Source organism: Pelophylax lessonae, assembly GCF_965119305.1.
Source record: "Pelophylax lessonae genome assembly, chromosome: 9".
Lineage (NCBI taxonomy): Eukaryota > Metazoa > Chordata > Amphibia > Anura > Ranidae > Pelophylax > Pelophylax lessonae.
Genome location: NC_138776.1, coordinates 35,467,108 through 35,611,286, shown reverse-complemented (window position 1 = coordinate 35,611,286; position 144,179 = coordinate 35,467,108). Strand labels below are relative to the sequence as shown.

At 40.9% G+C, this 144,179-nt stretch overlaps 1 protein-coding gene, 2 long non-coding RNA genes and 1 gene segment (V, D, J or C); 3 read left to right on the top strand and 1 right to left on the bottom strand.

Moving 5' to 3' along the window:
• Nucleotides 1-25,502: 25,502 nt before the first annotated feature.
• On the top strand, nt 25,503-46,830 carry LOC309564631 (T cell receptor alpha variable 5-like). The segment is given in 4 exons: nt 25,503-25,654; nt 39,127-39,444; nt 45,526-45,591; nt 46,755-46,830.
• Nucleotides 33,147-46,830, bottom strand: LOC309564633. The gene is made up of 3 exons (XR_014225755.1): nt 46,726-46,830; nt 39,072-39,174; nt 33,147-33,295 (listed from the first exon to the last, which is right to left on the bottom strand). It is a non-coding gene; the product is annotated as an uncharacterized lncRNA (long non-coding RNA).
• Nucleotides 46,831-72,836: 26,006 nt separating this feature from the next.
• Nucleotides 72,837-95,428, top strand: LOC309563685 (uncharacterized protein). The gene is made up of 4 exons (XM_082268282.1): nt 72,837-72,885; nt 74,823-74,992; nt 93,193-93,263; nt 95,086-95,428. The coding sequence occupies exons 1-4, from the start codon at nt 72,840-72,842 to the stop codon at nt 95,174-95,176; spliced, it is 378 nt and encodes a 125-aa protein (XP_082124408.1). The 5' UTR covers nt 72,837-72,839; the 3' UTR covers nt 95,177-95,428.
• Nucleotides 85,440-89,137, top strand: LOC309563687. The gene is made up of 3 exons (XR_014225727.1): nt 85,440-85,510; nt 88,133-88,760; nt 89,098-89,137. It is a non-coding gene; the product is annotated as an uncharacterized lncRNA (long non-coding RNA).
• Nucleotides 95,429-144,179: the final 48,751 nt, after the last annotated feature.

Here is a 144,179-nt window from a genome sequence, read left to right as displayed (position 1 = left end):
ATTGTAGGGCTGTGTTTTTTCAGTGGCAGAGGATTGTCGTAAAATGTAATTTCTATAGAAGTCAATATGGCCATTTTTAGCATCTGACTTTGGTCAACCCCAATCAACTTGGGAAAATTGTGGCCAGACTTCTCCATGGGTCATTCTGAAAAAACCTGTGGGGCGAGAGCCTGGAAGCTCACCAAACAAAAACTGATGGTGTACACAATCTTACATTTTTTCCCAGCAGTGTCTCTGGCTACTGTTGTCATCCAGACTCCCAATTTCCATGTGGTTCGCTCTATGGAAAATATATCGATGACCTGTGAACATGACAACTCTGGATATTCCACCAAACTGTGGTATCGGCAGGTGAAGGGCAAGGAACTCGTTCTTATTGGCTACACGATCAACACTGCGACGGCCGATATGGAGAATGGATTTAATGATGGAAGGATAAGCATCCATCCTGAGAAAATTGAGAAAAGCATCATGACCATGAGAAACCTCTCCTCCCAGGACAGTGCTGTGTATTACTGTGCCAGCAGTACACAGTGAGGGAGGCTGATAGAGAGGGTGTGCAGAACTAGGACTGGGACAGGTGGGAGATAACACAGTGCTGAAGGAGATTAGATAGTGTAATAATACTATTGACACATTTTCAAATGTTTGAGCCAGTCAATGATCCAGCCAATCAGAATCCACCTACAAATATAATGTCAATGTTAGGTGGAGCAGCCCTTTGAAGAGTTGGTTGTTTTCAGACGTGTGTAATTCCTTTAGTTGCAAATCAAAAACCTGACAACACTTTTGTTATTCGCAGATGTAGAGGTATCCGAACAATAGTAAAGAATTTACTTTAAACGAATCTAAAATAAATTATAACGATACAACAAAATTAATTTGTTTCATTTGGATCCAAAAAAAATGTAACACCATAATGAATAATCCAAAATTATTTGCATCCATTTCATTTTTATATTGCATTAACATTTGTCATTATTATAAAAAATGCACTACATATGAAATAGAAACATTGTGCAATAAATACAGTGAGGTATAAAAGTGAAATAACGATGATTCCTACTTATTGTGTCTGGGCTGGATGGAAGAAGATCCATCAGAATCGTAACATAATGAATGAATCCAAAATGTATTTAGTTCCAATCATTGTGTTATTGTGATTCTGAGATCCTGATGGTTCCACCTCTATCTAACCAAAACAGAGGTAATAAGAAATCTCCAGAAAAAAATTATTAAAACATTAAAACAAATATAGCCAATCTTCCAGGTTCCAAAGTACGAACCGATTCAAAGCAACAAATATACAAAACGAATCCAAATATACAAAATGGATTCTGAAAACAAATCATTCTAACATAACGAATATAATGAAACAAAACAAAATTTTCTGTCGTGCATATCTCTAGTTGTTTTTATACACTTTTCTAACCTTCCTCCCTCCTTCTCTCTATCTCTCTTTTTTCCCCTCTTTTTCATACTCTGCCACCCCTCTTTATCTCATTTTTTTTCTTTTTCATCTTCCATATTGCCTTAGCCAATTCCCTTCTGTGTCTCTTCGTCTCCTTCTTTCCACCCTTCTCTTTTTTTTCTTCTGCTCTCTCTACCTCTCTCATTCCCTCACTCTCTTCTTACCCCTTTCCTTATCTTCATACCCCCTTCTCTCCTCTCTCTATCCCTTTTTCTCTCTACTTCTTTCACTCCTTTTCCCCTTTCCCTCTTCTTCCTGACTCTCTCTCTCTCCTTTTCTTTCTTTCTTTCTTTCTTTCTTTCTTTCTTTCTTTCTTTCTTTCTTTCTTTCTTTCTTTCTTTCTTTCTTTCTTTCTTTCTTTCTTTCTTTCTTTCTTTCTTTCTTTCTTTCTTTCTTTCTTTCTTTCTTTCTTTCTTTCTTTCTTTCTTTCCCTCTCTCTCTCTTTCTTTCTCTCTCTCTTTCTTTCCTTCTTTCCCTCTCTCTCTCTTTCTCACTCTCTCTCTTTCTTTCCTTCTTTCCCTCTCTCTCTCTTTCTCACTCTCTCTCTTTCCTTCTTTCTTTCTTTTCTTCCTATGTATTTCTAAGTGTCCTGCCTTGTGATCTCTTCAGCTCTCTCTACCTTTCTTTCTTTCTTTCTTTCTTTCTTTCTTTCTTTCTTTCTTTCTTTCTTTCTTTCTTTCTTTCTTTCTTTCTTTCTTTCTTTCTTTCCTTTTCTCATTTTTTCTCCCCCCTCTCTTTTCCACTCTCATTTATTTGCCTCTTCTTTCCCTTTACCCCTTTCCTTACCCCTTACCCTCTGTTTACTTCTAATTACTCCTTCTCTCTTTCTCTCTATTCCTTTCCTGACCCCCTTACCTCTCCCTTTTTCTTCTGTAATTGCCTTTCTCTCTTCCTCTGTCTACTCCTCTCTATCCCTTTCTTTCCTGCCCATCTCATTACCTACTTCTGTCCTTCCCTGTTCATTCAGCCTTGGTTCACACTAGTGTGGCACTTTTGCGTACAGAGAGAAAGAATGAGAGGGAGAGGGTAAAGAGAGTACAGCAGTCTGTCTTCTTGAATGGTTTGCTGTACCAGCAAGAAATGTGGGAAAAGATGTCCCTGATCCTTTCTTTTAAATTGCATTGCACCTTATTGTATGGTGTCGTGGCACCATGCAATTTGGCATACCCAAGATCGCCCAGCATGTCTGCTGAAGTGCAGCATGTCTCAGTGTGGGTCGGGAATGCACACAATCATGCATGCATTTCCAACCCGCACTAGAGTAAACCTAGCCTAGGCCTAACCAAATTAGTTCTTAATGGTACCCACAAGCACCAGAACACATGGTGACGCAGCACAATGTGATTAGGTGAGGTGTGATTTTTAAATAGAAGTGTCTCTCTCTCTCCCTTTCCTGTCCTCTTTATGCCACTCTATTTCTTGCTTTCCCTTCCACTCGCTCTTTACCCTCTCCCTCTCATTCTTTCTCTCTCTCCTTCTCTCTTTGCATCTTTCTTTACCTTCTCATTTTCTTCTCTTAGATAGAATCAGGAAGAGAAAGTTTGCAGCCTACAGTATAAATCCCTAGTTCTAGGAATTGAAAAATAGAAGCCAGACCCGTGTGGTTACTGCCAATTTCGATATCAGTTCCTGTGCAGGTGTCAGCAATATTCTACAAAATGTGATCAAACATTATACAGTTATAGAGGCTGAACATCACAACCATGTGACACAGCAGAAGATGAAACCTCAAATCTGCTACTAAATACAATACAAACAAGAAAGAACTTACTACAACCAGGCCCATAAATAACAGGGAACATATAAACCTATAGAGTAAACATCTGCAGTAATACTTGAACTATCAAAGGTTAATAGGCAATACAGGCGGTCCTCGGGTTACAAACATCCGACTTACAAACGACTCCTACTTACAAACGGAGGAAGACAACAGGAAGTGAGGAGAAATCTAGCCCTAGGAAGGGAAATTCACTCCTGTAAGAGTTCTCATGGGAAAAAGGTGTCTCCACTGAAGCTTTATCACCAATATTTGTTTCCATAACAACCCAAAATGTTCAAAATCCAATTGCCATAGGGACAGAAAGTGAGGTGAAATCTTCTGAACAGGGGTACAGACAGCAAAAAAAAATGGTACAGGGGTGTGTTACCCTTCCCTATGCTATCCAAATAACTTAAAAATGATTCTTTTGGCTGGGGCTACACTTAAAAAATGGACCTGTTTCGACTTACAAACAAATTCGACTTAAGAACAAACCTACAGTCCCTATCTTGTTTGTAACCCGGGGACCACCTGTAGACCTCATTGAACTCAAACAGAATTTATATTTCATCTGGTGACACGATGTAATCAAAACATTTGGAACATATAATCTTTTTGGCAAAGAAAAGGCACTTTAGTGCTATGGTGGAGATACTAATGTGCCTGGGACATGCTTTACCCTTTTTTTTTTTTTTTTTTAATGTTGTACGTCTTTTATTCAAATGTGGAAGTAGTTGGATTGGGAGGCACAGTTAGTTATGCAAGCTTTTATCAATAAAACCTTCTGATTGGATCACAGCAGCTCTCTTAAACCATTCTTTCTTGTTAGCAATTTGCTGACTAGTGTTGTATCACTTTACTTCAAACCTCAAAGATGGGACCTATTCCTCCACTATTGATCATTCTGAATTGTCTACATTGTAAGTGAAAAAGAAAAATAGTAACATACTATTAATTTACGCAATATATAAGATTGAGATTGAAATGATCATTGCAGAAAAAACTTGCGGAGGGATAAAAAATTAGGAGATATGTAAATTATATGGAAGAAATAAAATATTTAAATATTTTGCTATTGAAGTATATATATATATATATATATCTCTGAATATATATATCTCTGTATCTCTGAATATGTGTGTGTATGTAATAACAAATTAATTCATATTTTAATAATCTGTATAAGACTTTTATCTTATTATTGCTTTTAAAAACTTTATAAAATACATTTACTAAAATTACTAACAGATGATTCATAAAACTTTACCTCATTACTTCCAAAAACTTTGCAAGATCATTTTTACTTTCTAATGTTAAATTGAAAAGATTATAGTAAAATAATACTATTTCAGATTTTTCTAATATCCTTCTATTTTGATGTTTAATGAACCGGATTTCTTGTATTTCCTCATGCAAGCATATTAGAAAGGCTTTCAAAGATATGAGCATTTTTGTGTCAGGAAATGTCCCTGTTTTTCAAATCTAAACAACTATTCCACAAAACCAATCCCTCTATTTTGTCAGATTACATTTTTGTTTCAGTTATTTTACTTGTGTATGTTTATTTAAAATCTTTAATCATTAAAAAATATTGTGCCTATTGAATTAACACAATATAACTGAGTAATGTTGCCTAGTGGCCCATGGTGTTCTTAAGAGATATCCATGCCTCATTTAAATGTTTTAATCAATGTTACTTACAAATGTTACAAGTTAGGCATTTATTCTACCAGCTCAGCAGCCAAATAGCCCTGAATAAGTATTATTATTATTATTTTTTTTTTTAGAAAATATTGCATTAGCTGCAATTTTTCTGGATGCTTGTTGAAAGAGCTTAATTGGATAAATGTTAATTTAATAAAATATTACTAGACTGCAATGTCATACAAAGTTATATCGATGATATTCAATTTTACATACATGACTATTTTGCCTGTTTTGTCAGTGTGCCTGGCTAATGATGTCTTCCAATATCCTAAACTCCACTTACCAAGTCCTGGGGATAATGTAACTCTGACCTGTGAACACAGCAACTCCCAGTATCTTATGAAGTTTTGGTACCGCCAGGAAAGGGGGAAGCCACTAATTCTAATGGGACACACGTCTGTCACAAATACAGCCAGCATGGAGGATGATTTTAACAATCAAAGACTAATCATTAAAGCGGTGTCAGTGGAAAAAAGTCTCCTGACCATCCATAATGTCTCAGCTCAGGATAACGCCATATACTACTGTGCCAGCAGCACCCACAGCGAGGAAATGATAGGATGGCCTTGTGCATAACTTAAACCTTTCCTCAAAAAGTGGTAACAGACCTGAAATTAGGCAAAACACATAAATATCAAACACATGTTATTAATTGATATAAATGCACTAGTCTTAGCAAATTTAAGAGTTTTTTTTTTTTGTTTTTTTTGTTGTTGTTGTTATTTAATGCATTTTTCACACATATGGGGCATATTTTTAAAACAGAGGATTTACATACAGACACATCTTCCTAGTGCATCTATTTTTAAGTTACAGGGATTGAAAAATCACCCATGAGATTTTGGTGATTGTCACTTTCACTGTTTTATAAAAAAAAGCTGATTCTCTTTTAAACAAATACAGTATCTCACAAAAGTGAGTACACCCCTCACATTTTTGTAAATATTGTAAATATTTTATTGTATCTTTTCATGTGACAACACTGAAGAAATGACACTTTGCTACAATGTAAAGTAGTGAGTGTACAGCTTGTATAACAGTGTAAATTTGCTGTCCCCTCAAAACAACTCAACATACAGCCATTAATGTCTAAACCACTGGCAACAAAAGTGAGTACACCCCTAAGTGACAATGTCCAAATAACTACAAAAATGCACAAGATATTTTTTTTATTTATTTTTTTTTTAATTACGCACTCTTTTGTTTTTGTATTCCTGTAACTTTCAAAGAAATATAAGTTTTCAATAAAATTTCTAGCAAATTTTAGTTTTGGCTCAAAATTTCCAAGTCAGGTTTGCTAAAATTAATCACTAATCCCTGCTGCTGACAGTAGTAACTATTAGCATAATTTTACAATTTTGCCTAAATAATGTGCTTTAAAAACCACATATATGATTTATTTAAAATCTTGAAATATTTATTACTCTTTCCCAGAGTTTTTTTTAAGGGTAAAGACATTTACAAACAAATAAAATCTGATTTGGTCACAACTGCAAAATAGTTCCTGCATAAGACAGATTTTCACATTGTAAATACTGTAAAGGTAATATATTATATTTTTATTCTTTTTTTATTATTATTTATATCATTAAATAATATATATTTGCTTTCCCAGAGTTCTTAAGGGTAAAGATATTTAAAAATAAAGAAATTCTGAAGGAAATACTACTGCAAAATAGTCCCTGCATAGAACACAGTTTGACAAAACACAGTTTCATAAAACTTGTAAAGGTCATATAAAATATTTTAACTTTTACCCCATTATTCCATATCATTAAATATTTAATAATCTTTCCCAGTGTTTTTAGGGGTAAATATATCTAAAAATAAATACAATTTGAATTAATCACTACTGCAAAATAGTCCTTGTAGGGGACAGAGTTTCAAAATTTATAATTTATAAAGGTCATATGAAATATTTTAACTTTTATTTCATATTATTAAATATTTAATCATCTTTCCCAGTGTTTTTAAGGGGAAAAATATTAAAAAATAAATACAATTTTAATAAATCACCACTGCAAAATAGCCCCTGCATAGGGACACACTGTAAATACTGTAAAGGCCATATCATATATTTTAACTTTAATTTCATATCATTAAATATTTATTAATCTTTTTCGGAGTTCTTACTAGTAACGATGGATAAATATGAATAAAAGATGAATAAGTCACTTTCACAAATTAGTATTATAATAAGTATTATAGTCCCTATAGAGATAGAGTTTCACATTGTAAATATTGAAAAGGCCATATAATATATTTTGAAAAGTCAGCATAAGTTGCATTACAGTGAGAGTAATGGGCAATGGGCCAGGCAGACTTGTAATGGGTGCAAGTAGCACTTGCAAAGCCTTAGCAGTCTGGTAAACCTGATAATTTTCTCTCTCCCCAGGGGTAGGCCTAGCTGCAGAGGTGATTCAAGAGCCTAAAATCCATTTGGCACATCCAGGGAACAATGTATCATTTCACTGTGAACATGCTGACACGGCATTTCAAGATAAATTCTGGTATTATTTGAAGAAGGGGGAAGCTTTGCGACGGATTGGAAACACAGCCAGCAATGTGGAAGTCTTTATAGAAGATGAATTTAAAAATGGACGGATAAGAATCCAACTATTTACGGCTCAGAAAAACACCTTACACATTTCTAATATCTCTGAGCAAGAGAGTGGAGTCTACTACTGTGCCAGCAGTATTCACAGTGAGATAAGGAAGGGAGAATACTGTACAAAAATGACACCCTTGGGGCCGTGTTAAAAGATAGGTGCAATTTGAAACAAGGGCCATTCATCCGTTTAACCCCTTCCCCTGACCTATCCTTGTCCACCTGCCCCTCGGCAGATTTACACTTACCTCCGATGGCTACATTTCTGATGTTTGTCTATGTCCAGCACCTCAAGTCTTCACTGCCCCAGCCATGCCAGCACAATTATAACCGCATATACTACTATAGGACCTTCTCCGATCATCTCCAGCCTCAGCACACAGCCCCAAAGAAGTCTTCTTTTTAAATGTTCCTCTTAGTTTCCTTAAGCACTGTAAATTTTTCCCTATACCAGTGATGGCGAACCTTGGCACTCCAGATGTTTTGAAGCTACATTTCCCATGATGGCTATTGTGATGGTAGTCACCATCACTGGGAATGAAAGACAGACACTATACAGTGGGGATCAAAAGTTTGGGCACCCCAGGTAAAAATTTGTGTTAATATGGATAAAGAAGCCAAGGAAAGATAGAAAAATCTCCAAAAGGCATCAAATTACAGATTATACATTCTTATAATATGTCAACAAAAGTTAGATTTTATTTCCATCATTTACACTTTCAAAATAACAGAAAACAAAAAAGTAGCGTCTGCAAAAGTTTGGGCACCCTGCAGAGATAATATCTTGTACTGCCCCCTTTGGCAAGTATCACAGATTGTAAACACTTTTTGTAGCCAGCCAAGAGTCTTTCAATTCTCGTTTGAGGTATCTTTGCCCATTCTTCCTTACAAAAGTCTTCCAGTTCTTTGAGATTTCTGGGCTGTCTGCCACGCACTGCTCTTTTAAGGTCTGTCCATAGATTTTCAATTATGTTGAGGTCAGGAGATTGTGAAGGTCATGGCAAAACCTTCAGTTTACGCCTCTTGATGTAATCCCCCATGGATTTTGAGGTGCGTTTAGGATCATTATCCATTTGTAGAAGCCATCCTCTCTTTAACTTCAGCTTTTTCACAGATGGCATCAAAACACCATCCAAAATTTGCTGAAATTTTTTTTAATCCATTTTTCCTTCTACTCGTGAGATGTTCCCTGTGCCACTGGCTGCAATACAACCCCAAAGCATGATTGATCCACCCCCATGCTTAACAGTTGGACAGAGGTTCTTTTCATTAAATTCTGTGCCCCTTCTTCTCCAAACGTACCTTTGCTCATTCCGGCCAAAAAGTTCAATTTCAACCTCATCGGTCCACAGAACTTATTTCCAAAATGCATCAGGCTTGTGTATATGTTCATTTGCAAAGTTCAAACGCTGATTTTTGTGGTGAGGACATAGAAGAGGTTTTCTTCTGATGACTCTTCCATGAAGACCAATTGTGTACAAGTATCCCTTTATAGTGGAATAGTGTACCACAACTCCAGTGTCTGCCAGATCTTTCTGGAGGGATCGTGCAGTCAAACGTGGGTTTTGAATTGTTTTTCTCGCAATCCTGCGAGCTGTTCTGTCTGATATTTTTCTTGGTCTTCCAGATCTTGCTTTAACTTCCACTGTTGGTGATGACTGCCGTTTCTTAATTACATTCCGAACAGAGGATATTGACATCTAAAAACGCTTTGCTATCTTCTTATAGCCTTCTCCAGCTTTGTGAGCGTCAACTATTTTCAGTTTCAGTCAGTTTTCTAGAAGATCCCATGGTGCTGATTGTTGGGGCAAGGTTAGATGAGTCAGGGCATTTAAAACCTTTGAGATTGACATCACCTGGTCTTCCCAGATGATGATTGAGAACAATCCATGACACTGGCAGGTCTCAGCCTTGCAAAGGGGGCAGTGCATGCTATAAATTCTGCAGAGTGCCCAAACTTTTGCAGACGCCATTTTTTTGTTTTCTGTAATTTTGAAAGTGTCAATGATGGAAATAAAATCTAACTTTTGTTGACATATTAGAAGAATGTCTAATCTGTAATTTGATACCTTTTGGAGATTTTTCCATCTTTCCTTGGCTTCTTTATGCACATTAATACAAATTTTTACCCGGGATGCCCAAACATTCGATCCCAACTGTATGTGGTCACCCTGTGCCATTATTGGGGCAGGGTATGTTGAATGTATTGCTTGTCTGTGCCTCTCCCTCTCCCTTTTTCCTGACCTATTGTTTCTGTCTGATGGCTAATTTGATGAACTCTTGGAGGATCCTTTATGATGGGATTAGCCTTGTGTCAGCTGTATTTTGTTATCTAACCATTGTGTGATGTTTTGGGTAAATATTTGGATCATTGTTCATATAGTGACTGACATACTTCTCAAGTGTATAAAACGCCTGTATTCTTGTCCAATAAACCAGTTCACCCCCAGCATTCAGTCTTGACTAATGTCTGTGGGGTAAAGCTATACCTACTTTGGATTATCGCTATTGGGAAAGTCTACTTTTTATTGCTAGCGAGACCAGATTTACTACTGCATAATTCGCTACTAGGGGGAAAAGGACATGTCTGGCAGCGAGACCCATGTTCCTACCTGGGTGGCTGCCACACTTATGCACTCTGCAATGTAGTTGAGCATCATGGGAAATGTATTTCCAAAACATCTGGGGTGCCAAGGTTCGCCATCACTGCCATATTATACTGTTTTCACCTATTTTTCGTCCTTTGTTGCATGTACATGTTGCTGATCCCCTGCACCTTCCTTCTGAAACATCTTGCCCACAAGTACTCCAACAATTGCTGCATGGTATTTCTTGGGTTGAGATTCCAGATGGTAACGACAGCTGACCATGTCATCATACTGTCTGTTGACTTGGTCATTGGCAGCCTCTATCAGATGCTTGTCCCACAAGATGACAATGCGGGAGCACAATGCATAGAGACAGGGACAGACCAACATTCTCATTACAAGGTCAGTGTGCCATTGTAAGTGCTTGTCTTCTGATGGAAATCCCCTTCTAAGAGAGCGTGTTATAGTCCATATAGGAATTCTGGCATAAAAGCCCAAGCCCTGATGAATGGGGATTCTGACCCCTGAAATGTGTTGGCTAGTGTTGAGCGAACACGGACTGTATTATTCGTGTTCGTACCGAATAATTGGATTTTTTGTACCCGAACACGGACACGGACACTTTACTGTATGTTCGGGTAAAAATCCGTGTTCGGTCGTTTTATTTCCGGGTTTTGCATGCTTTGGCGCTCTTTTCATGGCGGGCTTTCAACAGCCAATCAACAATCGTTTAACTGGTGTGCCTTAAGCCATCCCAGCCATGCCTGCAAATGTCTTAGTAGCTGTGATTGGCCGTCTGAAGCATGTGACCAAGTCTTTATAAGTTCGAGGCAGCCGCAGCGGCGTCATTATGCTGCTTATATCAGGGACAGAGCACACATCAACGTGCTGGCTGCTGATTAGGGAAAGATAGGCAGGAAAAAAACATTTGTGTCCGGATAGAATTGAGGGACAGGTCGGAGTGTTTAGGCAGGGCGAGTTGTAGGCATTTTAGGGATAGAGTCTGCTGAATTATAGGGTCAGTGTCTTCTACAAACTACAATCGATATTGCTGTGTGGGGGGTGGGGTGAATCTGCACTCAATCCTGATCTACGATCTCTTCTCAATCCTGTTAGGGACAGAGTCTGCTGAATTTTAGGGAAACTGTGTTCTACAAACTACAATCGATATTGCTGTGTGGTGTGGGATTGGAGATAGGCAGGTGTCAGTGATCCACATCCATTTTTCTGTGTGTGAGCTGCAGTGAACACAATCTTTTTGGGCTGCAGTGAACACAATCTTTTTGGGCTGCAGTGAACACAATCTTTTTGGGCTGCAGTGAACACAATCTTTTTGGGCTGCAGTGAACACAATCTTTTTGGGGTGCAGTGAACAAAATCTTTTTGGGGTGCAGTGAACACAATCCTTTTTGGTGTGCAGTGAACACAATCTTTGTGGGGTGCAGTGAACAAAATCCTTTGTGGGGTGCAGTGAACACAATCTTTTTGGGGTGCAGTGAACAAAATCCTTTTTGGGGTGCAGTGAACAACATCCTTTTTGGGGTGCAGTGAACACAATCTTTTTGGGGTGCAGTGAACAAAATCCTTTGTGGGGTGCAGTGAACACAATCTTTTTGGGGTGCAGTGAACACAATCTTTTTGGGGTGGAGTGAACAACATCCTTTTTGGGGTGCAGTGAACAAAATCCTTTTTGGGGTGCAGTGAACAAAATCATTTTTGGGGTGCAGTGAACACAATCTTTTTGGGGTGCAGTGAACACAATCTTTGTGGGGTGCAGTGAACACAATCTTTTTGGGGTGGAGTGAACAACATCCTTTTTGGGGTGCAGTGAACAACATCCTTTTTGGGGTGCAGTGAACACAATCTTTTTGGGGTGCAGTGAACACAATCTTTGTGGGGTACAGTGAACAGAATCTTTGTGGGGTGCAGTGAACACAATCTTTGGGGGGTACAGTGAACACAATCTTTTTGGGGTGCAGTGAACACAATCTTTGTGGGGTGCAGTGAACACAATCTTTTTGGGGTGGAGTGAACAAAATCATTTTTGGGGTGCAGTGAACAACATCCTTTTTGGGGTGCAGTGATCAAAATCCTTTTTGGGGTGCAGTGAACACAATCTTTTTGGGGTGCAGTGAACAAAATCCTTTGTGGGGTGCAGTGAACAGAATCTTTGTGGGGTGCAGTGAACACAATCTTTGGGGGGGTACAGTGAACACAATCTTTTTGGGGTGCAGTGAACACAATCTTTGTGGGGTACAGTGAACAGAATCTTTGTGGGGTGCAGTGAACACAATCTTTGGGGGGTACAGTGAACACAATCTTTTTGGGGTGCAGTGAACACAATCTTTGGGGGGTACAGTGAACACAATCTTTTTGGGGTGCAGTGAACACAATCTTTGTGGGGTGCAGTGAACACAATCTTTGGGGGGGTACAGTGAACACAATCTTTTTGGGGTGCAGTGAACAACATCCTTTTAGGGTGCAGTGAACACAATCTTTGTGGGGTGCAGTGAACAACATCCTTTTAGGGTGCAGTGAACACAATCTTTGTGGGGTACAGTGAACAGAATCTTTGTGGGGTGCAGTGAACACAATCTTTGGGGGGTACAGTGAACACAATCTTTGTGAGGTGCAGTGAACACAATCTTTGTGGGGTGCAGTGAACACAATCATTGTGGGGTGCAGTGAACTCAATCTTTGTGGGGTACAGTGAACACAATCTCATACTTCTGAAGATTTGAGGGTGCTGCCTGTTCCATACTCCCCCTACTCCTCATCTAGCCTTTTAGGGGTACAAACAATAGTAATTGGGGCCTAGTGTGGTTGTGTACGTGTGATATACATACACTTTTTTTGGATCATATTTTCTATTCCGCTATTTGCTCAAAAACCTTTGGGGATCAGTTAAATTGGGGGATAGTCTGTGTTGGTACGTGTGAGAGAGATCCACCTTTCCAAGTTGTTGGGGTTCATCTCATACTTCTGAAGGTTTGAGGGTGCTGCCTGTTCCATACCCCCCCTACTCCTCATCTAGCCTTTTAGGGGTACAAACAATAGTAATTGGGGCCTAGTGTGGTTGTGTACGTGTGATATACATACACTTTTTTTGGATCATATTTTCTATTCCGCTATTTAATCAAAAACCTTTGGGGATCAGTTAAATTGGGGGATAGTCTGTGTTGGTACGTGTGAGAGAGATCCACCTTTCCAAGTTGTTGGGGTTCATCTCATACTTCTGAAGGTTTGAGGGTGCTGCCTGTTCCATACTCCCCCTACTCCTCATCTAGCCTTTTAGGGGTACAAACAATAGTAATTGGGGCCTAGTGTGGTTGTGTACGTGTGATATACATACACTTTTTTTGGATCATATTTTCTATTCCGCTATTTAATCAAAAACCTTTGGGGATCAGTTAAATTGGGGGATAGTCTGTGTTGGTACGTGTGAGAGAGATCCACCTTTCCAAGTTGTTGGGGTTCATCTCATACTTCTGAAGGTTTGAGGGTGCTGCCTGTTCCATACTCCCCCTACTCCTCATCTAGCCTTTTAGGGGTACAAACAATAGTAATTGGGGCCCAGTGTGGTTGTGTACGTGTGATATACATACACTTTTTTTGGATCATATTTTCTATTCCGCTATTTAATCAAAAACCTTTGGGGATCAGTTAAATTGGGGGATAGTCTGTGTTGGTACGTGTGAGAGAGATCCACCTTTCCAAGTTGTTGGGGTTCATCTCATACTTCTGAAGGTTTGAGGGTGCTGCCTGTTCCATACCCCCCCTACTCCTAGCCTTTTAGGGGTACAAACAATAGTAATTGGGGCCTAGTGTGGTTGTGTACGTGTGATATACATACACTTTTTTTGGATCATATTTTCTATTCCGCTATTTAATCAAAAACCTTTGGGGATCAGTTAAATTGGGGGATAGTCTGTGTTGGTACGTGTGAGAGAGATCCACCTTTCCAAGTTGTTGGGGTTCATCTCATACTTCTGAAGGTTTGAGGGTGCTGCCTGTTCCATACTCCCCCTACTCCTCATCTAGCCTTTTAGGGGTACAAACAATAGTAATTGGGGCCCAGTGTGGTTGTGTACGTGTGATATACATACACTTTTTTTGGATCATATTTTCTATTCCGCTATTTAATCAAAAACCTTTGGGGATCAGTTAAATTGGGGGATAGTCTGTGTTGGTACGTGTGAGAGAGATCCACCTTTCCAAGTTGTTGGGGTTCATCTCATACTTCTGAAGGTTTGAGGGTGCTGCCTGTTCCATACTCCCCCTACTCCTCATCTAGCCTTTTAGGGGTACAAACAATAGTAATTGGGGCCTAGTGTGGTTGTGTACGTGTGATATACATACACTTTTTTTGGATCATATTTTCTATTCCGCTATTTAATCAAAAACCTTTGGGGATCAGTTAAATTGGGGGATAGTCTGTGTTGGTACGTGTGAGAGAGATCCACCTTTCCAAGTTGTTGGGGTTCATCTCATACTTCTGAAGGTTTGAGGGTGCTGCCTGTTCCATACTCCCCCTACTCCTCATCTAGCCTTTTAGGGGTACAAACAATAGTAATTGGGGCCCAGTGTGGTTGTGTACGTGTGATATACATACACTTTTTTTGGATCATATTTTCTATTCCGCTATTTAATTTAACTGGGCCTCCATGCGAGACCTGTGTGCCTTGTTGCGCTGTTTTGAGTACTCCACCAACATGGCCAGTGGCAATGACGCCGTTCTCAGCTTAACTATCCCACTTCTATGCCTCCTTGAAAAAACAATTCGGGCGATGATGGAAGAGGATGTGGCACAGGATGAGGAGGAGGAGGAGGATGAAGAGGTAACATTTCCAAGGCTTTCAGGGCAGTCATTCGCAAGGGGCTCCGAGGGTGGGTTCCTGCACACGCAAACGCCAGGGACGCAATTGTCCAGCAGGGGCACAGTTCTGGAGGATGAGGAGGATGAGGAGGAGGAGGAGCTGGAGGAGGAGATGGAACCATGTTCACAGCAGGGTGGCACCCAGGCCAGCTCATGGCCATCACTGGTGCGTGGCTGGGGGGATACAGAGGACACGGACGATACACCTCCCACAGAGGACAGCCTTTCGTTGCCTCTGGGCAGCCTGGCACACATGAGCGATTACATGCTGCAGTGTCTCCACAACGACCGCCGAGTTGCCCACATTCTAACTTGTGCTGATTACTGGGTGGCCACGCTGCTGGATCCCCGTTACAAGGACAACGTACCGTCCTTAATTCACTCACTGGAGCGCGATCGCAAGATGCGCGAGTACAAGCGCACGCTGGTAGACGCCATGCTGCTGGCATTCCCATCTGACAGCGGGGCCACAGTGGAAGCACAAGGCAGAGGAGGAGGAGGAGGAGGTCGCCAACGCAACCAGGGCACCGCCAGCACCTCAGAAGGCAGGGTTAGCATGGCCGAAATGTGGAAAAGCTTTGTCAGCACGCCACAACAAACAGCAGCACCAGCAGCTCAGATGGAACGTCTTAGCAGGAGGCAGCATTTTACCAACATGGTGGAGCAGTATGTGTGCACACGCCTACATGTAGTGAATGACGGGTCTGCCCCCTTCAACTTCTGGGTCTCCAAATTGGGCACATGGCCTGAGCTTGCCCTTTACGCCTTGGAGGTGCTGGCGTGCCCTGCAGCCAGTGTATTATCTGAACGGGTATTTAGCACGGCTGGGGGCGTTATAACAGACAAGCGCAGCCGCCTGTCCAGAGACAATGTGGACAAGCTCACGTTCATTAAAATGAACCAGGCATGGATCCCACGGGACTTTTCCGTACCTTATGCAGAATAGCAATGGATACCGACCTTACCCACCCACTGTTCTATTTTTGCTCTTTCTCACTCTTTTGGGGTGTACCCTCATTTAAAATTTTTGAAAAGAAGCAGTGTTGGCTACCTCGTCCTCCTCCTCAGGGCCAGATTAATGTAGGGGCTATTGGAGCTGCAGCTCCAGGCCCCTACCTTTTATATAGGCCCCGGGTTGGCCATATTCACTGTTACCGCTCTTCTGTCACTTGTAAACACAGAAGTCTGGCTTCTATGCTCGCTTCCCCAGGCAGCACCCTCAGAACCTCCCCACACAGCGTGAAGGCCGGACAAGGAGGGACAGTTGGCGATGCATGGATGTGTTTATGGGCTTCAGAGACAGCATCCCATGTTGAATTAGGCATGCATGGCTGCACCCTTCCTCCTCTGGGTGCATGGCAAGGCACGGCCCTTAAGGCCCTTCAAAATCCTCAGCACCAAGCCCATGATGCTGTTAATCCGGCCCTGGTCCTCCTCCACCGCCGCTTCCACCTACACCGCCCATAGGTGTGCGCAGCCTATTGCATTAAGGTGTGCACCCCAAAGTTGAAATACACATGCATGTGTTTGCCAGCAGGGAGAGTAATGTATCGGGGCCATGTACCTGTAGGCAAGGAGAAATAGAGCAGAGCAGGTCCCAGGGAGATCTTTCCCATCTCCTCACTGGCAATGCTATGTGCCCTAGGTGATTAGGGTGTGCCCAGGCACACCCAGCACACCCTGTGCGCACGCCTATGTCACCGCCACATCCACCACCACCTCAACCTCCCTCCTACTCCATATGGGCCTCGTCCTTCAGAGATGAAGAAGAACATTGTTTTATTTTTCTGTTTTTTTTTGTTGTTTTAAGTTATTTCCCTATCCACATTTGTTTGCAGAGCACTTGCCATGCTCTTAATTACGTTTTGCTGCCATTTGCAGCACTCTAGCCCTTTCCTTTGGTGTTTTAGAGCCATTTTAGTGCCTTAAAGTTCGGGTCCCCATTGACTTCAATGGGGTTCGGTGTCCGGGAAAAGTTCGGTAAAAGTCCGGGACACGGACCCGGACTTTTTTTTAAAGTTCGGCCGAACCCGTCGAACACGGACATCTAGGTGTCCGCTCAACCCTAGTGTTGGCTACTGCATGTCTACCTATTGTCACTCATAGTCAAGAATGAGGCTATATGGGTACCTGATGTGATCATCTGCCGCTTGATCTTCTCTCTCTTTTGAATTTTTAAAGTCTGGTGGCACCAACGTAGGCCTTAGGAGTTCAGGCGCCCTGTGCAAGCTAATCTTGTGCCCCCCCCCATCCTCACCCCTCACTCCCTGGTCCCCTAAACATACACAAAGAGGAAAAAAATATTTGTAACAAATAAGAGAGAGAGATGCAGGGGCTGCGGGCATGGTACAGGAGATGCAGGGGCTTTGGGCATGGTGCAGGAGATGCAGAGGCTGCGGGCATGATGCAGGGGCTGCGGGCATGGTGCAGGAGATGCAGGGGCTGCGGGCATGGTGCAGGATTTTCAGGGGCTACCAACATAGTACAGGAGATGCAGGGGCTGCGGGCATGGTGCAGGAGATGCAAGGGCTGCAGGCATGATGCAGGGGCTGCGGGCATGGTGCAGGAGATGCAGGAGCTGCAGGCATGGTGTAGGAGATGCACGGGCCGCGGATATGGTGCAGGAGATGCAGGGGCTGTGGGCATGGTGTAGGAGATGCAGGGCTGCAGGCATGATGCAGGGCTTTGGGCATGGTACATGCAGAGCTGTGGGCATGGTACAGTAGAGGCAGTGCTGCAGGCATAGTACAGGAGATGCAGTGCTGCGGGCATGGTACTGGAGATTTTGTGGGAACAGTTTGGGGGTGGCCCCTTGCTGTTCCAACATGACTGCACACCAGTGCACAAAGAAACATCCATAAAGACATGAATGAACGAGTTTTGGGTGGAGGAACTTGACTGGCCTGCACAGAGTCCTGACCTGTGCTCCACCTGTCAGTTTTTCAGGCGGATCTGATTGGATGCTCCATGTACCTCTATGGAGTAGCGGATGTCAGCGGTTAAATGTCCAATCCAATCCTGTCCGTGAAATCCGGACAGATGGAAACCCTATTTTCCATCTGTCTGGAGGATCGGATCGGAAAGGATCGGATGAAAACAGACAGGCGGTCCGTTTTCATCCGATCTCCCATAGAGGAGAGCAGAGATCTGACAGGTCTGTCTCTGCAAAGTAAGCGGAGACTGAGCTGTCATCTGCCTGCTCAGCGAGGATCGCCGGATCGATCCCTGCTGAAAAAAACAGAGTCCGCCGAGCACCACACCCGTGTGAAAGAACCCTAAGACCCTTTTCACACATGCGGACCGTTCATTTCATCAGTTCAGTCATATCAAAATGGATGAAGCATTCATCAGTTTTTCATCAGTGCTTATCAGTTTTTCATCATTTTTTTTTACATCCACTACCACTGCAAAAAAAAGATGAAAAACTGACCATTTGTCAGTTTACATCCATTTTTCGTCCAATCCATTTTTTTTAAAGGAAGAAAAATAGAGCTTTGATCAGTTTAAAAAATCGGATGATGACGGATGCGGATGTAAACTGTTGTAAATAGATGATCATCCATTTACATCCGTTTTTCCACAGAGATGCATTGATGACCATTTTTCATCTGTCAACAGATGGATGAGAAAACAGACAAACGGACAGCATGTGTGAAAGGGGCCTAAGACTGCAATGCCATTAAAGTTCATGTGCGTGTAAAGGCAGGTGTCCCAATACTTTTGGCAATATAGTGTATGTGTATGGGAATGCAAAACCTGTTTGAAGCAAACCAAGTGAAGGTCAGAAGGAGATACAGATCAAGATCATCTGTAAATTAAATTTGATTTTAATGATTTTTGAAACATCTTCAACTGATATCAATAGAATTACATCAACACACAAAGCCCATTGACACAACCTCAGCTGTTGTGACTTACCTTTGCTGGCAAGGACTTCCATTCTATAGTGTGGTAGCCCAGCCACCAGAGCTGTCATCCCCTCCTCAGCCACCACTTGTCACCACCAGTTACAATGCATCACAGTGCATTACTTTGCCTCTGTGTTGGGAGAGCTGCCCAATGCAGCCCAACTGGGCTGATGTAAATAGGCCCTTGAAGTAAAGCAGTACAGATACCTTGGTGTTGCCATCCAAAAGTAGAAAACAGTTATTTTTTTATTCAAGTATTTAGCTCTTAGGTCAAAAAGCTAACTACATCGCTTGCTGAATACAGGGTCCTGTTAGCAAAGAAATTTTAGTATCTTGTAAAAAAATAATGTGCCCCAATATTCAAATTAGTGACTGTATAAATAAATTGATAGCGAATAAATCAATACAATCATTTTCAAAAGCAGATAAATAATATAACGTGACTAATCACATAAATTAAAGTCCAATAAATTTTAGGTGACTATGGTGCTCAAAGTAATCAAAGGAGTCCTTTGTGACTGTATGATTCAAAGATTCAAAGGTGCAAGTGCTCAAGCACAAGTGTCCATAAATTCTGTGACATCAATCCATTTTGCTGTGATTTGTGGGTCGATGAAATCACTTACCAAGACCAATGGGTCCTATATGCCTTACAGCACTAGGACCATTCGCGCTTTTTTGCACCCTGGGCTGGGATGGGTTCCCCTTTAAGCTCCTATGGGCTGGTATGGGCTGGTAACAGGCTTCTCCTCGCACCGAGATAAGGGCCAGTTGCAAAGGAAAAAAGAAGCTCCAGATGGTGCAGTATCGACAGATTTGTTTAAAGCAGGATAAATAGTACAGGTAAAAAGCAGTGGTGGTCAGTGGTCGGCTGGTGCGGGCTGCGCGTCCTCTCTGCAGATCAGTGAGCGGTGCTTCTGGATTGCGTTCCACGTGACTACCGTAATGACGCTATGCGATCCAAACTGACGTGTTTCGTCACTTCCTGCGAAGTCCTCAGAGTTATTTTTTATTAATTCTGTGTCAGACTTCCCCTTGCCAAAGTTGGGAGGGGGAGCCGAACTCACTATCTGAACCCCCTCACCCCACCTCCAGGCAGCAGCGCAGCTTGGAGGCTGCAGCAGTAAGTAAAGCTAAGTATGCTGGGAATGTCAATCTTTCAAAAGCAAACCTGCACAATTTTATTAAATAAAAAACAAAAAATGTAAATTCTTGACAAAGACTTAAACATGTCTGGTTCTCTTTAAAAGAGAAGTTGTTGTTTTTTTTTTTGTTTCATACTTACCTAGGTAGATGCTGCATCTTCCCCCCACTGGCTCAAACACTGCTGATCGCTCAGTTCTCAGTGCTCCCCCCCCTCGTGCGCGCTCACTGGAACGCTGAGCTGTGTAGGGAGTGGTAGCGGCTGGCTCAGGCTCTCAGCAGCTCGTTGAGAGGCTGAACCAGGTGTCGATCCAGGTTACTGGGTTGATCTCGACCATATGGTCGCGATCTTTACCCAGCCAGGACTGGCTTCAGCCCATTGTTGGCTGAAAACGAGTCAGAGGAGTGCAGGCTGAACTGCACTCCTGTTAACCATAGGAGATGTGCAGCCAAACGAGCTTTGACTGTACACCTCCTTTAAACCCATTCCCCACAAAAATTGTAATTATGCCTATGCCCTTGATTTTATTTCCACTACAAGTGCCTCGTTTTCCTGCTCTCCTCAGTAGATACCTCATAGAACCACAAATATCACCAGAAATAGGATAAGTACTGAAATATAGCAAATGTTTCCTGAGAAGGCATCTGAAGGTGGCCACCTCTTTGTGAAAATGATATTTTTCTTGTCTCTGATGTTGATTCTTTGACTTTCTAAGTCATTGACATGGAACAAGCATGAAGCAAGTAATGTCAGGGTTATATTTGTATTCTTGTGTCAGGTCAGTGACTTAGAAAGACCTAATATGTGTGTGACAGTGCTGGACCGATAGAAGTAAAAATTGGTTCTGATGGATATATTGTAAAGGGATTTTTCCTTCAAAGAAGCTTTTCCTTGATGAAAATATAGTGTGGGTGGACTGTGTTCAGGTCCTAGGCTGCTACTTCACCAATATCAACAAAGTGAGCACTCGCCAGACAGTAAGTTCTTGGATGTGTATGAAGGCATGTCTGGTACAAAAGCAGGGCAGTGATCTATTGTTTTTGTCTGGTCAGGAATTCCTAGCTGGGTGTTTGATTTCTCTCACCTGCTTCTGGAAGAATATAGGGCAGGGAGAGTCAATTGTCCATTGTGAATTGGCATCATGTCCCAGCCAATCCCTGGAAGGAGACATCCAGAAGGTGGCTGGGGAGGCAATACATGTTTGGTAGGCCTGAGTTCTATTGCTCTGGGCCTATCGTTATCCAATGGTGGAAAAGTAACACAGGATGAGATCTCTACTTCAGTTTGTGATCATCTGAATATTCCCCATGAGGAGTGATTGATAGGAAGCTTATTTAACCAGTTTTCTGGTGAGTGCGATATCTATTGGGAAGTGGTGCACACGTGGTGTTGTGAAGGCACTTTCATTGATTGAATTATTTGGAGGAATCAGTTTGGGATGGATTATTGAACTTTGTTGAGGACTCACTGTTTGAAAAGACACTTGGTGTTATCTAGACATTATCAAGGAGTGCTGCTAAGCGTTTTTATTAGTTTTATATTAATTTAAATGTTCTATGATCTGTTCCTGTTATAAGGTGACAACACTCTGCCCCTGTCTTCCAGCTCAGCTCCTCTGTTGTCAACACACATTATGTAGGCGTGGTCCACTGTTGTCACCATTAGTAAACTCACCCTGACAAATGCCATGCAGCCATTACTGGAGTAGATGTAGACAGGAAGTGGCTGCAAGGAGACCTGAGATACAACAAAGGATGGAAAAAAAAAGGTGAAAACCAGGATTTTATTTTATTTTTTAAAAAGTAAAATGTTTCATGATACACAGTGCTCTAACAAACCATTTGTCACCCAGTTAGGGTTTACATCTACTTGATCTACTGATAATGTCTGCCATCAATAAGGCCTTAGATCAGGGGTGTCAAACTAATTTTCATTGCGGGCCACGTCAGCATTATAGTTACCCTCAAAGCCGGTTGTATCTCTAAGACTAGATGTCCAGAGAACCCCGCTTCCCTTACATCAGATGTCAAGTGTCCCCCACCATCATAAGTCATAGGTCCTCCACCCTCTCTTACATCACAATGCACCCCCTTACCTTGTGCTGCTGCTGGGAAGAGCTGGGAGCAGAAAGTGCAGGGTCTGGAGCAGTGCCGGGAAAAGGTCTTCCAGCGCCCAGGGCAAAGATGCCAACCTGCGCTCCCCCTTACCTTAGGGTTATGGTCAAGGTGCTCCCCCATCCCTGCAATAGACCAATGCACCCAGGGCAACCCCCCCCCCCTCCTGCCAACCCCTTATCCCGGCCCTGGTCTGGAGTACGAGAAGTGCTGGAGTCAGCTGCTGAATTCTGCTGAATGCTGAGACCAGTAGAGGCAGAGATGGAAGGTGCTGCAGCTGCACAGAGATCTGTAGGGGGAGTTCTGTCCTCCTCTCATCCACTGACTTCTGAGACAAGATGTGGGCAACAAATGAGGGGGTTGCCACAGCTGCAAGACAGGTTTGAAGGCCACATGAAATGACCTGGAGGGCCAGATTTGACAATTTAACACGTGTCATAAACTGTAGTCTGTATATTGAGCAAATGCCCTATTGGCTTATTTACTCACTGACCCAACAAGGTCCTGGATCTGGTTCAATAAATCTTTTTACCATTACACTGATCAAATTATTTCATCCAAGATTGAGCTGGTTATTGACATAAACAGAATTTGGCTGGGATTCAAAAAGAATTTCAGATATGGATGTTTTATAGTTACATTGATTCAGCTTGGACTAATGTAACTATGTACTGTAAACCAGTGGTCATCAACTCCGGTCCTCTGGGGCACACTAACAGGCCAGGTTTGCATGATAACTAAATTACATCACAGGTGATCTCATTTGCTGCTCAGTAATTGCAGTATTCTAGTCTGCATCTCCCCAAGGTAATACTTAAAAGCTGGCCTGTTAGTGGGCCCTGAGGACCGGAGTTGAGGAGGACCACTGCTATAAACCATATGTGTTGGAAGCTGGAAATAACTGCAGTAAACATCGCTACTCCAGTGATCTCCACCAGGGCGGCTACTCTGCTGCATCGTGAACTCAGAAGGTCACCAGTTTAGCATGGGTGCCATTTATTTTCTCAATGATTGCAAAGCATTTTCTGATTGGAAAGGTGCAGGGTGTGACATCACTGCCCCATCTCTCAACTTCATCCAATCAGAGAAGGGTTCTTTAAATTTGTTTATGAGGCACTTGATTTTGTGCATTCAATGTTTCCTTTAGCAATCTTCTCCTGGTGTCTTAAGTAATGTATGCAGAACCCGTAAAAAGATGAAAGTGGTTTTCCTGAGAGTTGTCCTCACCTCATGGTGTCTGAATTGTAAGAACTTTTTTGCTTCTTTTGTGATGTGTTTTATGCAGCTACCTTTACTGCTGCACTTTTTTACAGATTCAGCAATACCAAGGGCATTATAATAGGTGGATGACCATATTGTACTGTTTTTTTTTTTTTTTTACTGAATAGTCCTGTGAATATTTGTTGAGCCCTTATGTAAATTTCTAACAGAAGGAATGTGTAACTTTTTAACCTTTTTTTTTTTTTTTTTTTATATATAATAAAGGAAAAACAACTTCAAAAGGTGTTGGGAGAAGGGCAGCGCCGTGAGGTTTTCTTATGCTGTAGTTTTTTTTCTGATTAATATTTTTATTTTGTCATATTTTTTCACTTCAAAGTTAGGTACCGTCAATGCATGCATAATATGTACATGTATTGTGTATATATATATATATATATATATATATATATATATATATATATATATATATATTTTTTTTTTTTTTAATTTACTTTTTCTGTGTATTTTACTGTCTTTTTTAACATTGCAATTAGTTTTATCAATAGGTTATATCTGAAATAATATTGAAAATAATATTGAAATAATATTTTAAAATATTAAAATAATATTTAAAATAAAATATGAATAACAGAAATAAAACCAGTATAGGACTTATCAGCTGTTTTAATATACTTTGCTGTCAGCAGAAAAACATCCTTTATTTTAAAGATTTGTTATTGTCATTCTTCTCTTCTTTGGTATAATATGTTAAAGACATTTCTTGAGTAGATACAGATAGAGTTGTGTTTTAATATAGTTGTTCTTCTAAATATTATTTAAATTAAAATATACATAATTAAAATAGAATTGGCATGGGGCCTGCTTTTTCTAGGTTTACATTTCATACATGGTAAAAATGAATCGACCTGTGAAGGAAAAGAACCAAAAAAATACTTAACTTTAACAATATTATTATTAGTATTATTACTATTAGTGTTGTTAATATTATTTTTCCCATGCTTTTCATCTTTGGTATATTATAGTTAGATTTTCTTTCCTTTTATCCTTACAGAGTTTATAAAAAAAATGTATTTCCCATACAATAGTGTGTTAAGAACATGCATTTGTCTATCTAATATGAATATTGCTTTATTGCCTTTCCATAAATGTATGCTGTTGTTTGCTCTATTGTTCTTTTTCATTTTATTTAAAATATAATAATTTAAGTACAATTGGCATGGGACATGATTTTTGTAGGTTATTTTTTTTTTTAATGTTTTTATTATTTTACTTTTTTCCTAGGTGTGTCATATTTGATATAATATACTATATTTCCTTTTTTTTCCCTTCATATCTACACAGTTTCAACAAATAGACATGTATTTAAGTAGGTTCTAAATTTTAATTCCTTTACATTTAGCAGTAAATTCCTTTTTTTTTTAAGGTTGATTTTATTATTATAATTTTTCCCCAGATTCCTTCATTTTTAGGTTGATTTTATTATTATAATCTTTCCCCATGTGTACTATTCTTGGTGTCATATATTTCCAATTTTTTTTTTTTGTCCTATAGTCTGTGTGGCAGAAGTCACTGATGTGGTCCAGAGCCCACTGTACAAGTTGGCCAAAATTACTGAAAGCGTGTCCGTGAACTGTTCTGATGACAGGTCCAACTACCTGACCAAATACTGGTACCGTCAGAAAGACGGAGCTCTAGTCCTGATGGGATATTCATATAATGCAGGGGAAGCTGAGATGGAGAAGGATTTTCCCAAGACTAAAATGAGGATAGAAGCTGATACACCTCTCAGAAGCACCTTGACCATCAATAAAGTATCTGTAGACGATAGTGCGATCTACTTCTGTGCCAGCAGCATCCACAGCGACACAAGGATAATGCCAGGCCCTGCAGGAATTAATCAAAGAGACTTTCAAATATTAAAGACTGTAAGACTGTTATGCCACAAACAGCTGTCATTGCTTCCTGAAAGTTACAGAACCACAAATTCACATCATAGACATTTTATTGCAAAACTGAGTTTGTTTCTTGTTCAATTTCTGGCAGAAAATAATATCCAATTATGAGGAGACCACCGCGGTCACACTTGTTCTACGAATGCAGGGTGGTGTGTGGCTTGCTTTGACACACCTACTCTGCAATCTGGTCTTGGATGTGGTTCACATATAGTGAAGCCAAAAAATATTTCTGTAGACATTTCTGAGCCATGGAGATGACGACAATTTTATTGCAGTTCTATATCTCCTTCTGCTTCCTGCCATGTAAGTGTGACAAATGTCTAAACTTTAATTGATCATTGTTAATTATATACTGTGTATATATATATATATATATATATATATATATATATACTGTATATACAGTAGAGTTCCCGCTATGCAATTTGATTTTTCAATATTTCATGAATATATTTTATTTCATAATGTTACTTTGTGCTTTCAAGCTGGGCTGCAATCTACCCTTTTTGAATTTGTATTAATGCATAAAAAATTGTCTAGCTAAAAACTCATAAAGGTATTCTCATAGTTTAATGAGTTGATATTCTTCTTTTTGATATGAGGTTTGAGTCTATAGATAATATATATATACTGTGTATATATATATATAGATATATATATATATATACATAGATAAAGATATAGATACATAGATATATCTATATATATCAATATATATTGATATATATATATATATATATATATATATATATATATATATATATATATATATATATATATATATATATATATATTATATATACACAAAGGCTCTTCAAAAAAGTTCCCACAGTTTTTAAACTCTTTTTATTAGGAATTTAAAAAAAATGACATCACTTTTCTATATAGTCACCTTCTTTTGCGATGCATTTTTCGTACCAACTTGTTAAAGCTATCAGCAAGACTCCTCCCGCCCTCACTGTTTCCAACAAAAATATAAAAGTGTAGAAACTTTTGAAGAATATATATATATATAGTACTTTTTTTCACTTAAAAGATTGTTATAAGAGGTGAACTGCTGCAGGAATGTGCAAAATATACAACTGTATATTTTTTTTATTTTTATGTATTTTTTTTAGTAGATTTCTAAAATTGAATTCCTTTTGTTTCTAAGCATGTGGCACTCACATATTATGACATTTTCAATGGGTATTTTTGCTTACATGTTTGTTACATTTTTACTTTTTTTGTCATTGTTTTAAATTATTAGAAACTATTTTTAATTATTATAAAACAATACAACTTTTAGAAAAATGTAATTAGTATTTATTATTTGATTATTTGAGTATTTATTATTTTATTATTAGAGCTCTGACCTTCAATGTTTCTGTGCATTTGGCACTCACATATTATGACATTGATATCCTTCAATGTTTCTAAGCATTTGACACTTACATAATATGACATTTTGAATGGGTATTTTTGCTTACATTTTTGTTGGGTTTTACTTTTTTTCATTATTTATATACATTTTAAATATTAGAAACAATTTCTAAATATTTTCAATTATTAGAAGCAATACAACTTAGAAAAAAATGTAAACCATATTTCTTTATTTTAAGTAGAGCTCTATTATCTAATCCTTCAATGTTTCTAAGCATTTGGCACTCATCATATGACATTTTTGCTTTCATTTTTGTTAAATTGTCCCTTTTTTTGTCATTGTTTTTAATTATTAGAAATAATTAAATTTTAATTATTAGAAACAATTTCTAATTACTATAAACAATACAACTTATAAAAATTGTAAATCTCTTTTACCTAATTCCTCAGTTTTTCTAAGCCTTTGACACTCACATATTTTCAATGGCCTTTTTTGTTTATGTTTTTATTAAAGTGTTTCTTTCTCTTTATAATTATTTGTTTTTCATTATTGGAAAATAGATCTTAAAAAAGGGGACACAGTTAATTATTTTTAATAAGAAAACATAAATTTATCAGCATTGAAATGCAATTAATTATTTGAAAGATGCTTACACAAACTACCAATACCTGTGGACATTAGAAGGGGTTCCTGAGTTAGACCAGCACATATTAGGGTTGCTAAACTTGCTATTTTTTTCTGGTAATACTGTGAAGCATTGTTCTGTATTGCTCAATGTAAACTGGAAATACATAACCTTTAAGTGTAATGTAATTTATTCTAGCGAAGTCATCTATATCTTCAGGCATATAGAAAGAATAATAAGAAAGAAAGAAAAACAATACATGGTTAAAGGGAAATGGCCTGTCATGCTTTTTGTTTTCCTATTATCAGTAGGGATGATTTTGGCAACCTTAATTTCACCACAAATTTACTGATTCCCTATTGGCTAATTTTTAATTGAGCTCTCAATTTTGCTCTTGGAAAAAAATAAATAAATAGTTTTCTTTACTTAGATTGTTTTTTTTAAAGGGGTAATTAGTTGTAGTTTGTTTTATTTAGTTTTATTTGCATGTATATCTGTGTGTGTATACATGCACAGTTGCTTTACATTTTTTAGTTTACTTTTTTTATTACCTGCTTTTATCTTGAAAAATAAAATAAAAATATTGGGGCTGATAGAAGGCTGTTTTTTGGGGCAAGAACGGGTCCATAATAGTTGTAAGGAGCTCCCATAGCTCACAGGAGCCATTTAAAGCCCTTCACACCCTTAAAAAAAAAAAAAAAAAAAACACCTTCTATGTACAACAGTGCATTTTGCTAAAATGGTTAAATTTTTTGCAAAATCCCCTAATTTTCTTTAAATTTCAGGTAAATCTAAAATCCCAATCTTGCATCCCTAATTATCAGTCATTAGCTGCCATGTTAGGCTAGAGGAGGCTGCAAAGAGACTTTTTATAATCTTTAAAGTCTTATTGTTACTCTAAGAAACTCTGTAAAAATATTGACATCCTTACCTACAAGTGTTATTAAAGTCTGTTTTATATAAAACCCACTTTATGTTCTCTGATCCTTATGGTGGTAATTCTAAACTTTAGAAGTCAGTTGACACAAATTTTAATTAACTGATTGCTCGATTCTGCATGTTGTCCTCCGAGTTAAAAATGAGGACCTTGAGATACACGTTGGAGAAAATAAATAAATAAATAAATAATAAAAAAAAAATAAAAAAACAGCCAGCTTTATACACAACTGCCCCAATAATCACCTGATTGACATTTCTGCTGTCAGTCTGTCTGTTCGTAGAAGTTATTCAGAAATCTCATTCAACTGTACCCACAAGGATTTCAAGAGGGAAGACAGCGCAGCGCTGTGCTGTCTTCCCTCTTGTCTCCCCCCAGAGATCTCTTCTGTCTCTTCCGCCGGCAGCCGCTACAGTGGACAGCTACCCCCTGAACTGTTTGGGGGTCCCCCCACCCCTGGTGTTTCAGTTCTCCCTTCTCCCCCTCCCCCGGGTCCCCAGGACCAGACTTTTTTTTTTTTCTTTGATAACGCCCAAGGGGAGGGCGAAACGCATTGACGCAATTTCCGGTCTACGACACTGTGGCACGTCACTTCCGGGACGGTTGGAACGCACGCCGGGACCAAGGCATACCCGAGCGCACACCGTATTCAGGAAGAAATGTTAGACCTGCCTATTTTTTACTATCTGCCTGATTCTGCTCTACGAAATGTGAGTGATATTCTTTTAATTCCAATAAACGATTGATAAACGGGCTTACACTATTGCCAGTTTTTCTTTTTATATCTATGCATACCGGTGTGTTGAGAACTTCAGACATCAAAGGATTCCTTATTCAGTTCCCTTTTGAGACACAAGCCTTTTTGACCCTCTACAGCTGTATAGCCTAGGGGTCAATTCAGTTCGGTAAGTGGATATCCAAAGGGGGATGATTGGCACCATTCACAGCACCGGAATTTTGGCATGATGTTGCACACCTTTCCGAGCACTTAATGCACTTTTTTGGTGAATTGTTATATGGACACTTGCTGATATTAGTATTATTGGACTATTCAAGTTCTTTTGCATTTTTGCACCAATTTTCTATGGACACTTATTCATCTTTATGCAATATTCTATGATATTTACTGTGGAATTATTTTATTTGTATGAATGACGCTACAATGCTTAACACTTTACACTTCAGGGCCCAACCGCTGGCACCCCCTTTACTCTTCAGGGTAATCTCTGGCACCCCTTTACTATATTCCTGTACTGGCTAGCTAGCTCCTGGATCCCTCTAACCTTCTCCGGAGTGGTCTCCTCTGCTAGGCAGACCCCCAGGGGCAGTTTGCAGTACTTACAACTCAGAATGCTTTGCTGAAACTCGGCCCCAATGGTCCGCTAGTCCTCAGCACACTAAATCCTTCTCTGCAGCTCAGCTCAGCCCTGTGTCCACTCAGGCAAGCCGCCTGGGACACCCGATTCTTCCTGACAGGAGGAGAGACAGCCGTCACCTCCCTCCTGGGACTCTGCTTCCCGCCAAAGACAATCTGTCATGTGCTCCCCACAGACTTATACCCTCTCCCAGAGTGCTGTGCGGCAGAATCTGCCCTTCTGGGATGGATACAAGCCCTGGTGTGCTATTGGTCAGATTTCTTCCACTGCCCAATGAGAGCCCTCATTGGGATACAGTGGAGAGACTGCCCAACACAACAGGCACACCTGGGAACACATGCCAGCCTAGCTGAAAACATGGCCTTGCTGATAAGCAGACAAAGCCAACTATATTTTACCTAGCACCTACCTTGGAGGGTGCTACACAAGGTAAACATGTTTAATTTATAGCAGTGTATGGGTTTTCATGTCATCACATATACCACTAGACATGTGCACCATTTCCTCTCCCTGCTGGAGATAGCTGGTCCCCTTGAACTTAACATTGCAGGTCACGTTATCTCTCCTCGGGTAATATTTAAAACCAAACAGTCATTACTATTGGATATATCAATCAATGTAACACAATTAATTATTTTGATACTTTTAATTCTATTGGGTGGTGGGTTTTTGGTTTTAAATATGACCCAGAGGAAAGGATAATGTATTCATTTTTAAATAATATAGCGATGTTTTTAGCCCTGATGAAGAGAGGTGTTCTTGGACTTTTAAAACGTGGGGGTTTTTTTGTTAGTGCACATGACTTTTATTGGAATAAAGTTGTATCTGGATCTCAGTCTAGTGGTTTGGCGCTTCAGTTTCCATGAGCTGCACACCAAGCAATCCTGTACATCAAAGAAGTGGTAGCGGCCTCAGTCTATCTCTGCCCCGGCCATTCACCCCAATGTGTTTTGCCCCACCTATGAAACCTCCATGACTAAGTCCTGTGGGAGGGGCGAAACAAATTGGGGTGTGTGACTGGGTCAAAAATAGAACAGAAAAGGAAACTGAAAGCTAAAAGCTTCAGGTCCCCCCTCCTGCTTATACAGCCATGTCCTGCAAATGTGAATCAGGGTGCAGTTTGGGTGAGCAGTCCTTCCAAACTGCTTACAATGTATGAGAGTAAAAGAAATGAGCCAAAAGCCACACACCAAGCAATCCTGTATATGAAAGAGGTGATAGCAGCCTCAGTCTATCTTTGTCCGAGCCACACACCCTGATTTGTTTAGCCCCTCCCACGAGACTTAGTCATGGAGGTCCCCATGAGTGGGGCGAAATGGGGTGTATGGCTGAGACAGAGATAGACTAAGGCTGCTACCACCGCTTTGATGTACAGAACTGCTTGGTGTGTGGCTTGTGGCTTATTACTTTTGCTCTCATACATTTCAAGCAGTTTTGAACGGACTTCTCACCCAATCTGCACCCTGGTTCGGAATATGCCAGACATGGCTGCACAAGCAGGAGGGGGACCTGAAGCTTTCAGTTTCCATTTCTATTATATTACACTAAAAGCCAAGAAGACCTCTGGGGTGTAGAAGCTACCTGCCCAGGAACCAAAACATTTACATCAACATCAATACTGTAAGATGGTAATACCAGTGGGATAATCCTATGGGTCCAGCACTTTTTTTACAATTTCCTCAATTGCAGTTCAGATGACTGGAATGCAGAAAAAACCTGGAATCAGGTCTGTGCAGTCAGGCCAGGAGGGAGAAGAATAGGACATGTCCTTGCTCAGTTATGCCAATGGACCAGCAGGGCAGTGTGTGCAGTTTCGAGAAATGAGAGTCACTCCAACATGTCAGTCTCTCAACATGGCAGTAACTTTCTTGCACCAATCTCTCCACCTGGCAATCTTTGCAACATACCAGTAACTCCACATGGCAGTCCCTTTAGCACTCCAGCCTCTCCAACTGAAAATCTATCCCACATGCATTTCACTACACATAGCAGCCTTATTAGTGCACAAGTCTTTTAGCCTGGCAGTTTTGCCAACACACCAGTCTCTCCTGGTGCTAGCCTCTTCCAAATGTCACTCTCTCTGCATGGCAGTTTCACCAGTATCTCAATCTGGCAGTCTCTTCAACATGCCAGTATTTCCAAATGGCATTCCTTCTGGCATACCTGCCTTTCGATGTGTCAATCTCCCTAAGGTGCAGCCCCTTTCACATGCCAATCCCTCCAGGTGCTAGTCTCTTTAACAAACCAGTATCCCCACATTGCAGCCTTTCCAACAAGCCTGTTCCTTTAGTGCACCAGTATCTCAACCTGGCAGTCTCTCCAACACACCAATCTCTCCATTTGTGAGTCTTCCCAGCAATCAGTTCCCTTTGGCACTCCAGTATCTCAATCTGGTAGTCTGTTCAACATGCCAGTCTCTTCAAATGGCATTCCATCTAGCATACCTGCCTTTCTACATGTCAGTCTACCTAAGGTGGCAGCCTCTTTCACATGCCAATCCTTCCAGGTGCTAGTCTCTTCAAAAAACCTGTCTCCTGACATTGCAGTCTTCCCAACATGCCCATCCTTTTAGCACACCAGTATCTAAATCTGGCAGCCTCTCCAACATGCCCGTCTCTTCACAGGGGAGTTTCTTTCCTTTCTACATGGCAGCCTCTCTAACACACAAGTGTTTCTAGGTGGTAGTCTTTTAAGATGCTAGTCTCTCCAGCTGCTAGTCCCTTTATCAAAGAAGTATCTCTACATGGCAGTCTCCCCAACATACCAGTCTCTTCACATTGCAGTCTCTCTAGCATGCTTATGGTTCTACATAGCATTCTCCCTAACACACCCGACTCTTCGTTAGCAGTCTCTCCAACATGTTGGTCTCTCCAGTTGCTTGTCTCTTCAACAAATCGGTCTCTCTAACATGTCATCTTTTCCATGTGGCAGTCTCTCAAACAGGACAGTTGTTTGCCTTGGCAGTCTAACCTCATGGTGGGCTCTATAACAGGGCAATTTATTACTATGGGAAACTTTCAGACAGGCCAAACCTACATATGGCGGTCTCTTCAGCAGGGCAGTCTGTCCACATGGCAAGATCTCTATCAGGACAGCACATCAATCGTAGCGTATTAATGCACTATCACACCCACTATTCACTATACCGCACTGTGAACAAGATACCTATTCCCTCTATATAGAGTTACAATTGGTGCCCCAGATTTTTTTTAAGACTCTTGCATACCTCTGTCTATCCTGAACATAAATGTACCTTTAGCTACAAAAGGAAACTGCATAGGCTAACTAAAATAGGCCCTGGCTAACATACATTTTTGATTAACAAATCTGATTTTGAATGTTGTTTTCTGGGTTGAAAAACACATTTTTGGACCTCGAGACCTGCATGCAGTAGAAAAAAAAACTAAATAAAAATAAGCAAGCCATTTTTTTTTTCTTTTTACAAAATGGTGCCAATAATCAACTAATTGAGATTTCCACTGTTAGTCTGTTTGTCTGTAGATGTTATTCAGAGTCCTAAACTCCAGTTGGCTTATCGAAATCATAATATCTCATTCAACTGTATCCACGAGGAATCCAGCTTCACCTATAAATACTGGTACCGGCAGGAAAAGGGGAAAGAACTGGTTTTAATTGGCAGAGCCTACAAAACAGAAACGGCAGAATTCGAGAAGGAATTCATAAATAAAGGAATGACAATAAAAGCTGATGGACCCATGAAAAGCACCCTGACCGTCTCACAGGTCTCATCAGAAGATAATGCGGTCTATTACTGTGCCAGCAGCATCCACAGTGGAACATTTATAGAGGGAGGATGTGTAAAACCCCATATGTACATCTTTTTCCTGTATAAGAATCTTTATAGAAGGAGGAGATCAATGTGAAGGTTTCAGTAACTCTCTCCTGCATACTCATCTCCAGGATAGTCATAGATATAGATAGATGGGAGATATATAGATATAGATAGTCATAGTTATAGATAGATAGGAGATATATAGATATAGACAGTCATAGTTATAGATAGATAGGAGATATATAGATATAGACAGTCATAGTTATAGATAGATAGGAGATATATAGATATAGATATAGATATAGATATAGATAGTCATAGTGATAGATAGATAGATAGATAGATAGATAGATAGATAGATAGATAGATAGATAGATAGATAGATAGATAGATAGATAGATAGATAGATAGATAGATAGATAGATAGATAGATAGATAGATAGATAGATAGATAGATAGATAGATAGATAGATAGATAGATAGATAGATAGATAGATAGATAGATAGATAGATAGATAGATAGATAGATAGATAGATAGATAGATAGATAGATAGATAGATAGATAGATAGATAGATAGATAGATAGATAGATAGATAGATAGATAGATAGAGACAGTCATAGTTATAGATAGATAGGAGCTACAGTATATAGATATAGACAGTCATAGTTTCTTCATTACCTTGTTGTCTACCCAATACCCTCTTTAACATCTTGGGAGTTGTAAAGGAAAAAAATACTTAATTTACAGCATCTTATGGGTTTTCATGTTTTCACTCCCACCACTGATGATGCTAGGCAAGTGTCCCATTTCTTCCTCCTGGTGGTGATAGCTGGTCCAGGGTGTTCTCTAAAGTGATATTGCGAGTCACATAGCTGGAATGCAGGAGACATTTGGGATCAGGTCTGTGTGGTCAGGCCAGGAGTGAGAGGAAAAGGACATGTCCTTGCTCAGCTCTAGCAGTAAGTCAGCAGGGCAGTTTGTCAACATGTCGGGTGTTGTTGATGCAATTTTTGCACATAGGAATCCCCCAACATGTCAGTCTCTTGGCAGTACTTTTTGCACCATTTTCTCCAGCTGGCAGTCTTTACAACATACCAGTTGCTCCACATGGCAGTCCCCTAAGGACTCCAGTCTCTCCACCTGGAAGTCTGTCCAACATGGCAGTTGCTTTACAAAGCAATCCCTTTAGTGCACCGACCTGGCAGTTTATCCAACACACCAGTGCAAGTGCTAATCACTTCGAAACTCCACACTATACCAGGCAGTCTCTCTAACAAGCTAGTCTGTCCACATTGCAGTTCCTCTAGCATGTGTGATTTTCTACATAGATGTTTCTCCAACACACCAGGTGGCAGTCTCTCTATAGATGGCAGTCTCTCCACAGATGGCAGTCTTTCTAACATGCCAGTCTCTCCAGATGGCAGTGTCGCTAACATGACCTTCTCTCCGGGTGGCATTCTCTCTAACTTGGCAGTCTCTCCAGGTGGCATTCTCTCTAACATGCCAGTCTCCCCAGATGACAGTGTCTCTAATCACTAATCACTTCTAAACTCCACACTACACCTGGCAGTCTCTCTAAGAAGCCAGTCTCTCCACATGGCAGTTCTTCTAGCATGTGTGATTTTCTTCATAGATGTTTCTCCATAAACCAGGTGGCAGTCTCTCTACAGATGGCAGTCTCTTTAACTTGGCAGACTCTCCAAGTGGAAGTCTCTCTAACATGCCAGTCTCTCCAGATGGCAGTATCTCTAACATACCTGTCTCTCCGGGTGGCAGTCTCTCTAACTTGGCAGTCACCCAAGGTGGCAGTCTCTCTAACATGCCAGTCTGCCCAGATGACAGTGTCTCTAATCTCCAATCACTTCTAAACTCCACACTAAACCTGGCAGTCTCTCTAAGAAGCCAGTCTCTCCACATGGCAGTGTCTCTAACATGCCTGTCTCTCCGGCTGGCAGTCTCTATAACTTTGCAGTCTCTCCAGGTGGCAGTCTCTCTAACATGCCAGTCTCTCCAGATCAGATGGCAGTTTCTATAACATGCCAGTCTCTCAGGGTGGCAGTCTCTCTAATTTGGCAGTTTCTGCAGTTGCCAATCTCTCTAATATGCCAGTCTCTCCAGATGGCTGCCTCTAACATGCCAGCCTCTTCAGGTGGCAGTCTCTCTAACATGGCAGTATGTACAGATGGCATTCATTTCAGATGGCAGTCTGTCTAACATGCCACTCTCCAGAAGGCAGTGTCTCTAACATGCCACTCCCTCCACATGGCAGTGTCTCTAACATGCCTGTCTCTCCTGGTGGCAGTCTCTCTAACTTGTCAGACTCTCCAGGTGGCAGTCTCTCTAACATGCCAGTCTCTCCAGAGGGCAGTGTCTCTAATCTCTAATCACTTCTAAACTCCATATTACACCTGGCAGTCTCTCTAAGAAGCCAGTCTCTCCACATGGCATTTTCTCTAGCATATGCGATTTTCTACATAGAGGTTTCTCCAACACACCAAGTGGCAGTCTCTCTATAGATGGCAGTCTCTCTAACATATCAGTCTCTCCAGATAGCAATGTCTCTAACGTGCCTGTCTCTCTGGGTGGCAGCCTCTCTAACTTGGCAGTCTCTCCAGGTGGCAGTCTCTTTAATAGGCCAGTCACTCCAGGTGGCAGTCTCTCTAACATCCCAGTCACTCCAGGTGGCAGTCTCTCTAACATCCCAGTCTCTCCAGGTGGCAGTCTATCTAATATGCCAGTCTCTCCAGATGGCAGTCTCTCTAACATGCCAGTCTGTACAAAGGGCAATCATTTCAGATGGAAGTCTCTCTAACATGCCACTCTCCAGATGGCAGTGTCTCTAACTTGCCAGTCTCTCCAGGTGGCAGTCTCTATAACATGTCATTCTCTACAGATGGCAATCTCTTCAGGTTGCAGTCTCTCTAAAATTCCACTCTCCAGATGGCAGTGTCTCTAACATGCCAGTCTCTCCAGGTGGCAGTCTGTCTAACATGTCTGTCTCTCCAGGTGGCAGTCTCTCTAACATGCCACTCTCCAGATGGCAGTGTCTCTAACTTGCCAGTCTCTCCAGGTGGCAGTCTCTATAACATGTCATTCTCTACAGATGGCAATCTCTTCAGGTTAAAGTCTCTCTAACATTCCACATTCCAGATGGCATCTACAACATGCTAGACTCTCTGGGTGGCAGTCTTTATGCAATGTCAGTCTTTCCAGGTGGCAATCTCTCTAACATGCAAGTCTCTCCAGATAGAAGTCTCTCTAACATGTTAGTATATCCAGTTGGCTGTCTCTCCAATGTGCCAGTCTTTCCAGGTGGCAGTCTCGCTAATATGCCAATCTCTCAGTTTCTCTAACATGCAAGTTTCTTCAGATGGCAGTATCTCTAACATACCAGTCTCTCCTGGTGGCAGTCTCTCCAATGTGCCAGTCTCTCCAGGTGGCAGTCTCTCTAACATACTCTACCAGTCTCTCCAGGAGGCAGTCTCTCTAATATGCCAATCTCTCAAGGTGGCAGTTTCTCTAACATGCAAGTCTCTCCAGATGGCATAATGTTTTAATTTTTTGCTTAGATTCACCAGTACATAATCTCTCCATTTCTAAGTGAACATTGTGCACTGCTTTAGCAAATCGACTGCACAGAATAAAACAGGAAATGAAAATAAAACGAAGACTCAGTAAAATAGAGAAACCGGGAAACTTGAAGCTATTTGATAAAACTGGAGGGACGAAGGGATGGCCGGAACTTTTCCTGGTCATAAGCTTTTTTTCGAGTAAAAATAAATGACCTCTTATTATAAGGATGTCACAGGGAAGGGGAGCATAAAAAACCCATATTGTACTGTGTGAAGAGATTGTGCCGAATTGTTGTATTATTCAATATTGTTTTTGAGACTTTTTTTATTTCCTAAACTGGTCAAATACATGCAGATAACGATCTCAATGTACAATCTGTTAAAGATTTACCTGCAGTTGTGAACTACAGAGTTCTTCCTTTACACTTCTTTCAATTTACATATCTGGCAGACCCTCACAGTAGAGAGTTGTTGGTGGATTTTGATGATTTAACAGATGAAATCGGAGCTAAATTCGTATTTCTGTTGATTAAGCTGCAATGTTATGTTGTTATTATTATTATTATGATTATTATTAATAATCATAATAATAATAATCATCATTTTGTTATTATTATTATTATTATTGATCCGGGATTGGTATTATTTTATAGTTTACTTACTTAATATGAAAACAAGGGTTTAAGTTTTAATAATTCTGTTCTCCACTTACTCTTTTTCATTTAATTATTATGATTATTATGATGATGATGATTATTATTATTAATAATAATATTATTTTTATTGTTATTATTTTATAGTTTAATTACTTAATATGAAAGCAATGGTTTAAGTTTTAATAGTTCTGTTCTCCACTTAATTATTTTCATTATTATTATTATTATTATTAGTAGTAGTAGTAGTATTAATATAATAATAATAATAATAATAATAATAATAATAATAATAATAATAATAATAATAATAATAATAATAATTATAATACTATTATTATTATTATTATTATTATTATTATTATTACTCGTGGTATAATTATTATTATTATTATTATTATTATTATTATTATTATTAATAATAATAAAAATAATAATAATTCTAATGATAATAATAATAATAATAATAATAATAATAATAATAATAATAATAAAATTAATATTGATATTATTATTATTATCATTTAAAAATTATTTAAGTAAATAATGTATTTATTCATTTATTTATTTGTTTATTTATTTTGAAAACAATTAGTCTAAGTTTCTCCATTTATTTATTTTTTCAAGATGTCTAAAAACTGTTTGTCAATTATAATATATAAAAAAAAAATATTTACATAATGTAACAAGATAAAAATATTCTAATTGTCTCACAGTTAAAAACAAAAAAAAAACAAAAAAAAAAAAAAAACCACTGGTTACAAATTGCCTTAATCAGTTGTATAATTTTGCACTTAAACCTGGTTGAAAGAAGTTGCAAATAGTTATATAGATCCATACACAGTTAGTTTGAAAAAGGAACCAAGTCCATCTGGTTGAAGCAATGCTATAATGCCAAATGGCAAAAAATTGTGCATGTGTTTGGCCACCAGTAGTTTTTCCATCAGCCTAACCAGGCATTTTTAAGATTACCAATTGCATAATGCAGAGTACAACAAAACATACACAACAAACAATCAGCGCTTCATGTATTATTTATTATAAAGTTATTATTTAAATGCACTCTTATATTATTAATAATAAATATATAATAGTAAATGATGATAATAATAATAATAATAATAATAATAATAATAATGATAATGATAATAATAATACTAATAATAATATAAATAATGTTAATAATAATAATAATATAAATAATGTTAATAATAATAATAAAAAATGTGTTGTTAATTTAATTTTTCAAGCTTTTGTAATTATATTGAGAGAGGTAAAATAAGCTATTACAATGTGCATACCAAATGTAAATTTTTTGTAAAATAATGCCAAAATAATGCAAAAGTCCACTTATAATTAATCCCAGTGCTTAAATGCAATGTATATATATATGCTTACCCAAAGAGTATGGTCATATGACAAATGCATTTTGTTCCTTTTTAATCTTCCATAGATATGTGTTGGGGAGTTGAAATAATTCAGGAAAAGATGCTGGTGGTGCCTGCAGGAAAAGAGGTGCTCATTCTCTGTGAGCACAACGACAACACCTACATAACCATGCTCTGGTACCAGCAGAAGAAAGGACAAGGGTTGAAGCTTATAACTTATTCAGTGGGAAAGGACAGTAATGACATAGAAGATAAAGAAATTGTAAACAAATGGGCCACGAAGAGACCCGAAATCCTAAAGTATTACCTAAATATAACCAACCCAGAGGTTGGGGACTCTGCAGTATATTTCTGTGCAGCCAGTACACAGCCACACAGAGCAGGTGAAACATCGGCCAAAAAGCTTCATTTATTAGAAAATCGTAACAGTGCCAAATTGCACCAGTAGGGGGAGCACACATTCAAACTTTATTTTAATACAGTTTGTCCCCTACTTACAAACTTTCAAGTTGCAAACTTTCCTAGATATGAACATGCGTTTGTATGTTTAATCATGTGATTTAGTTCACATTTCTGGCATACATTCTCATGTGTGCATCCTCTACAAGTGGTTGTGCTTCTGTGTACTTTACTGTATACCGCACTTCATCTTTATTTCAACCTTTTTTCCATGTATTTTTGTGTAAAATGTGTTATAAACCTATTACAGAACTTTATTGGGCCGATTGTGTTGGTTGGGTACTTTGTTGGACTTACAAACAAATTGGACTTACAAACGTGCTCTCAGAACGGAACTCATTTGTATGTAGGGGACTTACTATTGTATTTTTTTTTTTTTTTTATCCATCTGTATACAGTAACTTTTTTTAATTATTTCAATTAAATTATTTTTAATTAACATATTTATATAATCATTTATTATTTATAACGTCTTAATGTATTTTTAATGAATGCATTTCTAATTAATTATTTCAAATACAATTATTTCAATTAATGATATTAAAATATTTTAAATTACATTACTTTTGTACAGTCATTAACAGATCCACTGTGTGAATGGGTTATCTACTTTTGAATGTTTTGAATGTAAACATGGGAATCAAAGCCAGCATGGGCGTCCGCAGAACTTTTTTCATTTTAAAGTCACAATTGCTCCTCCCCTTTTCAACAACTTTTTTTGAGTATTTATTTTTAAAGAGCAAATAGCAGCATTTATTTTTACAGCATTTGTTAACCTAAAAAAAAAAAAAAAAAGATTTATTCTGTTCCCTTAAAGCATGTTATACAGCACAGTGCCTTTGCTGTGTAATTTGGCCACTTCTATCACCTAAAATACCTGGCTGATCCTGCCTGGCGATGTCCTCCCCTCTATAAACTGACCACGGTATACCAAGGCAGCTGAGCCCTGAAACTGTGGTCAGTTTACATGCCTCCATCATCCTGTGTGCCCCTGTGTCTGAGTTTTATAAAAATAAGCCATTCTTTAAAAGTTTTCAGAGCGCCACTCGCCACTCACGTGACCCGCTGCCTCTCTCCTCCTCTCCTCTCCCCCTCCCCTCCTCCTCCCCTCCTGACTGACATCAGTGAGGAATCCTCAGCCCTGCCCGCTGCAGGCAGCTTTTACACGGGGAAAGTAGAGAGCCGACGGGTCACGTGAGCAGTGCTCGACCCTCTGAAAACTCGTAAAGAACGGCTTATTTTTTTAAAACACATACACAGACACACTAGCACACAGGATTATTTAATAGACCAGACAGAATGGTACAAAGTGGCTTAACAACCACTTGAAAGGGGAACTTAAGATTCTGGGGGGGGGGGGGCATTTGCCCCCCTCCCCCCTTGCCCCTACCTGCGTATGCCCATGAAAGCCAGTACCTTCCAAGAGCTCAGTACACACTTTTGCATGCATCAGGCGTTCTGTACAACTGAGCTAATTTAAAGGTGGAATGCAGCTTTAAAGTGGTTGTAAACCCACTTTAACCTATAGGTAAGCCTATATTAAGGCTTACCTATAGGTGCTATAAATATCTCCTAAACATGCACCGTTTAGGAGATATTTACAGTGCATGCAGCCGATGACATAATCGGCGCATGCGTTCTGAAGGAATGGCCACCCGTGCCGTTCCTTCAGAGCCCAGTGCCGTGAACGGCGGCTCCCGCACAAATGCGCGGGAGTGATGTATTAGCGTCTCCGGGCCAATCAGATGGCCGGAGGACGCGAACCAGGAAGCAGGACGGCTGGACATGTCAGCCATCCTGTCGCTTGGTGGGCGGCGATACATACTAGCTCATTATGCCTTTGTCTTTACAGGTTTTTTTTTTTTCTTTTTTTTGGGGGGAGTTTACTTCCTCTTTAAGGCTTAACTAAGATTTCAGTTCATGGTTGTTAATTTACTAAAGGCAATTAGACTGTTTACTTTGCAGTGGAATTTTCCCTTAGCTTAGAGAATGAGGTTAAACTCTGCTGACTTTCATCATCCAAAAAGGTGCAAGCAAATATACTGTTTTTGTTATTAATATTATTATTATTAATATTATTATTATTATTATTGTTATAATAATAATAATAATAATAATATTTTATTTTTATTGCATGTGATTAAATATTATTTGAAAAACTTACATTCACTAAGTGCAAATTCCCTTGCAAAGCTATCAGCTAATTTTCAATTAATAAGTTAGTCTTCAATGGCTTTCCTTGCTCCCTGAGTCATGAAACGTTCACCTTCTCCAGTGATCGTTCAAAAGTATTACGCTTAAAAAAAACGAGTTATAAATATTCAAACCAAACCAGTATAATAATGTATTCAACACATATTGCACATGGATTTTCTTTAAAGTCAGGTATGTATTCTTAACTCTTGCTCTCAGCCTCCTCCAAATTTCCAAATTCCTTTTTTTTGCGACTGTGATCTGACTTTCTGTTAGAGGGTGGCTACATTCATTCTCCATGGTTCACTGCAGGGACCTCCAAACTTCTAAACAATATAAACAAATGGCCAATTTACTATCCTTCAGACTTCAGAGGGGCCAGACAGTGGCCAGTGGTAGTAGAAAATCACTATATTTCCAAAAGTATTTTGATGCCTGCCTTTACACACACATGAACTTCAATTGGCCCACCCTTTGCAGCTATAACAGCTTCAACTCTTCTGGGAAGGCTGTCCACAAGGTTTAGGAGTGTGTCTATGGGAATGTTTGTCCATTGTTCCAGAAGTGCATTTGGGAGGTCAGGCACTGATGTTGGACGCTCTAATTCATCATCCCAAAGGTATTCTTTGGGTTGAGGTCAGGACTCTGTGCAGACCAGTCAAGTTCCTCCACTCCAAACTCGCTCATCCATGTCTTTATGGGCCTTGCTTTGTGCACTGGTCCAAATCATTTGGTGGAGGGAGGATTATGGTATGGGGTTGGTTTTCAGGGGTTGGGCTCGGCCCCTTAGTTCCAGTGAAGGGAACTCTTAAAGAGAACTCTTAAGGTGTCATTTTGGACAATTTCATGCTCCCAACTTTGTGGGAACAGTTTTGGGATGGCCCCTTCCTGTTCCAACATGACTGCACACCAGTGCACAAAGCAAGGTTCATAAAGACATGGATGAGTGAGTTTGGGGTGGAGGAACTTGACTGACCTGCACCTCAATGTAATAGAACACCTTTGGGATGAATTAGAGTGGAGGCTGCGAGCCAGGCCTTCTCATCCAACATCAGTGCCTGACCTCACAAATGTGCTTCTGGAAAAATGGTCAAATATTCCCATAGACACACTCCTAAACCTTGTGGACAGCCTTACCAGAAGAGTTGAAGCTGTTATACCTGCAAAGGGTGGGCCAACTCGATATTGAACCCTACGGACTAAGACTGGGATACCATTAAAGTTCATGTCCGTGTAAAGGCAGGTGTCTCAATACTTTTGGTAATATAGTGTATCCTGGCATTAGTAACAATGCCCTCTCATTGGTGTCCGTTAGAAAAATAGTACCCCATTATTGATGTCTGTGAGAGAAGTAGTACCCCATTTTGGTATCTGTGAGAGAAATAGTACCCCATTTTTGGTGTCCGTGTGAGAAGTAGTACCCCATTATTAGTGTGAGAGGGAGGAATAGTGTCCCATCGCTGGGGTCAATGGGAGTAATAGTGCCCCAAGGGCTGGATAAAGGCAAGTAAAGGGCCGCATCTGGCCCCAGGACTGCAGTTTGGAGACCACTGGACTATGGACTGTTTGTCTGTCGCAATGTCGCAATCCCACTAAAAATCGCAAATCGCCGCCATTACTAGTAAAAACAAGTAAATAAAAATGACATAAATATTCCCCCTAGTTTTTAGACCTGATAACTTTCCTGCAAACCAATCAAAATACGCTTATTGCGATTCTTTTTTACCAAAAATTTGTAGAAGAATACAAATTGGCCTAAAAGGAAGAAAAAAATGTATTTTTTAATATTTTTTTGGGGAATGTTATATAGCAGAAAGTGAAAATATTGTTTTTTTTTCTGAAATGTCGCTCTTTTTTTGTTTATAGCGCAAAAAATAAAAATCGCACAGGTGATCAAATACCACCAAAAGAAAGCTCTATTTGTTGGGAAAAAAAGAGACATTAATTTTATTTGGGTACAGCATCGCACAACCGCGCAATCATCCATTAAAGCAACACAGTGCTGAATCGCCAAAAATGGCCTGGTCATTAAGGGGGCAAATCCTTCCGGTCCAGAACTGGTAAAAATCTTTGCAATGTATATAGATCACCCAGGGGGAGTGCCACCTATCAGTGCCCATCAGTGCCACCTATCAGTGCCTACCAGTGGCGCCTATCAGTGCCCATCAGTGCCACATATCAGTGCTGCCTATCAGTGCCTATCAGTGTGGCATATTAGTGCTACCTAATCAGCACCCTTCAGTGCAACTTAATTAGTGCCCATAAGTGCCAACTCATCAGTCTACATCAGTACAGCCTATCAGTGCCCATCAGTGAAGGAGAAAAATTACTTATTTACGTAATTTCCTGACAAAAACTAAGAAAAACTGTTTTTTTTTCACATTTTTCAGTCTTTTTTCTTTTTTATTTAGTAAAAAATAAAAAAAAACAGTGGTAATTAAACACCACCAAAAGAAAGCTCTATTTGTGTGGAAAAAATGGTAAAAATTTAATTCGGGTACAGCATTGCATGACCAATGCATTTGTCATTTGAAGTGTGACAGTGGTGAAAGCTTAAAATTGGCCTGGGCAGGAAGGGAATGAAAGTGCACAGTAGGCAAGTGGTTAATAAAGGTTGATTTTGTAAATAAACATAAGTCCTTTATCTAATTGTTGTATATATGATTTTTAACCAGTTCACAACACCACACATATACTGTGGCCAGGAGGATGCTCTGCGCTGGATCACGTACCTAGTACATGATCTGACGCTTCCGGGTCTGGAATGCGCATGCACAGCAGGAGCTGATCTGCGTGTACCGGGACTCGATGTCTGCCGACACCCTATGATCATTAGGCAGAGAGCCAGAATGGAGATCTGTGTATGTAAACAAGGCAGATCGCCGTTCTGTCAGTAGGGAAGGCATTGATCCTGTGTTTCTGCAAACCAGGAACATGGATATCAATGCCTTCCCCTAGTAAAAGCACCTCCCACACAGTGCAAAAACACTGGCTAGGCACACATTAAACCCTTTGTTTGCCCCCTGATGTTTCACCCCTTCCCAGCCAGTGTCATTAGTACAGTGACAGTGCATTTTTTTTCAGCACTGATCACTGTATTAGTGTCACTGGTTCCCAAAAAGTGTCAAAAGTGTTTATTAGTGTCCTGACTGTCCACCGCAATATCGCAGTCCCACTATTAGTCACTTTTACTAGTAAAAACTAAATAAAAACTAAATAAAATATCCCATAGTTTGTAGATGCTATAACTTTTGCGCAAACAAATTAATATACACCTATTGAGATACTTTTTTTTTTTACCAAAAATATGTAGCAGAATATATATTGGCCTTAATTGATGAAGAAATTAGATTTTTTAATTTTTTTTTATTGGATATGTTTTATAGCAGAAAGTAAAGAATACTGTTTTATTTACTTTTTTCTCAAAATTGTCGGTCTTTTTTTGTTTGTAGCTCAAAAAATAAAAACCGCAGTAGTGACCAAATACTACCAAAAGAAAGCTCTATTTGTGGGGAAAAAAGGCCAAGCTTTTTGTTTGGGTATGACTGTGCAATTGTTAGTTAAATTAGTGCCGTATCGCAGAAAAATTGCCTGGTCATGAAGGGGAGTAAATCTTCTAGAGGGTAAGTGGTTAAACTTCTTTAAAAAAAAAAAACAGGTGTGGAACATATTAGGAGAATATACGTGGAAGGAGGACCTGGGAGTCAGGTGATTATCTACCAATTAGAATTAAACAAGTAGGAATCCAATGCGATTTAAGAACATGGTGCCCTTATCGTCACAATATACTATTACTTTTAAATTTGTTATAGTGTTGGGAGGATTTTAAAATATGAAGAAATGGTGGTATCAGCTTTTCATCCTTTGCTACTTTCTATGTAAGTGTGACTTCAACTTTAAAGTATTTCAGAGGGGCCAGAATTCCATTTTTGCTTTGTCATTCTCTTAAAGTTTTTTGAAGGATGTTTTATATTTTATTTAAAATTTTAAATTATAAAAATATAATGCTATTCTCTTGGTCATTTATGGTAAATCGGCCTTATATGAGGGGTCAAGTTTCAATTTTTAGTATGTTATTCCATTGATCTTTTTTAAAGGGGAAAGGGACAAATCCTATTTTAGTTTCATTCTCTCAGCCGATTACAAGGGGCCAGGTTCCAAAGTTCGTAATTCTCTTGGTCTTTTTTTTAAGAATAGGGTCCTAATTGTAGCATGTTCTTCTCTTGGTCTTTTTTTTTTTTGGGGCCAGGGTTCAATTTTAGTTTGCAATTCCCTTTGTCTTTTTTGAAAGAATGGGGTCCAGTTTTTGGTATGTCGTTCACTTGACCTTTCTACGAGGGGTCAGCTTTCCATTAAGTTAATCATTCTCTTAGTCTTTTTTTTAAAGGTATAGGTTCCTTGTTTTAGTATGTTTCTCTCTTTTATTGGGGGCCAGGTTTCAATTTTAGTTTATATTTTTCTTGGACTTTTTTGGGGGGGTAAAGGTCCTTTTTTAATTTAATTTTCTTGCCCCTTTACGATGGGCCAGGTTTCAATTTTAGTTTGTAATTCTCTTGGTCATTTTTAAAAGAATGGAGTCCAATTTTTTATTGGTCATTCTCTTAATCTTTTAAAAAAGGGCCAGTTTTCCATTTTTGTTTGTAATTCTCTTGGTCCTTTTTGAGGGGATGGGATCGTTATTTAAGTATGTCATTCTCTTGTTTTTTTTTTTTCTTTTTAAGGAACTAGGTGCCATTTTTGGCTTGTCATTCATTTAATCTGAAGTGCCAATTTTAATTTGTCATTTTTTGGAGCTTCTGAAATATATATTTCTCCATGAACAACCAGCAAAAAAAATAATACCTTGGATAATATAGTCCATGGGCACCAAAATAGTTTTATGGACTTTTTTTGTAAGCTTTCAAATGTTGCTTGAATACAAAAAGAGAGTCATTTGGTGATAAATTCCAAGTATAATATGATCATAGAAGATTTAAACTGTGCAAATTAAGAAGACATAAAATGAGACCTACCTTGGAGTTAGCCCTATTTCCTTCCACAGGTCAGGGCTGGGCAGAGGTGGTAAAGCAAGAGAAGAAACTGGTAATAGTAGATGTGGGAGATTAAGCTGAAATGCCTTTTCAAAGCAAATCCCCATATTTCTACATGGCCTGGTATCAGCAGAAGCCTGGTGAAGGGTTAAAGATGGTGGTCTAATCAACTGGAACTAATCATTTTGAAAAGGAAAATGACTATGAGACGGAATGGGACCTTAATATAAAAAAACACTCACAATTCTCAGCTAATTCTGAAATCCACAACTAAGGAGGATCAGGCTGTGTATTGTGCAGCTAGTCAACATAGAAACTGAAACCAACACTGCACCTGGCACTAAATACCAACCATACACAAGCCCGTTCACATGTCAATCCAGCCATCATTCCCAGTACATAATACTGACTTCACTGGATTTTTATTCCTATAATTCCTGACCTGATAATCATTTTGCCTACAAATTCGATTTTTAGGGGTCATGCCAATAAAATACCAACCAAACTCTACACTTTATTAAGCTTAAGGCCAGGTTCACATATGTGCAGTTGCAGTTTACAGCCCGAGGTCCAAGGCGTTTCTGTTCACCCAAATTTTGGCCAGAATTCGCACCTAAACTGGACCTAAAAACTCACAGGACCCTTTTGGAAAGTGCACTGTGGCCGCCCCGAATTTGTGTGAACTGGTTCCACTGAGAGCAGGTCACATTCACATGTTATGGTTAAAACGGCATCCAATTCACACATATGTGAACCCGGCCCAAAGCCTATCCAAAACCAAAAATCTAATATAGTACAGATTACCAGTACTTGGATGTGTTAGCTACATTAGTGTTCACATTTTGGGCTAAGATGTATGCCAAAAATGTAGTGTCCTTGTCTATTCCTGTGAACTTATAAGCACAAATGACCTTATTTTATTATGTAAAATACTAGTCACATTAATACACCATGTACAGGGGATGAACAAGGTGGGCATGTTTATGGTCCACCCTATGTGACAACCTTCATAGATGCAATGGAGAAAAAAAAAAAAACATTGACACAATTAAGTTGATTTTCTAAAACTGGGGAGTGCAAACTCTGGTGCTGCTGTACATAGAAACCAATCAGCTTCCAGGTTTTTTCTAGTAAAAGCTTAAAGTGATTGTAAAGCCTAAACATATTCCCCTAATGCATTCCTTGCATTAAGGTAATTAAGGTTAAAAAAAGTTTAGGCATCACCCCACCCCCCCCTTTCTACTTACCTGAGCCCTCGTTCAAACCAGCGCCATGCACACCTGCAGTTCTTTTCTCCCCTCACTTCCGGGTTTTGCTGGCTTTGCTGGGGTACCAGTGCGGTCAATCAAAGCCAGTGACAAGGAAGTGGGGGCAAGTCCTGCTGTTTGAATCAATAGACGCAGCAGCAGGGCCTGGGAGCGAGGAAAACAAAAATTCTCCTGCGCTTGGGTGGTGTGTAATGAAGGATAAATACTTTTATGTGCGGTCTTGGTATTCCCCGCTCAAGGTCTTGCTGCCCCTTCTGAACCAAGGGTATATAAAGTACACTAAAAGACAACAACAAAAGAAGGGTGGACCGACCTTGTGCATTACCACTAAAAAGGTTTATTAGGATCCAAAGACAACACATATTATACTCACAAATGAGTGATGATAAAACACATAAAACCACAATGGAATCAGCTGTCTCCAAATTGTCCAGGGAACCCCTGTACTGGATGACGTGATGGTTTCAGCAACTGTATGGCTGGGCTGACGCGTTTCGATGGAGGGTCCTCTTCCTCAGAGCCAAAACCTGCCTATGTGCGAGCATGTTAGACATGTTTGTTATCAAAAAAAAAAGTGTATCTTTACAATAGTTTTTATTGAACAAGTTGAAATTAGAAGGTGATTGGCTACCATGCACAGCTGCGCCACATTTTGCACTCTCCTGTTTTAGTAAATCAACCTCAATGGGACAGGTGTCATTTCCAAAATCACCAGACAAAAATAAAGAAAAAAAGTTTAGTAAAAGAAAACGAGTGCAGCTACCTCATCTAACGACTGGCAAGCCGCAATATATTACATATTCCTTTTTGTGTTTAGATACACTTTAACACTTTTTCTGCTACCGCCATAAGGCTTACATCATTGGCAGCACAAGGCTGGAGTTCAACTTTAAAGAAAGATTTTGCTTCAAAAATACATAATATGCATACAGTATGTATAAAAATTACATCAAACCTGTACTGAACAAAAACCATGCCTGCTGTTACTTACCTCCTTCTCAAAATTCCAAGTACACATCTGTCTCTGGATTGAAGCCTTAAGTCTGAATACTGATTCTGGGGCCAGTGCATCAGAAAGTACTGCCATTGGATTAGTATATTAGGCAAACTAGTGTTTCTAAAAGGAGAGGTCAGCTTCTATATTCTCTAATTACAAGTTTCTTTTAAGCTCTACCCTAGTCCCAAGTTCCTCCATGCAGTCAGGCGCCATTGCAATACTAGATCCGGTTATGGGAAAGTTAGCTGCGGCAGGCTCAAAACTTTCGACTTATCACACATCTATCAATGGAAAAACCATTCTAGAATGAGATATTTTCTCACTCTGGAGAGATACTCTTTTGCTTTCTGCCAATGGTACAAAGGGGTGGAGGGGGGGGGGGGCTTAGCACATTTTTAAGCTAGACAGTTGAAAAAAAAATAACCTCTGTAAATTATTAAAGTTAAAAAGAAATGTCTTAGTTTCATACGTTTGCAAATGCTTTATTTCAACGAACCTTTAATAAGTGTTCCCTAAATGTTTCCCTAAATTTCTCAACTATTGGACATACTATATATCACAATAAAAAAGAGAGCAAGCTTACTTCCCCAATAGGATACAGACAACAAAAAACCTGACAGGGGTCCTAACTATATACTATTCCGTGAAAAACTAAAAAAGAACATTATAACAGCCAAAGACTAGTTGGTACACTGGAGAACACCCCTCCATGTTCCGCCACCTCAGGATAGATCATGGAAATCCTGCTAAATGCCCTGTAATATGAAAAAAAAAGGAAAAATCTAATAAAGTCCACTTCGTTGGCCATGGTAGATGGAAGGATCTCACCAAGGCAATACCAGAGAAGTATACGAAGCCAAGGGTGGTAACCTGGGACACGAGTCAGGTGACCTACCAATCAAAGTTACAGTAGATGTGTCATTATCATCATTAACTCTTAGCAGCCAAGCACCTGAGACACAATCCTATTTTCTTTCCTCATAGACTTGCAAATGATGAAGCTATGCCCATTTCTAATGCTAGTTCATGGCTATTTTTTGTGTAAGTATAATTAAACAAGACTGATTTATGTTTATTAATTATTTTCATTGTCATGAAACTTCAAGACAATATTACTGCCATGAAAATCTGTTGGCAATAATATTATTACAGAAGGACCCTGAAATTTGTTGTAGGACATCACATGAGGTCAAGACTCACAATGCACTATGTATGCCCCTTGTATTTTTTTTTTCTAAATAAAGTTTATTATTGTGAAAAAAAAAAAAAAAAGACTCACAGGGGGTGTTGTCCATTTGTCTACCTATAACCTAGCAAATGTTGCTTGTTTCTTCAAACAGTGTGATGGCAACAAAGCTGAATGCTTAAAATGGTCATACAACATTATGGATTTTGTAATATATTTTATGGAAGAGCTTTAGAAGTTATGAAGATCTCAGCGAAAAAGAGAATAGTCCTATCTTACAGCTATTTTTTTTCCACAGGTTGAGGCAGGGCAGAGGTGGTCAATCAAGTGAAGAAGCTGGTAATAGTAAATCTTAGGGATACTGCAGAAATGCTCTGTTATCAGAGCAGGTCCGACTTCTACCACATGTTCTGGTACCAGCAGAAGCCTGGAGAAGGTCTGAAGCTGATCCTCTTGTCAACCGCAGCTGATGATTATACCACAGGAAACGCATACAAGGAAACTTTTAAACCGACTAGGAAAGACATTCACAATTTTACACTAAGGCTAAAATATACAACTAAGGAAGATCAGGCTGTGTATTTCTGTGCAGCTAGTTTACACAGAAGCTGAACCCATTGCTGCTCCTGGCACTAAATATCAGGCATGGACAGTTTGTGTTCAGATTGCAATCCTGTCGCTAGGGTGCCTACTTTACTAATAAATTATTCTAATTTTTTGTTGTTATTTTCCCTATCTGTAACCCTTGTAACAGTTCTGGTTTTATTTGTCCAACTGGTAATATATATCAACCAAGTGTCAACACTACAGCCTTCTATGTTAAAAATGCAAACAAGAGGGGGGGAGTTTTGGGACTTTAAATGAAGCGCATGGTGGGATATGCCATGCGTCTCCATCCCTATTCAATAGAATATGCAAGGAAGGTCGGGACTAAGAGACATCAACAATCTGTCAGGATAGTAAATACATTTAATGATGTCAGCAGATATACACATAATCATAATTGATACAAAAAGATAAAATAAAAACTCATGGGTATAACATGAACTGATGAAAATTGCTAAGATCCTAGGCCCTATGTCTTGCCTCTTATGCTAGCACGCATATCAATTGCAACGTAAGTTTGGGTAAACTGGGAGATCCATTTTCTCCCTCCTCCTTCTTTTGTCCAGTCTTCATCTATCATTATTATTATTGTTGCTTTATACATATTTATACATATATTTTGTAGATACAAAACCAACATCTACTCCTGATGAAGTGGCACCATAAGTCCACGAAACGCGTCAAGTTTTTTGATGTTTCGATTACACTCTAGTTTTATATCTTTGCAACATTGACTTAATTTGTTGTGATTTTATCCAACTATTTTACTATTCCTGTTTTAACATCTGCAAATTACTTCTATGAACACTGGATCTTAGCAATTTTCATCAGTTCATGTTATACCCATGAGTTTTTATTTTATCTTTTTGTATCAATTATGATTATGTGTATATCTGCTGACATCATTAAATGTATTTGCTATCCTGACAGATTGTTGATGTCTCTTAGTCCCGACCTTCCTTGCATATTCTATGTTAAAAAGCAACAGTAATAGTATATATTATATGCATCACATTTATTATTAAAATATTATTTAGCATTTTGTTGTCAGTGTGTCAGTAAAAAGAACTAGAGGCTTCAACTTTACCTTTTACAGCTTTAAAGATTTTAAAGTGTTCTCTATAAGTGCAAAAGAGATAGGTAGAGCGCTCGATTTGCAGGGACGTCACACTTCAGGCTTTTATACAACTTTTTAATTGAAGTTTCATGCGTATACTGTGAACTGCAACCTTTAATAAACATGTATATAAAAGCCTGAAGTGTGAAGTCTATGCATATTGAGTGTGCCTCCTACAGTGGCGAAAATAATTATTTGATCCCCTGCAGATTTTGTAAGTTTGCCCACTTACAAAGAAATGAAGGGTCAGTTTTTATCATAGGTGTATTTTAAATGATAGAGACAGAATATCAACTAAAAATCCAGAAACAACACATGATACAAATGTTATAAATTGAGTTGCAGTTCAGTGAGTAAAATAAGTATTTCATCCCCTACCGAACAACAATAATTCTGGCTCCCACAGACTACAGTATGTGATCATGTGGTACACAGATTAGTTATGTCAATTTAAGAAGGTGCTCCTAGCAACAACTCATTATATGTATAAAAGACACCTGTTCACAGAATCTTTTTCTTCCATTCAAACTCACCACCATGGGCAAGACCAAAGAGCTTACTAATTACTAACAAAAAAACAGCGCTTGCAAATTGGACAATAATAAAACTCTCAAGTATATGTCAGTATTGCAAAAATATATATAAATATATAAATGATAGAAAAGTGCAATGGTGCTAAAAAAATTCATTCAATAATTAGTGCAATAATCTAAAAAATTGCAATGGTACTAGAAATAGTCAAATATAATGTGCAATAAATTTGGTAGAAGGTGCTTGAAGTGCTGCGAATAAAAGTTCTGGGGTGCTCCAAACTGCAATCAGTGCAGAGTGTCTCAATCCCCTTCTGGGACCCTACTCAGCAGAAGCGATGGACCCTCATGGGGGATCAGATAGGCTTTTGGTACAAATTCAAAGGAGATCTCATCCAGGTGGGCACACTGACGCTATGACTCCTTATTGTATATTGCTCTGGGCAGCTCAAAGGAAACGAATATTCACATAGTGAAGTCCATATGAAATGATTTTTATTCCCACATAATAATATTACTTACAGAATCTTTTAAAAGGCACGAATGAAAAGGGGAATTGGTCCCGCTGACCGATAACAGAATACTTCCGGGAACGCCGCCGGCGTGCGTTCCACAGATACCAGGAAGTGACATTGTTGGTTCTGCCGCAACCGGAAATGCGCCATTGCGTTGAGTGCGTAGAGCCATATATGCCAGTCCCTGCCAATTGAGCTTCTCTGATTGCACACAAGGGTGTATTTTCTTAGATGCCAATTAACCTATTTTTGAGTTTTTTTGGATTTTGAGAGGACATTGTGGCATTAGTAAGAAACCCAAAAAACACAGGAAAAGCATATGTACTCTATGCAGTTAGGGTGTACTCATACTAGGTGATCTGCACTGTGCCTGAGCAAATATGATTTTCAAAGCCTAGTTCTTTTTACAAATGCATAGTTGCCAACATTTGAAAAAAATTTCCAGGGACACTTTGCAGCACAGCTATCAATAACTTAGCACACCCACTTCCCTGAAGCTCCGCCCACTCCGCATAATTAATATCCGCCTACTTATCAGATTATAGGGTCTACTTCATAAAGAGAGAATTACAGGAAATTGAAAAGGGAAATGTGGCATCCTTTCCTTCCTAACACATTACCCAGTCCATACCAGTATAGATCCTAACACATTACCCAGTCCATACCAGTATAGATCATAACACATTACCCAGTCCATACCAGTATAGATCATAACACATTACCCAGTTCATACCAGTATAGATCCTAACACATTACCCAGTCCATACCATCCTCACACATTACCCAGTCCATACCAGTATAGATCCTAACACATTACCCAGTCCATACCAGTATAGATCCTAACACATTACCCAGTCCATATTATCCTAACACATACCAAGTCCATAACAGTATAGATATCCAGTATGAGATTTTTCCCATTGAGGATTGAGGTCTGTTTTCATTTTTTTTAACAATATACTGTGTGTATATATATATATATATATATATATATATATATATATATATATATATATATATGCACACACATACACATACACATACACGGATATGTACACACATTTATCTAGAGCTAGAAAACTATATATATGTATCAATTAACAGGTGTAAAAGTTATATCTATAAAAAAACATTATTAATAGTAGTAATTAATGGAGTGTGAGGTCTCCAGCTTGTCGGAAGGTGCTCTGCCTCCCCCTGCTGGCGGATTTTGGAAAGTGCACCATGCTGACACCCTGCCTCCGGTGACACGTTAACCACTTTACCGCTGAGTACCGTAGTACTACTGCGGCAAAGTGGCTCTTGTAGGTCTGACGACGTAGACCTACGTCGCCAGACTCCTCCCCTGTAGGCGGCGCTCACGCGCCGCCGAAGGCGCGCTCCCGCTGTTTTCATTCACAGCGGGAGTCGGGCCAGGGGAGGAGCAGTGGCGATCGCCGCTGCTCTTCCCCGATCGTCGGGGGATTTTTGTTTGGAGATCCGCCCGCCTGTGTAAACAGAGCGGGCGGATCTTCTCAGTGACAGGGAGTGACAGATCGGACTGTTCAGCATAGCTGGACATCCGATCTGTCCCTGTCTCACACAGTCACCTCCCCCCCACACGTCAGTAAGCACCAGGCATACATTAACCCCTCCCTCTCCAATAAAATTAACCCCTTCCCTGCCAGTGTCATTTTTACAGTAACAGTGCATATTTATAGCACTGATTACTGCAGTAATGTCACTGGTACCCCCAAAAGTGTCAAAAATGTCAGTCAGGGGTCCGATCTGTCCGCCGCAATGTCGCAGTCCCGCAAAAAAAATCGCAGATCGCCGCCATTACTCGTTAAAAAAAAAAAAACACCAAAAATGACATAAATCTTTCCCTTTGTTAGTAAACGCAATAACTTTTGCGCAAACCAATCAAAATACGCTTATTGCGATTTTTTTTACCAAACATGGGTAGCAGAAAACAAATTGGCCAAAAATTTAAAAAAAAATTGTTTTTTACATCTTTTTTGGGGGGAATTTCATATAAAAAAATGTTAAAAATATTGTTATTTTTTCAAAATAAACGCTCTTTTTTTGTTTATAGCGCAAAAAGTCGCATGACCGCGCAATTGTCAGTTAAAGTCGCACAGCGCCAAATCGCAAAAAGTGGCCCAGACGTAAGACAGCAAAATGCTCTAGTGGTAAAGTGGTTAAATTTGCGACAGACGGGAAGAGTGAGCGGGCACAGAGAGAGAGACAACCTGCTGCCAGAACTACAACACCTAGCTGGCGTGAGAGCGACACTGTGTGGCACAAAATTAAAAAAAAATTAAAAAAAAATATATTTTTTTTTAAAATGATTTACATTGTCCCTGATTAACAGGGACAATGTAAATCACCCGGGACAGGCTCCTATTTGCCGGGATTGTCCCGGGAAAAACGGGACAGTTGGCAGTTATGCAAATGTATCTGCACAATACTCTGCTTAGGCACATTTCAGTGTACCATGTCCTGGCCTGCTTGAAAAGGTACGCTTTGGCAATGAGCAGTTAGATTCAGCCACAGTACGCATCTGAGTGATCACTAACTGTCACGCTTACCCCTAACACAGGTGGTCAGACACTATAGCTAGCTCCTGTGTTCTTTACCTATAGCAGCCCCCTTTCCTATAAGGCAAGCAGGTCTACTGGTACTCCGTTGCCCCAAAGACTTATACAAAATGCTTTAGTGCTAAGGAATGCGCGAACCAAGCGTGGCAAACAGTTATTTGCTGTTGTCAGACAGGCTAAGTTGTTCAATGACAGTCCAGGTACAAGGCAGGCAGTGTTCAGAAAATAGTCGATATCTGATTCAAGGTCGCCAACAAGGGAATCCAAAAGGAAGAGCAGGACAAACAAACAGGCAGTTTGAACATGTGTAACAAATGCAATATCAAAAGCATTAGGCTGCAGGCTTGGCTGACTTAAATCAGGTTTGGTCTCCACCCAGAGACTGGCCACAGTGCAGGTGGACAAACAGACAAGGAAAATGCCACAACCAAACCCAGGTTTGCTGGAATGAGGAGCAGGAGCACTAGACGCTCCTGACACTAACCATGCATGAGCATGAAAATCGAATGGATCATTGAGTACTCATAGATATCAAAAGCAGAGGCCACTGTGGTCTGGTTGGCAGAGGTGGTGACATAAGTGTGCTTGATCTGGCACAACGTAAGTGAAGGCCAGTAGGGGAGTTTATGGGCACAGGTATAAGGCAACTGTGTCATGTATGAGTACATCCTATGTCACAGGGGATCCTAAACTAAAGGAAAAGCTAATACATTCAAATAAGCCACCATGCAAGTAACATTAACCTTCTTAGCGGTATTCCCGAGCGTGGCTCGGGGTTCAATTTCAGAGCCAAAAGCGGCAACCCACAATAGGTACTAAAGGACCTCATGTGGCCCTTGGCCCAAAGGTTGGGCAGCAGGGTTTTAGATCTAATAGAGTCCTTATTCATGGAATCATGTATTAAATAATGTAAACACAACATTTCGTATTTCTCATAGCCTGCTGTACCATGTAATTGTAAGAAAACATATCCTGCTGTCTTTTTATTGCTTTCTTTATGTGGAATCCCTAGTGATCCTGCCAGTCCCTCTGCTTTCCTATTAAAAACTGACCACACTTGGCATGACAGCACAATGTGGTTGGTTCTCTAGCTATGCTGAGAACTCAATCTGCTCTCCTCCAATGATCAGACTTGTCCTGACAACCCCCCCCCCCCCTGCACAGACATTCATTGGGAAGACCAGTGTGCTGTTACCCCTTTCCCAGCCAGCTGAGAGCAGAGGGTATGTGATCACTTTTTTAAAAAATGGAAAACGTGTTTATAATGTTTTTTTTTATATCTATACATGCATGTTTTGCTTGTGGGGTGGAACTGGCGGCAAATTCAAATGTAAAATACACCAAACACACTGATACAGTTCAAAATAAAAAAAAAAAATCACATTAGTTAGCCCCCCAGTGCCCTTTCCTGCAGTTTTACTGTACTTTTTATGTATATATATATATATATATATATATATATATATATACACTGTATTTTCTGGCGTATAAGACTACTTTTGAACCTCAAAAAAATGTGAGGTCGTCTTATACGCTGAGTATAATATCTCCAAGGTAACCTAAGTATAAGTATTACCGGTAGATCATGTAATCGGGGGGTCGTCTTATACGCCCAGTCGTCTTATACGCTGGAAAATACGGTATATATATAATAAATGTATACAGTTGGTTTGGGCTGCTCATTCACAAGGATTACATGCAAAATAATGGTACCGCTTTCAGCACCTAAAATTCCGAAAGAATAATACCGCCAGGGAGGTTAAATAAAGCAACAATGTTATAAAAATGTGGTGAGATCTAGATCCCAGACCCAGGGATCTTACCAGCAGAACAGCCAGGGTGTGTCTGAATATGACACAAGTCAGGTGACCATCTACCAATTAGAATTAAGAAGCCAAGGATCAAAAGCAATGCACAAGCATCGTTGTCATCATTAACTCTGTGAAACGTACGATGTGATGCATACATTTTTTTTTCACTTCCTAACGTGTAGCACGGATGATGGAGCTTTGCCAGTTTTTACTACTAATTTTGAGCCATTTCTTATGTACGTAAACTCATTAGAAGACTGCTATATTATTTATTCTTTCAATATACATTATATACATTAATATTCCTTTTGTTATCTTCATTGTTTGTCATTGTCTCAGCATTTTAAAATGATGTTGTGCCTTAGTAGAACCCATTACCTCTATCCTTAATATTGAGGACACCAAAACAGATGCCTGAGATGTCCTTCGCAGTCCAGGCTCCCACACTGTTCATTTGTTAAATAGATTTGCTCTTAACATAACTGTTTATCTAGTATGGCTGTGCAAGAATCTCATGTTTTAATGTATATATTGATCCAAAAAAGTTAAAATATTAGAGTCAAAGAGTTTAAAAATCCTACCTTGAAGTTACAACTCTTCACTTCCACAGGTCAAGGCTGGTCAGTGGTGGTAAAGCAAGAAAAGGAGCTGTTAACAGTGAATGTAGGAGATCCTGTGGAAATGCCATGTTACCAGAGCGAAACTAACTACTTTGACATGTTCTGGTACCAGAAGAAGCCCGGAGAAGGACTAAAGCTGATCGTCTGGTCTACTGGAGCTAAAGAATATAACATGGAAGGGGCATACAAGGACGCATGGAACCTGACCAGGGATAATACTCACAATTCTCTACTAAAGCTTAAATCTTCAACTAAGGAGGACCAGGCTGTGTATTTCTGTGCAGCTAGTCTACACAGAAGCTGAAACCAAAGCTGTACCTGGCACTAAATGCCAATTATTAACAAATGGGAATCATACTGCTATACTACCACTAGGGTGATCTCCTTTTTTGTTATCTACTTTTTTTTCAATTTTTTTTTCTTTATATACAATTTGCACATATCCCTAGTTTTAATAGTTTTCCTGGTATATATTGACCAATAGTTAAGCCTACATTGTTCTAGCTTACAAAGACACACTATAACAGTAATATACAAAGATTTCTGTATAATCTATAAAATGAAAGTATATGTGAACCCTCACCTTGTAAAAGCACTCACTTCAAAGTACAAATTAAAGCAAAACATGCATGTATAGATATAAAAAAAAAACATTATAAACACGTTTTCCATTTTTTAAAAAAGTGATCACATACCCTCTGCTCTCAGCTGGCTGGGAAAGGGGTAACAGCACACTGGTCTTCCCAATGAATTTCTGTGCAGGGGGGGGGGGTTGTCAGGACAAGTCTGATCATTGGAGGAGAGCAGATTGAGTTCTCAGCATAGCTAGAGAACCGACCACATTGTGCTGTCATGCCTAGTGTGGTCAGTTTTTAATAGGAAGGCAGAGGGACTGGCAGGATCACCAGGGATTCCACATAAAGAAAGCAATAAAAAGGATATGTTTTCTTACAAGTACATGGTACAGCAGGCTATCAGAAATACGAAATGTTGGGTTTACATCATTTAATACATGATTCCATGAATAAGGACTCTATTAGATCTAAAGCCCTGCTGCCCAACCTTTGGGCCAAGGGCCACATGAGGTCCTTTAGTACCTATTGTGTAGACCCCTAAAGCCTGGAATGGCAATAGGAGCATTGCTTTATAAAGTGATAATAACAGTAATTTATACTAGCCCCATGGAACATGTCCCCAGGCTCTTACTGTCCTATGCAGAATATCATCACTCTTCAACCAAACCTATAGCATGGCTCAGACTCTTATCAGTCTAGAACAGACTTTCTCAACCTTTTTAACATGGAAGAGCCATTGAAATACATTTACAGTCTTAGGGAGCCCCTATTATTATATCTACAGCCAACTTATGGTACATTAACGTGATGGTTATTAGGTAGAATGCTCCTTACATTTGTGGTCATTAAGCACTTGCTGACCGCCGCACGACTATTTACTGCGGCAGTCAGCCCCTCACAGGCAGAGCGACATAGTACTACGTCGCTAGCCTGTGAGGGTCTAGGGAGCAAGCGCGCTCCCCCGGAGGCGCGCTCCCGCGTGGTCACGGGCCCCCCCGCGCGTGTGACCGGCGGACCCGATGTCCGCCGGTCACTCGGTGATCGTCGGTGCAGCGGGAGAAAGGCAGGCGGCTAATGTAAACAAGCCTCCTGTCATTCTCCCCTGTGTAAGAATAGTGATCATACGGTTCTACTATGTAGGACCGTTGATCATTGTTCCTACACCTCAAGCCACAGCCAATCACAGTTAGAAACACGCCCCTAGGGACACACTTAACCCCTCCCTCTCAAAAAAAGTTAACCCCTTCACTGCCAGTGTAATTTTACAGTAACAGTGCATATGTATAGCACTGATTACTGTAGAAATGTGACTGGTAACCCCAAAAGTGTCAAAAATGTCAGTCAAGGGTCCGATCTGTCCGCCGCAATGTCGCAGTACCACAAAAAAAATCGCAGATCGCCGCCATTACGCGTTAAAAAAAAAACAACAAAAATGACAAAAATCTTTCCCTTTGTTAGTAAATGCGATAACTTTTGCGCAAACCAATCAAAATAAGCTTTTTGCAATTTTTTTTACCAAACATATGTAGCATAAAACAAAGTGGCCGAAAATGTTAAAAAATTTTGATTTTTACATTTTTTTTGGGGGGGAATTTCATATAAAAAAATGTGAAAAATATTGTTATTTTTGCAAAATTTACGCTCTTTTTTTGTTTATAGCACATGATCAAAAAAATCGCACAGGTGATCAAATACCACCAAAAGAAAGCTCTGTTTGTGGGAAAAAAAGGACGTCAAATTCGTTTAGGTACAGCGTCGCACGACCGCGCAATTGTCCGTTAAAGTCACGCAGTGCCAAATTGCAAAATAGGCCCTGGTCAGGAAGGGGGTAAAATCTTCCGGGGCTTAAGTGGTTAAGAACATTTTTCACCTTATAGATAGATAAAATGATCATTGGTGTCTGTGGTTACTTATCTGGGAGCCATCATTTCCCATTCCTTAAGGAATCTCTGCATCTTCCTCTGGCAATTTATGATGAAACCATGGGATTCCACAGAACCCTGGTTGAGAAAAGCTGCTCTAAATTGTCTCCAGTCTCTAAAAGTGCTATCCCTATCATCATATATACTACTAAACATTATTTGTGCCTCCTTGATGACGTTAAGGGCCAGAGTTATGGTCTTTCTATGCTTCCCAACTTGACTAATACTGCTCCTAAATCTTTAGCTTTGTTTTAGCACATCTTGGAAACATCATGCTAAGGGCAACCTATTCTGAGAGGGACACGGAGGCTGACTTTAGTACATCTTATTCTTCAAATGCTAGTTTTCTGGCTGCCAGGTTTGCAATTCCTGTATACATAATTTAGGCTCTACTCACAAAGCTTTAATAACATTAATGCACGGATAAGGATCTCTAGTTTAAGCAGGCCATACAAGTACACATTTCTGTCCTCCAAATTAGAAGATTTGCTAAATTCTCCCAACAACACAGATGGTGTTGACAGGGGAATCCCCTGCTGGGAGAACACAGTGATTATTGCTAGCAGCTATACCAGCCTCTAGCAATAATCACATGCACAATCAGGCAGGCTGGTTGTACACAAGTTGATCGATCAATCTACTTGGTATATTCACTCTGCCCATACATGGTTCGATTTTCAGCCAGCTGAGATCTGAACCGTTTATGGCCGGCTTTAGCCATGTGACTGTAATATTCAAATCTCATTGGACACAGCTGAAAATACCTGTCCTGGTATGAGACAGGAAAGGAATTCTTCTCCTGTGGTAGTAATTTGAGCCTTTTGTGTCCATTTCCTGGAACAAGCATGCAGATAAGGATGTTTGACTTTCCTAATATGCATACTTGTTCCAGGTCATTGGCTAAAATCTTATGATCTCAGTTGATTATAAGGTCAGACAACCAGCATCTTCAGAAGAAGTTTGAAAATAGCAAGCCCCAAAAGGTTTACATTACACATTTAAAGCAAAGTGGCTGGTTCACTTAAAGTGTCACTAAACCCAGGAGCCTGCATTCTCTATATCTGGTCTTCCACAGAACATGGAAATTCAATTATTTTAGTAAATAAAAACTGCTAAATACCTTTTCCCATCAGCAGTATATAGCAGTCTTGTGATTTCTAACAGTGTCTGGTTAAAGCTTGTAGGAGAAGTTTTCATTCTTTTCTGACTGTCCTAAAAGGCTGCAGGACCCCTGACCCTCTGTCTGGACAATGCTAATTGGCCCTATGACGATCACATGCACCGTCCCAAGGAAAAAAAAAAAAAAAAACTCTGTAGCGATACACACCTTACTGAGCATGTGTAGCTTGTCCCCTAGCCTTTGGTCTATCAGGAGTTTGATTGGGGACAGTAGAAGAAGGGGAGGATCAGAGAAAACATAATCAAACCACCTTTTTACACAATGCAAAGGATGAACCCCTTAGGTTCCAAAGTGAGTATAACAAGCATGCTTTACTGCAAATACAGACTGATTTTACTGTTGTGGGTTTAGTAACACTTTAAATACCCCACCCTTCCACAGATAATGTTCTTCCTTCCCACTGCTCCATTCTGCTGCCATGAAGGAAAAAAAAAAAAAAAAAAGCCCAGATCTTTAGAGTATGGGGGGGGGGGGGGGCATGTGAGTCACTCTTCCTCCAATGAGTGCAGTCACATGAGGGAGTTCTTAGCCTTGTGTAAACTCTGAACAGACTAGCTTAGGGCTTCTTTACATTGTTCCCATGGGCAGACAGAGTGGTGGATTAGTGGAGAGAAGATGGGTATAAGTAGCAGCAGAGGCTGACTTGTAAGTAAACCTTTTGTCATGCCTTGCACGGTCAAAGAAAAGTTTCACTTTAAGATCTACTCTGGGGGGGGGGGGGGAGAGAGAGAGAGAGAGAGAGGGAGAGGGAGAGGGAGAGGGAGAGGGGGAGAGAGAGAGAGAGAGAGAGAGATGTTATTCTTACCTGCTCTGTGAAATGGTTTTGCACAAAGCAGCCCAGATCCTCCCCTTCTTGGGTCCCTGGCTGGAGCTCCTGGCCCCTCCCTCCCGTTAAGTGCCCCCACAGCAAGCAGCTTGCTATGGGGGCACACGACCCGAGTTGCAGCTCCCTGTGCCCTTTCAGCCCTGCCCCCTCTCTCTCCTGATTGGCTAACCGAGTTTGGTTGACAGCAGTGGGAGCCAATGACACCGCTGCTGTGTCTCAGCCAATCAGGAGAGAGAGTCCCAGACGGCTGAGGCACTCATGGACATCGCTGGATAGAGAGGGGGCTCAGGTAAGTAATAGAGGGGCTGAGGGGGGCTATTGCACACAGAAGGCTTTTCATGCAAAGAATGTATTAAGATAAAAAAAACCTTCCGACTTTACAACCCACTTTAAGTAAAGTAAACAGAGAGGGAGAGAATAAGGCTGGCCATACATGTTCAATTTTCTTGTGCAATTTTCTGTTAGATTTACCACCAGCCACATAAAATGAGGTCAAAGCTACACAACACTTTCACTTGTATCCAATTAGGCAGGCCTTTTTTACTACATAGTTGAAGGTAAATTTCAAGAAAATTGTACAGAAAATTGTAAGAAAATTGTATAATGTATGGCCAGCCTTAGAGAGTAAAGACGGCTATAGACAGTTCGAATCTCAGCCAGTTAAGCAGGGACCAGCCAAGAATTGAACCATGTATGGCCAGGCTGATTGTACCCAAGTTGATTGATCAATAAACATTGGTACAACACCCTTTGCAGTATGCAATAACCACTGTGTTCTCCCAGCAAGAATAGCTCCCTGTGCCCCCCCCCCCACACACACACACACACACACCTGTCAGGAGAACACATAGCATCATGGGAGGGATTCTTTCATCAACATAATCAGTGTTACATAGTTACATAGTTAAATAGTTACATAGTAGGAGAGGTTGAATAAAGACAACAGTCCATCCAGTTCAACCTGTGTAGGTGTGTGTGTGGCCGTAATCATCTCTCATACCCCTGAATGTTCTGATCCTTGAGATGTACGTCTAAGAGTCTTTTGTAAGCCACCATACTTCCCGCAGCAACCACCTCTTGTGGTAGAGAATTCCACAATCTTGTAGCCCTAACAGTAAAGAACCCCCCACGTTGCCTGAGGTTAAAACACTTCTCCTCTAATCGCTTTGTATGCCCTCGAGTCCTCATGCAATCCCTTCGACTGAACAGCTTTTTTTCTAAGCTGAGATCCCCGTTTAGATATTTATAAATTGCTATCATGTCCCCTCTCAGGCGTCTCTTCTCCAGGGAGAATAAATCAAGCGATTGCAGACGCTCTTCATAATTAAGGCCTTCCAATCCCCTAATCAGTTTAGTTGTCCTTCTCTGGACTCTTTCCAGCTCCAACACATCCCTTCTGAGTGTTGATGGTTGAATTGATCAATTGCAGGACAGAAAATAAAGGAAAAGGGTGGGAGATAAGTAGACAGAGAAGGAATGAGATGGGCAGGGAAATAAGAGAAAATAGAATAGAAAAGAAAAGAAAAGAAAAGAAAAGAAAAGAAAAGAAAAGAAAAGAAAAGAAAAGAAAAGAAAAGAAAAGAAAAGAAAAGAAAAGAAAAGAAAAGAAAAGAAAAGAAAAGAAAAGAAAAGAGAAGAGAAGAGAAGAGAAGAGAAGAGAAGAGAAGAGAAGAGAAGAGAAGAGAAGAGAAGAGAAGAGAAGAGAAGAGAAGAGAAGAAAGCAAAAGGTGTGAGGAGCAGAAAAAGAGAGAAAAAGCATGAAATACAGAGGGAGGGGCTTATAATCTACATTAGAACAATTCAAAGAGCTTTAGAGCATCATTTCTGAGTTTGCATTCAGAAGAAATCCCAGTATGGACAAGAAGACCATAAGACCAATTTTAGTGCTTTTCATGTCTAACTTTCTCCCATGTAAGAACATATCTCTATTCATAGTAGAGGGGATTAGTTAGTGCAATGTGCATGCTGTGAATAGGGGGTTAGTATGACCTACAGATATAAACAGGGACACCTTACAACTGTCAAAGAACATTCCATTTACTTTATCAACTTTTTTTTTTCTAGGTCTGTCTCAGGTGACCATCACTCAGTCGGAAGAGTTCATTAAAGTCCAAGTGGGGACACGCATCAGTCTCGAATGCGAACAAAGTGACACATCCGGCACCTACAATATGTTCTGGTACCAGCAGAAACAGGGGAAGGGGTTGGAGCTCATGGCCACGTCGCTCGCTGCCGGAGATGCTACAGAGGAGGACAAGTTCAAGAAGTCGTGGAAAATGGTGCGACAAAATGCTACACATGCCATACTAACGAAGAACACATCAACCAGTGAAGATTCAGCCACTTATTTCTGTGCCAGCAGTATGCACAGCCGCAAATAGCTGAGATGAAGCCAGCACAAAACTTGATATCAAACAATTATTATTGGTAAAATAAAAAGTAAAAAAAAAATAAAACGGTCCTGTAGGAGGCAGAATATTTCCACAATAAAAAGCAGAGGATACACCTGCTTTGCCTGACACTCTTGATATGGCTCTTCGCTTCTTAGAATGAATTATCGTTAAGGCTTTAGGAGGATGTGTGCAGCTATGTCTTCCATCCTGTTGTGCTTTTTAATATTTAACCCCTCTACTTTTAATGGCATTAGTGATCATTAAATTATCTGTATCAGTGAAAATGTTGAATTTGTCTGAATATTTCGATGCAGGTCCATCCAGTGGTGTATTTTGGTTTTGTGCTGCCCTAGGCAAGACTAAAATTGGGTGCCCCCCCCCTCCCCCTACTATGTAAATTTGCCCCACTCCTTCTTTTTGAACTGATGTGGCTCCCTCCAAAATTGAAGGACTACATGTCCCAGCATTAACCCCTGAGATCTCATGAGAGGGGGGGTGGGTGAAGGAGAGAGAGAGGGGGGTGGCTGAGGAGGGAAGGAGAGAGAAAGAGGGGGTGAGAGAGAGGGGGTGAGAGAGGGGGGTGGGGAGAGAGAGAGGGTGGATGAGAGAGAGAGAGAGGAGGGGTGAGAGAGAGGAGGGGGTGAGAGAGAGAGGGAGGAGGGGTAAGAGAGAGAGAGGGGGTGAGAGAGAGGGGGGATGAGAGCGAGAGAGAGGGGGGTGTGAGAGAGGGGGGAATTAGGGAGGTGGCTCTAGCAACCAGTGGCTAATAGAGTCTCAGGTGGAGGGGGCGGCTTTTTTGCTGCCCCCCCTGCAAAGTGCCGCCCTAGGCCTGGGCCTTGTTGGCCTAGGCCAAAATACAGCACTGGGTCCATCTGAATTAAAGAGAAAGATGCACGTCTGAATATTGTAAATAATAAACTGTAGGATATATTGTGAATTAAAATCATTACCAATTAGCATATTTTCATGGTTTGTCAAATGTATTCATTCCACTACTTAACCTGTTGCCGACCACCCGCCGCCTTTTTACTGCGGCAGGGTGGCTCTCCTGCGCGAACCAACATAGACCTATGTAAAAGAAAAAATCCTGCGCTATGGAGATGTAAAGGGGTGAAGGGGCTGCGGCCTCCCTAAAATATAGCAAACGCTATATCTGAATAATGGGTATATAGAGGGGTAGGGAATTGGCGCTGCCCAATAGGGATAGTGTAATGGCGTCAATCTATTAGATGTCACAAATAAATAGATAATGCATAAATAACTTAAAAAATATCTTAAAAAATATAAATATATCAAATCCACAAAGCATTAATAACCACGATTCAAATAGATAAATATAAGGTGACTAAACCTTACATTTATCTACTTGAATCGTGGTTATTAATGCTTTTTGGATTTGATATATTTATATTTTTTAAGATATTTTTTAAGTTATTTATGCATTATCTATTTATTTGTGACAGCTAATAGATTGACGCCATTACACTATCCCCATTGGGCAGCGCCAATTACCTACCCCTCTATATACCCAACATAGACCTACGTCGGTCGCGTGCACTCCCACCCCCACTCAGCAGCGGGGAAGCCGATGCACGGGTCAGGCGACTCCGATTGCCGCCTGACACCCGTGATCGTTCCCCGCTGAGAGAGAAGAACGGTCGGCTGTTGTAAACACATCTGACCATTCTTCTCCCTAAAATGATCATAGAGCCCCTGTGATCCTTCTATATAGGATCACATGTCTCTATGATCATTTCACAAGCCACGCCCCCCCCCACAGTTAGAATCACTCCCCTAGGCTCACATTTAACCCCTTGATCACCCACAATGTTAACCCCTTCCCTGCCAGTGTCATTATTACAGTAACAGTGCATATTTTTAGCACTGATTACTGTAGTAATGTCACTGGTCCCCCCAAAAGTGTCAAAAATGTCAGGTAGGCATCCAATCTGTCCACCGCATTTTCGCAGTCCCGCTAAAAATCGCAAATCGCCGCCATTACTAGTTAAAAAAAAATAAAAAATAAAAATGACATAAATCTTTCCCGTAGTTAGTAAACGTGATAACTTTTGCACAAACCAGTGAAAATACGCTTATTGTGATTTTGTTTGCCAAAAATATGTAGCAGAAAACAAATTGGCCTAAAATGTTAAAAAATGTAGATTTTTAAATTTTTTTTAAGAATGTTATATAGCAAAATGTGAAAAATATTGTTTTTTTTTTTTTTTTCAGAATTGTCGCTCTTTTTTTGTTTATAGCGCAAAAAATAGAAATCGCACAGGTGATCAAATACCACTTTTATTTGAGTACAGCGTCGCACGACCGCGCTATTGTGCCGAATCGCAAAATAGGGCCTGGTCATTAAGGGGGCAAATCCTTCCGGTCCAGAAGTGGTTAAAAGCTACATGTCCCTAGTACAGAATATTTATCTGTTACGCGTAATTATAACGCACCGACATTGCTTGCAGCGCTTTTACGTATTGTACATTAGCATTAGTCTCTGCCCTTGAGGAGCTGACAATCTAAGCCCCCTCTATCTATCTATCTATCTATCTATCTATCTATCTATCTATCTATCTATCTATCTATCTATCTATCTATCTATCTATCTATCTATCTATCTATCTATCTATCTATCTATCTATCTATCTATCTATCTATCTATCTATCTATCTATCTATCTATCTATCTATCTATCTATCTATCTATCTATCTATCTTTCTATATATCTATATATTTATTTATTTATTTGCACTCACCAGCCACTCTATTAGGTACATCTCTTCAATTGCTTGGTAATACAAATTGCTAATCAGTCAATTGCAAGGCAGCAACTCAATGAATTTAAGGCATCTAGATGTTATAAAGATGACTTGCTGGAGTTCAAATCGAGCCTCAGAATGGGGAAAAAAAGGAATTTAGGTGACCTTGAACGTGGGTGGCATGCTTGTTGGTGCCAGACTGGCTGGTCTGAGTATTTAAAAAACTTCTGCTCGCACAACCATTTCTTGGGTTTAAAGAGAATGGTCCAAAAAAGGTAAAATATCTAGTGAGCAGCTTTTGTGTGGATAAAAATGCCTTGTTGATGTCAGAGCAAAATGGCCAGATGATGGAATGGCAACAGTATCTCAAATAACCACTTGCTACAACCAAGGCATGCAGAATAACATCTCTGAATGCATAACACATCGAACCTTGAAGCAGATAGGCTACAGCAGCAGAAGACCACACTGGGTTCCACTCCTGTCAGTTGCCTGGTCTCATGATTCTTGATTTCAGTTGCGACATTCAGATGGTAGGGTCAGAATTTGGCGTAAACAACATGAAAGCATGGATTTATCCTGCCTTGTATCAACGGTTCAGGCTGGTGGTGGTGGAATGGTGTTGGGGGATATTTTTTTGGCACACTTTGGGCCCCTTAGTATCAATTGAGCATCGTTTAAACACCACGGCCTTCCTGAGTATTGTTGCTGACCAGGGGCGTAACTAGATTTCTCAGGGCCCCGGTGCAAGAAATCATGAAGGGCCCCCCCCGTGGTGGGGAGGGGGGTGTGATCAGTGGCGGCGCCGTGGTGGGGAGGGGGGGGTGATCAGTGGCGGCGGTGGTGGGGAGGGGGGTGTGATCAGAGGTGGTGATGGTGGTGATGGTGGTGAAGGGGGGGTGAGATTAGTGGCGGCAATGGTGAAGGGGGTGGGATCAATGGCGGTGGTGAGGGGGGGTGATAGTTGGGAGGGGGGTGGGATCAATGGCGGTGGTGAAGAGGTGATAGTGGAGAGGGATCAGTGGGGGCAATGGTGGGGGGGGGGGGTGGAGGAGGGGTGGGATGTGGTGTCATCCTCCCCCACCACCTCTGTCTTACTGATCCCATCCCCCCACCACCACAGATCTCATCCCTACACCCCCCAACACCTCTGTTGTAGATAGGGATGAGATCTGTTCTGTGCCAGGCATGGGTCTGGGATCATTAAGAGGCAGCATTGCAGCAAGCCAGCAACAAGGGTGGAGTTTGGGATCAAAAAGGCAAGTTAGTTCACTTACAATTAGCACTTAGCAGTCGAGTCGGTTAGTCAGCTTCCCCCTCAGTCACTCAGCAACTCCAGCCAGGCAGGCACACTTCTTCTAGCAGGCACAGCATGTAGTCTCTTCGCACTCGAACTCCTCCTCCCCCTGCACTCTATTGGTGTCACTGCCTCACTGCATCAGCTCTGATTGGAGGATCGGCAGGGCTGGGGGCGGTGCAGGCAGCACAGCAGCAGATTGCAGCTTTACCTGGCCGCTTTAGACACGTCTCTACCGCCGCCCCCCCCCCCCCGCCCGCACAACGATCGTCTCTCAGTCTCAGCCAGACAGCCACTAGCGAACACGGAACAGTCAGGTGGACACACGGGCCCCCTCACGCCGCGGCCGCAGTAAGAGAACGGGGGCTGGCGGGCCCCCCTCAGGTAGCGGAACTCCAGGGCCCGGTCGCAAGCGTGACCGCTGCGACCCTGATAGTTCCGCTACTGTTGCTGACCATGTCCATCCCTTTATGACTACAGTGTCCCCATCTTCTGATGGCTCCTTCCAGCAGGATAATTCACCATGTCACAAAGCTCAAATCATCTCACCACTGGTTTCTTCATGACAATGAGATCACTGCACTCCAATTGCCTCCACAGTCACCACATCTCATCCAATAGAGCACCTTTGGGATGTGGTGGAACGGAAGATTGGCATCATGGATGTGCAGCAGATAAATCTGCAGCAACTGCGTGATGCTATCATGTCACTACGGAGCAAAATCCTTGAGGAATGTTTCCAACACCTTGTTGAATCTATGCCACGAAGAATGAAGGCATTTCTGAAGGCAAAAGGGGGTCCAACCCGGTATTAGTAAGGTGTAGCTAATAAAGTGGCCAGTGAGTATATATATATATATATATATATACTGTATATATATATAGGGTCGCCTTACCGTATGGGCACGCTGGGCAGTTGCCCAGGGGCCCCACTTCCCTGTAATAATGGGAAGGTTTATTTGTAAAGTACAATAAAAACACCAACCGGTCATGGTGTCCTCGGCATCGCGTGAGGACACTGTGGGGGTCCCGCTCTGACTGATAAGATGGCAACGTTCAGAGTCCAGAAGAGGAACAGGAGTGGGATCCGGAAGATCTCATGGATGGAAGAGGGAGACCGCACAGTGCGTGTGTCGGCCGTAACACACAGACAGGCGTCGGACCTCACGTCGCTTCCAGGATCCTCCTACCTCGCAGCGTCACAAGGAGCAAGAAACTGGGGCTGGATGGAAACAAACGGGCGTGGAACTCAAGCTTCAGGTTGCCGTGACTACATGTTTTGCGCGCATGTGCTTTGTCAAGTCACGGGAGACAGCAACCTGAAGCTATTTAAAGCCAACGAGAAGGGTGGGGAGTGGACGGAGCAAAAAGCAAAAAAACCTTGGGAACTAAAACATATCATGGGGACAAGAAAAGAGCTGGGGAAGGGAACCCCACAGTGACCTCACAGATAGAGAAGACCACCTACAATTAAATAAATAAACAGTATGATGAAAATACATAGATGCAGAGATATGAGTATATTGCCTCCACCACCACACTGTTGTGGATGTTGACTACTAGAATCCTATAGGAGGTTGTCTGGAGGATCAGTGCCAGGACCTTTTTGGTTATGTCCACAAGGTTTATTAGTGTGTCTATGGCAGGGGTGTCCAAACTATGGCTCCCCAGCTGTTGCGGAACTATATGTCCCATGAGGCATTGTAAACTTCTGACATTCACAGACATAGCTAGGCATGATGGGAATTGTAGTTCCTGAACAGCTGGAGGGCCATAGTTTGGACAACCCTGGTCTATGGGAATGTTTGACCATTCTTCTAGAAACGCATTTGTGATGTCAGGCACTGATGATGGATGAGAAGGCCTGGCTTGCATTCTCTACTCTTATTCATCCCAAAGGTGGTCTAACAGATTGAGGTCAGGACTCTGTGTAGGCCAGTCAAGTTCCTCCACCCTAAACTCTCTCATCCATGTCTTTATGGACCTTTGTGCACTGGTGTGCAGTCATGTTGGAACAGGAAGGGGCCATCCCCAAACTCTTCCCACAAAGTTAGAAGCATGAAATTGTCCAAAATGTCTTGGCATGCTGCCGCCTTAAGAGTTCCCTTCACTGGAAATAAGGGGCCGAGCCCAACCCCTGAAAAACAACCCAACACCATAATCCCCCCTCCATGATTTGGACCAACGTATAAAGCAAGGTCCATAAAGACATGGATGGGTGAGTTTGGGGTGGAGGAACTTGACTTGGCCTGCACAGGTCAAACATTCCCATAGACATACTCTTAAAACAGAATAATACCAATCTCTATGTAGTGTGACCAGCTTTTATTTGGCTGTGTCTATTTTGCTTAATCACTGCATATCAAAAACAATTGCTGAAGTTTTTTGGAAGTTTTGAAGTTTTAATAAAAAAAGCTTTATTTACATTACTTACCTGTTAGGAAGTATTTCCTATGTTGTGCATAGGTGTGCACATCCTATTCATTAGGGTGTGCACCCCAAATCTCAAACGCACACGTTTTGTATGTGTGTGTATATATATATATATATATATATATATATACATATAGTATATATATATATATATATATATATATTTTTTTTTTTTGTCATTGGGGCAGTAATTCGTGTCAGCAGTTTCTTTTTATTTTTTGCAATTTTATTTTTTTAAATTTACAATATTTTTTTCTATTATTTTATTTATTTTTTTTTTACAGTTTTTTAGAATCCCTTTTGGGGAGCTTTTGTGAAATATCAGGGGTCTAAACTCTAAACAGACCCCTGATGTCTCACTTATAAAACGGAGGAAGAGACTGAGGACAGATTTCCCAGCCTCTTTCCCTGCAGCCAGGCAGCATGGGTAATCTGTGCTGCATGGGGTAATTAAGGTGTGCCCAGGCACACCCAGCATACCCTGTGCACATGCCTATATTGATGCACAGACTGCTGGATTCTGTAGAATTTCTCATTGCAGTGCTGCCCTATCCTCTGCCTGTTGCTGAATTTCTGGCACTGTGGGGGTTAACAGCTTCAGGTCTTAAGGCTCAGCTGCACTAAAAATAATCCATAGACACACACAGCACAGCTCGGCCCCTCCCCCCACTCCCTCCTCTTAGGCATTGGTTAACAACAGCAGAGCCAATGTCTCCCGCTGTTCTTAGCAAAGCCTGTAAGACCAGGATGAGAGAGAGAAAAGACTTACATCCGGGCACAGTGCTGGATTAATACAGGACAGGTAGTTGTTGGGGTCGGGTGGGGGTATGCAACAGGCAGTGCAAGGATTTTTTTACCTTAATGCAGAGAATGGCATTAATTAAAAAATAAAAAAACCTTTAGTGCTTGGAGCCACTTTAAATATCACTGAAGTGGTAATGCAGAATTTGTAATAGGGAGTTTTTTTATTACGATTTCTTTCTGGGAATTATTTTTGCACTTTGTAAACTGTACCTGCAAAAACATTTAAATTAGGGTTTGTTTTTTTCATTTTCCTTTAATTTAAATAACAATTTTCTTTTTTATGACAGCTAAAAAAATAATTAATTTAACAACAGTATATAATTAACTGAAAATTAACTGAAAAAAAGGAAAATACCATTCAAAGTATAGCAAGCCAGGGTGAGCTGATATTTTATAGGGGAGGGGCAGGGCAGGAAACATGAACAAAGAAAGTGACACGGGGTGACAAAGTAACACTACGTAGTCAGGTCTTCTCCGATCTTCTGTGTATAGAGCCTAACCATTTGTATATATGATTTTTTTTTTTTTAAATCAATGTAAGCTGTATCTTGATTTGTACATTGGAAATGCAAAGATATTGTTGTTTTAGATATTATTACGTATATTATATAAGATATGATAGCACATGATAAACTGAGACATGTATTTCCTCTTTTTCAGCATTCATCATCTACAATGAAAAGGCCCCTTAGCTTTTTGCTGGTTCTGGAACTTTCAGCATGTAAGGATTATTTTTGTTTCTATTCTTTAGATTTATTTAGATTATGTTTTCTTTTGAATTTGAATGGAGCAAAAAAAAAAATGAAAATGCAATTTCATTGGCAGTCCAAACAAAGAATTGCATGATGTTTGAGTTGATGAAAATAAAAAGTATTTTATTGTCTAAAGCAGAACCCAAAAAATGTAAACCAAAGGAGATGAATTAAAACTGTAAACTAAAGAACTAGCATAAATAAATGAATAAATAAATTATATATATATATATATATATATATATATATATATATATATATATATATATATATATATATATATATATATATATACATATTGCTTAGATGACTGTACACAGTCAACACATGAAATTATAGTATCAATTCTTTTTTTATTTCAAATATTTGTATTTAGATTTCTTTTACATTTACAAGATTAAACAATGTGATTTAAAAAAAAAAAAATACCCCATCCCAAACCTTGTCATTCTCAATTTTCTTGGTCAGGTTGATCTGCATGTAAATATGGAGAAAAATATGAAGAAGTTAAATTAAAAAAATATATATGTATATATATATATATATATATATATATATATATGTATATATATATATTTTATCATTACGCATGCAGTATTGTGAATGTGTTTTTCCATGTCATTTAAAGTATAAATGCTAAATTAAAAAACCAATAATATTTTCGATAGTCATCTGGATAATTAGTAAGGGTGAATCCTCCCAGCAGGGAAACCCATGGCAATGAAAAGAGGTTTTAACTTTTTCTAGTTCTATAGTATTATTTTTTTTATTGTTTTTTTTTCTTTTTTTTTTTTTCCTTTCCCTAAGATTGTCTTTTTTAACATTCTGCTTAAACTTTTGTGAATCAGTACTGCTTGGACCTTAAAGAAGGGGACATACCCGAAGGCTTATCTTGAAAAATTGTATGTTAGTGCAAATAAAAAAAAAGTATCACGGACAGCACTCAATTGCTTCTGTCTTGTTCTATTAAAATATTATTATTTTTTCTTTTTATACATTTTAAATGTTAATCCCGTGCAAACTAGAGAAGTACAATTGGCGAAGGGAAGACAGTAAGTTATATTCCACTATAGCTTCCATAATGCTCCTCCATCTTCCTATATATCAGATGATCTTCATAGATATCTATGGGGCTAAAAAAAAAAAAAAAATAGATAGACAGACAGAGAGACAGACAGAGAGACAGACAGACAGATAGACAGACAGACAGACAGACAGACAGACAGACAGATAGACAGACAGATAGATAGATAGATAGATAGATAGATAGATAGATAGATAGATAGATAGATAGATAGATAGATAGATAGATAGATAGATAGATAGATAGATAGATAGATAGATAGATAGATAGATAGATAGATAGATAGATAGATAGATAGATAGATAGATAGATAGATAGATAGATAGATAGATAGATAGATAGATAGATAGATAGATAGATAGATAGATAGATAGATAGATAGATAGATAGATAGATGTAGGAGCAGAGGGTGGGTCGATGCATCAAGATTTTAAAATGGTTTGATTGAGTTATATATTCATATTAATTTCACCTCCATACACACAGACTTATCGGTTAATTTACTAAAATTGGAGAGTGCAATTTCTTGTGCAGCTATGCATGGTAGCCAATCAGCTTCTAACTTCAGCTTTTTCAATTAAGATTTGACCAACAAAAAAAATAATGGTTTCTATGCAGAGAGGCATCCGATTTTGCACTCTCCAGTTTTAGTAAATCAACCCCATAATCAATCCAACTTTCTCAGTTTTGCTGGGAAACGTCCAGGGTCTCATTTACTAGGAAATACTGGTCCAACTCCTTCTCTATCCAAATTATTTTCTATAAAATGATCAGCTAGCAATTCAGTAGCAATACAAAACATTTTTTATTTCCATCCATTAGATTTGTGCCAGGCGGTGACGGTCACTCAGAATGTACCCATAATTATAACCAAAACTGGAAATAAAGTGGAAATTCCTTGTGAACACGATGATAAAACCGGAGCTTACAACATGTATTGGTACCAGCAGAAGACGGGAGAGGGTTTGAAGTTCATGGCTCTCTCAATGGAGGTGACTTCTTCCTCTGTGGATAATGCGTTTGAGAGAGAATGGAATATGTCCCGGTTAGGTGCCACCAATTCCCTTCTGATAAAAGAGAAAGCAAACTCTGAAGATACGGCCGTGTATTTCTGTGCTTCTGGTATGCACAGCCACAAAGAACAGAGAACGAGCCAACACAAAACCAACAATTTACATCGCTGAGGTGTCAACAATTTACAAAGCCACCTGCATGGGAAACTGGTCTACTCCTACAAATTTATTCAGACTTCCATTTAATATGTATAAGTGCTGTGGTTTGTGTTGTTATTAAAGAGAAACCAATTTCTAGGAATCATTTTCTTCTGTCACTGGGATCTTGACACCACATAACTTTAGTGTGAGGCAGGGATGGGCCGAACACCCCCCTGTTCGGGTCGCACCAGAACATCTCGAACAGGGAAAAAGTTCTAGCGAACATGCAAACTCTATTGAAGTCTATGGGACATGAACATGAAAAATTAAAAGTCCTAATTTAAAGGCTTATATGCAAGTTATTGCTATAAAAAGTGTATGGGGGTCCGGGTACTGCCCTGGGGGACATGTATCAATGCAAACATTTTTTTTTAAATCTATCATTTTTAAAGGAGCAGGGATTTTATTTATGCTTAAAGTGAAACAATAAAAATAAAAAATTCCTTTAAATATCGTGACTGGGGGGTCCCCTTAATGTGCCTGTAAAGTGGCACATCTGTATGATGTATAGAGCCTGCTTCAGCAATACTGACATTTCTAAAGGAAAAAAATGTAATTTAAATTTGCTCACGGCTGTAATGTATTGCCGACTCCCAGCAATACATTGTGCTGTGATTGGCATACAGGTCAGGTGCATGCTTTGGCCAATCATCAGCGATCCATGCACTGCAACAGTGCAGTGCATTATGGGGCGCTCATCAGCGGGCGAACTTCCTGCCAAGCGCCCCATTTGTTTGTGCGTTCAGCAAACACTCAAACAGCTGATGTTCGAGTGAAAGTTACGTTAGACTCAAACACAGAGCCCATCCCTAGTGTGAGGCCTGGATATCATTGGTGTAGAGCAGAGGCATAACTAGAACCTTCAGGGCCCGGTGCATGAAACCATGAAGGGCCCCCCGGAGCCCTGGCCGGGGCCCTTCCCCTCAAGCTCTGGGGCTCTTCCCACTAATCCTGGGGCCCTTTACTCTCGTTGCGGAGCCCTTTATTACGGTCCCGCAGCGGGACCCTTTCACAAGTTCTGCAGTGGGCCCCCTTCCCACCATCTTGGGGCCTCCCCACGGTGGTGGAATGCCAGGGCCTGGTCGCTAATGTGTGACCTTTGTGATCATGGAAGTTCACCCACTGGTGTCAGTAGTTTTTATTTTTGGGTATTTTAATTGTATTATTTTTTATCATTTTATTTTATTTTATTTTTTTACAATGTCACTGACTATGACTCTGTCCATTCTGAAAAGGAAGAAGCTGGTAAATTACATATTTACCGACCCTTCTGGGTTCTCTATTGTGACACATCCCCTGCAGCAGCCGGCAGGAGAGGGGAGGGAGCACAGTGGGGGGAGGGGGACCAGGGGAGCACACAGGGGCCCAGAGACAGCAGAACACAAGTGAACTGGATAGGAGGAGTGGTGGGGGCAGCATACCGAGGAACCAATCTCCTCCAGCATTGGCTTCCTTTATTGGTCATGTCAAGTGTTAGAGTTAAGGTTAACTGCAGTTCAGTATCAAGTTACAGCTCAAAGTTACGAGTTATAGAGGGAAAGATAAGTTTTAAAGTGGTTGTATAGGCTCAAGGATTTTTGCCTTCATGCATTCAAGCCCCCCCCCCCCAATACTTAGATGAGCCTGATCTTACTCCAGTGCTATGCATGGGAGCCTCAGTCATTGGCTTCCGCTGCTGTCAGTCACAGCCAGTGAACCAAAGAGAAGATAGAGGGGACGGGGCCGAGCCATGGCTCTGTGTGTGAATGGACACACAGGGCAGTGGCTCGGGAGTGCGCCCCCCTTGCAAACTGTTTGCTCTGGGGGCACTCGGCAGGATGGAATTAAAGAATTTGAATTAAGATTCTCTTATTTAGGCCCCTTTTCACACTTGTGCGACCTAAAAGTTGTGCGGTTTTGCCGCCATTTTTTCACCTCAATTTTGCCATGATTTTGACTGGACTTGAAGCAATGGCTGTGTAATCTTGAGGGCTATGGACCTCAAAACATCAAAGTCGGCCCAAAGTAGTGCAGGGACTACTTTAAAGTCACACAAGTGTGAAAGGGGCCTTAAAGCGCTTGCCTTGAGGTGCTCGGAGTAGTCTAGGAGTAGTCTTAGGAAGAGGGTGTGCCCCCAAAACATGTCAGCTGTTTACCCCACAATGTGAATGCAACACATGTGTGTCCCCATTGTCCAGCGTTGTGTGTAGTTTTTTGGCTTGTTCCTTTCACCTCTTTTGTGAGTACCCATTTTTTATTGTTCATACTATTGAATTAATGGTTTTATGGTAATGCACCAAGTGCCTGCCCCTTTTATTTCTATCTCCATTTAATGTTGAGTCTCTCCAATCAATGAAACTTTGGATAACAGTAAAGCCTGGTACACAGTGGCGGCTGGTGTTCAAAATTTTTGGGGGGCGCAAGCAGAAAAATGTAATAGGCATTGCTTTGCGGCAAAAAACGCTGTAAAAAATTGCATGATTTTGAGGTCGCAAAAGTGTGAAAGGGGCCTTCAATAATTAAGGTACCGTGTGCCCCCTTTGAATGCACAGTGACCAGCATGCCCTCTTTCAATGCACAGTGACCAGCGTGCCCCCTTTCAATGCACAGTGACCAGCGTGCCCCCTTTCAATGCAGAGATCAGCGTACATGCCCCCAATGCAGTGACCAGCGTACATGCCCCCAATGCAGAGTGCATGCCCCCAATGCAGAGTACATGCCCCCAATGCAGAGTGCATGCCCCTAATGCAGAGTATATGCCCCCAATGCAGAGTGAATGCTCCCAATGCAGAGTACATGCCCCCAATGCAGAGTACATGCCCCAATGCAGAGTAAATGCCCCAATGCAGAATACAAGCCCCCAACGCAGAGTACATGCCCCCAATGCAGAGTACATGCCTCCAATGCAGAATACATGCCCCCAATGCAGAGTGGATGCCCCCAATGCAGAGTGAATGCCCCCAATGCAGAGTGAATGCCCCCAATGCAGAATACATGCCCCCAATGCAGAGTGCATGTCCCCAATGCAGAATACATGCCCCCAATGCAGAGTGCATGCCCCCAATGCAGAGTACATGCCCCCAATGCAGAGTACATGCCCCCAATGCAGAATACATGCCCCCAATGCAGAGTACATGCCCCCAATGCAGAGTGAATGCCCCCAGTGCAGAGTACATGCCCCAAATGCAGAATGCATGCCCCCAATGCAGAGTACATGCCCCCAATGCAGAGTACGTGCCCCCAATGCAGAGTACATGCTCCCAATTCAGAATACATGCCCCCAATGCAGAGTGAATGCCCCAATGCAGAGTGAATGCCCCCAATGCAGTGTGAATGCTCCAATGCAGAGTACATGCCCCCAATGCAGAGTACGTGCCCCCAATGCAGAGTACATGCTCCCAATGCAGAATACATGCACCCAATGCAGAGTAAATGCCCCCAATGCAGAGTACATGTCCCCAATGCAGAATACATGCCCCAATGCAGAGTACATGCCCCCAATGCAGAGTGAATGCCCCAAATGCAGAGTACATGCCCCCAATGCAGAGATCAACGTGCATGCCCCCTTACCTACCTGGAGCAGCAGTGGCAGCAGGTCTCTACGAGTCCTTCCAGCAGCAGCGGCGCGAGTCCTCCCAGTAGTGGCGGCGGGCGGCGCGAGTCCTTCCAGCAGCGGGGGCGGACGGCGCGAGTCCTTCCAGCAGCGGCGGCTTCTTCTGAGTCATTTTCATTCGCTATTGTCACACAATGGGTGGGCTCGGGATGCACTGCTCTGCGCCCCAGGTCTACCCTTTGCATCGCCCTATTAGAGCCTCTGGCTCTAATCAGGTGATGCCAATTAAAAAAAATCCCCATTGAACTCCATGCCCCTGCATGCAGATTAGGGGGACGGACGTATGGATGGGGGGGCTATTGTGTTTTAAAAGGGAGTCCCCCCCTGCCAGAACACACCTGTCAGTGATTCATCAGGCGACAATTGCGGGAAAACTGCACCGCGTTTGGGGTGCAATTGCAAGTCACAGGAATCACATGGGCGTCCCTCAATTCTGCCTGCGATCCGGGGCACCAATATGTGAACTGAGCCTAAAGTGATCAGAAATTTGGGTTTTTTAAAGGAGCAGTGTAAAAATATTAAAAATAAAAAATAAATAAGATAAAAAAAATACATTTTTAAGCGCCCCTGTCCCCGTGTGCTCGCGCACCAAAGAAAATCTTGAATATGTAAGTCGCGCCTGCCTGCATATGTAAACAGTGTTCAAATCACACATGTGAGGTATCGTCGCAATTGTTAGAGTGAGAGCAATAATTCTAGTACAAGATCTCCTCTGTAACTCTAAACAGGTAACCGTTAAAAATTTTTAAAGTGTCGCCTATGGAGATTTTTAAGTAGTTTGTTGTAATTCCACGAGTGTGCACAATTTTAAAGAGTAACATGTTGGGCATCTATGACTCGGCGTAACATCATCTTTCACAATATACAAAAAATTGAGTCAACTTTACTATTTCTTTTTTTTAATTCAGTGAAGTGTATTTTTTCCAAAAAAATTCAGTTTGAAAATACTGTGTGACATAAAATATTGCAACAACCGCCATTTTATTCTCTAGGGTCTTTGCTGAAAAAAGTATATATAATGTTTGGGGGTTCTAAGTAGTTTTCTAGCAAAAAAATACTTGTAAACAACAAATGTCAAAAATAGGCCTGATCTTGAAGTAGTTAAAGGATAAGTCCACCCTAAAACTAAAATCCCTGCATCTATAGACCCCCACAATCTAACACTATCTATACTTGGCTTTTTTTAAGCTGATCCAGTGACAGAAGCTCTCCAGTGACGGAAGCTCTGCAGATGATACAGTCAACAATGGCTGTGAAATGAATGGGAAGTGATTTCACCCATATACTATGGGGCTTCTGTTGTCAGCTACCTCCTCTGCACCCGCCTCCACAGCGAAGCTGCGGCTGACAGCACAGGGTGGGATCGGGTTGGATCGGCTTAAAATAAAGTAAGTATACTGATTTATTCTTTACAGGGCTAGATAGGTTAGTGTTAGATTGTGGAGGTCTATAGATGTAGGGATTTTAGTGTTAGGGTGGACTTATCCTTCAAAGGTTTGTTTTGTAGCAAGACTAAGAATTAAAGCACATCTGTTCTTTTTTAGCCCTCTCGGATCTACAATAACACTCCTCCTCCAAATGTAATGGTCCAAGCCTAAAGGTGTCTTCGAGGTCCCCTGGTTAATACCTTCATCCCATTGGTTGCATCTGTACAACTGATAACAATAGACCTCTAATGGTCCTTTCACATGGGTCTGATCAAGTCCGCCTTTCAGCTTTTCAGGCGAACCTGATTGGAGTCTCCATTCACTCCTATGGATTGGTGGATGTCAGCGGCGTCATGTCTGCTGACACCCGTCACTATCCGATTCGATCCGATCCTGTCTGCCAAATCTAGACGGATGGTGACCCTATTTTCCATCTGTCTTGAAGATAAGATCGGGTGAAAATGGACAGGCTGTCCGTTTTTACCTAATTTCTCCATAGGGGAGAGCAGAACTCTGTCTGTCTCTGCTTTGTACAGTGAGCGGAGATGAACCTGTCATCCGCCTGCTCAACGGGAATCAGCAGAGCGATCCCCCGCTGAGCAAAGCAGAGTCCGCTGGGCAGGCCGCTCGTGTGAAAGAACCCTTAGGCTACGTTGACATGTAGGCGTTTTGGGACGTTTTTCCAGCTCTAAAGATCAGCTCAAAAACCGCCCAAGACAAATCCTATTCTTTTCAACGGCCCCTTTTCACATCTGAGCGTTTTGACGCCTTGAGCAAAACGCCAGACACTCCAAAAAGTACATGAGCTTCTTTTTGGGCAGATTACAGGCATTTTTGCCCCATAGACTTCAATGCAAACGCTGGAAAGGTGATATAGAGAGTTTTACAGGCGTTATACAGGCGTTTTGTAGCTGCTGATCTGCTCAAACAGCATCTCTCCACCCCTTGTCACCCCTCTGCTTTAGCACATGTTCTGCAAAATGGAGGACAGCACTTTACTTTTGGAAGCTGAAGGCTTCATTGCACTAGTGAGGACATATATATGTGTGTACGATGCAAAGAATGTGCATTACAAGAAGCGTGTGTATTGGAAGAATTTGTCCTCATGCACACGAAGGTCATCATACATTGCCCAGAACTGGCCACGCTGTCGCCGATTAGCGATCACAGGATGGACCCAGTATTGTCGATCCCTCGCTTCCTCCTCTTCCTCCAGCATCAGAAGTGCAACTGATGCACAAAACAGAAATCTGTATTTGTCGGCCATTTTAAAGACAAAAAAGCAGGAGAGCACACAGTACCACAACCTCACACAGACACCAAACACCACCACAAAATCCTGAGGAGGAAGTCCCCTTTTTATGCAAAAAACCAGCGGCAAATTCAAATGTAAAACACACCAAACACACTGATACCATTCAAAATAAAAAAAAATTCACATTACATTGCCCCCCAGTGCCCTTTCCTGCAGTTTTACTGTACTTTTTATGTAAATATATATATATATATATATATATATATATATATATGTAATTCTTGTGAATGAGCAGCCCAAACCAACTGTATACATTATATATATGTATATATATATATATATATATACATAATATATATATATATACATATATATATATATATATATATATATATATATATATATATATATATATATATATAATATATATATAATAAATGTATACAGTTGGTTTGGGCTGCTCATTCACAAGAATTACATGCAAAATAATGGTACCGCTTTCAGCACCTAAAATCCAAAAGAATCATTCCGCCAGGGAGGTTAAACAGAGGAAGCTATAATTTACATGCTAAAGCTTGGAGATTTTAGGAACTGACTTAAGATCTATCAGAGTATCCAGTTTTTATCTACTAGTATCAGAATCACCGTCATACAGGCCCTGATTTATAAAAGTGTCCATTTCTACATTGGCCGCTGCATGGTCTACTGCAGGGGTGTGAAACTTAGTTTTATCGCGGGCTGCATTACCATTATAGTTGTCCTTTACATCACAGTGCAACCCCCTTACACTTGTGCTGTTATTGGGATTGGCTGGGGGCAGAGCTGGGAATCCAAAAGTGCAGTGTCTGGAGGAGGACCAACTGGGGGGCTGGGGGTGCTGTGGCTGCATAGAGAAGTGGGGTGGGGGCAGAGATGAGGGGGCTGCCACAGCTACAGGAGAGGTGTGAGGGCCACATCAAATGGTCTAGGGGGCCAGATTCAACCCCTTGGCCTTGTGGTCTACTGTATTCACCATCAGTGAACCCACCATGAGAAATGCCATGCAGCCATCACAGCAGACCATGTATATGGGAATGGGTGGCTGCAAAGAGGCTGCAGGAGATCAGCAGCACTGAGAGGCAACAAATCAGCAAAAAATCAATTTAATTTAAAAACAAGGCTATTGTTTATAATACTTAGAAAGCTAAATTACATTCATTTAGGGTTAGATCTACCTTCAGCCAAAACATTATTTTTTGTATTTTAGATAGAGTTGGGAACTCTCTCCCTTTCCTTCCTATTCTGTGTACCCAACCGGAGGTGCGATGATATCTTTCCAATTTAAGGGAAAACCCATGTTGGGAACATGTGTCTCATTGCAAGATTATCCCACTATTCCTGTATTGGTGGCAACTCAAAATTTTAAATTTACCCTCCCCCACTCTCATTCCAGGTGACACAGGTGATCAGGTCAGTTAAAGAGATTCAATCTCCCTAATAGGGACAGAGACAGCAAAAAAAAAAAAAAGAGGGGTCTTGACATGGCAGTACGGCTTTCACATCGATTTGCAAATGCATGTAAATAAAACCTCCATTTTTCTTTTCAATCCTTTTTTTTTTTAACCTCCATTTTAATGCATATTGTCAAACAGTGCAATTTGGTTTTGTTTTGTTGTTTTGTTTTTTAATACCAAAAATGTATTATTAACGTTTTTTTTTTTTTTTTTTTTTTTTGCTGGCTAATACTGTTTATGCTATAAAGCAGAATGAAATTATAGAGATATTTAATTTGATTTCTCTTAGGGAATGTTTTCTTTTTGCACTTTGTAAACTGTTTCTGCAAGAAAATGGAAATGATTTAGATTTGTCTTTACCATCTTAACTTAACTTTAGCTTAAATAGTTAACTACTATTAGACACATTGGAAAAAAAAAAAAAAAAACACTCAATATATTTTGTTTTCAAATTGTCCATATTGAGGGAAATCCCATGTTAGGCAGTTTTAATGGGAACATGTGTTCACTTGGAAGATTTTCCCACTATTCTTGTTCTGGTGGCAACTCAACATTTTGGATTTACCCCTCACTTTCATTCCAGATGACACTGGTGATCAGGTTAATTGAAGAGAGTCAATCTCCCTAATGGGGACAGAGACAGCAATAAAGAAAGAGGAGACTTGACATGGCAGTATGGCTTTCAATTTGCAAATGCATGCAAATAAAACCTCCAGTTTTCTGTTCAATAAGTTTTTTGGGTTTTGTTAACCTTAGTTTTTTTAATGTAAATTGTTAAACAGCATAATTTGGTTTTGTTTTTATAATAATAAATAATATAATGATTTATTTTTTTTATTTATTAATTTTTGCTGGCTATCTTGTAAGTGTGCTGGAATTTTTTTTGTATTGCGTTTGTTCATCAATACATTCATGGCATTGGTTCTAGCCCCTAACTGCTCTCTGAAAATCTAATAAAAACATTTTTTTTATCTTTAGTTACTGTATGCTTTAAATACTGTTTATGCTGCAAAGCAGAATATAATTATAGAGCATATTTAATTTGATTTCTCTTAGGGAATGTATTCTTTTTGCACTTTGTAAACTGTGTCTGCAAGAAAATGGAATTTTTTTAGATTTGTCTTTACCATCTTAACTTAACTTAACTTTAGCTTAAATACTATTATACACACTAAAAAAAAAAAAACACACTTACTATATTTTGTTTTCAAATCGTCCATATTGAGAGAAATCCCATGTTAGGCAGTTTTAATGGGAACATGTGTTCACTTGGAAGATTTTCCCATTATTTTTGTTCTGGTGGCAACTCAAAATTTTGGATTTAACCCTCACTTTCGTTCCAGGTGACACTGGTGATCAGGGTAATTGAAGAGAGTCAATCTCCCTAATGGGGACAAAGACAGCAATAAAAAAAGAGGGGACTCAACACTGGAAATTGTTTCCAAATTGGTTCGCTATGGTAATACGCAACTTACCGGATGCAGTTTTCGTTTATGCATCATACAATATACCTGTCTGTATATGGTTTTATACGCAAATAAAACCTCCATTTTTCTGTTCAATACGTTTTTTTTTTTTTTAAAACCTCAATTTTTTTAATGTAAATTGTTAAACAGTATAATTTGGTTTTTTTTTTATAATAATAATTATTATAATGATTTATTTTTTTTATTTATTTATTTTTTCTGGCTATGTTGTAAGTATGCTGGCATTTTTTTGTATTGCGTTTGTTCATCAATACATTCATGGCAATGGTACTAGCCCCTAACTGCTCTCTCAAAATCAAATTTAAAAAAAAGTATTATCTTTAGTTACTGTATGCTTTAAATTCTGTTTATGCTGCAAAGCAGAAGAAAATTATAGAGAATATTTAATTTGATTTCTCTTAGGGAATGTATTCTTTTTGCACTTTGTAAACTGTGTCTGCAAGAAAATGGAAATGGTTTAGGTTTGTCCTCATCGTCTTCACTTTACTAAAATTCAGCTTAAATAATATTATACACACTGATGTTTATATGATCTGTAATGCTCCTATGTTAATGCATTTTTTTGTACTTTCTTTTTACACTCTGATTCAAAGTTTGTAAACAAAATAATATTATACACACTAAAAAAAAAAGCACTATCAATATATTTTGTTATCAAATTGTTTCTGAACAACGGTATAAAACCAGTTGAAAAAATAAATGATTCAGTAAAGGCATAAAATTCTGATGCTATCTGATATTCTATAGGGGAGGGGGAGGTACACGGGACATTTACAAAGGAAGTGACACTGGGGGACAAAGTAATACAACACAATCAGGTCTTCTCAAATCATCCACATATAGAGCCTAAACAATTATATATTTTTTTCTTTTTATTCAATGTAAGCTGTATCTTGGTTTGTAAATTTGAAATGACTAGATAATTTAAAAGGCGATGAACTGAAACATGTACAGTATTTCCTCTTTTTCAGAATATATGGACTTTATTCCTCTACAATGAAAAGGCTGCTTTATTTGTTGCTGGTCCTGAAACTTTTGGCATGTAAGGATTATTTTTATTTATTTTATTTACATTAATTTATATTGTGTCTTTTATATTTGGGTGGGATGAAAATGTCAAAATTGAAACCCTTTTTCAACTAATTAATTTAATTTCACATTGCTTAAGACAAGGATATAAATGCGATTTTCCTGAGTAAAACCATTTTTTTTTTAATCAAAAGGTACAATAAAAGTTGTAAACTAAAGGCCCACTATAAAAAAAAAAAAATTATATTGTGTGCTCTGTGTTCGATATACAGTCAGCAGATTAAATGATAGTATTCTGGAAAATATTTCCTTTTTTTTTTAATTTTTATTATCTTAATTTATTATTTCTTCACATTTCCAAACTTTAAGAATTTATTTAAAAAAATACCCTGTCTCAACCCTTGTCATTTTTGCTTTTGCTGGTCACCTTGACTTGCATGTAAATGTGGGGAAAAACAGAAAAATAATAAATATAGAGAAATTCTTTGTATCCTTTTATTATACATGCAGAAACCTGAATATATTTTCCTTGCTTTTCAAAGTACATATACAGGCAAAACTTTTTTTTCTTTTGTTTAGGTTAAGACAATAGTCATCTGGACCAATAATATGGGTGAACCTCATTAATGGGGAAACAGATGACAATATAAACCTAACAGAGGTTTTGACGTTTTAAAATTCTCTAAAATATAATTTATCTTTTATTTTTATATATTTAAAATGGTAATCCAATGCAAACGAAGTAAGTAGCAATTGGTGGAGTTGGGGAAGATTGTGCTGAGGTTACACTTGCCTACATTTTCCAGATCCTTAAATTTGGCACTTGGGAGTCTATCGTAGTTATATTTCTTGACCTGCAACCTGCACCTCCAACTCCCCTGATGTCAGAGTACCTCCATAGACGCCTATAAGGTTGACAGCTGGTGGATTGGAGATACAGGAACAGAGTGCGGACCCCTGAAGTGGATGCATTAAGATTTTAAAATGGTGAAATATACAATTGGAGATGCTGAACTGTACTATATTTTTCATTTTGTGGTATTAATTCATGGAGTTAGGGAAGAAGGTGTGTAAGTTATACTCAACCATAGTGATCCCCTTAACCACTTCTGGACCCAAAGGATTTGCCCCCTTAATGACCAGGCCATATTTTCCCTGTTTCAGAATTTCCCTTATTTCCTGCCAGGTGAAACCACTGTTAGCAAGACATAAAATTAGAAGAAATCTATCTCACAGCAGTAAAAACCCAACAAAAGTCCCCCCCCCCCCCACACTTAATATACATTCTCACCTAACGCCTAAATTGAGTCCTTAACCACTTCTGGACCGGAAGGATTTGCCCCCTTAATGACCAGGCCATATTTTGCGATTCGGCACTGTGTTACTTTAACGGACAATTGCATTGTCATGCGACGCTGTACCCACATAAAATGTGATGTCCTTTTTTCCCCACAAATAGAGCTTTCTTTTGGTGGTATTTGATCACCTGTGCAAATTTTTTTTTGCGCTATAAACAAAAAAAGGGCGACAATTCTGAAAAAAAAACAAAAACAATAGTTTCCACATTCTGCTATATAACATTCCCAAAAAAAATAAATTTTTTTTTTTTTAACATTTTAGGCCAATTTGTTTTCTGCTACATATTTTTGTTAAAAAAAAATTGCAATAAGCATATTTTGATTGGTTTGCGCAAAAGTTATCGCGTCTACTAACTACGGGAAAGATTTATGTCAATTTTATTGTTTTGTTTTTCTTTACTAGTAATGGCGGCGATCTGCGATTTTTTTGCGGGACTGCGACATTGCAGCGGACAGATCGGACCCCTGACTGACATTTTTTACACTTTTGGCGGGACCAGTTACACTAATACAGTAATCAGTGCTAAAAATATCCACTGTTACTATAATAATGACACTGGCAGGGAAGGGGTTAACACTGTGGGTGATCAAGGGGTTAAATGTGAGCCTAGGGGAGTGATTATAACTGCGTGGGGGGCGTGGCTTGTGAAATTACCATAGAGACCTGCGATCCTATATAGAAGGATCACAGGGGCTCTATGATCATTCCAGAGAGAAGAACGGTCAGATGTGTTTACAACAGCCAACCGTCCTTCTCTCTCAGCGGGGAGCGATCGCAGGTGTCAGGCGGCAATCGGCATCGGCTTCCCTGCTGACGAACTGGGGCAGGAGTGCGCCGCCAGCAGCGCACGCTTGCCCCCTAGCTTCTTGCGCATGACCAATGTATACCTACGGCGGTCTGAAGTGGCTGCCTGCTGCAGTATAACTGCGGCGGGAGGTCGTAAAGTGGTTAAAGGCCTATCATAGTTAGCTTATACTTGACCAGCAATCTGCTTCTCCCTCTCCCCAGATATCAGAGGATCTCTATAGATGTCTATGAGGCTGAAAACTAGATGATCAGAAATGCAGGAGCAGAGTGCAGAGCTCCTGAAATCGATGCAATAAAATTTAAAAACAGTGGATTGAACGATATTTTTACATTACTTTCACCTCCATACAGATAGATAATCCATCCTAATTTCTCAGTTTTTGCTTGGTCATCTTTAAAGTATGTTCTAAAATAATCAGCTAGCTATCCATAAAAAATACAAAATGGCTTATTATTTTCCATCCATCAGATTTGTGCCAGGCGGTGACGGTCACTCAGAATGTACCCATGATTATCACCAATGCTGGAAAAAAGGTGGAAATTCCTTGTAAACATGACGATACAAGTGGTTCTTACAACATGTACTGGTATCAGCAGAAACCAGGTGAGGGAATGAAGCTTATGGCTCTCTCAGTTGCTTCGTCTCCTCCTAATATGGAGCAGGAATTCAAAGGAAAATGGAATACGTCCCGGCCAGATACCATCAACTTCTCTCTGATAAAAGAGGAAGCAAAACCTGAAGATACGGCTGTGTATTTCTGTGCTTCTAGTATGCACAGCCACAAATAGCAGAGAACGAGCCAACACAAAACCAACAACTTAAGTCATTAGAGATGTCAACAATGTACTAAGCCACCTGCAGGGGAAACAAATTCTCTTCTAAAAATTTACTCAGAATTCCATTGAAAAAAACAAAACAAAACATGACTGTTCTGTGGTACAGGGATCTTGAAGCTCAATAATTTTGTTGTGGGACTTGGTTGGTGTAGGCCCAGGTGTTTCTCAGTGCAGAATTACGTAAGCTTGGAGCACAGGTTTAGTGTGGAGAGGGTGGGCAGGTTTTAAAGGATTATTTTATGGATCAGGTTACATTTTAGGTCAACTGGGGTTAGGTGGCCAACACAAAACCAACAATTTACATCACTAGGACTGTCAACAATTGACAAAGCCACCTGCTGGGGACACTAGTCTGGTACTAATTCAATCAAACTTTGATTTAAAATAAATTGGGCTTTGGTTAAAGAGGAACTCCAGTTTCTACAATCAATATCTGCCACCAGGATCTTAAGCTACATCATTTTCATGTGGGTCTTGGTTGGTTTTGGCCCAGACATTCCAGGTACAGGACAAGGTGAGCAAGGAGCACAGGTTTCATGTCGAGAGGGAGGGTTTAAAGGTTTTATTTATGAAACAGATTAAGTGTTAGGGTTTAAGGTCAACTGGGGTTAAGTATTATAGGATAGGTCAAAGGTTATTAGTCAGAGAGGGAAATAAAAGTCTTAAAAATAACAAACATGTTATACTTACCTGCCCTATTTAGTGCAGAGGTAGGTAACCTTGGCCCTCCAGATGTGGTGAAACTACAAATCCCATCATGCCTCTGCCTTGGGGAGGCATGCCTGTTGCTGTCAGAGTCTTTCAGTGCCTCATGGGACTTGCAGTTCTACAAGAGCTGGAGCGCCAAGGTTGCCTACCCCAGGTGCAGTGGTTTTGCACAGAGCAGTCCAGATCCTCCTCTTCTTTGGTCCCTCTTTTGTGATCCTGGCCCCTCCCTCCTGTTGAGTACCCCGACAGCAAGCAGCTTGTTATGGGGGCACCTGAGCCACAGCTCCCTGTGTCAAATCAGACACGGGACTATGGCCCAGCCCTGCCCCTCTTCTCATTGGCTCGCTGACTGTGATTGATGGCAGCGGGAGTCAATTGCGTTTCGCTGCTGTCTCAGCCACGGAGGAGGGATATTCCCAGGTGGTCGAGTCTCTCATGTAACATCCCTGGATTGAGATGGGCTCAGGTAAATATTAGGGGGCTGAGGGGGGCTGCTGCACACAGAAGGTTTTTCAACCTGATGCATTGCCTTTACAACCCCTTTAACCATTGCCTACCGGGCACTTTCACCCCCTTCCTGCCCAGGCCAATTTTCAGCTTTCAGCACTCTCACATTTTGAATGACAATTGCGCGGTCATGCAACACTGTACCCATATGACATTTGTATCATTTTTTTCACACAAATAGAGCTTTCTTTTGGTGGTATTTAATCACTGCTTTTTTTTTTTTTATTTCTTACAAAAAAAAGAAAAAAGACAGAAAATTTTGAAAAAAAAATACGTTTTTCTTATTTTCTGTGAGTAAATTTTGAAAATAAATAATTTTTCTCCTTCACTGATGTGCGCTGATGAGGCGGCACTGATGGGCACTGATAGATTGCACTGATGGGCACTGATGAGGTGGCACTAATGAGGAAGTACTAATATGTCACCCTGATGGGCACTGATAGGTGGCACTGATGAGCACTGATAGGCGGCACTGATGAGCACTGATAAGCGGCACTGATGGGCACTGAGATGTGGCACTGATGGGCGACACTGATGGGCACTGATGGGTGGCACTGATGAGCACTGACAGGCAGCACTGATGGACACTGATGGGCAGCACCATCAGTGCCCACAATCAGTGCCCATAGTGCTGCCATTCAGTGCCCATCAGTGCCTAGATGAGCAGGCACTGATGGGCATTGACTGGCAGCACTATGGGCGCTGATTGTGGGCACTGATGGTGGGCACTGATGGCGAGCACTGTGGGCATTGATGGTGGGCATTGATTGGTACTCTATTTCAGTTTTTTGTAATCATGGCACTGATGATCAGTGCCCTGATTACATGTCCTTGTCTCCCCTGTGAGGAGGAGCCGCTGATTGGCTCTCCTCGCCTCACACTCTGACAGTGTGAGGCGAGGAGAGCCAAATAACGGCACTTCCTCATTTACATGTGACCGGCTGTGATTGGACACAGCCGATCACATGGGTAAAGAGTCATGTCATTGACTCTTTACCAAGATCGGGGTCGCCCCGTGTCCTAGCAACACGGCGCGGCCACGATCGCCGCTCTGCACGCCCCTGCGGGTGCGTGAGAGAGGCCAATCTGGCGTGCCGTCATATGACGGTGTCCCAGAACAATAGATGTACCGCTCCACCGTCATTTGACGGTGGGCGGGTAGGAAGCGGTTAAGGACTCAAATTAGGGGTTGGGTGAGAATGTATATTAAGCGGGGGGGGGGGGGGTTTAGTGTAAACTTGTGTTGGGTTTTTACTGCAATTACTGCTATTAGATAGATAGATTCTTCTTGCTAACAGTGGTTTCACCAGGCAGGAAATAAGGGAAATTTTGAAACAGGGACACAGACAGCAATATTAATCTGAAAGGGGGTCATTCTACTAAACAAAACATTTTTTATTCTTGTATTATGTTGTAAAACTTTTCTCATTTCCTACTTTCAGAAGTACAAGAAGTGAAGGTAAATCTCCCTAAGGCTCTATCCATACCTGAGCGTATCGATTTACTGGCGTTTTTGTAAGCTTTTTTTTTTTTTTACAGCTTTTTACAAGCTTTTTTAAAGCATTTTAGAAGTGTATTACAAGCTTTTTACAGCATCAGGTGGTTTTGTTTAGCCAATAGAAAGCAATAGGGGGAGGAGAGGGAAAGGAAATTAGCGGTATGGGGTAGAGCTGCTATTCGAGCGTTTTACAACCGTTTTCTGCTCAAGTCAGGCGGTTCTATTGAAGACTATGGGGCCAAAAACGCTTGTAATCTGCTGAAAAGGAGCTCATGTACATTTTTGAGCTTCAGGCGTGTTGCTTTAGGTGACAGAGCGCTCAGATGTGACCAGGGGCCATTGAAATGATTGGGATTTTTCTTGTCGGGAGCTAAATGGTTCCTACTGCTGTGTCGGAGCCAATGAGGAGGGGGAGAGCCGAGAGAACCCTTGCCCTCATGTATGCCACTTGATGGAGGTCAGGCTCAGGTAAGTATTTGGGGAGCCTGGTGATGGGTGGGTGGGGTTTGCTTGCAGAAGGTTGTTTATTTTAATGCATAGACTGCTTTAAGGTAAAAAAAAGCTTTTGCCTTTAGAACCACTTTTTGACAAAACATTATTTTTTGGATTTTAGATTAGGGAATGGTTAAAAATCACTGTCAGATTTTTTTTTTTTTGCGGCGTCTTAGAGACATCTCCTATTCACTCTCGTTCTGTATACTGAACAAGAAGTGAGATGATATCTTTCCAATTTGGGGAAATCCCATGTTAGGCAGTTTTCATGGCAACATGTGTCCCATTGGAAGATTTCTCCACTATTCTTGTTCTGGTGGCAACTCACAATTTTGGATTTACCCCTCACTTTCATTCCAGGTAACACTGGGGATCAGGTTATTTAAAGAGAGTCAATCTCCATAACAAGGATGGAGACAACAATAAAAAAAAGAAGGGTCTTGACATGGCAGTATGGCTTCCACATCAATTTGCAAATGCACGCAAATAAACCTCCTTTTTTAATAATATTATATTAAATCAATCCGTGCTGCTATATAATAAATTAATATGGAGTGTTTTTGTTCCAATATAGCGTATATGTCTTTAAGTGCTTTTTTTTCACACAATAGAGAATTGGACACTTATATATTGTTAATCATTTATTATTTTGGCACTATGAGGAATGAATGGTTCGCTTAAGATTCATATAGGAGCACTTTTTGTATAAATATTTATTTACTGGCGCACTTGTTCACTTTGAGAAAAGCACTTAAAGACATATACGCTATATTGGAACAAAGACACTCCTTTTTTAATACAACTTGTTTAACAGTGTCATTTATTCTATTTTTTTTGCTGGCTATTTTGTAAGTGTGCTGGATTGTTTTTTATTGTGTTTGTGCTGCAATACACTTTTGACAATGATTCTAACCCCTAACTGCTCTCTCAAAATCGAATTTAAAAAGTTTTATCTTTAGTTTCTGTATGCTTTAAATACTTTTTAAGCTTAATTTATTATAGGGAATATTTAATGTGATTACTCTTGGGGAATTTATTCTTTTTGCACTTTGTAAACTGTGTTGACAAGAAAATGGAAATGATTTGTGTTTGTATTTGCCATCTTAACTTTATTGAAATTCAACTTAAATAATATTTATACACACTGAAAAAAATATGCTCATTATATTTTGTTTTCAAATTGTTTTCTGAAAGACAGTATAAAATTAATTGAAAAAAGAAAAACTTCACTAAAACTATAAAATGCTGATGTTATCTGATATTTTATAGGGGAGGGGGAGGTACACCTGGCATTTTCAAAGGAAGTGACACAGGGGGACAAAGTAACACAACATAATCAGGACTTCTCAGATCATCCACATATAGAGCCTAAACAATTATAATAATTATTGTTTTAATCACTGTAAGCTATATCTTGATTTATACATTGGAAATTAATAGATAATATAAAAAGTAATGAACTGAAATATGCATTTCCTCTTTTTCAGAACATATGGACTTTATTCCTCTACAATGAAAAGGCTGCTTTGTTTTTTGCTGGTCCTGGAACTTTTGGCATGTAAGGATTATTTTTATTTATTTTCTTTACATTCATTTATATTGTGTCCTTTATATTTGGATGGAATGAAAAAAATCAAAATTCAATTGCTTTTTTAATTAATGAATTTATTTTCGCATTGCTTGAGTCAAGAAAATATACTGTATGCTATTTTTCCTCAGTAAAAAAAATGTTAAATCAGTTTATTGATGCATTAAAAAAAGGTGAAGTAAAAGTTAAACTAAAAGTAAACAAAAGGCTCACTATTGAAACAAATATTGTGTATTCTGTGTTTTGTATACGGTCTGCACATAATTATAGTATTCTGGAAAATATGTCCTTTTTTATTTTAAATATCTTAATTTATATTTTCTCCACATTTACAAACTTAAGAGTTTATAATATAGCACATAATTATAGTATTCTGGAAAATATGTCCTTTTTTCATTTTAAATATCTTAATTTATATTTTCTCCACATTTACAAACTTAAGAGTTTAATTTAAAAACCCTTGTCATTTTTGCTTTTTCTGCTCACCTTGATTTGAATGTAAATGTTGAGAAAAAAAAAATTATTAAACAAAATTCATAATTTTTTTTATTATACATGCAGCAACTTGAATACATTTTCTTTCAAAGTATATATACTTGTATATATATATATATATATATATATATATATATATATATATATATATATATATATATATATATATATATATATATATATATATATATATATATATATATATATATATATATATATATATACAAAATAAGTATATATATTTTTTTCTTTTGTTTTGGTTAAGACAATAGTCATGTGAACCAATAGTAAGGGGGAATCTCCTCAATGTGGAAGCAGATGACAATATAAACCTAACAGAGGTTTTGACTTTTTAAAATTCTATAAAATATCATGTATTTTTGCTTTTTATGTATTTAAAATGTTAATCCAATGCAAACTAAGTAAGTAGCAATTGGTGAAGCTGGGGAAGAGTGCGTTGAAGTTACACTTGCCTACATTTCCCAGACCCTTAAATTTGGCACTTGGACGTCTATCGCAGTTATATTTCTTGACCTGCAACCTGTTCCTCCAACTCTCCAGATGACAGAGTACCTCCATAGATGTCTTATAAGGTTGACAGCCTGTGGATTGGAGGTGCAGGAGCTGAGTGCCGATCCCTGAAGTTGATGCATTCAAATTTAAAAATGGTGGATTGTACTATTGGAGATGCTGAACTGTACTATATTTTTATATTACTTGTTATTAATTTGTGTAGTTAGGGGAAAAGGTGTGTAAGATATACCATATATATTTATATATATACATATACTGTATATATATTATGCCATAGTGTCCTGTAAGATATACCAGATATACTATATATATATATATATATATATATATATATATATACACACACACATACTATATATATATATATATATATATATATATATATATATATATATATATAGTATGTGTGTGTGTATATATATATATATATGCCTATCATAGCTAGCTTATACTTAACCTTCAATCTGTTCCTCCATCTCCCCAGATATCAGAGGATCTCTATAGATATCTATGAGGCTGAACATTAGAGGATCAGAGATGCAGGAATAGAGTGCAGAACTCCTGAAATTGATGCATTAAAATTTTAAAACAGTGTATTGCGCTATATTTGCACATTACTTTCACTTCCATACATATACATACACATAATCCATCCAACGTTTTTGCTCGGTCATCTTTGAAAAACATTTTAAAATTGATTAGTTAGCTATTCTGTAAAAAATACAAATTAACCTATCATTAACTTATCATTTCCATCCAACAGATTTGTGTCAGGCGGTGACGGTCACTCAGAATGTACCCATAATTATCACAAAAACTGGAAAAAAAGTGGAAATTCCTTGTACACACGATGATACAACAGGAGCTTACAACATGTATTGGTATCAGCAAAAGACAGGAGAGGGTTTGAAGCTTATGGCCGTCTCAGTTGGGGTGACTACCCCCACTATAGAGAGCGCATTTGAAAAAGAATGGAATATGTCCCGGCCAGATACCACCAACTCCTTTCTAATGAAAGAGAAAGCAAAATCTGAAGATACGGCTGTGTATTTCTGTGCTTCTGGTATGCACAGCCACAAATAACAGAGAATGAGCCAACACAAAACCAACAATGTACTAAGCCACCTGCAGGGAAAACAAATTCACTCAGAATTCCATTGGAAAAAAAACAAAAAAAACATGACTGTTCTGTGGTACCGGGATCTTGAAGCTCAATAATTTTGGTGTGGGACTTGGTTGGTGTAGGCCCAGGCAGTGGTGGCCCGTCCATTGGGGGGAGTAGGGGTGCCGCCCCCCCATCCATGCATTCCGGCCCCCTAATCTACATGAAGGGTGCCAGATGCATGGATTCCAATAGGGTTTTTTTTTTTTGTTAAGCACCTGATTAGAGCCAGAGGCTCTAATAGGATTAAAAAAAGGGTGGGCTCAGGGCGCAGAGCCTCTGCGCCCTGAGCCCACCCAGTTGTATGACAATGACTATTCGCTATTATCACACTGATCCTCCTCCCAGCCAATCAGGAAGCGGATCGTGAGACCCCTTTCCTGATCGGCTGAAAAGAGAAGCGATTTTACTGGCCATTGGCCAGGAAGAGGGAGGAGACGCACGGCCAGAGGAGGTAAGAATGCCAGCCGTCCATCCAGCTGGGGGGGTGGTGGATTTGCCTCCTGGCTGGCCATCTGTCCCGCTGGGGGGTGGTGGATTTGCCTGCCTGCCAGCCGGCTGGCCATCCGTCCCGCTGGGTTGTGTTGGATTTGCCGCCCCCCAAATTATCATGCACCAGCCGCCACTGGGCCCAGGTGTTCCCAGTGCAGAATTACGTAAGCATGGAAAGCCAGGTTTAGTGTGGAGAGGGTGGGCAGGTTTTAACAGACTCTTTTTTGGATCAGGTTAAGTTTTAGGTCAACTGGGATTAGGTGTTATGGAGTAGATCTAAGGTTAAGGCTTCATGCACACTGGTTTCTTGTAAACGCAGTATATCCTGACAGGAGATAATCAGCGTTATAAACTCACCTAAGCTGCATTTCTTTCAAAACAGTTTAGGTGAGTTTATCAGAGATTAACAGAGTTTTGAGTTTTGGAGTTTATTTATTTCATAGGCCAGAATTTTTTTTTTTTCTGGCCATTCAAATAAACAAACACTGAAGTGCTAAGAGTTCATGCGCGCTCATGCACGTTTATGCACGTTTTTTAGTGTTCAAGGTTTTTGTGGTCAGAACTGCTCTTGAATGCGATTTAGGGTGTTCAGACAACACCCCATAAATGACCCTGCTGATAAACTGCTAAAAGCGTCCATGTGTGCATAGACACATAGGGTATTATAGAGCAGAGTTCAGGGGCAGTTAAAAAAAATGCCCAAGCTCACAAAAGTGGGTTTAACAGCAGCAGTGTGCATGAGGCCTAAGAGTCAGAGAGGGAAGGATAAATGTTAAAGGCTCAATTTAGGTGGAGAGCGTGGGTTACAATATATCAGTTGCCTGGCATAGAATGATAAAGCTTTCGGTAGTAGCATACAGGAAAGTAGGAATACACAGAATATTACGCAAGTGAGGATTTCAGGTTTATTGTTACAGTTATAGTTTTTCTTTATGTTATTGTTTTTTCTATTCCCTGCCGTACAGGAAATAGGGGGACCAGTTTGGGTTTCCTTGGTTCCCTTGGGTGAACTAATGGCACTGCAAGTACCGGCTCGGCTCCACTCGGCCCTGCTTGGCCCTGCTTGGCTCGGATTGATTTTCCACTGCATGGTACCACATGGTACGGTGTTGGAACGGTTCGGTACGGTTTGCTTTTCCACTAAAGTAGTAAGTGGGTGGGATAACAACGATTCTCTGACCAATCAGTGGCTAGTAGTGACATACATTCAAGGCTGCATGCAAAGGATTGTGGGATATGGTATCGGTACGGCCCTCTTGAAACCACAACCGAGGTGGTACTGTTTAAGCGAGCCGTACCGTTCGGCTCCATGTAGTGGAAAAGCCCCGCCGTACCGTACCGTACCGAACCATTCCAACACCGGACCATGCGGTACCATGCAGTGGAAAAGCGCAAAAGCGAGCCGAACCGTTCGGTTCCATGCAGTGGAAAAGCGCCATAAGGTACTTAGAAGTGGCCTTAGCAGCCCTACAGACAACAAGACCTACAGGGTACTAATAATTTATTATTGTGTACTGACCATTGTATTAACTATCTTTGTACCCAAAAGGGTGATCCTCTATGTTACATTGTGAAAAATTTAAATTGCGTTTTTTACTTTACTTCGCTGTGAATTTTATGTACTATGGATCATTTTCTGTACTTGCTGGAAAACCAATAAAAAGTTAAAGTTGAAAAAAAAAAAAAAGGCTAAATTTAGGGGTTAGGTGAACATGCATGTCAAGCAAGGAGAAACTGGAACTCCTGTTGGGTTTTTACTACTATTACTGCTATTGGAGAGATTTCCTTTCACTTTTGATCTTGCTAACATTGGTTTTACCAAACAGGAAGTGAGGAAAAATTTGGATCAGGGATACTGACAGAGATATCAATCTGAAAGGTATTCTAGCTTTCCTCTAATCTACTAAAAACAAACATTTTTAATTTTGCATGTGTTTATATTATAAATATAATAATATAAATATTGTCAGCAGGACAGGAAGTGAAGATAAATATCTTTAATGGAACATTGGATAGCAGTAAAAACCTAGCATGAGTTCTAATTAGTGTTGAGCGAACACGGACTGTATTATTCGGGTTCGTACCGAATAATTGGATTTTTGTTACCCGAACACGGACCCGAAAACTTTACTGTATGTTCGGGTTTAAAATCCATCTTCGGTCATTTTATTTCCTGTTTTGTATGTAATGCCGCGCTTTTAATGGCGGGCTTTCAATAGCCAATCAGCAAGCGTTTAACTGGTGTGCCTTAAGCCATCCCAGCCATGCCTACTAATGTATTAGTAGCTGTGATTGGCCATCTGAAGCATGTGACCCATGTCTTTATAAGTTCGAGTCACAGCGCGGTGCGTCATTCTGCTGTAGTATTAGGGAGAGAGCACACATCATACGTGCTGGCTGCTGATTAGGGACAGACAGTGAAAAATTGTGTCCGAAAAGAATGCAGGGACAGGTCGGAGTGTAGGCAGGGAAAGTTATTTGAGCATTTTAGGGACAGGCTGCAGAGATTAGGCAGGGACAGTCTACATCGATTTTACTGTGTGGGGGGTGGTGCAGTGAACGATCTTTTTGAGCATTTTAGGGACAGGCTGGAGAGATTAGGCCGGGACAGTCTACATCGATTTTGCTGTGTGGGGGGTGGTGCAGTGAACGATCTTTTTGAGCATTTTAGGGACAGGCTGGAGAGATTAGGCAGGGACAGTCTACATCGATTTTGCTGTGTGGGGGGTGGTGCAGTGAACGATCTTTTTGCCCTCACTTGAGCCCACTGAGGAGGAGGGAGAAAAAAAATCTATTTTTATCAGTCAGTTGTGTGCAGCGTTCATCAGCTATATTTTACTACAAGTTAAAGGGGAATTTTTTTTTTTTCCCCCTTCATAGCCTGCTTGCTGCTGACTCTGAGCTGACCGTGACATAAGACACTGCTGTGTTCACATGTGCTATTGAGTGATTTTCAATTTTATACACTTTTTTCTATTCCACTATTCAATATACACCCTTTAGGATTAAAAAAAAATAAATTGTGGCATAGCCTGTACTAATCTATTTAAAAATTACAAACTTAAAGGGGAATTTTCTTTTTTTTCCCCTTCATAGCCTGCTGCAGAGCTGACTGTGACATAAAACATAAGACACTGCTGTGTTCACATGTGCTATTGAAAAATAACCAATTTTATATCATATTTTCTATTCCGCTATTCAATCTACACCCTTTGGGGTAAAAAGAATTAAATTGCGCCATAGTCTGTATCAGTACGTGTGAGATACACCTTCCAAATATTTGGGGCACATCTTCCACCGCCGAGGATTGCAGGTGCTTCAGTTTGCCTCCTGTTCCGAACTCCTCCTACTCCTCATCCTGCCTTTAGGGTACAAAAAATTGTAATCGGGGCCTAGTCTGGGTTTGTACGTGTCAGATACACCTTTTGATATCATATTTTCTATTCCGCTATTCAATCTACACCCTTTGGGGTAAAAAGAATTAAATTGCGGCATATCGGTACGTGTGAGATACACCTTTCCAATTTTTTGGGCGCATCTTACACCGTCGAGGATTGCAGGGTGCTTCAGTTTGCCTCCTGCCTGTTCCGAACTCCTCCTACTCCTCATTAGTGATGTCGCAAACCTAAAATTCGCCGTTCGCGAACATCTGCAAATGTTCGCGAACCGGCGAACCGGGTGAACCGCCATAGACTTTAATAGGCAGGCGAATTTTAAAACCCACAGGGACTCTTTCTGGCCACAATAGTAATGGAAAAGTTGTTTCAAGGGGACAAACACCTGGACTGTGGCATGCCGGAGAGGGATCACACAAAAAAAAGTTCTTAAAAATTGTAATTTTTTGCTAGAGAGCCAATTATTGGAAACATTTTTAAAAAAATAAAAATAAAACATTTCTTTGGATTTAGCATCTGGGGGGTCTAAAAAGTGTACCTGTGAAGTTTCAGCTCTGTAGCATGTCCAGAACCAGAAAAAAAATAGAATTAGGGTTAGGGCTAGGGTTAGGGTTAGGGTTAGGGCTAGGGTTAGGTTTAGGGTTTGGGTTATTTTTATGGCTAGGCTTAGAGGGTTAGGGTTAAGATTAGAGGGTTAGGGTTATGGTTAGAGGGTTAGGGTTAGGTTTAGTGTTAGGGGCTAGGGTTAGGGTTACGGTGAGATACTTAGGGTTAGAGTTAGTAGCACTACCCCTACCCCTCTAACTCTAACCCTAAGCACTAAAAATAACCCTAACCTTAGCCCTGACCCTAACCCTAGCCCTAACCTTAGCCCTGACCCTAACCCTAGCCCTAACCCTAACCCTAACCCTAGCCCTAACCCTAATTCTATTTTTTTTCTGGTTCTGGACATGCTACAGAGCTGAAACTTCACAGGTACACTTTTTAGACCCCCAGACAATAAATGCAAAGACATTTTTTTTTTTTAATTTTTTTTTTTTTTTAATAATTGGCTCTCTATCAAAAATGACAATTTTTAAGAACTTTTTTTGTGTGAAGTTTCAGCTCTGTAGCATGTCCAGAACCAGAAACAAAAGATAATTTTTCAGTAGAGCAGGGACACCTGGACTGTGGCATGCTGGAGGGGGATCCATGGCAAAACGCCCATGGAAAATTACGTAGTTGACGCAGAGTCGGGTTTTGATCCATAAAGGGCATAAATCACCTAACATTCCTAAATTGTTTGGAATAACATGCTTTAAAACATCCAGTGTGTGAATACGATCAGGTATGATGTTTTATCGGTCAAGTAGTGTAAGGGTTGCGCCCGCTTCACAGTGACAGACCAAACTCTGACAGACCAAACTCCCCGTTTAACAACAGTCAGTCAGTCAGTCCATTTGCACAACCGCAAACTCCCCATTTGCACAAGGTTGGATACCAAGCTAGCCATGTCCCGTTCCTTGTCCTCACTGACATCATTGAAGGTCTCTTCCTCCACCCAGCCACGTACAACACCAAGGGTCCCCGAAAGGTGACAACAAGCCCCCTGGGACGCCTGCTGTGGCTGGTATTCCACCTCCTCAAAGCCACCTTCCTCCTCTGACTTCTCTTCTTCAGACTCCTCTCTCTGCGTTGCCACAGGTCCAGCAATTGACAACGACAAGGCTGCTTCTGGTGGTGATGGGGACCACAACTCTTCCTCTTCATGCTCATCTACAGCCTGATCCAGTACTCTTCGCAGGGCACGCTCCAGAAAAAACGCATATGGGATGAGGTCGATGATGTTGCCTTGGGTTCGACTGACCACCAGGGTTGTCACCTCCGCAAAAGGACGCATGAGCCTACAGCCATTGTTCATGAGCATTCAGTAACGCGGCCAAAAAATACCCAGCTCCGCAGAAAGAATGAAAGAAAATGAATGTTTTTTCTATGAAAAATTATCCTGCGGATCGCTTTTGGTCTGTACACAATGAAGCAACGACCTTATCATCTGGGGTGTGCCAACACAATCCTAGAGGTGATCGCTTCATTGTGATACGCAAGCCCCTTCACCACGACAAGGTAACGATCACGAAGGGGAATTGACACATGTATGTGCCTTTTTTTTTGTTTTTTGTTTTTTTGCAGCCACAGTGTAGCACCAGAGGCCAGAAAAATTAGGCATGTACACATGCATGAAAAAGCAGATATTGTTGCATAGGACTGCTGTAGCAGCGGCCTGAAAAATTGAGGTTTTAAGGCAGAAAGTGCACTAAAACATTGCGGCTTGAACCGTAGTTGGTGGCGGAGACGTCACGTAAGTCATCCGGCATGCAGAGAATGATTATATACAGCAGCGTGTGGACCATTTTTAGGCCAAGGCATCTCAGTCATCACCAGGCCTTTTTTAGTCAAATGCATCCCCCACTGTCAGTCCCTTCGGGATCCATGCCTCATTCATCTTAATAAACGTGAGGTAATCAAGACTTTTTTGACCTAGGCGACTTCTCTTCTCAGTGACAATACCTCCTGCTGCGCTGAAGGTCCTTTCTGACAGCACACTTGAAGCGGGGCAGGCCAGAAGTTCAATGGCAATTTGGGATAGCTCAGGCCACAGGTCAAGCCTGCACACCCAGTAGTCAAGGGGTTCATCGCTCCTCAGAGTGTCGATATCTGCAGTTAAGGCAAGGTAGTCTGCTACCTGTCTGTCGAGTCGTTCTCTGAGGGTGGACCCCGAAGGGCTGTGGCGATGCATAGGACTAAAAAAGCTCCGCATGTCCTCCATCAACAAGACGTCTGTAAAGCGTCCTGTCCTTGCCGGCGTGGTTGTGGTGGTAGGAGGAGGATTACTTTCACCTCTTCCCCTGTTGGATTCCCGTTGTGCTGTGACATCACCCTTATATGCTGTGTAAAGCATACTTTTTAACTTATTTTGTAGCTGCTGCATCCTTTGCGACTGCCGGTAATTGGGTAACATATCACAGACTTTCTGCTTATACCGGGGGTCTAGTAGCATGGCCACCCAGTACAGGTCGTTCTCCTTCAGCCTTTTTATACGAGGGTCCCTCAACAGGCATGATAGCATGAAAGACCACATTTGCACAAGGTTGGATGCCGAGCTACTCATGTCCAATTCCTCGTCCTCACTGATGTCATTGAAGGTGTGTTCTTCCCCCCAGCCACGTACAACACCACGGGTACCAGATAGGTGACAACGAGCACCCTGGGATGCCTGCTGTGGTTGGTGTTCTTCCTCCTCAAAGCCACATTCCTCCTCTGACTCTTCCTCACACTCCTCTTCCAGTGTTGCCGCAAGTCCAGCAATCGATGGTAAGGCTGTTTCTGGTGGTGGTGATGGTGACCACAACTCTTCCTCTTCCTCTTCACGCTCATCTACGGCCTGATCCAGCACTCTTCGCAGGGCACGCTCCAGGAAAAAAACATATGGGATGATGTCGCTGATGGTGCCTTCGGTGCGACTCACTAGGTTTGTCACCTCCTCAAAAGGACGCATGAGCCTACAGGCATTGCGCATGAGCGTCCAGTAACGTGGCAAAAAAATACCTAGCTCCGCAGAGGCTGTCCTAGCACCCCGGTCATACAAATACTCGTTGACCGCTTTTTCTTGTTGGAGCAGGCGGTCGAACATTAGCAGTGTTGAATTCCAACGTGTCGGGCTGTCGCAAATCAAGCGCCTCACTGGCATGTTGTTTCGCCGCTGAATATCTGCAAAGTGCGCCATGGCCGTGTAGGAACGCCTGAAATGGCCACACACCTTCCTGGCCTGCTTGAGGACGTCCTGTAAGCCTGGGTACTTCTGCACAAAACGTTGCACAATCAGATTCAACACATGTGCCATGCACGGCACATGTGTCAACTTGCCCAAATTCAATGCCGCCAACAAATTGCTGCCGTTGTCACACACCACTTTGCCAATCTCCAGTTGGTGCGGGGTCAGCCACTGATCCACCTGTGCGTTCAGGGCGGACAGTAGTGCTGGTCCGGTGTGACTCTCTGCTTTCAGGCAAGTCAACCCCAAGACAGCGTGACACTGTCGTATCCGGCATGTGGAATAGCCCCTGGGGAGCTGGGGGGGTGCAGTTGGTGTGGAGCAAGACGCAACAGCAGAAGAGGACTCAGCCGAGGAGGTTAGCAAAGAGGATGGAGTAGGAGGAGTAGAGGAGGTGGCAGCAGGCCTGCCTGCAAGTCGTGGCGGTGTCACCAACTCCTCTGCAGCAGAGCCACGCATTCCATGCTTGGCAGCCGCCAGCAGGTTTACCCAATGCGCAGTGTAAGTTATATACCTGCCCTGACCGTGCTTTGCAGACCAGCTATCAGTGGTCAGATGGACCCTTGCCCCAACACTGTGTGCCAGACGGGACATGATTTCCTTTTCCACAATAGAGTACAGGTTGGGGATTGCCTTTTGTGAAAAATAATTTCGGCCGGGTACCTTCCACTGCGGTGTCCCAATAGCGACAAATTTTTTGAAGGCCTCAGACTCCACCAGCTTGTATGGTAAAAGCTGGCGGGCTAAGAGTTCCGACAAGCCAGTTGTCAGACGCCGGGCAAGGGGGTGACTCTGTGAGATTGGCTCAAACATTTCCTTGACAGACATCTGACTGTGGGCAGGTGAGCAGGAACTGCTGAAGGTGAGAGGCGGAGGGGCGGGTTGTTGATAGGGGGCATGGAGGACAGCAGTGGTTGACGTGGCTGAAGATGCTGGACCAGGAGGAGGATGGTGGCTTTCAGTTTGTGTGCTGCTTTTACTCATGTGTTGATCCCATAGGCGTTTGTGATGTGAGATCATGTGCCTTCGCAAAGCAGTTGTACCTAGGTGGGTGTTGGACTTCCCACGACTCAGTTTCTTTTGGCAAAGGTTACAAATGGCATCGCTGATATCAGAGGCAGACACACAAAAAAAATGCCACACTGCTGAGCTTTGCAAGGACACATTCTGGTGGTGGCAACAGCTTGCGTTGATTGGCGTGCTGTCTGGCTGACCCCGGGTGCCGAATCTACATGCTGTCTGACTGCGCCACTAGCTCCTTGCGATGACCTCCTCCCCCTGCTTCCAACTCGTCTCCTCCTCCTCTCTGTCTCCCCATCTGAACTTTCCCCCTCTTCTTCTGCTCTTCGAGCAGGCACCCAGGTGACATCCACAGACACATCGTCATCATCAGCCGCTTCACTTGACAACTCAGCAAAGGCAGCAGCAGCAGGTACAACATCGTCATCATCATCACAATGTACGTCCATGTGTATAATGCTGCCTGACTGAGACATATCCCCGTTATCTACATCCTCTGGCACTAATAGTTGCGCATCACTTATTTCTTCCAACTGATGTGAAAATAACTCCTCTGACGGATCAAGTGAAGCGGCTGTGGTGCTAGTGTTGGTGGTGGTGCCGGCAGGCTGGCGAGTGGTAAATTGAGAGGTGCCCGAAGCTGAGCTGGAGGAGGATGGTGCATTAAGGTTCCGAGCGGAAGCTGTAGACGATTGGGTGTCCTGTGTAAGCCAGTCAACTATGGCCTCAGAATTTTTTGAGTTCAGGGTCTGTGGTGGCCTCTGAACACTGGGCATTATTCTAGGGCCTAAGGAAATCACAGCACCACGACCACGACGGCCCTTGCGGGGTGGCCTGCCTCCGCCTGTCATTTTTTTTTAATGTGTTGTTACTGTTGTACTATGAGTGCAAGCTGCTGTGCCACCTTATATATCAGTGGTGGGTGGGCAGAGGCACAGTACACTCTCTGTGGACCTGACAGCAGTCACCCAGGCAACTGCAATTTAAAAAATATATATATTTTTTTTTACTTTGCAAGCTGCTGTGCCACCTTATATATCAGTGGTGGGTGGGCAGTGGCACAGTACACTCTCTGTGGACCTGACAGCAGTCACTGGCACCCAGGCAACTGCAATTTAAAAAATATATATATATTTTTTTTACTTTGCAAGCTGCTGTGCCACCTTATATATCAGTAGTGGGTGGGCAGTGGCACAGTACACTCTCTGTGGACCTGACAGCAGTCACCCAGGCAACTGCAATTTAAAAAATATATATATATTTTTTTACTTTGCAAGCTGCTGTGCCACCTTATATATCAGTGGTGGGTGGGCAGTGGCACAGTACACTCTCTGTGGACCTGACAGCAGTCACTGGCACCCAGGCAACTGCAATTTAAAATATATATATATATATATTTTTACTTTGCAAGCTGCTGTGCCACCTTATATATCAGTGGTGGGTGGGCAGTGGCACAGTACACTCTCTGTGGACCTGACAGCAGTCACTGGCACCCAGGCAACTGCAATTTAAAAAAAAAATATATTTTTTTTTTACTTTGCAAGCTGCTGTGCCACCTTATATATCAGTGGTGGGTGGGCAGTGGCACAGTACACTCTCTGTGGACCTGACAGCAGTCACTGGCACCCAGGCAACTGCAATTTAAAAAAATATATATATTTTTTTACTTTGCAAGCTGCTGTGCCACCTTATATATCAGTGGTGGGTGGGCAGTGGCACAGTACACTCTCTGTGGACCTGACAGCAGTCACTGGCACCCAGGCAACTGCAATTTAAAAAAATATATATTTTTTTTTACTTTGCAAGCTGCTGTGCCACCTTATATATCAGTGGTGGGTGGGTACACAGTGGCACTGCAGTGGGCACAGTACACTCTGTGGACCTGACAGGCAACTGCAATAATAAAAAATATTTTTTTTTTTCAATTTATTGCAACAAGATGCTGTGCCACCGTATATATATCAGTGGTGGGCAGTGCACTGCAGTGGGTACAGTGCACTCTGTGGACCTGACACAGCACTCACTGCAATTATGACAGGAAAAAAAAAATATTTTTTAAAATGCCAGGTACTGTGCCTGTGCCACCCGAAATGAGTGTGGTGTGCACACAGTACAGTCTGTGGTAGGTCTGTGGCCTCTCACACACAGCGGGCAGGCAACTGCAGTCACAGTGTACAATATATATATATATATATATATATATATATATATATATATATATATATATATAGAAAAAACTCTATTACCTTACCAGCCCTTAAAAGGGCTTTTGGGGACGCTAAATATATATATATGTATATATATATATAAATAAAAAAAAAAAAACCTCAATTACCAGCCCTTAAAAGGGCTTTTGGGGACACTAGATATATATATATATATATATATATATATATATATATATATATATATATATATATATATATAAAAGAAGAAACAACTCAATTACCAGCCCTTAAAAGGGCTTTTGGGGACGCTAGATATATATATATATAAAAAAAAATTACACAAATACCAGCCCTTAGATGGGCTTTTTGGGGTGCTGTCCTTACAGCAGTAGTGGACCAAGAACACTGCAAGACCAGGAACACTGACTAACTGTCCCTAGCTTAACAGCAGCAGCAGCAGCAGCTCTCCCTACTCTCACTACACACACTGCTTCAGAATGATCTAAGATGGATGCTGCCCTTGCTTATTTATAGGAGGTGGGAGGGTGTGGGAGGGAGGTATGCTGATTGGCTGGAAATGTGTCTGCTGACTGTGAGGTTCAGGGTCAAAGTTTGCCTCAATGATGTATTATGGGGGGCGGACCGAACATCGCATATGTTCGCCCGCAGCGGCGAACGCGAACATGCGAAGTTCGCCGGGAACTGTTCGCCGGCGAACAGTTCTATACATCTCTACTCCTCATCCTGCCTTTAGGGTACAAAAAATTGTAATCGGGGCCTAGTCTGGGTTTGCACGTGTCAGATACACCTTTTGATATCATATTTTCTATTCCGCTATTCAATCTACACCCTTTGGGGTAAAAATAATTAAATTGCGGCATAGTCTGTATTGGTACGTGTGAGATACACCTTTCAAATTTTTTGGGCGCATCTTACACCGCCGAGGATTGCAGGGTGCTTCAGTTTGCTTCCTGCCTGTTCCGAACTCCTCCTACTCCTCATCCTGCCTTTAGGGTACAAAAAATTGTAATCGGGGCCCAGTCTGGGTCTGTATGTGTGAGATAGATACACCTTTTGATATCATATTTTCTATTCCGCTATTCAATCTACACCCTTTGGGGTAAAAAAAATTAAATTGCGGCATAGTCTGTATCGGTACGTGTGAGATACACCTTCCAAATTTTTGGGGCGCATCTTCCACCGCCGAGGATTGCAGGGTGCTTCAGTTTGCCTCCTGTTTTGGACTCCTCCTACTCCTCAATCTGCCTTTAGGGTACAAAAAATAGTAATCGGGGCCTAGTCTGGGTCTGTACGTGTGAGATACACCTTTTGATATCATATTTTCTATTCCGCTATTCAATCTACACCCTTTGGGGTAAAAAGAATTAAATTGTGGCATAGTCTGTATCGGTACGTGTGAGATACACCTTCCAAATTTTTGGGGCGCATCTTCCACAGCCGAGGATTGCAGGGTGCTTCAGTTTGCCTCCTGCCTGTTCCGAACTCCTCCTACTCCTCATCCTCATCCTGCCTTTAGGGTACAAAAAATTGTAATCGGGGCCTAGTCTGTGTTTGTACGTGTGAGATACACCGTTTTATAAATTTTTTTCTATTCCGCTAGTCAATATACACCCTTTTGGAGTGTAAAAAAATTTAATTACGGCATAGTCTGTATCGGTACGTGTGAGATACACCTTTTTAAATTTGTTTGGCGCATCTCCTTCCACCGCCGAGGATTGCAGGGCGCTTCAGTTTGCCTCCTGTTCCGAACTCCTCCTACTCCTCTTCCTCATCCTCCCTTTAGGGTACAAAAAATTGTAATCGGGGCCTAGTCTGTGTTTGAACGTGTGAGATACACCGTTTTATATCCTTTTTTCTATTCCGCTATTCAATATACATTCTCAACCTGGGCACAACCTGCATGATCAGGCATGTAAGTGCAAAGCACGAGCTGCAGTGGAGTAGACACCTTCAAAACCAAGAAAGGTCTCTGGCTCCTCCTGCTTCCTCTTCTGCTGCAGTCTCGGCCTCTTCATCCACCTCTGTAGTGATACCGGCACCTGTCTGTGCGCACTTTCGGCGTTCTCACCCTGCTGCTGCTCGCCTGTCAGTGCTGCAGCGTAACTTCGGCCTTCCCGCTCACCGCCTCATATGTGACGTGCCCACAAGGTGGAACTCCACCTTGCACATGCTGGAAAGACTGTGCAAGCAGCAGCAGGCCATAGTGGAGTTTCAGCTGCAGCAGGCACGCGTGAGTCGCTCTGCGGAACAGCACCACTTCACCACCAATAACTGGGCCTCCATGCGAGACCTGTGTGCCTTGTTGAGCTGTTTTGAGTACTCCACCAACATGGCCAGTGCCGATGACACCGTTGTCAGCTTAACTATCCCACTTCTATGCCTCCTTCAAAAAACGATTCGGGCGATGATGGAAGAGGATGTGGCACAGGATGAGGAGGAGGAGGATCAAGAGGTAACATTTCCAAGGCTTTCTGGGCAGTCATTCGCAAGTGGCTCCGAGGGTGGGTTCCTGCACACACAAACGCCAGGGACACAATTGTCCAGCAGGGGCACAGTTCTGGAGGATGAGGAGGATGAGGAGGAGGAGCTGGAGGAGGAGATGGAACCATGTTCACAGCAGGGTGGCACCCAGGCCAGCTCATGGCCATCACTGGTGCGTGGCTGGGGGGATACAGAGGACACAGACGATACACCTCCCACAGAGGACAGCCTTTCGTTGCCTCTGGGCAGCCTGGCACACATGAGCGATTACATGCTGCAGTGTCTCCACAACGACCGCCGAGTTGCCCACATTCTAACTTGTGCTGATTACTGGGTGGCCACGCTGCTGGATCCCTGTTACAAGGACAACGTACCGTCCTTAATTCACTCACTGGAGCGCGATCACAAGATGCGCGAGTACAAGCGCACACTGGTAGACGCGATGCTGCTGGCATTCCCACCTGACAGCGGGGCCACAGTGGAAGCACAAGGCCAAGGCAGAGGAGGAGGAGGAAGAGGTCACCAACGCAACCAGGGCACCACCAGCACCTCAGAAGGCAGGGTTAGCATGGCCGAAATGTGGAAAAGCTTTGTCAGCACGCCACAACAAACAGCAGCACCAGCAGCTCATATGGAACGTCTTAGCAGGAGGCAGCATTTCACCAACATGGTGGAGCAGTATGTGTGCACACGCCTACATGTAGTGAATGACGGGTCTGCCCCCTTCAACTTCTGGGTCTCCAAATTGGGCACATGGCCTGAGCTTGCCCTTTACGCCTTGGAGGTTCTGCCTTGCCCTGCAGCCAGTGTATTATCTGAACGTGTATTTAGCATGGCTGGGGGTGTTATCACAGACAAGCACAGCCGCCTGTCCAGAGACAATGTGGACAAGCTCACGTTCATTAAAATGAACCAGGCATGGATCCCACAGGACTTTTCCGTACCTTGTGCAGAATAGAGATGGATACCGACCTTACCCAGCCATTGTTATATTTTTGATCTTTCTCACTCTTTTGGGGTGTACCCTAATTTAAAATGACTGAAAAAAAGCAGTGTTGGCTACCTCGTCCCCCTCCACCGCCGCTTCCACCTACACCGGCACATCCACCGCCACCTCAACCTCCCTCCTACTCCATATGGGCCTCGTCCTTCACAGATGAAGAAAATTGTTTTATTTTTCTATTTTTTTTTGTTGTTTTAAGTTATTTCCCTATCCACATTTGTTTGCAGAGCACTTGCCATGCTCTTAACTACATTTTGCTGCCATTTGCAGCACTCTAGCCCTTTCCATTGGTGTTTTAGAGCCATTTTAGTGCCTGAAAGTTCGGGTCCCCATTGACTTCAATGGGGTTCGTGTCCGGGTAAAGTTCGGAAAAAGTCCGGGACACGGACCCGGACTTTTTTTTCAAGTTTGGTCGAACCCGCCGAACACGGACATCCAGGTGTCCGCTCAACTCTAGTTCTAATCCTTCCCCACTCTCGCAAAAACTAAGAAAAAAAGACTTCGCTGGATATACATTTTAAGTATTTAAAGGAGGTAAACATTAATAAGCTGATCTTCACTAGGGATGATCGAACGGTTCGGGTCCACCATCGGTTCGGCCCGAACATTGGGTGTTCGAGGTTCGGCCGAATTTAGAACTTTTTGCCCAAAAAGTTCGGAATTCGGCAACCAGAACCGCCCAAAATGCAATGCTTCAGGAAATGGGCTTTAAAAGCCCGTGATTGGACCAGAACCATTAGAAAAAGCCAATTGAGGGGGCAGGAGAATGCTAGGAATGTGATTGGAGTGACTAGGGGGTCCCTAGACCAATCATTAGTGAATACGCCCCCCAGTATATAAGATCGCCCCCGCCATATTCCCAGCATTGTTATACTGGACATGGAAGAGAGTGGAAGCAGTTCTGTTAATTTTACTTTAAAAGTGTCATTTAGCTATTTTTAGTCTGAGGAAAGGGATATCTAGTGTAGTTAGAGTGCTCCTTTACACTTAAGTTAGCTTCAAAAATTTAGTTTCTGTAGGGAAAGTGTTAAGTGTCAGGGGACCGTAGTGTAGTGTAGGGTTAACTGACAGTGACTGCTATGGCAGGGTGACAAAACCCTTCCATAGCAGGGTGACCGCTATAGAGAAATGATCATTTCTCTGTGTTGCTTCGGGACAGGCATGTGGCTTCTCACCAGCAAGCATTTTTTAATGCTGCAGGGGCTGCCACTGCCAGTGCTTTTTTGAGGACATGTTTGATGTCAGACATGACATCTGAATATGTGTATAGGGGGAATATATAGACATATATGTCTGAATATATACCCCTAGACATATATAGGTGTGATAGTAGCAGAAATAAATGCTTGCGCTAATGAAATCATTTACAGTAATATATTTCTGCTACTATCACACCTATATATGTCTAGGGGTATATATTCAGACATATATGCCTATATATACCCCCTATACACATGTTCAGATGTTTTGCCTGCCTCAAAAGAACCCCAAAAAATGCCAAAAAAACGCTAGCGTCAAAAAAAAAAGATGCCCAGGTGTGTTTTTGCTGGCATTTTTTGGGGGGTTTTGGAGGCAGGCAAAACATCAGAACTTGTGCACAGTACCACTATACACAAGTTCAGATGTTTTGCCTGCCTCAAAAGAACCCCAAAAAATGCCAAAAAAACGCTAGCGTCAAAAAAAAAATGCCCAGGTGTGTTTTTGCTGGCATTTTTTGGGGGGTTTTGGAGGCAGGCAAAACATCAGAACTTGTGCACAGTACCACTATACACAAGTTCAGATGTTTTGCCTGCCTCAAAAGAACCCCAAAAAATGCCAAAAAAAACGCTTGCGTCAAAAAAAAATGCCCAGGTGTGTTTTTGCTGGCATTTTTTGGGGGGTTTTGGAGGCAGGTAAAACATCAGAACTTGTGCACAGTACCACTATACACAAGTTCAGATGTTTTTCCTGACTGCAAAGAACCCAAAAAAATGCCTGCTATTAAACCGGCAAGGTGTTACAGCAGAGAAGCCATATTCCTGTGCTTAAAGTTTTCTAATACAAACTATCTTTTTTTTATGGTTCTGGACATGCTACAGAGCTGAAACTTCACAGGTACACCTTTTAGACCCCCCAGACACAAAATCACACAAAAAAAGTTCTTAAAAATTGTCATTTTTGATAAAAAAGCCAATTATTGAAAAATTAAAAAAAAAAAAAAAAAAAAGAGTTTTTTTGATTTTTACTTTGGATTTAGTATCTGGGGGGTCTAAAAAGTGTACATGTGAAGTTTCAGCTCTGTAGCATGTCCAGAACCCCCCAAAAATTAGCATTTTCTTATAATTTTTATTAGAACAGGAATACGGCTTCTCTACGGCGCTTTTTCTTGCATTTATCGGGCATTTTTGGAGGCAGGCATGACTTTTTTTGGATTTAGTGTCTGGGGGGTCTAAAAAGTGTACCTGTGAAGTTTCAGCTCTGTAGCATGTCCAGAACCAGAAAAAAGATAATTTTTCAGTAGAGCAGGGATGGTGGGACCCCTCTTTTACACTTATATGATCTTTTTTTGGGGTTCTGGACATGCTACAGAGCTGAAACTTCACAGGTACACCTTTTAGACCCCCCAGACACAAAATCACACAAAAAAAAAGTTCTTAAAAATTGTCATTTTTGATAAAAAAGCCAATTATTGAAAAATTAAAAAAAAAAAAAAAAAAAAAGAGATTTTTTGATTTTTACTTTGGATTTAGTATCTGGGGGGTCTAAAAAGTGTACATGTGAAGTTTCAGGTCTGTAGCATGTCCAGAACCATAAAAAAAAAGATCGTTTGTATTAGAAAACTTTAAGCACAGGAATATGGCTTCTCTGCTGTAACACCTTGCCGGTTTAATAGCAGGCATTTTTTTGGGTTCTTTGCAGTCAGGAAAAACATCTGAACTTGTGTATAGTAGTACTGTGCACAAGTTCTGATGTTTTGCCTGCCTCCAAAATTCCCCAAAAAATGCCAGCAAAAACACACCTGGGCATTTTTTTTTTTGACGCTAGCGTTTTTTTTGGCATTTTTTGGGGTTCTTTTGAGGCAGGCAAAACATCTGAACATGTGTATAGGGTGTATATATAGGCATATATGTCTGAATATATACCCCTAGACATATATAGGTGTGATAGTAGCAGAAATATATTACTGTAAATGATTTCATTAGCGCAAGCATTTATTTCTGCTACTATCACACCTATATATGTCTAGGGGTATATATTCAGACATATATGTCTATATATCCCCCCTATACACATGTTCAGATGTTTTGCCTACCTCAAAAGAACCCCAAAAAATGCCAAAAAAACGCTTGCGTCAAAAAAAAAAATGCCCAGGTGTGTTTTTGCTGGCATTTTTTGGAGGGTTTTGGAGGCAGGCAAAACATCAGAACTTGTGCACAGTACCACTATACACAAGTTCAGATGTTTTTCCTGACTGCAAAGAACCCAAAAAAATGCCTTCTATTAAACCGGCAAGGTGTTACAGCAGAGAAACCATATTCCTGTGCTTAAAGTTTTCTAATACAAACGATCTTTTTTTTTCTGGTTCTGGACATGCTACAGACCTGAAACTTCACATGTACACTTTTTATACCCCCCAGATACTAAATCCAAAAAAAAATCTCTTTTTTTTTTTTTTTTTTTTTAATTTTTCAATAATTGGCTTTTTTATCAAAAATTACAATTTTTAAGAACTTTTTTTGTGTGATTTTGTGTCTGGGGGGTCTAAAAGGTGTACATGTGAAGTTTCAGCTCTGTAGCATGTCCAGAACCAGAAAAAAAGATCATATAGGTGTTAAAGTTAAAGGAGGGTCCCGACCCACATCCCTGTTCTACTGAAAAATTATCTTTTTTTTTTTTTCATGGTTCTGGACATGCTACAGAGCTGAAACTTCACATGCACACCTTTTAGACCCCCCAGATACTAAATCCAAAGTAAAAATCAAAAAAATCTCTTTTTTTTTTTTTTAATTTTTCAATAATTGGCTTTTTTATCAAAAATGACAATTTTTAAGAACTTTTTTTTGTGTGATTAATAGTTAATGGGGCATGACCCAGAACCCTAGGCACTTTTTAGGGGCATTTATTGGGTTTTAGGGCTTAAAAATTGTGTTTTTTTATTACAGAAGTTCGGGTCCCATTGATTTCAATGGGGTTCTGAAATCCGGGCCGAACTTTCGTGAAGTTCGGGTGTTCTGGTCGAACCGAACTTTTCAAAAGTTCGATCATCCCTAATCTTCACTGCATCTGAGCACCATAAAGCAAACACACTATTTAATTAATTTTTAACCACTTATACCCGCAGATATACGGCGGCAGGTGGGCAGTTTCCCACAAATCGCCTTACCTGTAGGGCGCTTTGTGGGAGCGATCGTAGGGGCACGCCACGCCACGCCCCCATTCACCAGCGGGGAAACTGACCCGCAGGGCCGGCGGTCGTGATTGCCAACGGGCACCCGTGATTGCTCCCCGTGGAGAGAGAACGGCGGTCTGCTGCTGTAATCACAGCAGACTGTTGTTCTCTCAGCAATCATCACAGGGCTCCTGTTTTCCTCCTATTTAGGATCACAGGTCTCTGTGTTGATTCCATTAGCCCACCCCCCAGACAGTTAGAAAACACCCCCTAGGCATACATTTAACCCTTTGATTGCCCCTGGGTTAACCTCTTCCCTGTCAGTGTCATTATTACAGTAACAGCGCATATTATTTAGCACTGATTAATGTAGTAATGTCACTGGTCCCCCAAAAAGTGTCAAAAATGTCAGTTAGTGGGTCCAATCTGTCCACCACAATGTTGCAGTCCTGCTAAAAATCGCTGATCGCTGGCATTACTAGTAAAAAATAAAAATGACAGTCTTTGCCCTAATTTGTAGACACGATAACTTTTGTGCAAACCATTTAAAATACGCTACTTGGGATTTTTTTTTTACCAAAAATAAGCAGAATACAAATTGCCCTAAAATGATGAAAAAATTTGATTTTTAATTTTTTTTATTGGGAATGTTATATAGCAGAAAGTGAAAAATATTGTTTTTTTTTTTTTTTCAGAATTGTCGCTCTTTTTTTGTTCATAGCGCAAAAAATAAAAATTGCACAGGTGATTAAATACCACCAAAAGAAAGTTATATTTATGAGGAAAAAAGGACATCGATTTTTTGGGGGTACAGCAATTGTCAGTTAAAATAATGCAGTGCCGAATTGCAACAAATGGCCTGGTCATTAAGGGGGCAAATCTTCCAGTCCAGAAGTAGTTAATATTCAAAGCAAACTCCCCAATCCATCTATGTCTCTGTGCTTTATTTTGTTGAGAAATCACTTTGAAAAACACCCCCTAACACTTCTGGCCTCGGTCATCTTGAGTAAGGGCAAGTGATTAATGTAGCATTTACTTCCTGGAATCCATCTGTCCTTAGCTCAATCATGCATGCAGGAGAGTGTGCTTAGCTGAGAAAACCCCTCCTTCTCTTCTCCCACCCTGAAGACTACTGGGATGTATGACATAATTTGCCTAGGCAAGAAACCAGGAAGTAACTGAAGAAATTAAAAAAAAAATGTTTTAAACAAGTAAAAATGATATGCTTTCCTATCTATTTACTAATGCTAGCAGCAAGAGAATTAAAAATAATCAATGTTGCCAGCGGTTTAGACATTAATGGTTGTGTGTTAAGTTATATTGAGGGGACAGCACATTTACACTGTTATACAAGCTGTACACTCACTACTTTACATTGTAGCAAAGTGTAATTTCTTCAGTGTTGTCACATGAAAAGATATAATAAAATATTTACAAAAATGTGAGGGGTGTACCCACTTTTGTGAGATACTGTACTGTACATACGCTGCTCAAAAAAAAATTAAAGGAGCACTTAGAAAACATATTAGATCTTAATGGGGAAATATCTATACTGGTATGGACTGGGTAACGTGTTAGGAATGAAAGGATGCCACATCATTTGATGGAAATAAAAATACATCAAAAAATATCAACCTACAGAGGGCTGAATTCAAATACACCACCAAAATCAAAGTAAAGAAATGATGCAGCAGGCTAGTCCATTTTGGTGAAATTTATTTGCAGCAACTCAAAATGGTTCTCAGTAGTTTGTATGGCCCCTACGTGCTTGTATGCATGCCTGACATTGGAGCATGCTCCTAATGAAACGATGGATGGTGTCCTGGGGTATTTCCCCCAGATCTGGACCAGGGCATCACTGAACTAACAAACAGACTGAGGTGCAACCTGGCGGCAGTGGATGGGCCGATCGTCCCAGAGATGTTCTATTGGATTTAGGTCAGGCGAGCGTTGGGGCCATTCAATGGTATCAATTCCTTCATCCTCCAGGAACTGGCTTTCCCTCGCTACATGAGGCCAGGCAATGTCGTGCGACAGGAGGAACCCAGGACCCACTGCACCAGTGTAGGGTTTGACAATGGGTCCAAAGATTTTATCCCAATACCTAATGGCAGTCAGGGTGCCATTGTCTAGCCTGTAGAGGACTGTGCATCCCTCCATGGATATGTCTCCTCATACCATCACTGACCTACCAAACCGGTCATGCTGAACGATGTTACAGGCAGCATAATGTTCTCCATGGCTTCTCCAGACCCTTTCACATCTGTCACATGTGCTCAGGGGGAACCTGCTCTCATCTGTGAAAAGCACAGGGTGCCAGTGGCGGACCTGCCAATTCTGGTGTTCAATGGCAAATGCCAATTGAGCTCCACGGTGCTGAGCAGTGAACACAGGGCCCACTAGAGGACATCGGGCCCTCAGGCCCCCCTCATGAAGTCAGTTTCTGATTGTTTGGTCAGAGACATTCACACCAGTGGCCTGTTTGTAGGGCTCTGGCAGTGCTCATCCTGTTCCTCCTCGCACAAAGGAACAGATACTGGTCCTGTTTGATTTGATATATGTAAGGAGACATTACAAGCCATTACTGTACAGAAGCCATGTTTTACTGAAGTAAGCAAAAAGGAACAGGAAACACCACACCGGAAGTAGTACAACAGAGATGCACCATAGAGTTGCATTTGAAGAAACATATCATCCATATGAGTCCTGCTGATGGATTAAGGACCTTCTACAACCTGTCCAGCTCTCTTAGAGTAATTGCCTGTCTCCTGGAATCTACTTAATGCTGTTGAGACTGTGCTGGGAGACACAGAAAACCCTCTGGCAATGGCACATATTGATGTGCCATCCTGGAGGAGTTGGACTGCCTGTGCAACCTCTATAGGGTCCAGGTATCGCCTCATATTGCCAGTAGTGACACCGACCCTAGCAAAATGCAAAACTAGTGAAAAACAGTCAGAAACGATGAGTAGGGGAAAAAAAATGTCAGTGGCCTCCACCCTCTTTTATTCCTCTCTCTCTCTCCCATCTCTCCCCCCTCCTTCTCCCATATATAAATATTTATATATATATACACACACACACACACACACACACACACACACACACACACGCATACATGTGTGTTTGAGCTTTGTGGTGCGCACCCAAATACAATAGGCTGCACACATATATGATGGATGTAGTACCCTTAATATGCTAGCTATCCCATATATGCCTCCGTAAGATATGTTAGTGTAGCTGGTTGCTTGGCTGGATGTTTACTCCTGTTCCTGCCCTCCTCCTTTTACCCACACCCTCCATGTTCTGCTGCTGGAGCAGATATGGGAGCTCAGCTGCAGTCTCTTGCTTCTCCCCCCAGCCGGCATACAGAGGCAGAGCAACTGGGCTTCCGTACAGCGTGTTGGCGCTGTGTTTCTTCCCACTCTTCCCCCTTCCCCCGACCCCCAGCAGTGGCAGCGATAGAGAGGGAGAGGATTGATGATGCAAAAGAGGAGGACAATTGGATATGTAGTTCTAAAAGGGGCTCTGCACAGTACAGTGAATGAAACTTGGACTTCACTACCCAGATTCCCTGCACACAGAGGTGGACAGTGAGTGAGTTTTCCTGGGCTATTGACAGGAGGTTAGGGCAGAGCAGTGCAGAGAGTGTTGCTGTGGGTGTCTGCAACAGAGAGACAGCCATGGAGGGCTTGTGCATGTGAACCAGGGCTGTGTCCATTGAGGCTGTGGACTGAGCCATGGAGCGACTCTTGTTCTACAGTCTGTAGGGCACAGACCTGCTGCTCCTACCTGTCTGTACCTACCTTTAGAGAGACTGAGTCAAAGAGAGAGCCTGAGAAGTGATCCACGGAAAGGTATTTTGCTGTGCTGGGGGGGACCTGTTGCCATGTGAGTGCCTACACCAGCAAGAAGAGAGCCTAGTGGGGACCTGATTGTGAAGACCAAACCACTGGAGACAACAGACTGAAAGCAGTTTGGACCAGAGCCGTTGGGTACTAGGAGTGGTAGTGGAACCCACTGTGCTTATCCCATTACTGGCAGTGGCAAATTTCACTAGAGACTGTCCTTGCTCAGAAGCCATACGATATTCCACTGCATACAGTAGAAAGAGACAGTAACATGTGCACCACCATACAGATGGGCCCTTACAGTACCCGCCTTACATGTGCTAAAAATTGTGCCAGGTATTTTACAGCCATCCCCATGGGTACCCCTCTCAGGAGCATGTACACCCACCCACTTTCATGGTTTGCACTCAAGAAAACTTTTTTAATAATTGTCATCAAGAGTTACAGTGAGACTTATTTTATGCTGTTCTTATGAGTATAGTGTTTATCAGTTTAAATGGGCTTAGCCTTATTGAGGTTTAGCCACATCAAGACTGGAAGGTTTTACCCCCTTAATTACTAGGCCATTTTTTGTGATATGGTACTGTGTTATTTTCACTGATAATTGCGCGGTTGTGCCACACTGTACCCAAACAAAATGAATGTTTTTTCCCCACAAATAGAGCTTTCTTTTGGTGGTATTTGATCACCTCTGTGTTTTTTATTTTTTGTGCTAGAAACAAAAAAAGACAATTTTGAAAAAAAAAAAAATAAACACAATATTTTTTACTTTCTGCTATAAAACATATCCAATAAAAAAAAAAATCTTCATCAATTTAGGCCAATTTGTATTCTGCTACAGGTAAAAAAAAAAAATCTCAATACGCGTAGATTGATTGGTTTGCGCAAAAGTTATTGCGTCTATAAACAATGGGATATTTTTATGGCATTTTTATTTATTTGTTTTTACTTGTAATGGTGGCGATCAGGGATTTTTCACGGGACTGCACATTTCGGCAGACGAATCAGACACCTAACTGACACTTTTTTGAGGACCAGTGACATTATTACAGTAATCAGCGCTCAAAATATGCACTGTTACTGTACTAATGACACTGTCAGGGAAGGGGTTAACACCAGGGGCGATCAAAGGGTTAAGTGTGTCCCCAGGGGGTGCTTTCTAACTGTGTGGGGGGTGGACTCACTAGATGAACACAGAGATCTCTGTTCCTGCTTAACAGGAACACAAAATCCCTGTGCTCATCCCTGACAGAATGGCGGTATGCCTTATTTACATCAGCAGACCGCCGTTCAACCTCTCTTGGGAGCGATTGTGGGTGGCCAGCGGACATCGCATCTGCCGTACCTACTGATTGGCTTCCTGTGTGGCCAATCAGCACGCAATGGCGCACCCGCTGGCTATTGCATTAAACGACGTACAGGTGTGCCATTTCGCGCAATAGAGCCGACCTGCCGCAGTATATATAATGTGGCTGGTCGGCAAGTGGTTAAAATAATTGCCATAGTTGAAGCTACTATTCCAGTCAGTTAGTCTAAAGCATGCTAACATTTTCTCTGACCTGTTTATTGGTTTATGTATTATGTTTATTCTGCCTTGCTATAATATATGTATTTTTATCCACCATCAATTTCCTGTGGCCTACTTTCTGGATGTTAAAAATGTGTGGTAATATATTAACACTTAATTTATACAGCTGTGTGCATCCTTCAACTTATATATCCAGGTGTGTCAGAGAGCACAAAGCGGTTTACGAGTCTTGGCACAGAACAGAGAGAGGACCCATCTTACCAAGCGGCTCCTGTGGGGGTAGCGGTACAATACAAAAAACATACAGCAAATTTGTTTTTCAAAGTGAACTTTCATTTAGCTCTTTGAATCTGGTTAAAATTCACTTTGCAAAGAATTATGTACAAGGAAAATAAAAATAAAATACAATTTTAAAAAAGTACATTTGCTTGCTCATGATTGGACGATTGAATTCAAAACAGATTCCACTCATTCACTAAGCTAAGTTAAAATACCTTTGCAAAGTAAAAAATTCCCTTTGCTAAGTGAACAGCCTATAGCAGAGGCATAACTAGAACCCTCAGGGCCCTGGTGCAAGAAACCATGAAGGGCCCCCCAGACCCTTGGCCGGGGCCCTTGCCTTAAAGCCTGGGGCTCTTCCCACTGATCCTGGGGCCCTTTACTCTCATTGCGGGGCCCTTTATTACGGTCCCGCAGCGGGACCCTCTCACAAGTTCTGCAGTGGGCCCCCTTCCTGCCATCTTGGGGCCTCCCCACGGTGGTGGAATGCCAGGGCCCGGTCGCAATTGTGACCTTTGCAATCCTAAAAGTTCACTCACTGGTGTCAGTAGTTTTTATTTTTTGGTATTTTAATTGTATTATTTTTGATTATTTTATTTTATTTTTTTACAGTGCCACTGACTATGACTCTGTCCATTCAGAATAGGAAGGAGCTGGTAAATTACATATTTACTGACCCCTTCCTGGTTCTCTATTGTGACACATCCCCTGCAGCAGCCGGCAGGACAGGGGAGGAAGCACAGTGGAGGAGGGGGAGCAGCACAGTGGGGGGGGGGGGCAGGGGAGCACACAGGGGCCCAGAGACAGCAGAACACAAGTGAACTGGATAGGAGGAGTGGGGGGGGGGGGGGGCATACAGAGGAACCAATCTCCTCCATTTTCCTCCTGCAGCTACAGGACAGTGATTTCTCTACATGCTGCCCCCGCCGCCCCTCCTATCCAGGTGTACAGGGGAGCTGCACAGGCCCCCCCCCCGGAGCATGGGGCCTGGTTGCAATTGCAACCCCTGCAACCCCTGTAGTTATGCCCCTAGCCTATAGTTATTCAACCCTTGAACCCAAGACTCAGAGCTGCAAGGAAAAAGTTCTACTTACTACAGACATTTGACTACTGTGGGTGGGAACAGGGAATAAAGAAACAAAGATACACAATGTAGATCACAAGAGAAATATGATATGTAGCATCATATGAAATTACCATCATTTAATGAAGTACCTTGTAAAAGCTGTGGCGATTGTTGCTTTTATTTTATTTTTTATTTTTTTGTAAGAAAAAAGTGCCTTTGGATTATTTTGCTACATATTATTTCCTGTAAGAACTATAGATTAATGGGAGTAATCAAAAATGTTATATCTGGTGGTATTACTTTTATAATTGGTACTTTTATTTTATTATTCGTGTTATACTATTATTTATTTAATTTTGCCTGGTGTTTTTTTTTATTTTTTTATTGGTGTTTTAATTTCTTTTACTCAAGTCTGACATAGTAAAAACGACATGAAAAGCCGAATTTGAGGGTTCAATGTTGTAGACTCATGACTCTTCACATAGTTAGACCAATGTAACATTAATGGCAAGGAGCAAAGGAGCAAAGAGATAGAACAGGGGAACAGGGAAAGAGGGAAATAAAATGAAAAACAAAAAAAAAAGGGGGTCCCCGACCACACACCACCTATTTACTGTGGCAGGGTGGTTCCCCCTGGCAAACTGATGTAGACCTACCTTGGTCACGAGCAGGGAGCTAGGGGTTGAGTGCACGCTGCTGGAGGCGTGCTCCTGCCCCCAGTCAGCAGCGGGGAAGCCAATGCATGGGTCAAGCGGCTCCAATTGCCGCCTGACACCCGCGATCATTCCCCGCTGAGAAAGAAGAACGGTCTGCTGTTGTAAACACAGCTGACCGTTCATCTCCCTGGAATGATCACAGAGCTCCTGTGATCCTTCTATATAGGATCACATGTCTCTATGATCATTTCAGAACCCACCCCCCCCACAGTTAGAATCACTCCCCTAGGCTCACATTTAACACCTTGATCACCCACAGGGTTAACCCCCTCCCTGTCAGTGTCATTATTACAGTAGTGGTGCATATTTTTAGCACTGATTACTGTAGCAATGTCACTGGTCCCCCCAAAAGTGTCAAAAATGTCAGTTAGGGGTCCGATCTGACCCCTATTATGTAGGACCGTTGATCATTGTTCCTACAGCTGAAGCCACAGCCAATCACAGTTAGAATCACACCCCTAGGGACACACACAGCCCCTCCCTCTCAAATAAAGTTAACCCCTTCACTGCCAGTGTAATTTTACAGTAACAGTGCATATGTATAGCACTGATTACTGTAGAAATGTCACTGGTAACCCCAAAAGTGTAAAAAATGTAATTTAAGGGTCCGATCTGTCTGCCCCAATGTCGCAGTACCGCAAAAAAAATCGCAGATCACCGCCATTACGCGTTTAAAAAAAAAAAACAACAAAAATGACAAAAATCTTTCCCTTTGTTAGTAAACGCGATAACTTTTGCGCAAACCAATCAAAATATGCTTTTTGCGGGGTTTTTTTACCAAACATGTGTAGCATAAAACAAATTTGCCAAAAATGTTAAAAAAATTAGATTTTTACATTTTTTTTTGGGAATTCCATATAAAAAAATGTGAAAAATATTGTTATTTTTGCAAAATTGACGCTCTTTTTTTGTTTATAGCGCATGATCAAAAAATCGCACGGGTGATCAAATACCACCAAAAGAAAGCTCTGTTTGTGGGAAAAAAAGGACGTCAAATTAGTTTAGGTACAGTGTCGCACGACCGCGCAATTGTCCGTTAAAGTCATGCAGTGCCGAATCGCAAAATACCCCCTGGTCTTTCAGCAGCCAAATCCTCCGGGGCTTAAGTGGTTAAGAAAAAGAAAATTGAGCATTTAAAATGACTTTAAGTGGTGGTGGGGATGGAGGTTTCTGCAGGGTGAAGGGGGTGAAAGTGAAGTTGGGTTTTAGGAGTTCTTTCTTTTTTTTTTTGGCTTTGACTCTAGCAGTACTCAGCTCTGGCATTGGACTATGAAATCTGCACCATAACATATAATTGTATAGCTATACAACAAATAACACGGAGAACTTGTATTAGGAAATAATTGTTACCTTCTGTGTTCACTTCCCATCCTGAGGGTAAAATTGTCATTGAGTAACCTTGTTAGATAAGTCAAATGTACAGTGGAGATCGTTCAATACCATGTCATGCATGTTGATGTGGGAGGAGACAGGAAGCAAAATAGTTTAATCATTGCACATTACGTGGATGAGTAGTTACAGATGGAGGGAGGATCAGCAGATAACAGGCACACAATCTTTACAGATCTCATACAAAAAAAATAATATTAGTAATATAATTATTGTATAATAATTAATAATTTATATAAACAGATTTGTTCTTGCCCAGATGTTAAAACTTGCAACATGTTCAGAGAACTTTGTGTCATTTTATTCATAAACATTCTTCCGGGTAAGTGTCAAATCCTCCGTGGTTTAACTCTTCACAAGCTACAAGAAAAAAAAGTATATCTAGAGGAAAAAGGAAAAATACATGCTTGCGTTAGTAACAAATAGGCTAAAAAATGTAACACAGTGACTTTAATGTTTTGTGGTCCCTTGAAATCTACTATAGTTACAGGGAAGCAGTGCATCTTCTGCTACTGTAGAACTAATAGTTCCAGCATGATTTTTTTAGCTCGGTAGCTGCTTACTTTAACATCATTTTTCATTTTCTATTTGCTTTTAAGTGTGTGTTTTTGTTTAAATGTAATTTATTTGTTATTTATTTATATTGTTATTTTTCATAACGAATAATTATAGTTATGTCTTTATAATACTGCATTATATTTATTTATTTATTTAGCTTTATCCTAAAGCTGCTTACTATTTTTTTGCATTTTTTTATTGCTACTTGTATGCTTTTTTAACATTTTTTTTTTAAAATGTCAATTGTTTTACCATTTACCTTAGTTTTTTTTTTTTATCATAGTTATTCCTTTCTTGTTTTTAATAGTGCTTTATAGTTTTCTCATGGATTTTTTTATACTGCTTTTTTATATGAAATGTGTTATTTTATTTTTATACTGCTTTGCTATAGTTTTCTTTTATTTGTTTGTTTATTTATTTTTTTGTTTTCATACAGTACTACTAAGTCATTTTTTGTTTGCTTAAGGCCCCGTTCACATACAAGCGACGCTACTTCCAGGGGTGACCTCCGAGGTCGCGGTGCGAGCAGCGCGCCGCGACCTCGGAGCGGCTGGCACGGACTTCATAACATTGAAGTCTATGACGGTCGCCTCCTGGTCGCCCCAAAGAAGCTCCGGACCCTTTTTCTAAGTCGGAGCGACTTGTGTCGCTCCTATTAGAACGGGTCCGCAGCTTCCCTATGGAAGGCGACCTACGGCGACCTGTGAGGCGACCAGGTCGCCTCACAGGTCGCCTTAGTGTGAACGGGGACTAAAGGAGTTTTAGGTAATCCTTTACTTTAATGCCACTTTTTGTCGGTTTTTGTGTTTTAATACCTGTTATTAAATTGTATTTCTTGTTTGTTTTTGTGTTTGTATGCTACTTTAATGTCATGATTTACTATAATGTCAGTAATTTACTTGTTTAGTCATAACATAAATTATATTAACTTTATTAATTTACAAACCATTTTTCATATTAAAGGTAAAAGTAAAAAAAAGAAAAAAAAAACTAGGAACAACTATAATGTCATTCATTTACTTGTTTAGTCATAACTTACAGGATATTAACTTTTTTAATTTACAAACCATTTTGCATTTTAAAAGTTACAAGTAAGAAAAACAAAAACAAAACTATGATATGGTGTTTCTGTAATCCCCCTAGACTTTAGATATTTGCCATTATGACTATTTTTTGATGACTTTGTCACTATATTATAATTTTCCTCCTAAGTAAATGTTTATGTAATTTATTCATTAATTTATTCATATTGTAATTAAGGTTTATTTTAATTCCATACAATTGTTTGAGCTGGAATGTTATCATAATAACACATAACTTACTCTCCTTTGTTTTTTTGCCTCCTACTATCTAGTATTTTATTCTACACTCCTCCCCTTTTATAAATTCTCAATTTAAAAAAAAAATGTAATAAAATATTTGACATTAGAAAACTAATGTTGTACAAAGCTCAAGCTGATATCATTTTTCTTTCTTACTTTAATCTCTTCAATTCCTTGCAAATTTTAATGTATACCAGTTTTGATGAATAAAAGGAAAAGGTTTTGGCTTTTACATTTTTGTTCTCATTACAGGTCTGTGCCAGGAGGTGAAGGTTGATCAGGGTCATAAGCTTCTAATAGTCAGAAAAGGGGATCCAGTGGAGCTTTCATGCAAGCATTATACTGAGGCTAACTATGTTATGGTTTGGTACCAGCAGAAAGCAGGAGAAGGTCTGCAGCTTATGGTGCATTCAACAGATGCTAAAGATGGTGAAATGGAAACTCTATACAAAGCCTGGAATTTCACTAGGCTTCACATTCTGAATTCCACTCTGAGCCTGGCAAAAGCAGACCCTCAGCTCTCTGCTGTGTATTTCTGTGCAGTCAGTAGGCACAGCTGCAGATAGTGAATTACCTGTCATCAAAAAACCTGTCAGTCTCAGGGAATGCGTTATATTGATGACATACAAAACTATTTACAGGAAGGCCAGCAGGGGGAGCAGTTTACTGTTTTCTCTACACACACTTTAGAGAACCTAATAATAAAGAATTGACATTGTTACTATTTCTTTCCTGTAAGAACACTAATTAGGAAACTTTTATATATGAAAACAAATATAGAAGTTTGACCCAAGCTCAACCACTATGTTTTATATCCAGGACCTGGATACCGGTGCTCTTGCAGGGGAGTTTAACTCTCAAGGTAGTAGATATTAAAAAGATTAAAGCTGGCAATTCAGAGTGCTCTTGCAAAGAAAATTCTTTATTGGCTACATTGCCTACAAAAGCTGCTAACGCTTTTTGGCTTTTTCAGCCTTCCTCATAGCATATGAGGAAGGCTGCAAAAGCCGAAATGCATTAGCATCTTTTGTATCATGCTTTTATACATGTAGCAAATAAAGAATTTTCTTTGTAAGAACACTCTGAGTCACTGGCTTTAATATCTGTAAGGAAACATTGTTGTCTGCTTAATCCCTTCGTATTAGAAGAACACATCTTTTAAAAAAAAAAAACTATTTAGTATATCCTACACATTTAAAAAGATGTGTAATGGATTCTTATCATTTTTTTTTTTTTCACTTTTCACTATCATCATCGTCAATGCCATCAGCTTGGCATAACAGCTCTTAACCACTTCTGGACTGGAAGATTTTCCCCCTTATTGACCAGGCCAATTTTTGCGATTCTGCACTGTGTTATTTTAACTGATAATTGCATGGTCGTGCAATGCTGTACCCAAGTAAAATTGATGTCCTTTTTTCCCCACAAATAGAACTTTCTTTTGGTGGTATTTGGTCACATGTGCGATTTTTATTTTTTGCGCTATAAACAAAAAAAGAGCAACAATTCTGAAAAAAAAAACAACAATATTTTTCACTTTCTGCTACTGTATATACCATTCCCAGAAAAAAAAAAAATTAAAATCAGATTTTTTCATAATTTTAGGCCAATTTGTTTTCTGCTACATATTTTTGGTAAAACAAAATCCCAACAAGCGTAGTTTGATTACTTTGCGCAAAAGTTATCGCGTCTACAAACTAGGGGAAAGATTTATATCATTTTTATTTATTTACTTTTTTTTTACTAGTAATGGTGGCAATCAGCGATTTTTAGCAGGACTGCGACATTGCGGCAGACAGATCGGACCCCTAACTGACATTTCTGACACTTTTTGGGGGACCAGTGACATTACTACAGTAATCAGTGCTAACAATATGCACTGTTACTGTACTAATGACACTGGCAGGGAAGGGGTTAACCCAGGGGTAATCAAAGGGATAAGTGTATGCCTAGGAGGTGTGTTCTAACTGTGAGGGGATGGGCTTATGGAATCAACACAGAGACCTGTGTTCCTATATAGGAGGAACACAGGAGCTCTGTGTTGATAGCTGAGAGAACCATGGTCTGCTGTGTCTACAACAGCAGACTGCCGTTCTCTCTACACGGAGAGCGATCGCGGGTGCCCGGCAGCAATCGCAGCTGCCGGCCCCCAAAATCAGCTTCCCCGCTGGCAAATGAGGGCATGTGCGCCTCCAGCGGTGCTCACGCGCCCCCAGGATCGCTTTTGCGAACCACCGTACAGGTACAGCGATTTGCGGTAACCTCCGCCGTATATCAATGACGACTGTTGGGCAAGTGGTTATAGCTCAAGGCAAACAGTTTAATAGACAGATAAAATACATTTATGGGAGCTGTTTCACCTGCCAAACAATTTGTAATTCTGATCATCCAGTCCTGAAATTTACAAAGCTCATCCGCAGAGAGCAGGTCTTGTTGCTGCAGTGTTACTTTCACTTACAGGTCTACTTCCTACCTCAACCCTGGGACTGCAAAAAGAAATGGGAAGCATCACTGGGGGAAAGAGACCAGAATTTTCTCTGCTGCAGTTCAGTAACACTTACAGGTCGCGTCCTCCCCCCAGTCTGTGACTGGGTAGTAAAAGGAGAAACAGCAGACTGATAGGCTCATCTCTCTGCAACACCCATTGTTAGCACATGAGCACGGTAGCACAACTGATTGGCTCCCAGTACTGCCCCTTCTCCCACCAATCTCCTAGTCTGAGCTCTGCTTTACAGGATATTGCAAGAGGCTGATACCAAGTCAAATTGAATTGCTTAAACTGCTTGTATTTAAAAATACATTAATAATGTATTAATTATTATTATTTTACAGGATTTATATAGCTCCAACAATTTGTGCAGCACTTTTCAACAAGAGGGCAGATAGTACAGTTACAATATAATTAAATACAGGAGGACTCCGAGGGCCCTGCTCCTTAGAGCTTACAGTCTAAAAAATAAAGAGCTGTATAAACCACTTCCGGACCGCCCACTGTGTGTTTACATCGCTACTTTGACGTTAAATACTGGAGTTATAGCAGCAGATAGCTGCCATAACCCCGGTATTTCTCTACATGGCGGGTGGTCCTCTTTACCATAAAAGTGGTCCCAGGTGGCGGATTCACTGCTGGATCACTTTTATGGGCAGTGGGAGAAGTGCCCCTCCCCCTCCCGCTGCTTCCCGGCCATTTTCCCCGTTTACCAGAGCTGCCTGTAGCGGGGAAAATGATCCAGTCCTTTCAGGTCCTAGGCAGGAAGTCGAGTGAGGGCAAGATGGCCCCCACTCGACTCTTTGCTCCTGGAGGACTGGAGTGACGTCATACCTCACTTCTGCCCAATGGCCTTAAAGGGCCTATTTTTTTTTTTGCTTTTAAGGGTAGATGCGAGATCTGAGGTCTTTTTGACCCCAGATCTCACATTAAAGTGGACCTGTTCTGCTTATTTCTAATACAAGGGAAGTAGTGGAGTGGTATGTGGAGTAGTATGATTCAGGGGACACCAGCAAAAAACATTGCTAATTGTGCATGTGCAATAAGTGTTTATTCTATTAAAAATATTTAATACATTTTAAAATGTTTGTCTAAATGTATTAATAGAAATGTATATATATATATATATATAGCATATATATATATATATATATATATACAGTATATATATATATACACATGCATGTGTGTTTGAGCTTTGGGGTGCACACCCTAATGCAATAGGCTGCACACACCTATGACAATCAAAAGGACAGATCCTTTAGACACCGTGGAAATAGGGGCTTTGTTGCCAGAGAAGCCAAGCTATATGAAATGTATTACTTCGAAAAATTGAGTAGGCATATGCCTTTTCCAAAGAGTAGTGTTGGTTAACTAAGCCTATTACCTCTATATGGGAGGGGGCTATAAGTTGTTTCCAACTTCTAGCAATTACCGTTTTGGCTGCTATCAATATGTGTATAAATACTGTTCTGATATCAAATGGTATATTTTCAATACCCAAAAATAGTAGCGCTATTGCGGGTTCAGGTTTGATTAATATGCCCGAAACTTCAGAAAGTATTTCAAAAATTTTCCTCCAAAAACTAATAAGGCCTTTACAGGACCAGAATATATGAAAAATTGTGCCAGTTTGATCGCACTTACGCCAGCACAATGAGTCATATTTAGGGTATATTAAGGACAGGCGATAAGGGGTCAGGTACCATCTAGTAACTATTTTCTGAAATTGTTCCCAGTGTGTTACGCATTGTGTAGCTTTATAAGACATTCGTATCGCCCATCTCCATTGCTCATTGGAGAAGGACAAACCGAGGTCTCTTTCCCATTTCATCATGTAGGATGATTTAAAAAAGGTGAGTTTCTGCTGAAGTTTATTGTAAAACACCGATATCCCTTTAAGCTTAGGATTTGGGTCTGTGAGATGTTTCCAGAGTGGTTGGGGGATTTCAAGTTTAGGGGGTGGGTGTTTAGATATGAAGCTCACTATACTAATGTAAACAAAGACAGCCTGGGGGGTGAGTGAGAATTCTCGTTGGAGGGCTGCAAAAGACTTAATAATATTATTTTGGTATAATTGTGTTACTGTGTCAATACCTGCTACCACCAACTTGTTAATATGGACGTTAGGAAGCAGGATGCGCATTGTCAATAGGGGTATGGGAACAGATATTTTATTTGGCTGTGGTTGTAACTGTAGTTGAGCAATTAGATGACGCCAGGACTGTAAGGAGGCTCTTATTGTTAATGGAAGAGTCTGAATTGTTATAGGTTTCCACATGTCTGCCAAAAGTAATGTATATAAATCCTGTGAATTAGTTAGTGCGGCTTCAATCGGAAGCCACGGAAGAGATATTTTATGGGTTCTATGGGTAAACCAATACTGTAGAGGAGCCAGACGAGATGCATGGTAATAGTCCTCAAGGCTTGGTAGTCCCAATCCACCAACTGATTTATGTCGTATCGTATGTAGATATGCACATCTTGCACGTTTCCCCTGCCATACGAAGGTGCGCAAGAGTTTGTTGAGCGAGTTAATATAGTGTTTAGGAATATGGATCGGGAGAGCGCGAAAGATGTACAATATCTTGGGAAGGCACGTCATTTTAAATGCAGCTATTCTTCCAGCCCATGATAGTTCCGTCTTCTTTAATTTATTAGTATCATTAGAAATAGAAGTTATTAGTGATCGCAGATTAAGTGTCTGTAGCCCTGAAGTCGGGAATGTCAAGGTTATGCCCAAATATTGCAAACCTTGGGGGGTCCATGTGTATGGTAGATTTTGCTTAAGATGGCTAAATACGTGGCCCTGTATACCCATATTAAGGATGACTGATTTATCAAAATTAACCTTATAGTAAGAAATGTTACTAAATGTCTGCAAAATATCATGAACAGCAGGTAAGGACACGATGGGGTTCGTCAGACTCAAAATTATGTCATCCGCAAAGATTCTAACGGATTCTAACGGAAAAATTGAGGCCGGTGGATGGCGCGACTCGGAGTGTGGTGGTGCTTCCTTCCTTCCTCTGGTATTTTTTTTTTTTTTTCTCCTTGGTGCTTTTTTTAAGTACCTCCTATGTATCTTTTATATACTTCCTAAGTAGTCTCCTAGGTCTTGAATGTATATAGCATTGGACTTCTTTGTTTCCTGTTCTTGCTACATATAATGTCACAAGGTATTGTAATCAACATATTATATCAATAATCTCTTTTTTCCTTTTTTTCTTTTGTTATTTTATGTTAACTTATTATGTTTTTCATATGCTTGTTTCTCTTTTGTGAAAATTCAAATAAAAACCAATTGAAGGTAAAAGGACAGATCCTGCACATGCTGATATACAACAAGTACAAAGAGGAGTACTTCACCAGCCCATGGCGCTGTCCATGTGTTCACCTCCTTTGTTTGTATGTTTTTTAGCTGAAATGTCCTGGTTGCTGCTGCTCCTCTCTCACTCCACTGGGGGGGGGGGGGGGGGGCGGATCAAAACAATTCAAATCTGTAAAGAGAAGCGCACGCAACCTCGGGCAATAACGCTTTAATAAAGGACAACAACACAGTACATTGGAATTGCACTCACACTTTTCCTTTAAGACAATCGCTTTACAGCATTCCAACAGGAGCTACTCGCTCCTCCCGTCCCTCCAGATGGTGACTCTGCGGTCTCCTCATTCGCGGCTGCCGCCGCTGTATCCCCGCTCTCCTTCACTTCCTGTGTTGCCTGGTCACCGGATGCCGGTTCTAGTGTGCCTGCGCACTATACCAACGTAATCTACGGCGCCTCAGGAGAGCCTCAGCCAAAGCCGGAGCCACAAGTTGTACGGAGCTGCGAGGTGGGAGATTCAAGACACGGGTGCACTGCCTCTGCTATTACTACGGACAACGCGTTTCGGAGGAGGAGCCTCCTTCCTCAGGTCCCACCTGAGGAAGGAGGCTCCGCCTCCGAAATGCGTTGTCCGTAGTAACAGCAGAGGCAGTGCACCCGTGTCTTGAATCTCCCACCTCGCAGCTCCGTACAACTTGTGGCTCTCCTGAGGCGCCGTAGATTACGTTGGTATAGTGCGCAGGCGCACTAGAACCAGCATCCGGTGACCAGGCAACACAGGAAGTGAAGGAGAGCGGGGATACAGCGGCGGCAGCCGCGAATGAGGAGACCGCAGAGTCACCATCTGGAGGGACGGGAGGAGCGAATAGCTCCTGTTGGAATGCTGTAAAGCGATTGTCTTAAAGGAAAAGTGTGAGTGCAATTCCAATGTACTGTGTTGTTGTCCTTTATTAAAGCGTTATTGCCCGAGGTTGCGTGCGCTTTTCTTTACAGATTTGAATTGCACACACCTATGAGCCTATAGTTATTCAACCCTTGAACCCAAGACTCAGAGCTGCAAAGAAAAGGTTTAACCTACTTCAGACATATGACTACTGTGGGTGGGAACAGGAAATAAAGAAACAAAGATACCCAATGTAGATCACAAGAAAAATGTATGTAGCATCATATGAAATTAACACAATTTCTTGAAGTACCTTGTAACAGCTGTAGCGATTTTTGCTTTTATTTCTTTTTTTTTTTTCAGAAAAATGTTGAAGTGCCTCTGGATTCTTTTGCTACACATTATTTCATGTAAGAACTATAGATTGTATGCTAAATTTTTTCTTTCCTTTTTTACTGAAAAAATGAAAAAAGTTATTTCTGGGTGTATTATTAGTGTTATAATATTATTTATTTTATTTTTTGTCTGGTGTTTTTGTTTTTTTATTATTGGTGTTTTAATTTCTTTTATTCGAGTTTTGCATAGAACATCATGAAAAGAAGAATATGAGGGTTCAGTATGGTAGAAATTGCACATCATGACTCATCACACAGTTAGACCAATGTAACATTAATGCCCAAGGAGCAAAGAGGGGGAAAGAAATGACAAGGGTGGGGGGGGGGGATAATAAAAAATGAGGGGGTTCCCAAGGGTAAGGAAGGCTAAATAGTGTCTTTATTATATTATTGTTATTTTTTTTTTCTTTGGTGCTTTAATCATTATTATTATTGGTATTCTTCTTCATCATCATCATAAAAATAATAATAATATTAATGATATAGTTGTTTTTGCATTTTATGCTTGTTATTATTACATCCATTTTTATTTTTTTGTGTAGTTATTATTAGTATTGTTGTGTTTTTTTGGTATTCATTGTTGCTGTTTTTTTTTTTGTTGCTATCACTATAATTATTCTTTCGCCTCCCAGGTTTGTCCCAGTTGGTGGAGGTGAGCCAGGATAAATTCCTTATAGTTCAATCTGGGAAATCTGCAGAACTTAAATGTCGGCACACACAGACCAGCTATATAGCCATGTTCTAGTACCAACAGAAAGGACAGCAAGGGCTGAAGCTTATGGTTCACTCAACAGGTGGTGATGATAATGGTAAAATGGAGCAGGGGTTCGGGTCCTGGGCTCTCAACAGGACTGATGTACTCAAGTCCACACTGATACTGTCAAATGCCAGTCCCGAGGACTCCGCCGTCTACTTCTGTGCAATCAGCCAACACAGTTGGAAATGTCAGTGCAGATGCCAGCACAGAACCTCAGTGGGGAGTCAGCGTCAGTTCTAAATGACACCTGGAGGGGGAGCTGTTTATTATAGCATCATCTATTATTATTATCATTATTATCATTATTCCTGTTGATTATATAATGTAGGTTGAGCAGACACTGGTGCAAATTATAATTTTAATTTGTAATTAAATTACAATTAATAATATTATATATATATATATATATATATATATATATATATATATATATATATATTTATTTATTTATATCTATTTATTTATATATATTTATATATTATAATTAATTATTATTATAATTCTATTTTTTTTTATTTCTTCTTTGTTCAGGTTACAGGTCATGCTGCTAAAAAAGATTATAAGTGGTAATTGTCAACAGGGACCTTGCCAATCCGCACTAGGGTAGCAAGACCAAGGATTTTTTCTGTTGCTTTATAGTACAAGAACCCTTTAAGGGCCCATTGAGATTGTTCCCAAACATTCCAAAGTGTATCTAAAGCCCCAACTTTTTTTTTTACCACCGACGGCACGCTCCCACCCCCGATCATCAGCAGGGAAGCCAATGCGGGTGTCAGGCGGCTCTGATTGCCTCCTGACATCCGCAATCGTTTCCCGCTGAGAGAGAAGGACGGGCAGCTGTTGTAAACACAGCCGTCCGTCCTTCTCCCTGGGATAATCACAGAGCGCCTGTGATCCTTCTATATAGGAACACAGGTCTCTATGTTCATTTCACAAGCCCAACCCCCGTACAGTTCGAATCACTCCCCTAGGGTCACATTTAACCCCTTGATCACCTATACTGTTAACCCCTTCCATGCCAGTGTCATTATTACAGTAACAATGCATATTTTTAGCACTGATTACTGTAGTAATGTCACTGGTACCCCCAAAAGTGTCAAAAATGTCAGTTAGGGGTCCGATCTGTCAGCCGCAATGTCGCAGTTCCGGAAAAAAACGCAGATCGCTGCCATTACTAGTAAAAAAACCAAAACATTAAAAATGACATAAATCTTTCCCGTAGTTAGTAGATGCGATAACTTTTGCGCAAACCAATCAAAATACGATTATTGCGATTTTTTTATTACCAAAAATATGTAGCAGAAAACAAGTTGGCCTAAAATGTTAAAAAATTTTGAATTTAAAAATTTTTTTTTGGAGAATATAATATAGCAGAATGTGAAATATATTGTTTTTTTTTTTTTTCAAAATTGTTGCTCTTTTTTTGTTTATAGCGCAAAAATAAAAACTGCACAGGTGATCAAATACCACCAAAAGAAAGCTCTATTTGTGGGAAAATTTTTATTTGGGTACAGCATCTTACAACTGCACAATTGTCTGTTAAAGTAATGCAGTACCGAATCGCAAAATAGGGCCTGGTCATTAACCACTTACCGCAAAGTGACGTAGATCTACGTCGGCAAACTTTGCGGTGTTATACCGGGATGATGCCTCTAGCTAGAGGCGCCATCCCTGTACCGTGGTTTACAGCCGACGGTCGACTTTCCATCAGTAAGGACCGATGCGGCTCGGGACTCGCTCGATCGTTACCCGGGTGAGCGGGAGGGGACGTCCCCCTCCCCTCCCGCCGCATTCCGTGACTTTGAACGGGCCTCCCATCCCACTGGGAGACCCGAGCACCCAGCCGGCATGTCCACCGGCTGTATGGACTCCCGATCAATGTCGAAAACGGCTTTGATCGGGTCTCTGATGACGTAACCCGGAGGCGGCGTCCATGACGTCACTTTCGGGTTACTCTGCTGCAAAAGGCGGCAAATTTAAAAAACAGCTGTATACAAAAATGCAGTTTTCAGTGTTTTGAATACATTGAAGTGCAGTGGAGAGGTTTGGGGTCTTTTAGACCCTCGATCCCTCCATAAAGAGTACCTGTCACTGGATATTGGTGTCACAAGGGATGTTTACATTGCTTGTGACAGCAATAAAATTGATCAGATTTTTTTTTTTAAAAACCTGTAATAAAGTTAAAAAAAATAAAATAGATAGGAAAATACATTTTTTAGCCGCCCCGTCACCGTTAGCTCACGCACGAAGAAAAACGTATACGGAAGTCGAGCCGCAAATTAAATCGCTGTTCAAACCACACATGTGAGGTATCGCCGCAATCGCCAGAGCGTGAGCAATAATTAAAAAAAAAGAGCTGCACTCTAACTCTAAACTGGTAACCGTTAAAAAAATTTAAAGCGTCGCCTATTGAGATCTCTATTGAACGTAGTTTTTTCGCCATCCCACGGGTGTGCCCAATTTTAAACCGTAACATGTTGGGTATCTATTTACTCGGCGTGACATCCTCTTTCACAATATAGAAAAAAAAAATGCTAACTTTACTGTTTAGTATTTTTTAAATGCAGTGAAATGTGATTTTTCTAAATTTTTCCAAAAAAATTGCGTTTTAAAGACCGCTGCGCAAATACCGCATGACAAAAAATATTGCAATGACCGTCTGTTTATTCTCCAAAATCTTTGCTAAAAAAATATATATAATGTTTGGGGGTTCTAAGTAGTTTTCTAGGAAAAAATACTGATTTTAACTTGTAAACAAAAAGTGTCCGAAATAGGACTGGGGCTTAAGTGGTTAAGGGGGCAAAACCTTCCGGTCTTAAAGTGGTTAATAAGAAAATCTTGTATTTGCCTGAAAATACACACACTCACAATTCATTCCTTTTTTTTTTTTTAAACGAAATATGTCTGATCCTTATTTCTTAAATTTAGGCTGACTAATTTGCCTATTTATAAAAAAAAAAAAAATTAATTTGGCTACTTATTTTTTTTTATTTTTTTTTTAATTTTTTTCATCTCTGACTCTATAGTCATTATGTGATCACACAAACACAGATCAGAGAAATGAAGAAAACACGCCAACCTGGACTTCCAGCACTTCTGGACAGCATGGCACTCACATGTCACTAGAAGAGGAAGAACCCATGATGCCAAAAGACTGCAGGATAAAATTAAAAAAAATCATATTTTTGTTTTTACTTTCAAGTGGTGAGGGTTCCGGGGTTCAGGGGTTAAAGGGGTAAAAGTGGAGTAGGATTCTAGGAATGCTTTAATTTTTCAGATCTTGACTCTTGCAATGGTCTTCTCTGGCATTGGACTCTTAAATCTACATCATCTATATTAATAAAACCCATGTGTCCCTGCATCCACATTTCAGATTTCCCGGTGTCTGTGGAAATGCGCTACTGCGCATGTGCCACAGGACAGCCGTTGGGACTGGGGGCGGGTTGGGGGCTGGCACTGACCTGTGTAGGCTGGGGGAGCTCCTCGGTGTCCGAGGCCGGGTATTGGGGGGTCACCCCCAATAATGGTGCGGTGTGAGGGCCGTTGTACTGCCGATAGTTTCAGTAGCCACCGTTCGGAATTCGTATGTGCTGGGGAGGCAGGAGGCGGAGTTCCGATCACTTGCCTTAGATTTAAAAATGGCGCCACCCGGCGCCAACATATCACTTCGCATGCGCCGCTGCTCGGTAAAAGCCGTACGCTTCGGCTATTTCCGGAAATAGCTGAACGTATTCGAGCTTTCCCGAGCGGCGGCACATACGCAATGACATGGTACAGGAGAATGCAGGGCCTGTACCATGCGCGCAGCCCCGCATTCCCCTGTACCATGCGCGCAGCCCCGCATTCTCCTGTACCATGCGCGCAGCCCCGCATTATCCTGTACCATGCGCGCAGCCCCGCATTCTCCTGTACGCACTCGCACGCGAGAGCCGCTCGGTCAGCTCTACGTGTGTCTCTGTTGCTAGGGCAACAGGGACGCTATGTGCAGAGCTGGCTATGTCATGCGGCTCTCGCGTTGTTAGAAAAAAAAAGATAAGTGAGAGCCGCTCAGCCATATGTTCTAGCGTCCGTTAATTTAACGGGCTTAATGTCTAGTAAAATATAATTCTTTTGATTGAAATACATAGAAAACTTACATTTGTAAATAATTGTTACCTTCTGTCTTCATTCCCCATCCTAAGGGTGACGTGGTCATTGGGCAAACCTTGCTAGATACAGTAAGTCAAATGTATAGACTGTTTAATACCATGTCATGCATGTTGATGTGGGAGGAGACAGGAAGCAAAATAGTTACATTTTTGCACATTACGTGGATGAGTAGTCACAGATGGAGAGAGGATCAGCAGATAACAGGCACACAATCTTTACAGATCTCATATAAAAAAAATCTCCAGTCCCAGCTGACTCCTAGTAAGTAGGGTTGAGAGAACCCAGACTGTATTGTTCGTGTTCGTACTGGACTTTGGGGTATTCGGTACCCGGACCCGAACCAGAACATTTCACTGTATGTTCGGGTACTGTCCGTTGTTCGGTAACGTTATTTGATGTTTTGGCGCGGTTTTAATGGCGCTGTTTCAACAGGTGCAAGGCAGCCAATCAGCAAGCATTTAACTAGTGTGCCCTAGAAGCCATCACAGCCATGCTTACTAATGGCATGGCTGTGATTGGCCAGTGCAGCATGTGACCCAGAGTCTATATAAGTTGGAGTCACACAGCGCGTCACTCTGCTATAACTATACTAGGGAGAGGTTCCTGATGCTGCTGAGGGAGAGATAGGAGATTACTGTAGGGTCAGGCTGGAGATTGCTTTGAGGGAAAGCATAGGAACAATCTTCAATATTCATACAGCAATCGACATTGATTTGATTGTGTAGGGGTGCAGTGCACAATCTTTTTGCCCGGAGGGAGGGATAGGAGATTACTGTAGGGTCAGGCTGGAGATTGCTTTGAGGGAAAGCATAGATAGGAACAATCTGCTTTAATCAGACAGCGATCTACATTGATTGTATAGTGTGGGGGTGCAGTGCACAACCTTTATGCCCTGACCTGAGCCCAGTGAGGAGGAGGAGGAGGGAGAAAAAAAACCTTTTATCAGTCTGTTAGGTAGGCGGCTTGTGGTGCTGCACACTTAATGCAAGCTCAGTGCATATGTATCTGCTTAATCTGCATTTAAAAAAGAAAAAAAAATTCCTTCATATTTTACTTTGACCTACAGTCTTTGGACAGACACTGCTTTTCTAACCTGCTCTTCAAAAAGCACCAATGTAAGGGGAAAATCATTATTTTTCAGTATTTGGGGAAAAAAAAATTATCTTTCAGTTTTTCATTCAAATGGGTTTTTTTTATTCAATAGTGGAATAGAACAACAACAGTATCCAACCTGTTAGGCGTGCGGTGTGTAGCGGCCATTTACTGCAAGCTGAGTGCATATGTGTCTGCTTAATCTGCATTTAAAAAAGAAAAAAAAACTTTTTTCCCTCATATTTTACTGTGACTTACAGAGTTTAGACAGACACTGCATTTCAAATCTGCTATTCAACAAGCACCAATTAAGGGGACAATTATTTATCAGATTTTCATTCATACGTTACCGTGCGATACACCCATTGCATACTGTTGTATTCCGCTTTGCAATAAAAACCCATTTAGGGGCAAAAAAGTTGATAGCGGCCCTGTCTGCATATGTTACAGTGACATACACCCATTGCATACTGTTGTATTGTGCATTGCAATAAAAAAAAAAACATTTAGGGGGAAAAAAAGTTGATTGCGGCCCTGTCTGCATATGTTACAGTGAGATACACCCATTGCATGCTGTTGTATTGCACTTTGCAATAAAAAAAACATTTAGGGGCAAAAAAAGTTGATTGCGGCCCTGTCTGCATATGTTACACACCCATTGCATACTGTTGTATTCCGCTTTGCAATAAAAACCTATTTAGGTGCAAAAAAAGTTGATAGCGGCCCTGTCCGCATATGTTACAGTGAGATAAACCCATTACACACTGTTGTATTGCGCTTTGCAATAAAAAAAAGAACCCACTTAGGGGCAAAAAAAGTTGATTGCGACCCTGTCTGCATATGTTACAGTGAGATACACCCATTGCATACTGTTGTGTTGCGCATTGCAATAAAAACCCATTTAGGGGGAAAAAAAGTTGATACCGGCCCTGTCCACATATGTTACAGTGAGATGCACCCATTGCATACTGTTGTATTGCGCATTGCAATAATAAAAAACATTTAGGGGCAAAAAAGGTGATTGCGGCCCTGTCCGCATATGTTACAGTGCGATACACCCATTGCATACTGTTGTATTGCGCTTTGCAATAAAAAAAAACATTTAGGGGCAAAAAAAGTTGATTGCGGCCCTGTCTGCATATGTTACAGTCACATACACCCATTGCATACTGTTGTATTGCACATTGCAATAAAAAAAAACATTTAGGGGGAAAAAAAGTTGATTGCGGCCCTGTCTGCATATGTTACAGTGAGATACACCCATTGCATGCTGTTGTATTGCACTTTGCAATAAAAAAAAAAAAATTTAGGGGCAAAAAAAGTTGATTGCGGCCCTGTCTGCATATGTTACACACCCATTGCATACTGTTGTATTCCGCTTTGCAATAAAAACCTATTTAGGGGCAAAAAAAGTTGATAGTGGCCCTGTCCGCATATGTTACAGTGAGATAAACCCATTACACACTGTTGTATTGCGCTTTGCAATAAAAAAAAAAACACTTAGGGGCAAAAAAAGTTGATTGCGACCCTGTCTGCATATGTTACAGTGAGATACACCCATTGCATACTGTTGTGTTGCGCATTGCAATAAAAACCCATTTAGGGGGAAAAAAAGTTGATACCGGCCCTGTCCACATATGTTACAGTGAGATACACCCATTGCATACTGTTGTATTGCGCATTGCAATAATAAAAAACATTTAGGGGCAAAAAAGGTGATTGCGGCCCTGTCCGCATATGTTACAGTGAGATACACCCATTGCATACTGTTGTATTGCGCTTTGCAATAAAAAAAAAACATTTAGGGGCAAAAAAAGTTGTTTGCGGCCCTGTCTGCATATGTTACAGTGAGATACACCCATTGCATACTGTTGTGTTGCGCATTGCAATAAAAAAAAACATTTAGGGGCAAAAAAAGTTTATTGCGGCCCTGTCTGCATATGTTACAGTGAGATACACCCATTGCATACTGTTGTGTTGCGCATTGCAATAAAAAAAAACATTTAGGGGCAAAAAAAGTTGATTGCGGCCCTGTCTGCATATGTTACAGTGAGATACACCCAGTGCATACTGTTGTATTGCACTTTGCAATAAAAAAAAACATTTAGGGGGCATAAAAAGTTGATTGCGGCCCTGTCTGCATATGTTACAGTGTGATACACCCATTGCATACTGTTGTATTGCGCGTTGCAAAAAAAAAAAACATTTAGGGGGGAAAAAAGTTGATTGCGGCCCTGTCTGCATATGTTACAGTGACATACACCCATTGCATGCTGTTGTATTGCACTTTGCAATAAAAAAAAACATTTAGGGGCAAAAAAGTTGATTGCGGCCCTGTCTGCATATGTTACAGTGAGATACACCCATTGCATGCTGTTGTATTGCACTTTGCAATAAAAAAAACATTTAGGGGCAAAAAAAGTTGATTGCGGCCCTGTCTGCATATGTTACACACCCATTGCATACTGTTGTATTCCGCTTTGCAATAAAAACCTATTTAGGGGCAAAAAAAGTTGATAGTGGCCCTGTCCGCATATGTTACAGTGAGATAAACCGATTACACACTGTTGTATTGCGCTTTGCAATAAAAAAAAAACCACTTAGGGGCAAAAAAAGTTGATTGCGGCCCTGTCTGCATATGTTACAGTGAGATACACTCATTGCATACTGTTGTGTTGCGCATTGCAATAAAAACCCATTTAGGGGAAAAAAAAGTTGATACCGGCCCTGTCCACATATGTTACAGTGAGATACACCCATTGCATACTGTTGTATTGCGCATTGCAATAATAAAAAACATTTAGGGGCAAAAAAGGTGATTGCGGCCCTGTCCGCATATGTTACAGTGAGATACACCCATTGCATACTGTTGTATTGCGCTTTGCAATAAAAAAAAACATTTAGGGGCAAAAAAAGTTGATTGCGGCCCTGTCTGCATATGTTACAGTGAGATACACCCATTGCATACTGTTGTGTTGCGCATTGCAATAAAAAAAAACACTTAGGGGCAAAAAAAGTTGATTGCGCCCTGTCTGCATATGTTACAGTGAGATACACCCATTGCATACTGTTGTGTTGCGCATTGCAATAAAAAAAAACATTTAGGGGCAAAAAAGGTGATTGCGGCCCTGTCCGCATATGTTACAGTGAGATACACCCATTGCATACTGTTGTATTGCGCTTTGCAATAAAAAAAAAACATTTAGGGGGAAAAAAAGTTGATTGCGGCCCTGTCTGCATATGTTACAGTGACATACACCCATTGCATGCTGTTGTATTGCACTTTGCAATAAAAAAAAAACATTTAGGGGCAAAAAAAGTAGATTGCGGCCCTGTCTGCATATGTTACAGTCACATACACCCATTGCATACTGTTGTATTGCGCATTGCAATAAAAAAAAAACATTTAGGGGGAAAAAAGTTGATTGCGGCCCTGTCTGCATATGTTACAGTGAGATACACCCATTGCATGCTGCTGTATTGCGCTTTGCAATAAAAAAAAACCCACTTAGGGGCAAAAAAAGTTGATTGCGACCCTGTCTGCATATGTTACAGTGAAATACACCCATTGCATACTGTTGTGTTGCGCATTGCAATAAAAACCCATTTAGGGGAAAAAAAAGTTGATACCGGCCCTGTCCACATATGTTACAGTGAGATACACCCATTGCATACTGTTGTATTGCGCATTGCAATAATAAAAAACATTTAGGGGCAAAAAAGGTGATTGCGGCCCTGTCCGCATATGTTACAGTGAGATACACCCATTGCATACTGTTGTATTGCGCTTTGCAATAAAAAAAAACATTTAGGGGCAAAAAAAGTTGATTGCGGCCCTGTCTGCATATGTGACAGGGACATACACCCATTGCATACTGTTGTATTGGGCATTGCAATACAAAAACCAATTTAGGGGCAAAAAAGTTGATTGCGGCCCTGTCTGCATATGTTACAGTGACATACACCCATTGCATACTGTTTTATTGCGCTTAGCAATAAGAAAAAAAAACACTTAGGGGCAAAAAAAGTTGATTGCGGCATTGTCTGCATATGTTACAGTGAGATACACCCCTTGCATACTGTTGTATTGCGCTTTGAAATAAAAAAAAACACTTTGGGGCAAAAAAAGTTGATTGCGGCCCTGTCTGCATATGTTACAGTGAGATATACCCATTGCATTCTGTTGTATTGTGCTTTGCAATAAAAAAAACCCACTTAGGGGCAAAAAAAGTTGATTGCGGCCCTGTCTGCATATGTTACAGTGAGATACACCCATTGCATACTGTTGTGTTGTGCATTGCAATAAAAACCCATTTAGGGGGGAAAAAAGTTGATTGTGGCCCTGTCTGCATACGTTACAGTGAGATACACCCATTACATACTGTTGTATTGCGCTTTGCAATAAAAAAAACCTACTTAGGGGCAAAAAAGTTGATTGCGGCCCTGTCTGCATATGTTACAGTGAGATACACCCATTGCATACTGTTGTGTTGCGCATTGCAATAAAAACCCATTTGGGGGGGAAAAAAATTGCGGGCTAGTCTGCATATTTCACTGTGAGATACACACTTTCTATACTGTTGTTATATTCCGCTATTCAATAAACACCCATTTAGGGAAAACAAATTAAATTGCGACCTAGTCTGTATCTGTACGTGAGAGATACACCCTTTGGATACTGTTGTTCTATTCTGCTATTCAATAAACACCCATTTAGGGGAACATTTATAATTTTGCAGCGTTTGCTGATTATGTTACTGTGAGATACACCCTTTAAATTTGTTTGGCGCATCTCCTTCCACCACCGAGGATTGCAGGGCGCTTCAGTTTGCCTCCTGTTGCTAACTCCTCCTACTCCGCTTCCTCATCCTCATCCTCTACCACCTCTGCATCCGGAGCAGTGATCATTTCCAAGGCTTTTAGAGCAGTCATTCACAAGTGGCTCTGAGGGTGGGTTCCTGCACCCACAAACACCAGGTACACAATTGTCAAGCAAGGGCACAGTTCTGGAGGATGACGAGGTTGAGGATGAGGAGGAGATGGAGGAGGAGGAACCATTTTCACAGCAGGGTGGCACCCAGATAACTGATAACAACAGATACTACACTTGATCTCCAAGGGTGGGTTCCTGCACCCACAAACACCAGGTACACAATTGTTAAGCAAGGACACAGTTCTGGAGAATGACGAGGTGGAGGATGAGGAGGAGATGAAGGAGGAGGAATCATTTTCACAGCAGGGTGGCACCCAGATAACTGATAACAACAGATACTACACTTGATCTCCGAGGGTGGGTTCCTGCACCCACAAACGCCAGGTACACAATTGTCCAGCAAGGGCACAGTTCTGGAGGATGACGAGGTGGAGGATAAGGAGGAGGAGGAGATGGAGGAGGAGGAACCATGTTCACAGCAGGGTGGCACCCAGATAACTGATAACAACAGATACTACACTTGATCTTAGGCAAAAGGTCGAGACTTGAAAAGCGATGCTGGTGGCATTCCCACCTGACAGCGGGGGCACAGTGGAAGCACAAGGCGAAAGCAGAGGAGGAGGAGGTCGCCAACGCAGTCAGGGCACCGCCAGCACCTCAGAAGGCAGGGTTAGCATGTATGAAATGTGGAAAAGCCTTGTCGGCACGCCACAACAACCAGGACCACCAGCTGTTTTTTTTTTTTTAAGCCCCTGGTGTGTGAACACATTCAGACTATCACCCGGTGGGTGAATAAAAAAGTGCACACCAAAAAAGTGAAACACAAAAAGTGCACAGAGTGTGCACATGGTCCTTGACCCTGATCCCCCGGGGCGCAAGGCTCCTGACAGGGACTGGGGTACTTACACTGGCCGAAACTAGGCAGCTACATTCTTTAGGAGGTCTGCTGAAACAGACCACCCCAAGTACTAGGTGGGGCTCTCCCGAAGAGAGACCCCATGAGAGAGGGCGAACCAAGCCAGAAGGCCATATCCACCCCCTCCCAAGACTTTGAGGGACAGGCCCAAGGACCTACACCCTACTAATCACACTGTGCAAAATAAAGTGTACCGCCACAATAATAAATACAAAATGTGAGACACACAACACATAAAAGTGGGTAAAGGGATAGTGGAGAAATGCAAGGTTAGTGCCACGTTGCAA

What these genes read in the sequence shown, in the direction of transcription:
- LOC309563685 (XM_082268282.1), top strand. Translation starts at nt 72,840, where the DNA reads ATGAAAAGGCCCCTTAGCTTTTTGCTGGTTCTGGAACTTTCAGCAT. An exon ending in TCATGGCTCTCTCAATGGAG is followed by an intron (nt 74,993 to 93,192) that starts GTGACTTCTTCC and finishes CCTCTTTTTCAG; the next exon opens with AACATATGGACTTTATTCCT. An exon ending in GGTCCTGGAACTTTTGGCAT is followed by an intron (nt 93,264 to 95,085) that starts GTAAGGATTATT and finishes TCCATCCAACAG; the next exon opens with ATTTGTGTCAGGCGGTGACG.